Raw genomic sequence first — 144,179 nt, 5'->3', positions numbered from 1 at the left:
TTATTTAATTGTATTAAATATTAGTAAAGATACTTAGTTCGCGAATAGTCTTCACTCAATATTCATTACAGTCTTACTTGTATACATTATTTGAATTGTCAAAATTTTCTTTTCAAGATTTTTTATTACGAAACAATCTCTAGAACTCTCAGTCTACGAGGACAGTGTCTAGATGGCAGCAGACCGAGCCAATGAGAGAAACACACGGGACGGTCTCGTCCGCGCCGCGAGGGGACCGCGTCCGCACCGGGCACCGTCACTACTACTACTTCGCGGCGACGGCCGCGGTCGAAGTAGTGGGGTATACCGGTGTCCCGGCAGACAGCTTGGCGTCCTACGGTTCGCATTACGAGAAACCGTGCCTTTCTCCGTCTTTCGCCTCCTCTCGCTTCGTACTCGCCGCTCGCGGTACTGGACCTCTCGCGCTCAACTCGCTCCGCTCTCGCGACGCCTTGTCGGCTCGGTTTTTCCCCAAAGGGACCATCTCTAACCCTCTCGCTCCGATTGCCTCGATGGTGGTGTTCTCTTCAATTAGAAAAATCTATTTTTATTTGAAAATGGAGAGGGATATATGTATAGAAAATAGATAAAGTAACGTGAACATCTGAAAAATATACCGCTCACATATTTTATTAATAAGAAGTTGGTCTATCATTTGTCTTTTTACGGATTCTGTCCTTGATGGAACACGGTCGTACATTCTTGAATAGTCTATCAACTTTTATAACGAAATGTTTATATCATTCTTCTGGTAGAATATCAAGTTCAAAGATATTGCAGGAGACAAATTTTCTTCTTACTCCGCTCTTCAAAATAATACTTAAATCAGATGATTGTATTGGTCAGAAGAAATATTGAAGTTTTGGAGAATAAAAGGCAATTCTTTGGAAATCTGAGTGTGAAGAAAAATTTCCTGCAATATCCTCTAATATTTATATGAATAACTGAAAGATGTTACAATATTCTATTGGTAATTATTCAAAGATATTATTGAGTGACTTACAACAAGGATAGAATATTAAAAACAAATCATTTTGATAAAAAACAAATAGTAAAATAAATAGAATATTTCCCAAGTGTTCGTGTTATTTTGTCGTGATACCTCTATACGCACGTATTTCGAGTAATCGAAAGTCGATGTTTAATTTTATTGTATAAAATTACATTGAGATGTGCAAAAGCATATAAATGTATAAATAGCAAAGCACCAGCAATGCTGCTGCTATTAAAAAGCCTATTAGAAAAATATATTGATTGATTGTGAAACTAATAAAAAATAATAAACTAATAAAAAATTATTTATGTTGAAAATATTTACCCACTAACGCACAGACGTCAACAAATTATCGCATTCACACAAAAACGCATGAAAAATACATTAAATTTACATAACATGAAATAAAGAGAGAAAACAATACGGAAACCAGAATGGCGTTGTGCTGTCCGATGTAAATTATTTCTCATATTATTATCATTTTCTGTATGATAGTTTTGAATATAATTAAAATGTTGTAACAATAGTAAGATTAAAGTAAAATTATTAATATATGTAAACGAGATGCAAGAGTTACGGTTGAATAAATTTTTCAGCGATTAACCTTTGAAAACAGCTGCAGCTTTTCTATGATTAATTATCCATACGTTATTGATACGCATGTTTATGCCGAGAATGTTTAATTGAATACGAAATGATTACGCGAGAGACTAAAAAGATGTCAAGTGAACCATTCATTGGACGTTCAGTGTCATTTGACATATTTAAGAATAAAGGCCGATTTCTCTTTTTTTTTTTGCCTGCTTCTTTTGCGCTTTTTGCATCGATCGAAGGCCAGCTGGTCAATTTCGAGAATCGATTAGTTATCGACAGCACACGAACCAGTCGATGTCTTCGAAGAATATCGATCGGACGCTTAAATGATAAAAGAATTTTTAAGAAATCCTCGATGTTCATTTCACGACAAGAATGATATTTTAACTGAAATTATTAATGAATCAAAGAAAATAATTATCTATGCTATTGTTAAATTTGTAATATCAAATTATTCCCAATTTAGTTTAATCATTTCTATAGGTTGCCATCCACTGCTCACTTAATATATCGTTAATGTAACTAAAACGATAAAGTTAAACAATTTGAATCAAGAAGTGTATTATTATAAATTTGACTCAAACTTAATACATTAATTGAGTTTGTTATTTACGAAGTGCACACGTTAATGTGAACGTTATTTACGTTGGAACTAACCACAGAAATAGATCGATTTACATTTGAATGTACTCGTGGAAGTTAAAAGATTAAAAAAAGAAAAAGAGAGAGAGAGAGAGAGAGAGAGAGAGAGAGAGAGAGAGAGAGAGAGAGAGTATTATTTAACTCAAGAGATAGGGTTATTATTGTTCCTTTGATATTTAACAGTGCAGCAAAATCGTTCTTTCTGTGTTCGAAGATAGGTATTTGTTTGGAGAGTGAGATGCAACTCGTTGGAAGCTCAACGATAGATGTTGGTAATCTAAACGGTGGTAAAGGCGATCCAAGCGATCGAGCTTGCTTCGTACGTAGAGGACGAACGTAAGATCCTGTATATGTATCAACCGATGTAATTTACACCCGATCGAATGGCGGCGCGATACCGAGACTCCCCGAGAAAGCTTAAAACGGATAAATCACTCCGCGAGATAGGATAAATAATTGATCGTAACGGAACGCGAGATATATATCCTGCAGGCAAAGGATACGGCAGCAGCCGCCGTAATAGGTCTCGTTTCCTGTCTTCGAAATGTAGGTTTGCATGAGACGCTGATCGATAGCCATTGATGATCGTAGTAGAATCTAAAAATAGTTCCACCGACTAGTGTCGAATGATTCTAATCCGAGACGTTCGAGCGGTGTGAAACTTAATGACTTTAACGAGACTGATCGGCAATTAATCGATGAACAATGCAGATAAATTATTTTTTATATCTATTAATCTGTTAATTTGTTCTATTAACATCGATAGTCAACATGAATTCGTTGGATATTATTTTGCATTAATTTGTAAATTATGATTCCACGATTATTTGTATTATTATAGTTATATTAATTTATGTTAATTTGCTGTATCAACAGTCTTACAAATATTACAGATTATTTCGTATTAATTCATAAATTATGCTTCTACGATCTCCTAATTATTACTTTTACGATTACCAGTTAATTTATTTTCAATTCAATGGCAAAATTACGCACATATTTTGTAAATTTAATTAGATTTAATAATAAAATGTTGCCGCATTAGTTATCATTACGAATAGAATATCTCGTCATATGCGTATCTCCTAATGCGTCCTATATGATATGCGACTCCAATGATTACGCTTCACCTAAACTATCGATAGCGATAACCCGCGCGCACATCTCGATTACGTTTCGCGGCGATTTTCACACGGGGGTCAATAACACCGGGAAGCGTTCGTTCGCTCGATGCCTAAACATTTCGACGAGTGCTCTTTACCGAGAATATCCGATTGAGTGGCGGAATCTCGCGCGGTGTAATGCAATTCCCGCGGCTCAACTCGTAAAGCAAACTGTAAAACGTCGCGCTGCGGTAAATGCATTCCCGTTCTCTTTAAATAGCAGCCGGTGTCGCATTCGCGATGCCGATACGCGGTTAAGTAAAGGACGTCGCGATATTTGCGGATCTCCCTGAAGAAACATCAGCGTTCAGAAATGAAGCGGCCTCCACCCGAGGAAATTACGAAATCTCTCTCTCTCTCTCTCTATCCTTCGCTCCCATCTTTCTCTTTCTTCTCGTCTCTCCTCTATGACCGCGTTTGCTGTCCGCGGATTTAATCGATCATAAGCCTCTCCGCTGCGCTTCGCACACGCTCGCGGATATTTACAGTATCGCCCATGAGCTCTCGTTCGCGTCTCACTCGAAGATGTGTTCTTGGACGTTGAGTCACGAGAGGCTGGATATATTCGTAAGACTGCGATATATTTTGTAATTTAGTGTAACAACTCATTAAACATACGATAAAAACCATCAACGTACACAGAAAGAACGATTCTGCTGAAGTAGGTAGCAAAAAATAAGAAATCCACCCAATATTTTTCAGATTTGTATCTATTCAAATTCTTAGATACTTCAGCAAATTTAAAACCATTCTTTCCGTATAAATCGCATGAATTTGTGGTATTTTGAATGAATAAAGTCAGCGACAAATTCCTTTTTTTTGCATTTACTAAAAATAAGACAAAGAAATTTTGCGTCTTCCTTTCCGCGATTCTTTGACGAACCGATCGAAGATTACGCGATCGTAAAAGCGAGTCGCACGCTCGACTTCTCGTGAGTCGGCAAATGTTTAGGAAAAGGCCCGTTACGTTTAAGGCCTATGATCGAACATCCGGGAAGATTTATCGAACGCGTAAATCATTGATTTCCGTCATCTTTTTTTATTCGATCCTTCTACAAAATAGTTGTTACTCTCCAATTTCCATTTGTCATTTACGCAGAATCATCCTGAAACACGTGATTCTCGAATCAAAAAATTTCAAAAGCGCATATCAGACGCAGGTATCTTATGTTTGCTTTTTCTCTTTTTCTCCGTCTCTTTCTTTTTCAATGAGATTTATCATCTACATCTCAGAAAATGAATCATGAGATCCGGAGTCAGTAATCAATCTCTCCGAGTTTTCTTTTCGCTGACCAGTTATATGAATTCATTATACATATAAATTCAAGCTAGCTAGCTATCTACAAGATCTTACTATTTATAGAGATTTCGCTCTGAAATTAAACCTCGTGTCTCGTGTTATCTGTATATCTTATAAATCAATTACAAATCATTCTCAATTAATTAGCTATGTTATTTTTAATTGAACTTTACGCACAGTTCATCTCTTTTCTCCGAAGTGAAAAGAAAAAAAGAAAAAACGATTACCTATCTATTGTCCTCCGCGAATAGTATTTCGTTAGACATGAATACGTTTATAAATGGAGAAGAAACGGAAATTAATCAAGTTTGTCAGGATGAAAAATAGGGATTCTCAGTTCTTTAAACGACTGCATCTCAGATCCGCCTTGGAATGCGAATTCTCCACACCTGTTAAGGCGTTGCACCGCCGCTGCATTTAGGCCATGTTTAACGGGCGCTAGCTACATACCGGAGAAGAACACGTGAGTGTGCGCACGTATGTGCGCGTATGCCTGTGTACGTGTGCGTGTGGAACATGAGGCGTGAATCGGCTGACGTTTGGCCCTCGCCCGGCTGTACGAGAGCAAAAGATTCTCTGAATGAACTCTAAAGATAGACTCCGTAACGCACACCCTTCCCTTTCACCACCTCGCCTCGCCTTCTTCCTCAACCTCTTCTCGAATGATCTCTGCTTCCTTCTCTCTCTATCACAAGCTGCCGAAGCTGCATCATCTACCTTGCGCATGCATTTTTGCATTTTCAGTTCGCGATTATGTTCGCACAATATGGAAAGAACGATTTTACTGAAATTAAAACATTATCTAAACATTTCGTTAAACTCTGTCGAAATAATTATGTCGAATGTTCAAGCATAATAGACAATGCCGCAAAAAGTTTGACATTCTAGCAACCAGTTTGTGTGCGTCCTACATAATTATTTTAATTAACAATGTTATTTATAGATCTGTATCTAGTAAATTTTATACTAGATATAGATATTTTAGCAATTCTGTTCTTTCTGCAAAATAACGGAAGACGATAATTAAATCCATTTCGATAATTAAATCAATTATTTCCATAAACTAAAATTTACAGAAACTCTTTATACTACTGTTATTGTAATTTTTCGTTTATAACACAAAGATATATTTACACAGTTAAAGGTAAAAGTACTAATTTATGTAAAAACGCAATTATATATTTCTATTACAAATTGCGTAATTTTTGTAACACATTATTTAAGTAACTTTATGTATTTTTTTTACAATATATCCAACGCAAGAATTATGACGTAACGGAGCTTGAGACGACTTAAAAAATTTTCTCACGGTGTTTGCACACCCCAAGTCTTATCGTTTTCTTTTCTTCTTCGTAGCGATACAGCGAGAAAGATATTCTCTCTCGGGTCGCGTGTGTGGGTGGGCGACTCGGCGGTCGGTCTCGATTTTGATCGCGGGGCCTCCGCGAAACTCCGCAACGATCGATCCACCGCGGATGCAGAAAAAAAGGCGCGTCTCGTCCCAGTGGTAAGAAACACCGCGTGGGCCGCGATAGAAGGACAAGGAGAACGGGTGTGACTGAAAACGAGCGAGGAGGCCGCTGTGCGTGCGTGCGTGCATGCGTGCGTGTTTAGTCGCGGTCCATGGCCGGTCACCTAGCATACTGCGCGTTGCTTTCGCCTTTTTCTTCCTTTCCTTTTTACTGCGCCGGAGGAAAGAAACTTTGTTTGCGTCCCAATATAAATATTGACCATTCAGAGGTAATACCGACGGAATTGATTATGTCTGGTCTTCGTGTGTAGAAACTTATTATCAGAAACCGCACGTTATTTATTCTTCAATTGCACACGCCGCTTATCGGGTTTTGAGTTTAAGGAAGAATGTGTAAACGCCTGAGCGTGAAAGGGAAGTTTCAATACGACGTCCTGATCGATGTAAAGTATAGATTTGATTGCGCATCGTGCCTTAGGTTTGAGATTATACCAAACGAGAATAAACATCGAGATGCTGTCCACTACCCTTGAATTACTCTCCAGCACCGCACAAGTGCGCAAAGGTCAAGTGCACGAGGGGTTAACCGCGCTCTTTAACACTCTTCAAATTACGCGCTCGCTATTTTAAGTGAAAGCAATGCGCGTATCATGGACGGGGTAATTTTTCCTTCCTCTATCAGAGGAAACGCTACAAGACACAATTGCGGGATACGAAAGATTTAATACTTCGCTACACGGAAAAAAAAAAAAACGGTATTGCTGAAGCATCTAAAAATTTAGCTGTAAATATATGTAGATCTGACAATAATTTTATTAAACCAATAAAATGATTATATAGAACGCTTGAACATGATGAGAAATATTGCAAAAAATTGACACTCTGATAATCAACGTGAGCGTCCTACATAATTATTTTAATGGTCCAACAAAATTACTTTTAGATCTATATTTAGGCTAAATTTTTAAATGCTTCAGCAAAATCGTTCTTTCTCTGCGTATAAATTATTTTTAGATCTATATTTGGCTAAATTTTTAAATGCTTCAGCAAAATCGTTCTTTCTCTGCGTATTTCATTTTTGGTTAAGTAACTTAACCGCAATACAAGAGTACTTATCAAAACAAATTTAATCGTAAGATTTAAAAAAGATCAACCTTCAATTATACACATTTGAGTAATAACTAGTTTCTTAATTTTAATATATTCGTCTCAAAGATGTAAAAAGGAACAAAGAGATTAAGTTGCGAAAAACAGCGTGCCGACACGAACTGCCGGTCGTCGTCTAATTCGACCACCTGTTTGCTTCTACTTGTCGGGTCGAGCAAGCGGGAAAACGCAAACGCGTGAAATCTCTCGTTACCTTGCTCTTTCCCTTTCTATCAGAAGTCCACGTTTTGATATCCAGGATTATTTTTTTATCAGGAATATGTCAAAGATCAATATACATAGATCCTCAACTTGACAACCATTAGAATTTTCTAACGCAACTTTGACTCGTAGACTTCAAAAACTTCGGAAGCGGCGAGATTTTCACGTAATTTATCGGAATGAAATGTTACTATCAATGAAATGTTAATATCAGAATGAAATGTTAATTCACGAACGCAATCCAATGGAACAGCGAACAAGTGAAATTTAATGTATCCGTCCTCGTGTCGCAAGTTATTTATATACAGTAGCTGCGTTCGGCAGAAAAAGCAGCTTTGCGACTATTGTAAAAATTCTTTAATACAATTGGGTTTGCCTTTTTAGATCTAAATGTATAAACCAATGATTGCGTTCAACAGAGAAAGCAGTTTTGCAAAATCCTTTAATACAATTGCTTCTTGCCTAAAAGATCGATCCTCTCATGGATCTTCATGTATAAACCAATGAAATTGACAAATTTTTTAATTGCAAAGCTGCTTTCTTCTGCTAAACATAGCCAATTGGGAGTTTCCTTTTCGCCGAGGCAGGACTATTCCTCCGCATCTAAAAGTATAAGCCCGAAGAAAACTTACAATAGCTGCAAAATAAACATTCTATTGAACGTTGCTGCGCCACGCATCGTCAAAAAATAACTTACGAAACTGTACGTAACATCGTCAGTATCATAACATTGGTGTAGTTAATATGATCGAGATATGTTCGAGATATTTCTCGAATTTCGTCCGCGGGAAGGTTTCAACGAGTGACGCAACGGGACTTACTTCGTTATTCGCTCTTTCGCACTCTTGGTCCTGGTTTATCTCGTGCTTCTGGATCTCCTCTCGTCGGCGGGTTCCAAAGGAAACTGGGTCCCTTTCTCTGTCTTCTTATCTCTTACTCTCTTCCCTCTCTCTCTCTCTCTCTCTCTTCGCCTCCTCACTGGACCTAGCGAATGAGGATTCCCTTTTCGTTCACTTTTGACACTCGCCCGCTACGATTGACACGCGGTTCCTCGAACAATAGCTGAACGACGCGAACACTAAACCGACGAACGCGGGAGAGGGGGCTCCTCGGGTTTCGCGTGGACGAAATCAAAAGTTACGTATTGTACGTTTGCGGAAGAATCGCGATCTTCCTGATGCTGTCTTATCAACGTGCGTGTTATCTTTCAGCCGATTGTGCGATACAGTCTCCTTCCCCTTTGTGACGCACAGTGTGTCTGCGTTACGTGAGCGTGTGGTGAACGGCTCTCACGCGGTACGCGATACTCCGGCTCAGCTCTGCTGAGGCGTGCGTGAGTATATAGTAGTAGTCGTAGTAGTAGCAGTAGTAACGGCGGCGGGCGGCGACGGCGGACAAGAAAGATGCGTCGTCTCGCGTGGAGGCTCGAGCTAACATTAACTAGCACGGACTGCAGCCGCTTATAATATGGCCCAGCCGCGAACCAATAGGATCCCGCGCTCCTTGCCAGACCCCCACCGACCCCCCGGACCCCTCTCTATCGTCACTCTACCGTCGTTCTCGGACCCCTCTCGCACTGCTTCCCGCGCTTTGCTCCAGAGAGCTCTCCTCCTCCTCCACCGCCGCCACCGCCACCGCAGCTATTCCTTCGCCCCCTGCGCGCACCCTTCCTTGCTACGGTCCGAGCTCTCTCCCTCCGTCGTCGGTCCGTCGTCCTCTCGTGAGAGAGCCCGAGAGACCCCCCGCGTGTTATTCCCGATTGTCGTTCCTCCTTCGTCCTCTCGTCTCTTTGTGCACGTACGCGCTTCGCGTATCTCCGTCTCCCTCTGTCTTCTCGAGTTACACTAATGCACACTCGTGCGTACACCTACACGCACGTATATTTATATTCGCTGTAAACTTTATTTTATATTAGAACAAACTCTAGTTATCCATGTACTTTTTGCCTAGCACTTGAGGGGGCTTGTCCCAGAGCGCATAATAAATGACGCATTCTCTTTCTTTCTCTCTCTCTCTCTCTCATCGTTTGGAGTCTCGGTACTACACGCGCCTTTTTCTTTCTCCTCTTCCCTCTCGCCGTTCCTTCTTACGTGCATATCCTGCCTTCCTCTCCCTGTCACCGCATCCTTGTTGATTCCGTTGACTCTCCTTATTCTGCTTTCCCTATGGGGCGCCGCTAACACGGGGAGAGATAGAGAGAAACGATGGCGCGGAGATGGACAACGACGGGGAAAAGAGAGAGGGAACAAGGGGGATCGTGGCGATTCTCAAGCTCTCAACATGGATCGGGGACCGGGGAACTCCCGGAACGAGCGCGGAGGCCTCCGACACGCTGTAACGCGATTTACGCGATGGAGAACGCGGTTACGCGAGCGCGAGTAGTGAATTGTAGCGCTACGGTAACGAGAGAGTAGTACACAGGTAGATGAGAGCGCCTCGAGAGCGTTACTTCCTTCCGCGTCAATAAATCCGATGTTCTGGAGACAGTAAGCCTCACGTGTAACTGGAATGGTCAAATCTTGGAATCCTATGGTTTCTGGCATTCTCGACTTTGGAATGTCTTGGTCATTTTCATTTTTGTACAGAATCAGGCAGAAAATGCATAGGATCCCAAGATTTGACTATCTAGAATATTTATTTCAAACATGATCTTTCACTTCTGGTTAGTTCTTTATATATATATTAACATTTGCATTTAGCGAATTAAATTGAAGTCAAATTAAATTTTTTTCTGAAGTTAAATTGTGTAAATTTATTAATCGAATTAACATATTGAATAGGGATCGATAGAAATAATTAAAAATAATTCAAATTGAATACAATTTGATATGATTAACTCGTATAAGTATAGTAATCAGTTTAAGTGTTTTACATCATCATTTTGTTGGCCCAACAAAATTATTTTTAGATCTGTCTAGTTAAATTTTTAGTGAAACCGTTCTTTCCATGAAAAAATGGCGATATGTAATTTCATACATTCTCCATTTTCTTCCGCTGATACTTTTGCCAACTGACCGTTGAAAGTTTTCTTCTGAAGCGGAAGACTCAATTTATCTCAGGAACCGATCACAGTGGTTACAAATTGGTGATTAAGGAACGATAAAAAGCACGCATTAATGCGTACGTTTAAATAAGTCGACCGGCTGCAAATCGTAAAGATACGAGTATAGTCGTAACAAAAATCTCACTGCAATTAAGACATTGTTACGAAATGGTTCCATTATGCAACGGCATAATGTTCCGGCAATTACATCGCGTGTAAGATGGTTTGAACGGAAAAGTGACTCACAAATATCTCATGGGTATAAATTTGTCTAATCGAAAAAAAATAAAAATTTCGCAGATTTAGCGAGTTTCATAAAACTCGTTTCACAACCGCGTTTTACAAATTTTATATTTTCAAATTGTTTTGTTTTCTTTTTTGTCAAATTAGGATTTGAAAACTTTTAATAACAAATTAAACTAGATCACTATACGAGTATCATATCAATAAATCAAATTTCTGAGCACAACACATTACAAAAATTTCGGAATTTAATAAATATTGAAAATCATGTATAAATTGAAAAATAGATGTGGAATTGAATTTGTTTTTTAAGCTATTGAACTTGTTCGATGATTTAATAAATGTACATTTAACATTAATGATAAAAGAAATATCTATTTAACGTTTTTATATATCATAAAAAAGTTTCAACCAAATATTTTTTTAATTTAAATCTACTTGAATAAGTAAAAAAAACGTTTAAATACGATAATTTGGCCCTTCTTTACTTAATTCATTTATTCGTATAACAGTCTATAGCTCAACTTATATTATTGAAACTTACATATTGCTAAAATTAGAGTCGTCAGAGCCTAATTTGATATGTTTAAAACGAAAAAAGGAAACGATTTATAAAAATAAAATCCGTAACGCCGGGCTTTTGTGTCGTTAATCTGTGATTTTTTTTGTATTCCTTTTGTGGCCCTTTACTAATGATTCTTTTTTGTAAGTGACTACAATTCTTGAAGCCCCGATCCATAAATATACCTGATACGAGCCCGATACATGCTTTCACTCTACAAATTTCTGACGCAACTTTAACAGATGTCTGCTGAGAATTCGGCAGGTAAAGGCAACTCGAGAGGCGACTATTGTCTGCGATTGTGCTCCGACGTAAAGTATAAGATTGAAAGATTTCGGTAACCGGGATTTGGAACGGTCACGCTTCCCGTAAACTTACTCGAAAGTTGCATCAACCAACCGAGAGACCAGGGACGTGTTGTGGACGCGGCAAAAGTGTTGCACATAAATGATACGGCGACTTCTCCAACGTTTCCTTTTTTTTGCCCCCCTTGGCCCGAGGCAACGATAAGAATTCCAAAGGTGAGAGCAATTATTCCATTCGCTTGTCCGTCTATCTAATTGACGTATTGCATTTTCATCTATAGTAATCGGCTTTGTAATCGACTCGATTGTATCGTCTCTGCAAATGTCTCGCCAAGGAGCGTAAAGGGCATGAATTAATTATCGAGCGTCAATGAATGCGAGCCGATAATTGCGAGTGCGAAAGAGCAATACCTGCAGAAAAATTATCGCACGATTATACACGTGGCGTGACGCAGTTATGTAATAACAATGATTATTGTTTCGCATCTTATATTAGCAAAAAAGAAAAAAAAATTTTACGACGTAAACCGATAGAATGAATTTTCTTGTCGACACGTGGAGACTCAAATTCGTGAAAGTAATAAATTTTTGCAATAAGTTCTCTGCAATTATTTGATGCAGTGATAAGATGTTTATTATCTTTTATTCATCTTAATTGGTATTTGTGTTAATTTTGTAATTTTCTTAATTGATATTTGCTGGCCTAATTCTATATTAATTCAATCTCAGTTTACGATTGCGTTTCAAGTCTGACAGTAATAGACGTGCAGTTTATTTAACTAAAAGGTGTGTTTAAAAATTTACATAAAAATATTATTAAACATCAAAGTCTCGATCGTGTTTATTTGTGTTATTCACATTGCAGTCTAGTAAACATAGGTATTATCGATAATAAATTTTGTTAGACTTGAATGTCAATATTGACGATGTATTAATAGTTCTTGCTTCTCGTCGTTAGAAATTTAAATAACTCGTTAACAGGTGCATTATCGAGTGCACCTTGATTTACGTATTAGCGTACATAATCGCCGACTATTTCTGGCCCGCTTAGCGGCAGGCTAAAGATAAGACGGATAGTGATAAATCTTCATTACTGTTTTAAGGTCGATAACTTGCGACGACGAGTGCGCGTTGCGGAAAGAGCGTAATAAAAGCGCTCGCGAGCACAGAACTGAAAGGGAAAATGACGTGCGAGAACGAGTTTTCGGATCGAACCATCGAGCGACAGCCAATAACGAACGAGTTTTATGCCGCGAGCAGAACGGGAGATAAGATGATAAACTAGTTGGATATTTATTATGAAAGCCACTCAGGTTTAGCCAATCCGCCACTTGAAATACCAAAAACAAATACGCAATACTTTTCTTTCAGAAAATAGACGCGCTAAACTTTTCTATCTAACCGGATTTTTCGACAAACAGAAGAAGTTTACAAAATAATCTGTTATCGTGTTAGAGTTGAGTATACTTTTACTTAAATTTAATTTGCTGAAGTTTTATAATATTAAAAATAAAGGAAAAGATTAAATAAATAAAAGAAGATAGTTATTTTTTAATTTAATTCAATTTACTTTACCAAATTACGATTAAAATAAAAGAGAAGGTCAAACGAGTACAATAAAGAAAAAAATAATAACTTATTAGTGTGATATAAAAAAAAATATTAAGATTAATAAAAAAAATTAATTTGTTATAAACTGTTACAGTTTGTTAAAAGCAAAGATACATTAACTTAAACTTTTGTTGAGTACATCAAATCCGCGAATTCTAGTTATGGAAATTTCGAAGAGAACACCGATTAGGGTTAATTGAATGGTCCCAGAGAGGATATAATTCATTCGACAACGATATTTTATAAATAGGACTAACCAAATGAAGGAATTCTTCCCCGATGACGTTCCTCTCGATATCAATGCTTCCAGAATGTTTCTCATTGGAAAACACCAAAGATGATGCATCTTACGTAGCATCCAATCGCGTGATCTCTGTTATTATCCGTTGAAACGTGATGAATGACGTTTGCGCGAAATCAGATAAGCGACGTGAGCATTCAGCATTTCTGCAGAAAAACTGAAAATATCCATCCACGTGCACGAGATTTACCAGCATTGCTCGGCTGGGCAATCTTCCACAGATATAGAGATTTAACATCGTGCAACTAATTAACGATTCTTTGACGGGTTTTCTCGGTGCTACGTACTGACATTTCCCACGAACTTACTTTTTTATTTCCTCACGTTAAATACGAAAAGGCATTGCATAACGTTACAGCTTCGCGTCAAGAAAAATTCACGGGGATGATTCACGTAACTAAATTGCTGCGTAATGCCAGGGAGGTATTATAATTAAATATAATTATATTATACTTGGTAAATGTACCGACTGATGTCTTCGTCTTATGTGGAAAGTTACGAGCGATGATATAGCTGGAAATATGTACTACAAGTATAATTCCAAGAGTCGTGACTTACTTGAATATCTAAAATAAGATGAGTTACAGCGTCTCAAGAAGTTCATCCGGAATCGCTCACGCGCTTCTTACGCATAATTTTACAGAAATCTAATATTGGTTTGTACTGAAAGACAAGTAATTAACTACTTATAAGTAATAAAAGCTGTTTGTATTTTTATTATTTTAAATAAATTAATTAGTCATTGTTTTTTAGTAATAAATTAGTCAGTATTAGATTTCTGTAAGAGTTGATTAGGATATAGTATGTTCTAAAGAAAAAGAGAGGAAAGACAAATCTAATTTGAAAATAATTTGAAAATAATTATGAAAATAATTCTGTAGAACACTTAAACATCCATAGCAATGCTGTAAAAAGTTTTAATATTCTTGTAAACACAGTTTTTTAAATGTTCTACATAATTATTTTAATAATACAAACAAAATTATTTTTAGATCTGCATCTAATTCTTTAGATACTTCAGTAAACAATTTTTTCCCGTGTTGCTAGAAGTCATTTTTCACATTATTTGACTGAGTATCAGAAATCGGAGTTGAGACTTAAATCTATTTGTGTCATTCATTGTAAAAATATAAAATATTAATGTCATTGCGAAATTTATTAACGATTTGATTAATTTTTTATTAACGTTGATTGATTAACGTTGATTTACGTGCCACCGGTTTATAACCGATTTATACACAATACACGTACCTTCATCAACCTGTTGCCAAACGCAACAGATAAATAAAGAACATATGACGTGAATATTATTTCTTTTCCTTTTTTTGTGTAACCGCGGAAATGAAATGATATATATATATATATATATATATATATATATACATATATATATATACATATATATATATATATATATTGACGTATTTATGAATCAGGCCTGATTTACACCTGATGCTCTTTTTAACAACTAGCGCACTAATATTTTAGCGAACTAGAAAACTAGCAGCTAAAAAATAGAATTCTATAAATCATACTCTTTTATCTTAATAGATTTTAGCTGCTTCTATAATTTTTTTTAGAAGACTAGTAGTTAAAAAATATAATTTATAGAATTATATATTTTTTAGCTGTTAGTTTTCTTTTAAAAATAGACTCATATTTTTAAGCTGCTAGTTTTCTAGCTTAATAGAAGATCAACATGCTAACTGCTAATAAAAAAAGCATCATATAAATCAGGCCTTATTGAGGAGTGATCTGTGAAGTCACGGAGAAGAAAAAAAAAGCAGCAACGCGTGTCCGCACACATTTACACGTCGCGTAAGACATTCGTGTGAATGGTAAATTATATTGATGTATCTCCGAGCGTTCGTCGAGTTTCTGCCAGCGGTCATTTTTCCGATTATGAAGGCACGTAATGACCGAAGACATTTCCCACAGGTACGATACGCATCGATTATACCGGTCGTCCACATCAGTTGTGAAACAAACGATAATTAACGGGCACGTATAGCTGTGAATTCGTTTAGATTTGAAAAACAATGGTCTTTCCATTCGGATTTTATTATAACGAAAGGAGTAAACAAAAGTCATCCTATATTAATGAGACACCCTGTATTAATCCGCGAACGCGGAACCTGACCGATTGATGTATCAACACGTTGATTGCCTCATCCTCGCTCGGCCTTGTGATGAAAAAACGCAGCGGATAACTGTATTTCAAGTTTCCTGCGATTTCTCGTTGCTTGAAGGTACCGCTAGAGCACATCGCGTAAATCCTGATTAGTTAAACTATATAAAATGTGTCGAATATTTTATAATGACGTGGCTTGATGGTAACGCGTTTAACGTCGCATTTAGCAACTGTCATCAATTTGAGGTGTCACTTTAATAACCGAATAATTAACAATTAAGGCTGTCATTTGCACAACACCTCGAGTACTGAAATCATAGATGAATGCATTTATACACATAAATTACTTTAACAAAAACGTGAAACAATTCCTTTTGTTACCTTTATAAATTTAGATTATTCTTATTAAAATATTGTATATAGTAAAAATCATTTTGCGACAAAAATGGTCCACTTACGTCTTTGTTAAAATTTTGTGTTTAATTTTTAGCATATCCGAGTAAAAACATAATGTGATTATGCTTTTGAGACTTCTATGAATACTTTTTATACGAAAATTATACATTTCGCGGGTTATGTCATTTCTGTTTCTTAAAATTAATTTGTATTTTTTAATTAACATACAATAAATTGGATCTCACAGACCCAACATTTAGTAACGACTCTAAAAGCTAAATTATTGTATTATAGATTTTGGCATCACACAGATTTGGAGGGTTAAAGATAATACTTTTTATTAAAATCTTAGAACACAAAAATAAATGAAGAACTAGAGATAAAACTGGAGATAATAATCTTTTGTAGAAATTCAATACTAGCCTGAAAAATGGTGATTAATAACTTATTTGAAAGACTACAATAAAAGCACACATTAAACAATAGTACTTTTAATATTTAAAATATCAGTGTAATTAATTTAAATTACCTTTTAATATGAAATTTCTATAAAGGTCGTTAATCATGTAATTAACGAATGCGTATCGTTATGGAAATACTGTCGTTATCTCCGAATGATCAGATCATTAATTAATCGCCGCCAAATTAAAGATCGTCCCCCTTAAAACGACATGTGCATACGAATTACTCGCTGAACTATAAATAATTTTGCCATTGCAATCAGTACAACCGGATCTCCACTGATTTATCGTTGTTGCACGACAAGTCGATCGTGGGTGCAAGATATCCGATCTTATCCTGGCTTCCTTCTCTGTCAGATACACACCGTCAATAACGGCAATAAGGAAGAAATACTGCGGCCACGTGGCTACTTTCGTTTTGCAAGACCTTCTACGGCGCATTAACCCGAACTCCATAAGATTTATTCCGGCGACAAGGTTAAGAATCAATAAAATATAAAAATGATCTGCTGCAAATGCAAAAAATACAAATCTTTATCTATGTCAATGTAAATGTTTTAGTAAATAATTTAATTATTCCAAAAACGTGCAAAAAATGATAACTTAAGCCTATAGGATCTATAATGGCTTTAAGAGTGAGAATCGATTCATAAATATATGAAGATATAGAGAGAGAAAAAATAGGACTCGACATCTCATATTAAAGTCTAATAATTTAAAGTCCGAAACAGTAAATGGTATAATAAAATAAAAATCTTGAATCTCTTTCTTCCTCTCTATTTTTTAAGAAATGTTTGCTTATCTTAGGTCTGTATTTATAATCGTAAATCAATCCGCGATTGATCCTCATTTTAGGCGAGCTAAGTTTGAACCACATCTCCTGTCCTTCAAACAAACAGAAGCACCGAAAAGTTTTTTGTCAACTTTTGTCGGACTAACTTCGCTTTTTACGATTGTGACTATCGATCGAATCGAAATCGCAGCGTGCTTACCTTGTTTGAGATCATAGCGTACATATGTCGACGAACGAGAGCAGTGAGAGGCTCGACGGCGGCCGAAAAAATAATGTCGCCAGTCCACCAGAGTGTCGTAGGCGTATATTTGCGGGCCAAGTCCCAATTCAGGTTCCCACGTGTCTCCTCGCACGCCTTTTTTTCCCTTTTTCTCAAGATATTAATTACCCCCCGTATCCACCACTGTTCTTACTCGCGGAATATCCACATATAACAACGATCGTGAAGGGTGGGGAGGGTTTGTCCGCGTAATCGGCAGTAACGCACTTTTTCACCAGGCACCCTTCGTACTTTCGAGTCTCACGAACGATCTCATCGTTCCCGAAAGAGAGTCACGTAACGCGTAGGTTCCTCGAGAGATTCTCGCTCTTCAGTTCACCACTCGCGAGAATATTTCTCGAATTATTTTCCAACATCGGGGAAAATCGCGCGACCGGTCTTCTATTCATTACTGCAACGCGTCGATACTTGTCGCTCTCCATGCTTTCCGGTGCTATGTTCATCTGCCTCGTCGGTCAAGTCCTGACCAGTCACGATTAACGTCAACTTAATGCACACTGAGAGAAAAGTGTTTGTGACTATAATTACATGATAAAATGATTATAATTAGTATTTTTGTTTTTATAGTTACTGCCATATAATTTAGTAATAATAATTGTATTTATATAGTTTTGTAAAGAAAATATATAATTGGTACCGAAAATGACTATAAATTACAGTTGGATTTTGTATTTTAGTAAAAAGTTATTTTATTTTTTCTCTCAGCGCAAGAAAAAGGAGGTTACAATTTAATTATCTTACTTCGTTAAAAAAATTATGAAATTAAAATTATTCTATTTTATTTTTTTCTTAGTGCATAAAAAAGCAAGAACGATTTCCACAAACATGACAAAATTATGGCACTGTCTTCATAAATGAGAAAGCGATTTATCGTAATTAGAACTGTGTCATTTCGTGCAGAGATAATCGAGTCGCTCGCATAGGAAGAACCTTCGTATCAGGGACCGCGCACGAGTACTCTCTCTCTCTCTCTCTCTCTCTCTCCTCTCTCTCTCTCTCTCTCTCTCTCTCTCTCTCTCTCTCTGTCTTTCTCTCTTTCTCTCTCTCTCTCTCTGATGGGTTATAATGTCCGTATCCGTGCCAGTCGGCGGTCGGTCCGGCCGATTTTCTCACGCCCACGAAGCGCGCCCGCAATCGCGCGCAACCGGATCACGTAGCGCGGAAAGAATTTAATTCATCGAAAGTCGAAAGAGCTCAGATACGACCGTTCATTCGAAAACTCCTCCAACTTGGTTTACTCATGATCAACAAGAGCGACACTGTTAAAAAATAATTATAAGTTTCCCAGAGAACTCTCCACGGCGCGCAGTGTCACCTTCGATTTGCGTTCCGTTCACTTTCTTTTACGAATTTTTATCAGATCACTTTTGTATTTCTTTTTAGAGCACAATTCCGACGAAAAGTCGAAATCTCGTCGATCGTTTTAGAACATTTCATGTGTTCATCAACGAGAACTTTCTTAGATTGCAAAACAGGGATAATTGATTTTCAAAAGAACCGTTTCAACCGAAAGGTTACAAAGTAACAAACGAGAAAATCAGGGACAATCTGAGAGGTCCGATTCTCGGAATGGCGTCAGGAAGTTACTAAACAGGATTTTGTAGAACAGGCAAATAAATGGTGGATGCACTTAAAATAAATCCTTCGTCGTAGAGTAGATATCCGGCTATCTCGAGAATCTGAGGATTCTTCGTATTACGAGCGATGAAAATTGCCGAAGACGTAAGTCCCTGTAGTTCCACGAAACAATTTGGTCTTTACAGCACAAAGTGTATCGCGCGCACACTTAGTTTCCGAGAGGATTCCTCGGTATATCTAGGAAGATCTCGTCTCCCTCGGCACCGCAATTCTGAGAGACACGTGACGCGGACAGTACATGGAGGACACATAGGTTCGATTTGGGCGATCTTGGGCAATGATGTACGGCCGTCGAAGCCGAACAGGAGACTCGGCGACCGCGACGAGTGTTACTGACAGCTTTATTCGCCGTGTCATGTGTTAGGGTCCTGCGTCAGAGCGTGTATGGGCTTAAGCTTGCGAATTCTCCTTCCCTCGCATGAGAGTGCCCCTCGTAGGTACAGGGCACTTAACACAGTTGAACGAGGCGGACCCTCCCGCCGAGCGACGCGACGGGGACGTTAACGCTCTCGCTTCGCGGGCCCAGCTTCCGCGAATAGTCTCTACGATCCAACAGAGACGACCCGGTCGGCCTGTTTGCGATGACATAAAATTGCAGAACCATGCCGCATCAAGAGGGAATTTCAGGGGCGGTTTGTTTGGAAAGAAGAGCAGAGAAAAAGATTTATTGAAACAATTGAAAATTTTACTGATCCAGCAAATCTATACAGCCGTAATATATAGACATCTATGTTTTTTTTTTTTTTTACGTTAAAAAGTAGCAAGGCTGTACAGTTGAACAAAATTAGTGATTATAAGTAATATCACATTTGTTGCAATATACAGCAAACATATCAATAACAGCACAAAGATAACTTTCTACGAAAATCAATCGAATAATAGATTAAAATTTTTAACAAAAATTTAAATAGATAAATCAAATATAAATGAGACTCGGTCAAACTTATGGAAGTAAGGAATTTGACGTTGCACGCATCTTGATGTCAATCATCCACGTGACAATCTAATGACTAAATTTCCGGTGAAGAACTATTGCTACATTCATAAAAAAAATTTGACCGCGCCGTTTAATTCCGCGACGCGGACATTTTTTTTCTCTTTTTTTTTTTCATAAAAGATATCGCAACTCGGAAGCAGATTGTCGCGCTCGATGATTGAGGAATTCGAAGTCCTGAGAAGTTACGATACGAGGGAGCGAATGCCTTGCCCGCTGGTGAGCGGCCGCTGAACGCAAGCAACACCGGCAGGAAACTATTATACGGGAGTGACTCATGTGTACATTACAGACGATGATCTCGCAAGTCGGAAGACGCGCTCGCGCGCGAAAAGGAGAGAGAGACGGACAGGCGGCGAGAATCAAGCACGGGATACAAGCAATTCATTCATCAATGGTTTATCCCAAAGGGAATGTTTGCGCGCTCGATTCAGCGCGCTTCTAGGAAACAGGAAGATACATCAGCCAGATGCCTCCTCCCTCCCCCGAACTCTTGTGGGTTCCTGTTCTGCGAGAGAATAAGGGAGACTAGGGGATGAAAGTAACATAGGACGACTGTAACATTACAAATTTAAAGCTAAACAAGTGAACGAGTTTAAAAATATTCTTGCCAGTGAGCTTTTTGCACTGTGTAAAAAAATACGGTGTTTAAAATACAGCTTCCATTTAAAACATATTTTCCGAAACGAACATTTTAGTGTTTTGAACAAATTCATTTGTAGAGAGTTAGCCATCGCGATTTCTCGCGCTCACATATAGATTATTCCGTCATACACATAATCCGCGAATTTCTCGTGGATTAATGAAATGGTTTTGACGCAAATAGCTTGAACGAAATTAAAATGATTAATAAGATCAAGTGATGCAAAGTGGCAATGAAAGATAGAGAGGAGCAAGAAGGAAAAGAGGCTCCGTCTCGAAGTAATCTTGTTATTTTTTTTTTTTTTCGTCAGTGATTGCTTCTTATTGCGAAACGTGAATATATTTTCAGCGTCGTACGCGGCCACCATCGTCGACCGTCTCTTCCTCTGGGCTTTAGCCGAGTCGAGAAGAAGGCAGACGGACACACGCGCACTTGCGATCGTAGTGGACACGTATGCACACACGAGGATGGAGGTGCCGAAGGTGGTGGCGGCGCGGCAGCGGTGAAGAAGGAGAGCGAGAGAGAATTTCCTTTTGCAGCCTATGCGGCGGCGGGTATAGGACGCTATAAATAACTCGACAGCCTCCCTGAGAACGGAAAGTAGCTCGCCTTCGAGTTCCGTAACGAATTCCCGGGATTGCTTTCTGGATCAGTGGCCGTTCCGCGCGAGCCGCGCGGCTCTCGACCGGCCCGGCGATTCATTAATCGCCGGCGACAAGAGCCTAAATCGCGGGGCATGCGAAGCACGTCAAGTTGCCGATGGATCAACGATCGTGGAGCAATAAACGGAAGGTCAAGCGGAAGTTGCGATCTAAAAAAATCTGCCGGAAGAGATTGTCGGAAAGGTCCGCGATGTGATATATTAACACTACCACTGCCATACTGTATCTACATCTGTACTTTTTTTTAGGACATTTGATAATTACGGTGATATCTTTTTCTCTTATTTATAATTCGTACTCGGCATTGAGACGAAGATAGGATGGCCTATCTGAATCACAAACAAAAGTACACACATGTACTTAAAAAAAAAAGATATGAGGACGGATAGAGTACGACTTTTTTATATATTAAATTTATTTTATAGAAAGAGTATACTCTTAAAAAAATACGAGTGGTAATCCTAAACGATAATTGAATATAAGATTTTCAATTATATTTTAACTATATTGCTAATTGGCTACAATATCCGACATAATTCAAAAATTATTTTTTAGTTACTTATAAAAAAAAAAGGTCTGAGGAAAAAGGAAAACATACTTTAAAAGAATATACTTTCATTCCTTCATAATCAATTATTATATTAAAATTGCCATGTATAAAATTAATATTACAAAATTTTACTGATTTAAAACTTTGTGACTTAAATTCTGGAAAATTGTATTCTTTTATTTGTGTCGTTATTGTAACAAATGAGTGATATATTAAAAAGATAGTTTATATATAAGACTAGTGGTAGTCAAAGTTAATGACAGGTATAAAATTATTTAATTAATATAAAAAAATGCTAGAATTTATTTTTCAATATTTGAGGCAACTGTTTATAATGTTTCTAGTAAATACATATATTGATATCTGTATTTCCATCTCATATCTTATTTTTATCAACGATATTGTCGCAAGTTAATAAAGGCACGAGCGACAAGGCGCAAACGAACACCTGCGCGTGAGATTGCGCCTCGGTTTCTTTCCATCGAGATCAGCAGTACTCGGAAGGAAATTATCTGCTCGGTGTAATTCGAAGACAGTGAGAGAGTTTGAGCGAAAGCGCGCAAGCGGAACGCGGCGGCGACAGGCAATCGTTCATCGATGACCGAAAGTGCGTCACGACGATGTAATGTTGCGTCCGATTTGATAACGTTTCGTTTCGAAGTCATATTTACGTATAGGAAATGTTTTATTTACTTCCGCGACGATCTCGTAACTATTTTACGTCATTCGTACGAAAATTATTCGGAACTATATCAGCGGGGTCTTTCCACTCTTCTCGAAAGAATTTGTCGTATAAATTACACAGTTCAACAAATTTTCAACTTTTTTTTTTCAAAAATACACTCTAAAGATTTTTTGTGCTGAATATATGATGCCATTGACAGAATTTTTTTAACTATTTTTTAACTCTTTGTATCAGAATAAATCATACACTTTAGGTTTTGTGTAAATTACTTTTATCAAAAGGTAATACATTTACAAGTATAACTATATTTGTACATATTTTTTATTCTTTGCGAGTTCATTTTGAACAGATTGTACTAATTCATAAAAAATTTGAAAAAGTGAATATTTTTCAAGTTCAAATGAATCAGCTACCTGAGGAAGCAACAACAGCGGATCGCGCACAGTGCAATTTTCGGACAGTGAGGTGAGAATCGAGAATCTTGCGTTTTCTTTTCACTCAAATTACGGACGAAACTCGATCCTTTTATTTACTGAAGCTACTGTCAGCGGGTCAAGATCACGCCGGGATGACGTCGTAATGACGAGGGTAAAGACGGATGTTTCATGACTGCACAGAGTAAAATCAAGACCAGAGTCCCGACATCGCGTGCGGTGCAGCATGCATGTGTAATTGCAATTAATAGTCGTCGGCTCGACAGCAATTAATTGAAATGAGAAAAGATCCTAAATCGCGACTACGAAATACATACTCGGATTATAAACGCGTGTATTTATTGCGATATGCGAAATGATTTTTTTTTATTTCTGACGTCACCATCTAATACAATAGTAGTGAGTAAACAGAGCTTTAAAAAAAAGGAAGAAATAAAAAATTCTAAATATACATATCCATATATATATTCCTAAAAATCTTAAGTATCTATAATTAATGTGAAAATATTTAAAAAATATTTGTATTAGCACAGAGAACTGAAAGTGTGTGAAAATAAACGATACAATATTTTCCTTGCGGTGAAAAAATCTTTATATCATTCAAGCATTACTTGTTAATCTATGCTATGTGATACCATATTACGTATCTTTAAATAATTATCTCTCGTTATGATTGAGTTTTATTATCGAAGCAAACATTTTGCACGATAATTTGCATGAAATTTATCCATATGCAGCGATTGACAGTGGCACAATACCGTTCGTTCCGCTCGAAAAGATATGATAAGGTTTAATTTGAACGTTACTACATTGAACTTCGCCGCCGCCGGCCGCGACGTATCGAAATGCGTATGTAATACATGGTTTCGCAAGCGAAGTAAAATGCCATATGGAGCGTAAATAACGTAATAAACGTGGTCAACGGCCCGCCCAAGTACGACGGAAACTGCGACGGAAACGGTTGATCGGCCGCGTGCGCGTCTTGCGAAACAGAATTAAATCGCTGGAACATTTTTCGCGTGTCGACGAAACGCCTGTCGTTCTCGCACCAAGCAACAACCCTGAGTTTGCCTTCGAAACGCATTTCTTATAACATCGTCCTAAGTGTGCATTGCGCTGTGATTAGAGATTCTATAACACAGATCATAAAATTAAAAAACTTTTTTAGTCCGTCATTTTTTGTGTTAATTTCTACTCCAATTCAAATTGCAATAACCTTATTAAATTTAGAGAGAGAAAAAATTAATACACGATTAGCATTTTTGCTATAAACAAATTTAACTAGGTTTTTATCCATAACATACAGAAACACATTTTTTTTGTGATACTAAACGAACATAGGTACTCTCTAAAACTTTTAGAGCGAATCTTACTCTAAAGAATAAAATCTCACTCTTAAAAATCGAAAATTGAGTCAGTTTTTCAAAACTAGTTCAAATTTCATCCTTTGTAACAAGATTTCTAAAGGATTTAAAGAGCATTAGTCCTTAAAACCTACTGAAGTTCTTTGTTATGAATTACATATATTTTTAAAAACTGCAGCACTTGAACTTATCGTTAGCATAAATATAATACTTCGTATCATTCTTCAGCTGCGACGTGCAGTCGAGTCCCTTCCGTCATCGACGCAGCGTCGATGTAACGTCGATACAACGCCGTCAGAACGACACGGTGACGTCGCGTGACAAAGTCGAATCGCGATCCCGTCGTATCGGCGGTACCGCACTCGCGAAGTCAAAGTCTCGTGGCCTTGTGGCTTATCATGCTACACACATATTGCCGTCCATTCAGAACTTCGCTTACTGTTGTGCAGCGTGTGCATCACAGGAAATACGACACTCCGAGAAAACGACACGTGTGTTGTAGTTATGCAACATAATAAGTATGTATCATAATTTGACATTCTATCCTGCTTGCTGCGTTTGAGTAACTTCCAAAGGTATCTTTAAATTTGACACGTTCAGCTTCATCTACGTGCACTTGTATCATATCATACCACCACATCATGGTAAAAGCTGCAATATGCACAAATATCATTGCGTCTAACCGAATTACAAATTGCACTAAAAAATATCTTACCAGCATTAATTGGAATTCTGCTTATAGATTCAATCAGAAAGTTACAAATTGAACACTTGTAGTTAAATCTATCAAACAGTTCTAGTTGAGGTAACAAAAAATTCAACACTCGACTCGATAACCAAAATTTTGATTCATATGATCAAAATTTATTTTGTTTGTTGGCACAACCAAAATATTTTGTATCATCAGTGTATATTTCGTTTCTTCAGTATGTAAATTCTTTCGTGAACAAAATACTCAACTCTGCGACAGTTCAAGAAAAATTATTTTACGTATAAAAGCTGACGGCAGCTTTCTTTATGATTAGTAAAAGGATGCGAGAAAATCAAGACCACGGTCCCGCGCAATTCAAACGAACGGCGTGCCCATAGCCTCTTGTCGGATTTCTCGCGGTATCGCTCTCGCGCGACCGTGCCAAGAAACAATTGAGGCGAATTAAAGGGACAATTAGGCGAGTCAGAGCTTCAGGCAGACAGCTGGACGCATCGAGAGAGACTTCTCAGTCGACATCGGCGCCTACATCAATTTTCACGCGCGAAACGAACTTCACAATGGCGGCTTTCGTTCTCATTCTGATTAAAATCTAAACGAAAAATTAAGAGCGTATATAGACATTTGCATACGTAACGCATAATGTAGAAAATCAGAGTCTTTTATTTTATGAAAAAAGAAGGAAATGAAGGGCTCTGTGATTGGTTCATATTTTTGTGCATTGTATGTTATACGTTAAGACTTTGTACTCTCACCCTTAGACTTGATTTTTTTATCGAAGAACTCTCTGAACTGGTGCAAGCGGTGCAGTAAGTTTTGAAGTGTAAAACGAACTATTCTAGGTCTGTTCTTTACTCCTACACTGTCTGAACCAGTACACCCGATACAATAAACTTGTTCTTTTTAACTGAACTTCTTGCACGGTTTGTCTTTTTTCCTCTTCAACGCGAAGAGAAACTTTAGCTAAAAAGAAAAACCTAATAAGTTGAAGCGAAAGAAATATACGTTTGTTTCACTTCAACTTGACGCACTGTGTGCACCAGTTCAGACAGTTCATCGATAAAAAATAGACTTATTATTAATTATCAGAAGCATCAAGTTATACCAAATCATGATTTATTTCAATCTAGTCGACAAATATGTCCCTTGATTGTAATATGCGATTTCTTTCTTATTTTGTCTGAATTTTTTCTTTATTAACATTGAACAAAATTTTCAGCTTGATTTTTCTGATTGAATCACTGACGTTTTAATATCTTCAGTCCGAGAATTGCAAAACAAGAGGATATTTATTGGTCCCTCCTTGCGTACGCTCATGTCGTGAGACATGCTCACGCCGAGTTTAAAGACGATCGCGCGATCCTCTGGGCCGTCGTCGACGCGATCTCATTCCGTTGGCTACGTCATCTCGACGAGCGAGTATAAGCGAGCGACAATGGAATCGCGCAATTTCATTTTCTCCTTACTGCTAGTTTGCGACGCGTTACTTTGCGGTTCGCTTAAATCGCGGCCGACCAATTCAGCCGCGTGCTCGCGCTTAAACGATTCTCTGAAAGCTGCCGTAAATATGCGACAGCATCTTTCGGAGAGGGTTGAGATATGATGAAACGCAAGAATAAGATATGAGAGGGGAACGCGAAAGTCTAATCAGCAAGGGAAACCGAATTTTTATGTTAATTTTAATATGATTTCATTTATTGATTTTGTTAAATCGCTCATTAATTAATTCACTAATGTTAATAAGTTCTTTCTATAAAACGTGCTGTTTTAACTTTTGAAATAACGAATTATCGTTTGAGATATTATTGACTTGAATATTATAACTACTTGAATAAAAAATAAAACATTTTTACAAGAAAACAAAATGGGGAGCCCACGTCACCGTCTTTTTCTCTATTATTTATCTTTTTCTCTTATTTCTTATTTTATATTCATACGCATTCGCGCGATGTGTTTTATTTTTCGCGCTCGTAAAGTCTCTTACGTAGCGATACTCGTTATCGAACATCGGCGCGCGGTGAACATTATTTAAGAGATTTTATCTCTGATAAGAATGTCGAAAGTTCTGATGCAAAGTGCAGTGCACGTGTATTAGACACTTCGTGCGCATTGTGCAAAGTGTGACGTGAGTGAATGGTAATGTTTCTAGGGTACGTCCCCAACTTCCATATTCATTACGCGTCATTATATCATTTACATATCATTAAAAAAAAGTGTTAATTGTAACGTAAAGCTCTGGAATGAGATATATTCGTTCGGTAAACTTGTAAAAATATGCGGCACGTTAATTATGACATTTGATTTTTCGCCTCGGGTCTTCTCGTTTTATCCTACCAGAAACCACTCTTCAAGCAAGTAGGTCGCAATTATATCTGCTTTTTTTTTTTTAAACATATCAGTGTCCTGCACGTATACGTACACAGGCGCGACGTAATATCATAATGACGTAACTGCGCGTCGCGCGGGAAAAGCATAAAAGTCACGCGAGTCGACGATTGCGTCGGATTATTATCGGCTGCTCGTGATTCAATTCTCATCGGCACGCGCGCGACCGGTTTCGTAACGTTTCGTCGCAACGAAACGCCCGACGATCGTCACCGCGGTTAGAGACCCCACAATTAATGAGAGTTTAGTTTAGTGGATCCAAAGCCTTTTGATTAGTTGTCACTTTCCGTATAACACCGAAATTTTTCATAAATATTTCGACTGAAAAGTGAAAGATTTTTCATAAAAGTTACAAAATATGTTTATGCAATACATGTGAGATAGCTCTGAATAGCAAACTGTACCCATACAGCACAAATCATTCCAGCAATATTGCAGTAACATTGCAAACGTTGCTGCAAGCTTCTTTACTGTATAGGATACGTGATTCATGCACCTGAAATCTTATATAAAAGTTGTTGAAAGAATTATTGAAAATTATTTAAAAAATATTGAAAAATTCTGTAACCTTTCTGAAATATATGTTGCCAAAAGGTTGAAACGACTAAAATCTTTCTGAAGTATTGTACATCAGAAGTGTGTTGTTCAAAATTTATTAAAATAATTTTTGAAATCGCGGAGAATAGCGGGTTTTTGAATTAATTTTCACACAAAGTTAAATAAGACTGTATTTTCAAAGACATTTACTTTCATCTTGAATTGTCTTGCAGCCCGATTTCGGATTTTTGCTTTCAAGGAATTATTTTATTAGAACATAGATAAAACATCTCATCATACTACGTCATTTGTACGTATTTTTACGAGAAACCAGATCCTATTCATCTCGCAGCAATGCCGTGTACTGCTCTTCAAATTCATTACGTGTGAAAGATTTCAGAAATATTTCAACATGACATATTGTAGAGTTCTTTCAGAATTGTTTAATGAAATATAAAAGGTTAAAATGATTTTGTAACGATTGATTCTGAAAACTTTTTACAACAATCATTGTAAGTACTCTGATGATCCATAACTTCATACGTTTTCGGAAAGTGTAAGAAAGAAAGAAAGAAAGAGATGGATAGCAATATGTATATCTACTATCTTTTATTCGCTTTTGCCGAATTTTTATTACAGAACTTCTTGTATACCAATTATCGGAAAGTAGTGAGTTCTGACAAGCACAATCTGTTAATAAAACATTGACATACGCGCCCTCCATAATAGCATTTTTATTTATAATGAACACGCGACAAGCAGTTCGCGTTGTTAAGTAATGCGAGGCATCGCGCGTAATATGCACGTTGCACCGCGTGTGACCTGAATTGTTTATGCAGACGATCGTCTTGCATTGAATCTGCGAGAGTAATTTATCCAGGCACAGAGAAGGCTGCCTCTTTTCCTCCTTTCTCTCCGTTTCTTAAATAAGAGTCTTTATTCGAAGAAAATCAGAGGTAATTTTCTCGATTGACTTAATTGACCGTTTCTTATTTTAAGTGTTTGTCAAATAGCGAGATCGTCTATGTGAGTTTAGCAATTCATGAGCCGCGTGTAGAAAGATCTATTTAACCCATACAGCCTGTACGACCAAGAGAAGTACCGTAGACATGTAGACATAATTTTCAAGTCTACAGCACAATGCTGCTATAAATATTGGTCTCTTATACCCGGCAGAGAAACTGTTTATGCAAGTATTGAAGCGTAATGGATTTCTAATGTTAAAAGAGAAATTGAGCAAGCGGTACCGCGTCAATTAAAGTCAAGGTATTTAAATCACTCATGACATCGCTGGTACAATTTTTTCTATGACTTTGTAAATTTTTAGTTGTATCGTGACTTGAAATGCGCATTAAAGTGTATATTTATTGTATAAAAAATAACTGTTGAAAATTCTCTTTAATTAGGAACGGGATAAATTGTTACAATAGACTTTCATATTATCTTTCAGTATCCTTTAATAAAGAAATAGGATTTACGTGTTTAAAAAATTATTCGACTTTTAAACATTCTACACAATAATAGCATTCACTTATTACGAAAACTTATTTATTCTATAATATGAGAGACAAAATCGAATTTTATAAGAATATAGAAAAATTATCTTAGACATGGGGAGGGGGAGGGCTCAACACAAAATGATAAAATTAACCTTTACTTTCTTTTGTTAAAATGTATCCTAAAATTATATTTTCCAGATACTAAAACTATTTTCATTACGATTTTCGGATTCAGCAAGTGAGAACCTGAATTAAAAAAAGAAAAGGATAAATCCAATTTCTGCGTCTCCCCAAATCGCCTGAAATGTTTCTTTTCCACACAACTGTGTATCTAACATTCCTCGATAGGCTGTTCACAGACATAACTACTTCGTCAAACGCACAGAACATTTGTAGCACATACCAGGTTTAGATCTTTCCGGCGAACGCTTGGTTTTCCGATGGTCGCGCAAGAATTATTCCTCAACCAGGTATCTCGATTCGTGTCCGGGGTCCTTCTGATCCATGCGTCGCGACGCACCGCGTCTAATATACACCTCTCTACGGGGTGTCTCCACGGCGTTTGTACCCCCGTCTTCGCCCCCGCGTTCTCGATCCTCGTCAACGATCGCGTTATCGCCACCCTCTTACCACGCTCGTATATCCATGGCCGTGCCGCTATTACTACCACCGCGTCATGAAGATGCCCCAATTGTGCGATCCGGACAGAAATAGAGTCTGCAATCTTCTGAGTAATGAGTAACCGCCGTCTAACTTTTTCTTACGAGTCGTCGTGGGCAAACCTTCTTGATCTCGTTTCAACTCCCCTCGCAGCATCCATCCTAGAGATATTCCGTCACGGAACGCGTGCGCTCGTCCCGTCCTTCTTCTGTTTACTTAATCTACTCGCGATGATCCTTTAATGCCCGATGATGTGGGTGGATATCAGCTTCACGTACACAGAAGCAGATGATTAGTGGCAATTTTAGGGCACGTGGAGACATCGACCGCAGCGCAATATTGTCTCGTCCACGTGTTGGCGTGATGCAGGACATGCTCGACGCGTCATCCGACCACAATCGTCCGAATTTTCGTGAAAGGAGGTCCGAAAAGTATGTCAATAACGAAGGGCTTGTTAACGCGCTTTGTAATATCTCTGATTGTGTTGTTTTCGCTACGCTAAACAAAACTATAATAATACAATAATATGTGATCGAGTATAGTAAACGCAAGAGAGATTCACACAAGATTAAGAAAAGAAAAAGAATGGATAAAACGACGCTCAAAAACTATCTCTGATAATAATGAATGTCATCTAGGGATATTATAGTTGATATAGCTAATTAAATTCTTATTCTCATAATATATATATATTTAGTATAATATATATAATAATATAATATCTATTATATTTTATCTATCTTCTGTATATAAATGGACAGTATATAAGTAGATCTAAATATATTTTAGCCAATCATACGTCTAGTAGGTGTACAGACTTTTTCTCTTTTTTTTTCAGTTTCATACGAGGTCTCGTCTGTAATCGAGGTTCGTCTTTATTAGTTGCTCACGATGTGAGCAATATATTCACGTATTCAACGTAAATTGAATGGCGTGCGTTCCTTTAAATCTGGCAAATCAATTTTATTCAGTCTCTGAATAGCGCTGTTATTATGCTACTTTTATAAAAATGTATGTACATGTATATTGGATTAGAGAGAATATAGATTTAAGGATTGTATTGCAACGAAATTCAATTACTATCAGTATTATGGTTACTTAAATTATCCGACAAAACACGTGGAATAATCAGAGGCAGCGGTATCAAAGGAATTTGCGGAAAGTGGACTGTAATTTCAAAAGTATTAACAGAAAGTGAGGTCCTAGAAAAATAATATTATACAATCTCAGAAAAAATCAAACTTGTACAACTTATAGCACTCGTTCGATAAATGCAGAAACAACCATGGACTTTGCACGACACGACACGTAATACCGTCCGGTTATTTTTTTTTTTTCTAGAGCAGCGGAGATTCCAGGTCCGTTCCTCTCGGGAATCGAAGTCTAGAACGTTCTGAGTGACAGTAAGTGCGAAAAACGGCAATTCTGCGAAATTTACTTGCATTGCGGTTGCAATCAGCTTGAAAGAGAAATTATCTACGGAAGAACTTCGATCGAACATTCCATGGGAACTTGAAAAAATGTAAGAAGTATTTTTTTCTTCTATTTTGAGTATGTATCAAATATACTTATAGATATCTATATTTTAACATCTACAGTCGACAAAAAATTTAAGACTATACATTATAAAGTTTAAGAATATAAAATGAATATTGCTTAAAAGTCCCATTCATGTCTTACTCAATGGTTTTTTTTAATCTGAAAGTAAATAGTCATTATATTTAACACAATTGTGATTAGTATAGTATGTTTTATTTCACGAAAATGGATTACAGTCATAAAGCTTTTTTTTTCAAAAATTTAGTTGTAAATGTCTCATTTTACGAGTAAAATAATAATATTATAATACATAAGTTTTTTTTTTTATTTCGTATAATAGACATTTTCAGTTAATGATTTCAAAATTTTAGCTGACAACGCTAATATATTTCCATTGTTATCTACAATAAAAGCTCAACTACTGTGAGCTTTCGTGCATTCAGGGTCGAATTCAATCAGCATCTGTCTTCGTATCCGCGCGCAGTCCTCACTGCTTCTGCGACGCGCGACAGGGAAGATTCCGTCTGGAAATCGCGCGCGTATTTCTCGCAAATGTGCCCGCGGAGAAATCGCGCACATTCGCGCGAGGCCAAGACGACGCTCTGTGAAGTAGCCGCGATTCAGTCCGCGTGTTGCATGAATTCATCGCACGGATAGCCTTTCCAATTCCTGGCATGTTCCTGTACCAGCTGCAGCAACTTCTGCGCTGCTTCTCGGCCGCGGGCTCCCTGGTACACACTCTGCAAGCAGTTAGCCTCAACCCGGTACTAAAAAGTTTCTGCGTCGTTACGACGTATGCTCGATCTTCATATTCTCGAAGTCGCGCACGTGCAACCGGAAGAGATCTCTCCAACTGCTGGTTGTTTAAACATTTGTCACACGAAAGTAGAAATTAAGGCGAACTCTCCAATATTCTGTAAACGTTGATTCTAGGACGCTATTGATGTAAAATTTTAACGTAAAGTATTCCGTTTTACAAGCTAATCTTCTTATAAAAATTCTTTGAATGATATTGGCTAATGTTAGCTTTCTTGGCCGATTGGTTTGTGACTGATAGGCTGCTATTGTATAGTTAAAACGTCCTTTAAAAAGGACGTTATCATACCAAGAATTCATCGTAAAATCATTGTTGCAAATGTGTCGTAAATTATCGTAAATGACATTATGGTTTTCCCTAAAATGACTTCATCTTGATCTTCTTATGACGTTGTGTTTTACCTGGATGATTCGAGAGTTAAGAATTGCGTTACTTTTCTTATCGTGTCGTATATTATCCTTGTTTCAGATATATTATTTACGTTTTCCTCGCCACCTGCCGCGGAGAATCTTTTTCCGTTTTTCTCCGGGAACAGGACTCGATCGCTCGATCGGCGGCCCCCAGAACGGCGCGTTAATTTTACGAGGGTAAAAGAAACGCGCTCGCGCGCAGCGCATTCCTCGCGATGAAATTACTTGGCGGCTATATATAGATCGGCCCCGCGGCCATTCCTCTATATATCTTATTATGGTAAATGAAAGTCCCCCAGTCGTGTGTGGTTACACCGGAACGATTGCTGCCATATGGGAAGCTTTTAGAAACGCGCACGAGCGTGTTATGCGCGAGTTATGCGCGGCGATACGGGTCTCTCGTGCGTTACGTCGGGAAAGAGCACAGTTTAATTCCCATTCACTCGCTAAGGCGCGCGCACACACGCATCCACGCGTGTGCACGCACGACAATAAATTCGATGAACGCGCGGCCGAAGTTGAAATTCCGCTCGCGCGTTGTTCTTGCGTGATGAACGCTAAGGACGTGACAAGCCACACGTATTCGTCGGCGGGTGTAGAAATCGCCGGGATCACTGCCAATCCAAATCGGTTAAGAGGTGTGACTTTTTCGTGTGCTAATGATGCTCATTTCAATGTCAAAAATTCAAAATAAGTTACATGAAAATTGCCGTGTTGAACAATGCATGAGAATGATGTCACGTACAAGCGTTTTCAGTTTTGAACCAAGTGCTCTCTAACGTTAAAAGTAAAGCCCAAAACATCATGAAATGTATAATAATAACAGCATAAACATAACATAAGACCGCTGGACCAATGAGCATCTTATGTTAATTAATATGGCAACTTTATGCTGGATGCTTATTGGTCCAACAGTTTTATGTTATGCTCATGCTCTATTATGCATTTCATGTGCAATAAGCCTAAGAATAAATACAGCTTTCAACGACAGACGTCAAAGTAACTGAGCGTCAAATTGAGACCACGTAATCACGCGACGCTAGTTTTCGGCGTCTTATGAAATAGCACTTTTAAGGCTACGGTCACGAAATATTATAATTATGATTATAGTCATTTTCATTTGTCAACTGTGCTATTTTATAGAATTATTACTGACATTATAGTATAGTAATAATCATAATTATGGTAAGACATAATTTTAGTTAACATATTATAAATACGACGAATTTTTTTCTCACAGTCAGTATACTCGAGCTTTTATACTCGAGCAAGAGAAACGCTTCTCTTTTTTTTAGCGACAGACACTCGTGCTCATACCTTGCAGCTAATATTGCAGGAACATGCGTTATTTATCGCATAGAGCGGAGAATTAAGTTTTACGAGAAACGAGGAGTTACGCGCTGCGCTAATCTTACCGCAAACGGACTAACCGATCGCTAAGTGGCACAGCGGTGTTGCTGCAGCCACGGTACCTGCACGACGACTAGTTTCAAGCGCGAACGACCTCTGCAAACATCAGTACTTAGATCTTACCGGGAGTAGCTCTACCTCTAAATTAGCTAAATTAACCCTGACTAAGTTCTGGCTGCGGTTTAGGTTTCACCGACCTCGATATTAAGTCCAATCTGGACATCACAGATTGGAGCCGTAGAAAAATGGAAGAGAAGACTGGCTTTCATCGACACTAAGCAAAAAATAGTTAAAACTATGTACCATAATTTAACTATAATTTATAGTCATTTTTACGCGATGTGTCAATTATATATTTTTTTGGTATATCAAATATAATTATTATTTAAAAATTTATCTAGATACAGTTCTAAAAATAATTTTGTTTTATTGGACCATCAAAATAATTATGCAGAACATATAGAACTGATGAATGTTAGAATGTTAAGACTTTTTGCAGTATTGCCATCAACGTTTAAGTGTGATCTACACAATTATTTTGATGGTGTAATAAAATTATTTTCAGATCTGGATGAATTCTTAGATACTTCAGGAAAATCATTTCTTCCGTGGATTACTTATTACAAGTAGATTATGATAGCAGTCAATGTAACTTCCGTCCCAATTTTTCTATCAATTATTATCCTATTCCCATTCCTTATAGTTCCGAGGCCAGTATCAGTTCAAAGTCGATTCTTATATTTGAGACTTAAATACAATCAGAAGGCTGTATCAACATTTTAAAGACATTACTTAAGACGGTCTTAAAATAAGAACGGACTACGAATACTGACCTGAGACAAAGTGTCGTAGGCAATTACACACAAGGGGACGTATACTCGAAAATCTGGCCGAAAGTTGCATCAACCCGATGCCGCGACCATTGACTTTATGAGAGAAACTTCGCGGACCAGACAAGACGCCGCCAACGGTCGCTGTAAACGACATGGCGTATTCGCCAGACCTACCGAGACCGGGAGAAAGAGAGAGAGAGAGAGAGAGAGAGCGAGAGAGACCATTGCTGCCAGGCACTGTAAGACACTGTACAGCGCGATTACGTGCATGCGCGTACACGAGCGAGCTCTCGTTTTATTTGATTTCTGCCGCCGCTGCCACGCTGTCTAGGCGACTAGCTTGAGCTACGTTCTACTCTCTCCTTCCCCCTCGCCCCGATTGCGCACCTCTACCTCCCTTTCCCTGCATCACCATCGTGTGTACACGCATACTTCGACTCTTTCACTTCATTGGCTTTACTTCGTCTTCCAATTCCCTGCTCTCTTCTTTCCCTCTGTCCTTTTTCTTCATGCTGCCTATATTTCTCTCCTCATCCTCTATCTCCCTTTCTTTTCTATTTCTCCCTTTTCGCCATGTTCTTCTTTTTCTCGAGTGCATTTCTTTTCTTTTTAAACATCGGAAACAAGTGCGTTGAAATTCTAATAGATTCAATCGCAGAAGATTTTCCTAAAGTATCTAAAGATTTAGGTAGATACAGATCTAAAAATAATTTTGTTGAAAATAATTGTGTAGGAAATTCAAGCATAATGAACAGTACTAAAAATCAACTTGGGCATTCTGTATAATTATTTTAAATGTTTAACACAATTATTGCCAAATCTGTATCTATAAGATCTTTTAATATTTCAGCAAGACCGTTCTTTCCGCAAAAATTAGATTACGGTTAAGTTAAAACATTTTAGTCGCGAGAATCAGAAATTCAATTACCATAACCAGAACGTTTTTCTCAGTGAAGTTTCTTGCCTTCTGTTTCTTTTTTTTTTACAAAAGTTTCCGTCAGATTCTTGGTCTTCCTACGACGCGCTCTTTTTACAAAATCTCCACAGACATAAATTTCGTCAAACTCTAAAGATAATTTTAAATAATTCTATAGAGAGCACTATCTTTTTTTGGCGATACGCATTAATTTGTATTGTAAATATTGGAAGATAATGCTACAGAGAAAGAAGTCCCCCAATTGGGAGACAACTCAGAGAGTAAAAACAACCGGCCACACCCCGAAGCGACTTCGAAATGGCTCTCTTCGACTTCTCTACTCTCATGCTCTCTTTCTCTCCCTTTCTTCGACGCTGCCTCGCCATCGCTCGTTTTCCGTTCGTTAAGATGCCGCGGCAAGAGCGAGGACGATTTCTCGGTAAGATAAGCGAGAGTTCTCCTGCTTGCATCCTCACCTCTCGCACCTGCGAATCTCGTTGTGCGGCCCCCGTTCTCCGACCGGAGTGCGCACGCTGCAGATACGCTTCAACACCCGGAGAGAGACCAGCTGGCAGCTGGTTCGGGTGACGAAGGCCTCCTCGCACCCGTTCCCGGCCATTCTCTAGTTCCATCGCCTGCTGACGTAATCAAGGCCACCTGATATCACGCGAGAGTGTCGAGCATTGTTAACCCTTTACTAGTTTATGCCGGATGGTAAATTTTGCAAATTCCGATATCGCTCCCTTACTTAAAAAATGATGCGACTGAAAAAAATTAAATTTTCAGAAAAAGGAAAAAATATTATTTAACGTTACGAAAAAATCATTGTTTTCAAATCAAATGATGTCGGTGAAAAGTATATTTTTTAATATGGTCAAATGTCATTTTCGTTTCATGAAAAGGAAAGAAATGGATACGCACTTCTCTACTTAAATGTTTTCGTTATAAAATAATTCTGACCGATTTCCGATAGATTTTTCAATTTTTTCAACCTCGACGTAACACAAAACATCCTCTGTTTTAAAATAGAGCTTTCTGCGGCATGGATGTTTTTCGCGAGATGCTCTTTGCGATAAAACGATGGAATTACCACTATTAATTACCATAGAGATATCGAACCTGCCGATCGTCGATCGAGCGGCGGCGGGACGACGAATAGTCTTTGATCTCGGTACTGTATCGATGATTGTGAACTCTCGGGAGAACGGTCCGACAAAAAGGATAAAAAGCACAAGAACACTTTATCGAACATGTCGCCAGTCGGCACGGCGTTGCCCTCTTCTCGATTCTTCGCCGAGCCATATTCGCGCGATACTTACTTCGGAACAATAGCCCATTATCATGGTCCACAATGCGATCTGTACGCGCGTGTAAAACAACGGGTGATATCGAAGGTTCTATGCCAAAGAGGCGAAGCGACGAATCGTCTTTTTTCCTCTTTCTCTTGATATTTGTTTCTACCAATACATTAATTTGAATCTCGATTATAATTTACGTTTAAAAGCCCGATTCAATGTAAATTAACCTTGATTTCACTTACTTTTTATCTATTTTTAGTTCTAAGAATTAAAAAGAGAGTAATCTTCGCGTAGGTTGTTAAACTGGAAATTGTAAAAGTTCACACGTTCAGGCATCGCTTTGACCGAACATGACTCTCTTCTGCACTCGTTTGGTTTCATTATTTAAGGAAAAAAAAGCATTATACGTATATCGCACGAAATCGACACGACGGCAACGTGTAACTTCAGCTGGCACTTTTCTGCCAACTGAATTTTTAGAGTGCAACTGGACAGAGAGATTTGCGCAGCGACATAATTGAGATCTCTGAAATTGGCATCGTAATTTATTTCCTCTTACCGAGGTATCAGCGCGGACCCCTTTTACACAAGGAATTACCTTGCGTACGCTTTCACGTCGGATCAGATATTCATTAAATGTCGCTTAAACTTTCCAAACGAATGTATGCTGGCAATTTCTCAGATCGAGATGTTCCACGAACGTACATAATATTTATTCGCGAACGTTCGCCCGCCGGTCGGAACGTGCTGGTTGGTCATAAACGCGTCCCAAGCGATCGGCAATGCTAAGTGAGATCGTTAATTGAATTATGAAACTGTCATCGCGATTATACGAAAGTATGCTTTGCGCTCGAGCGATTAAAAACTCTGAAGAAAAATGAAGAGGGACTGAAAGTGAGCTTCGCCCCGTAAGGAAACGTTTAAGATGTCGTATCATGGCGACGAGATACAGGGCTATTTATAGACTTTGTCGAAGGTAAGTATAATACTCGTCCTTGTGCATCAAGGCTCCGAATTAATTTTTTTAGATTACTGTACGCTTTGCGATCGTTCCGCTGCATTCTTCGGATGTCTTCCTCGAGTCAAGCCAACTGTTATAACTGACTATCCTCTTGCGTGGTCTAAAACAATCCTTCTAAATTACAATGAACTCTACAATTAGGGTGTATCCCAATTCATAGCTCGTTTCTGAATTTTCTCGATCGGCAGTAGCTTTTTATTTTAATTTATTTTAATTTACAAGCAATAACATTTTTCTTAGGAATGGAATTTATGTACACGATTAAAATATTATATGTGGAAAGAATTGATTTTGCTGAAGTACCTAGCTAGATACAGATATGAACATAATTTTATTGAAATATCAAAGTAATTACTATTATTATGTATGATGTTCAAGTGAACAATAATACAAAAAGTTTTACCATTGAAACAATCAACTTGCTCTAATTCTTTTGATGATTCAAATAAATTATTTTCTGATCTACTTCTAATTAAATTTGTTTGATATTTTAGCAAAACCATTCTTTCCGTATAGACATAAAAATCAGTTGCTTGATACTCAACAATTGAAAAAAATTAAAAAATTACTGACATATCACATATAACTTCTTAATTTTTTATCTTTGAAGGGTTTTCTGTAAAGGTTATTTAAAGAAATTTCAAAATTGTACTGTCCGCGTAATTCGGTTAATCCATGATCATCTTACAATCTATTAATCAAAATCAAATAAACTAAAAAAATTAAAAGACATTAAAATATTAAAATATAAAATATTAAAATTTTTTTTTTTTTAATAAAATATTCGATCGAGTGATTAAAATATTCTAATTTGCGATTAGAGATGTTTAATGTTGTTGATTTTTGTCAATCTTTCCGAACTTTTCTATTTTGAAAATGCAGTCGGTGCTGGGAAATGAGTTGCGTTAAGACCACGTTAAGACCTCGGCGGCGTGGATCGTGTTCCAGCCAGCACGATAACGAGCTGCACGATGCACCGTACGTTCCGAGGTGCCAAGCGGTCTACCGGTGCAAGACTCGAGCAAAAACTAGTCCAGCTTACCAGTCCGGGACACGCCCCAACGGCTTCTCTTGGCTGCAATTTCTTCCTTTTGCCAACTCCGGCGATTTCCCATCCCGAACGAGAGTCCGATTTTTCCTTTACCGCGAAAGGAAGCCGATCCTCCCGGCGATGAGAAGAAAACCAGTGGCTTGATGCCGATGATCGTCGAGTTAGCGCGACCTACGTGCTTTCTGGACACGATCGTACCAGGGATGGCCTTGGGCCGAACCAGCGACGACCTTGGCACGTCGTATGCTTATATAGACATGTTCCTTTATGGCAGAGATGAAATACATCTTTTTTTAGCGTTCTTGGTGCCATGTTTATGGTGCCATATTAATTATCGATTTACGTTTGGAAACGAAATTATCTTTAGATTTATATCCAGCTTAAACTCGTTCTTATGTAGAATACCAAACTTTTTTGCAGCATTTTATTGTTTGTATAATTATTTGGATAGTCTAAGAAATTATTCTTAAATCTGCAATGTTATCCAGCAAAATCATATAGATATTGTATTGTCCAATCAAGCAATTTGTTTGGTTAAATATAACCGATAAGATTTCTCGCGTGGTATCTGTAATTTTTACACGATGCGCAAAAGCAGAAATACAAGAGCGCTTTAAAAGCGCACGTGGATTTCTAAGACTCCCGCGGAAGAAAAATCGAACTCGAATGACCACCGCCGGCGGCCATCCGGCGGTCGATCTACGCGGTCGAGTACTTATTAATTATCACATAAATTGCGTGTAGTACGCTGGAGGAGTTAGCTCGCTCGCACGATGCAAGGCGAGGCCTGTGTGGGCTTGTAGAATTTCCACGGCGGCGTTTGCGAAATCCGATTATCCCTGCGATGTTTCAGTAATTGAACGTGCGCCGCGAGCGGCCAGGCCAGCGCGTGACTTAAATAGTACGGAAGACCATCGTTATTCGATCTAAGTCACGAGCAGAAAATTATGGATAGCGGCGGCGCGCCGCGCCGCATCTCCACCGCTCGCAGTAGAACCGGTCAGTTATCGGACAGGCGCGGCGGATACGTACCTCCTCCCCATAGCATGGATCATTTAAGCAATATTGCAACATTTCAGTAACATTGCGGCAACATTGCAAAGCTTCTGTGCTACATGGACTTCTCGTTTAAATGTATCTACAAAAAGGATCACTCGCGTTGTTAAATGTCAAATTATACCTGCTTTGAGTTACGTTTAATCATTTCTATCAGTCGTCACTGTTCCTATATATCGTTAATTTGACTAATGCAGTGGAACAACTTCACAAGAAAATGTATTGATTTAAATTTATTTACTAAATGCATAAGATGGATGTTTACTTTAAAACAAACCGCACATTGCAGAAATGGATTGATTTATATTTCGACACACGTGGAAATTAAAAATAATTGAATGTTATTTTAACTCAAGAAATTGTTCTTTTGATATCTCTAACAGTAATATAATGGTATAATCATAATGTAGAATGAGTGGCAAGTAGAAAAAATCGCGATGAAAATAGTGATGCGCGTGCATCTTCGCGGATATATTTCGAGTAAATTTTATTATTTTTAACCTCCGTATATTTCAAAATTGTTTATTTTAGCGTAAAATATGTAATATGGTTTATAAAATATTTAAGTAAATATTAAATATGCATTTGGTTAATAATTACTGAATTTGAGATAAATACATTTCCTGAGTTAAAATGTGTAACTTCATTATTTTAGCTAAATTAAAACGATATATTGAATACCAGCAGTGGCCACTTTCGAAAATGACTTCAATTTGATATAATTTGTCATCACGAATTTAACAGCGTGTACGCGCTGAATCTTTCGCAAGAAAGTTGCAGATAGCATTCTGTGGATACGAACATTTTATTTAAATAACTCTTCGTGTTTTTATAAGGGAGCGTACTTCTTTGAAAAATTTCAAAAAACTACATATCTCTTCCCGTCTCTCCGAATCTCGAGTCCATTTATTCTCTCTCTCTCTCTTGTAGATTTCGCTAATGCTGACTTGAACTTAATTACGGCGATATTTTATGCGGACAGAGAATCGTAGCGAAATTAGTTCGCGAACGTTAATTAGGCGTTTATCTAACGTCTCCCCGCATTATAAATGAATCGCGTATCCGTAAATGGTGGGACTGGCGTGTGGTCTTTTTCGAGAAACTTCGTGGAGAAGCAGAGACAAAACGAAGCGATCGATGGATGCATCCATTAGGCTATCCAGTCCGTTATCGTCATTTTGTTCAACTCGTTTAAGTTGCGAATAACACTTAACAGCTAAGTTGATGAGAATTTTATCGTAAGCGAGAAACGTCGTCACATCTATTTTATAAATCAAACCTTGTTTTTGCTTCCCTAATTGGAATTACCAAACTGGTGGAATATGTATTATAAATATATATATAAGCGTGTCATAATAAAATAAATTAAGAAGAATAGATTTATTTTATAATTATAAAATATATTTTTCTAATTATTATCAACTCCAAAGATTATAAAAATAATCACGACTGTAAAAATATATTATACCGCGTCGATGCTTTTGGCAAACTCCGATCTGGTGAACTTCACGGACCTTACTTCGCCTACACGTTGGCCGACGACGATGCAAATTTATGTTAGCGTGTACGTATCTCGTATGCAAAAGCGGTTAATACACGAGCAGCGAAAGAAGAGGAAGAAACACGGGGAAGGATAGTCGGCAATCTTCATTGAAGATCGGTTGGCAAGCTGGCAAGCGGTCGCACGGCCATCATTGTCGGGAGAGGGAGGAAGCAAGAAGAAGAGAACACAAAAGTCGATCGGGAAGAAGCACCGGCTGTTTCGAAAGGGGGACCGTGAATTCCAAAGTGGACGGGGATTCAGTTAACGTTTAAATACCTTTGCGCGGTGCCAGTTTTAATTCGTTCCGCCGAACGGACGATCAGAATACTGTTCTCGGTGACTAAAGAAACAATACGAAAGAACTGAATAATTATATTTACGATGCGATTAGAATTTTATAGGTGCGATAAAGATCATTTCGAGCTTACTTCACGTCGACTTTACGATTTCGACCACGTTTTACCACGAAATCTTCACCTATAACACACTCGTGTGTTACCTGGATGGCCTCCTAGAATCGTTAATAATAGAGAAAAAAGAAGAGGAGGCACATCAACTTGAGAATGGCGCGTTGACGCCATTCTCGGGTACACGAGCGAGCTTTTTCACAGAACCCTTTCATCTCTATTTATAAAATGATTCCTTTTAAATATACCGCAGAAAGACAACACACTAGTTTTGTTCCGCGCGCGCGCGATATTAAAAAAACAGTCATTTTTTGTTTAACTGTGTTGGTATGTCGTGTTTCTCTTTAGCGCCGATTGTATCTCTCGCATTCATTATATGTCATCATCTTGTCGTAGACTCTTCAGACATCTGTGATTCAGTTTTGCGTTTATTTTTGGGTGTCCTTCTCCCCTTCCCCCTCTCGTTCTTAGATCTTTTTTTCGTGACACGTGCCGTCAAACCAGTTCCTTGACGTACGGTTCACGTTCCGAGAAAACCGGACCTTCTAATACGTCACGCGCTTACTACAAAAGTATGACGTATTCTACGCGCTCTCGCGCGTTCGCCTCGTGGCGAACGTTTTTTGCGTTTGTCTCATTTTTTTTTATCGTGCACACATGTCTCGACCGATGAGTCACTTAATTATTTTCAACACTTTTTTATTATCCTGGAAGATTTTCCTGCAACGTGCTCCACTTTGCAGACAGCCGTGCAAAAATGCGACGAATCGCACCGCCGCCGTTTAACACGCCGTGCGATTCCCGAGACAGATGAGATATTTCTCTTTAAACTCTTTAAAGCCACATATCTACAGTCTTGGCCAAAAATATTAGGCACCTTATTAATTATTCTTAAAAGAACAAAATATTACATTTTAAAATTTATATCGTAGAACTGTAATTTTTCAAACGTATTTTCAGGAAAATTTCAGTTACTTTCAGTTACGTCGTTGTATAGCAAAGAAGCAATGTATTTTTAAAATTCCACCTCGGGGCTAACAATAAGAGTCTCAAGACTATATAAGAACCCAGCGAGTCAGTTTTTTCTCGCAGCGCGCTTGCGTTATCGTTTAAGTATGCGGCCGTAATCATACGGTATTTGCAAAGGGATTTCCTAGCTCGTGAACGATGCAGATGTACAAGTCATTCCTGACTTCATCGCTCCTCCACTTCTGGTCTCATTCTTTTTGGTTCACCGCGCACGATGGTGACTCACGATTACGCGGCGATATAAACGTCTCTTTTTTTATTTTACTTTCCCTTCCCTCTATCCTTTTTCCTCTCTTCATCAGCCCTTTTTATCGAGCTAGCACCGCGATTTCACGGTGCCGCGCTCGCGACAATTAACCCTTTCACCGTTGAATTGCGCGACGAATGTGGCAGCTGTGCTCCCTGCGAGAGTATCCCCGTGTTTGATCGCTTAATATTTCTGTCGTGTTACAAAACACGCTGTTACTTAGGCTGTAACAGGTGCGACAGCCGTGTCTTGATTGGATATACAGAAAAAGATTGAAGTTTATTTATTTGATGAGATAACGAGTTATATATACATAGGTATACATATAAATCGAAATGAGATCTCTACTAAAATTGTATTTGCTGCAGTTTGTAGTATAAAGATAATATATCAAATTGAATAAAAACAATAAAGTATTTTAAAATAATGCACCACTACGATTATTAAACTTAACAGCGAAATTAGGCAATTAAAGCATTAAAAATGTTGTATTAATTTCATGTACTGTTAAAAGAAAGATAAGAAAATATTGCTTTATATATTCTTAGTATTATCTTTAATTCTTTAAATACAATCATTTTTTGCAATCATACAAAAATTATAAAATTCCACTTTTTTATGTACAGCATCGAGAAAGATGGACACTCCAAGCAGCGCTCTATTACTCCACTCATCGATTGACAAAGATCCATTGATGTTGCCGCAAGGATACTCCGGTATTTCGATCTCAATGGATTGGATATTGACACATGGCATTATATTGAGCCCGATTATCGACAAGTCCTACGCAGTACTGAATTTCGTTACGAACATGGTACCGGGAGAACTCATAACAGTGCCGAGAGAACTCCAGAATGAGTTGAAGTTTCGAGTCTATCACCATCTAGGGAGCGATGACGATTCCCGATCAAGCTCATTAAAAGAACATCACGGTATGATTGTGGCTGCTTGGCAGTGTCCGCTCTTAAAGAAGACCTTCGACGAGTTCTTCAAAACGTGGAGCTTCCCCAAGTCATCCGAGGTCACTCGATCACTACGATCAATATTTCTGTTCATCCGTATCTACAATTCCGGCGAATCGATCGTAGAAACGTCGCTTGAACAAGCCCTGTCTTGTCTACTGGATCAGGTTCCACCGAATCTTATCCGTGGATCATCCGTGATAATCGAGTCGACGCCCTTCGGCAATCCTGTGTTCGCCGGCTCGATTGCGCACGGTGTTATCAGTAACATCGTTGGTGACGAAGACTGCGTTATCATGACGGACGCGTATGCGTTTCCCGGTGGCGAGGGCGGTCCCGTTTACATCATCCCGCCGAACTGGTAATTATAATAATTCTTATAGAGTTCTATGTATTTACGTATGCATACACACACATTCATTATATTTATAGAAAATATACTGATTATGAGGAATCTGTTTGGATTATACTAATCAGAATTCTGGTTGTCGTAATAAAATTTCTGATTATTTTGACTAGAATGTTTGATAGATATATCGTAATGTATACTAAAGTGGCAAATATATAGAATTTGTCAACAATTTTAAAATCTAATTGTAAGTACTAGTTTCTCAGAAAGATTTCAATATAAATAACTGGTCGATAATGAAATCAATGGTTTATCTTATCGTAAAAATTGTTTAAAACTGTCTCATTATAAGCTCTTTTTTTTTTTTAGCAAACGCAGAATTATCAGCGGCATGGTGATAGCACCATTGAGCTGGTGTCGCGGAGAATGGGTGGATTACACTTTCGCCGCTAATCTTGCGCCTTGTGTGTTTAATATTTTACGGAAGAAGAATCTTTCGTGTCGTCCGATTACATCTCAAGAAAATGCAGATGGTTTGTTAATGAACGTTATTTTCTGCTATTATCTATTACGCAAAGATTTCTTATTATTCTTTTTCATATAGTGGCATTAGATAGAGGCGTCGTGCTCGTTAGATGTGGAATTAATTGGGGTACAGGCGTCCTCGTACATAAGAATACTGGTACATTCCTAACATGCTCGCACGTTATTGCGGAGGTAAAAATTAAACTCTTATAAAGAAATATTATTGAAGAAATATGTAGTATGAAGATACATGGATAAATTTATTATCCGCATAAAGGTAAAAAAAATAGAAAATATGCAACATATTATATCACGTAATATAAAAATTATTAAATTTATTCTGCGCAATAAATTCAGTATATATATAGCAATATATTATCCGATTATTAATATTAAAATCTGCAACATTAAACATTTCATGTTCAATATAATAATAACTAAGTCAAAATGAACTCTGACAGGCGCCAGAAAGAGAGATATCGGTCGTAATGAGGCCGGACAAAGCCAATTCATGTATCCGGGCGAAACTATTATACAGAACGCCAGAGAATCAACCCTATGACGTTGCTGTATTGAGGGTGGATCCGCAGGACGTGGATCCCTCGCTGAGATCAGTACGGTTGTCTCGTACTGCAATTTTAAAGGGCAAGTATATTTAGCATTGTCAAATCCTCTTTGTTTCATCGAAAGCGATGCATTGACTGTTAATAATTCAATCGCTTCAAATAGTTCAAATTGTTATCATTTGAAATGACGGATAGTATATCGAAGTTTACTCTTGTAGCTTTCTTCGTAATAGGAGGAAATTAGCGATATATCCAGCAGCGTGTTAAACAGTTTCCTGGCGCCTCAACGCCAGGGACATTGACCTTCTTCCATCGGTACAGAAATAACATATAATTGTGAAAAATTGGGTCAATTGATCGTCGTTGAGGGTGAAATTGATATTTGGCCTCATTCTTCTAACTTAGAAACCGACACATAAGTCATCCTATTTACCCGATCGCAATAAAAGTCTATTGCCACGTTCTATAAGAGCTTTATTGAACATGTTATATGAACAGTGACGCAGAATTTTCAAAAGCACTCGCTTTTACGAGCAAACATGTACAGAGTTACATTGATATTAAAATTATTAATTAACTTTTTAAAAAATTTCTTAAATTATTTATACGAATTGAATCACTTTTTAGAAGAATACACTCTCTAAGAAAGTTTATATAATTTCTATAGAAAAATTCTTTTTTATATATTCATAAATTTTATATTCACTTTTTCTTTATATTTATAAATTCTGAAATATTCTAAGATTTTTTAACCCATAAATTTTGAAGTTTAACGTTTTTTTTAGGAAATTTTCATTTTAAAATATAACTAGTTCTTAAAAATATAATGAAACTCTTTTTTCACTAGGAAATTATATTTATAATACCTAGAGTTTGTTACTCCCGTTTCAGTAACATCGGATAAAATTACTGCAACATTTCAGACACTCAATCGACTAAATTCAAGCTTACAAGTTGCGTTTCGTGTGCTTTTAGGCGAGCCAATAGTCTCCGTAGGATTTCCGTTCTCCTCGTGCATTCGGCCGACTATCAGCGGTGGCGTAGTCTCCAAGTCGATGGAGTGTGCACTCCTGACGACCTGTTGCGTGCAGAGCGGTACCAGCGGCGGGCCGATCGTCAGCCGTGCGACCGGGGACATGCTGGGAATGGTCGTGTGCAACGTCCTCTCCTCGGACGGCAGTATGCTCTACCCGCGGATGAGTTTGGCGGTGCCGGCTGCCACGCTGAGCGGGCCCCTACGGGAATACTTGCGCACTGATAGTCAGTAAACAAATTTAAATTGACCCTGACGATCTAACGACTATACAATTTGGACGGAATGAACTGTAAGCCTTCCACGTCGCAAAGAGAGGCAAACATATGCGCGTTCAAGCGGATTTTTTAATCTTTTCTGCAAACACAGAGTTATGTTATGTCGCAAATAATATTGGATGGAAAGAACAGTTTTGCTGAAGTATTTAAAAATTTAGTACAGGTCTAAAACAATCTTGTTTGAACATCAAAATAATTGTTATTATTAATAGAATGTAATAGACATTCCAAAAATTCAAGCCGCTGTGATCAATCAGTCATGAAGTTCGTGAAAATGATTAGAAGAATATTCAAACGAAAGCAAAGCTACTCTTAAAAAGTACTACTTGAAAAGGATACCATTTTGAATAAAAAATATTCAAGATATTTTTCTGACGTGTTCTTTATTTTATTTGTATATTGTCTCATTTCTAGACTGCACCATATATTATACTGTTCACATTCCGAATTACAAAATAAAGAATAATACAATTTAGGCACTTCGTTCTTTTTAATTATAAATATCTTTATAATATTTTTTCACGTAGTTTAGGGATTTTTTACGTATTTATTATAACATTTATAATTAAGAAACGAAGCCTTAATTGCAATTTTTATTATTCTTAATTCCTGTTTTATTTTTTCATCTAGAATTAGACTAAAATTATTTTTAAATGTGCTCTCATCTGCTATCGAATATCACGTGAACAATGATTATAGTCATCAATTAATATAAGACTTTCAAAACATCTCCTTTGACTTTTGCGAACCTTTTTACCGCAAATAATAGAAAACAGCTGATGGAAAGCTAATTTATCTTGCTCCTTTGTCTTTTCTTTGCAGATCCCGATGTGCTTCGAGCTTTCACGTGTGACGATACGATAGTACGCAAGATTTGGGACTTCTATCCTTTTCTACCAGCCAAACTGTGAAAAGAGGGCACGAGATAAGAGCATAATTTAAGTTTCAGATCCGCTCAATTAATTGCATAAGGAACTCTTTGCTATTCGATCCGCGCTTTTTTATATCGCGTCTCTATTGTGTCATGGACAAACGTATAGAACTATTTGTATTGCTGAACATTTGTCTCTGAACCACGTTGGACTTGCCGATTTCAGGCACGACACATCGCGAGCTCAATCTCGAGTCGAATCTCGTTGAATAACGTACGCCATTGACCGAGTTTAATGCAAAGAGAAAGTTTTTCGTGACGTCAAATGTGGCGATCAGTGTGCAAAGCGATGCGAGTCAACGATCCCTCAGTACACACGATATATAAAGACACACCTAATATAATAGTCATCTTCATAAAAATCGAGAGGCAGGATAAGATTTTCGAAAGATTAAATCAAATACGTGTTGAATTGTTATTCGTGTTTATTTTACTTTTTTTAAAATTAGGTATAGCTATATGACGCGGTCATAATATATTGCCTTATACACTGCACTCGATGCTTACAAAAAAATCACACGGTCAGACGATCGCAGGTAACGTTCGTGAGGAGTGCAGGGTGACGAATAATCGAAGATGGTTAAAAGCAATTGCAATTGACAGAGACTCATCGTGTACAACATCGTTCCACGCACACCGTTTCGTATATACAAGTTCGAACGAATTTATAGATATTGCTAGAAAATAAATTACGTTGTATCACTATTAATTTTGCTCGCTCCTGGATTCTCTCCTTTCTCTAATGCACTAGGAAAAACGGAGGAATCTACAACCTTATGAACGCGTCTTTGAGAATGACGATAGTGGACGCTTCTATGATATTATGATTTTATATTCTGTTTTTATCTCTTATCTTCCTTCTTTCTCTGCGCGAGATAAACGTCCAGACGAAAAACGCGGGCAGCGCAGGAGCAATTAGTATCTTAAGATCTGTCACAGTTGTACGAATTTAATTACGATACGAAGATACGTAATATATTGATAAATATATATATTATATATATATGTATATATTAAGATATATAAATAGTACGATCCTTTACACTAGAATTATACAGATCATGTATATACATCATGGATGGAGTCTTCGTAATTATTGGAGCATTTGAAGAGTTCTTTTCCTTAAATCTAAAAATTTTTTTCGCGCGACGTTTAACTTTAATGACTCCTATTGTCCCTTAATCGATCTAATGATTTTCAATGCAAAAGTAAGAAAATAGCGAGTGTCCGGCTTGTCGCTTGCGCATCACTTCGCGCACACATGAGGACTTTCGGGCAATACGACGACGTCCACTTTGATGAAAAGGACGGAGAAACGATAAGCAAGTTTCAGAAGTTAAATCTAAGTATTTTGTTTGTCTTACTAGGATCCACGGCCGGCACACCAACCTTGCAATTCTCAATACAAAACAACAGCATTATCGACGAGGATGATGCTTGGCGATGATGATCAACCGTGCATATAGGACATTCTAAAAGTCGCATATATATTAGCTACGCTAATTAAAGGCATTTAGAAGTGAACTTTTTTTTAATTACTATTCTATACTGATTTTACACCTAAGTAAAAAATATATTTAATCCATATAACAGGAACATATTTTTTTCGATGCTTATATAAAACATAAGGGCCTTTGGGACTAAGGTTTTTGATCTTGTTCTTTTAAAAAATTTTTTATATTTAAAACTGTGAAATAAAAAATTGTAAAACAAAATTCGAAATCGTAATTATTCAAAAATTACGACAAATTCTGATGTCACCAATACATACGTTCCAGTTACAGGTTAAAATAGATGAAGAAAGCGCGATAAATTAATTTCTGCGGTCGGGAGGAAGTAGAAGTATGCGAATCCTAGAATGACCTACGTCTTTGAGATAAATGTATAACGCCACCAAAAAAAAATTCTATTTTCACGTGCAGTAAAAATTCATTTGACGTTTTAAGATCTATTTAAGTACAAAACTAATGTGAATTAATACGCTATTACTAATCATCTTTCAAGAATTTGCCCTAAGTAAAGCAAACTAAAGCTAAACTGGAGATTCCGGATTTTGCGAGATTTCTTCCAGCGTTTCCAATCACAATTTGGGCATCGATGCCAACTATCACATGGAGACCGAAAGCATTCGTATTTTTCTCCGTAATAATTTATTACGCGGCCCTAAAAATACCCAAGGGCGACTAGAATCCTTTCGTGTTCGATTCACAATCGCACGCTATTTCACTACGAGCCCGAACTTTTTCTCGCATGAGATGCTTCTTTTTCCTACGAAAAAAAAGTAACAAATTCTCGTGTAGAGAAGATCACACAAAGCTCTTAGCGAAACTGCAATTTGATCATAAAGTAACTCATACGCAGGCTCGTTCTAGTTTTTATAGCACACTCCGAATCGATTATGAGCGACGGTTCATTGTTGGTAACCATTCGGCGGATTCGGCGTTTCTTGACTGTCTATACTATAACCGGTAATACTATCTGGGCTTTGAAGAGATGCCGCGTAGAGCGGGTTGATTGGCGTAGTGTTCGTGTCGAACTGGGTCGAGTCATAAACACTGTGATTCTGGAAAGAAAAAAAAAGAACATTCCGCTTTGCATTTATCAAGGCAGGCCCCTAATCATAATTAGTCAGTTAATTTATTAAGATTCCTAATTTTCTCACTATACTGGTAAACATTTTCTTAGAATTTTTATGCACATTGAAATATTTCCAGAAATATTGTGAAAGTCTACATCTTTTCTTAAAATTTTTCATATATGTGAAAATATTCTAATAGATTTTTCATTCTATAATTTTTGAAAAAAATATTTTATACTTTTTTAGATATTGTAAGAAATTTTATTAGAAATTATATATATAGTAAAAAATACTTTCTACTTGTGTTAGAAACTGTCTACTGAAGTCTTAGATAAAAAGTTTGTGTTAAATTTTTAATATTTTTATTATTTAACACACACACATTAACATTTTATTATTAACATAATGTGACCGTGTTATTTGAATATTTTGTGTTAAAATAATATTCAACATTTCTTAGTTTGGAAATGAAAAGTCATATGATTTATTTTCTAAACAAAATAAAATTCACATAATTTTTCACTTCCGACATTATTTCACACGAGTGCAATAAGAAGACAGAAGCTTAAGGAGGGAAATTACTGTGTGAGGCTATAATGAGATTATATTTCTGCGCAATATACGGAAGCTCGCAAAGTCAGCCAAAAGCATTTTGAAATAATAAAATATCAAGTTACGCGTGTATTACCATCACAATATGGTATATTGAAGCGTTGGTGCTAACAGTGTACAATGTACACGAAATATCATTTAAAAACGTTTACGAGATTCCATCTGTAAAAAGACAGCAGAGTGATATCGTTGCCAAGGGAGTGATTGCCTAAAGTTAGTGTAAATAAATGAACCAAGTGCATTGTGACTACATCAATACGTTTAATTGCACGATATTTCTAAACATGCTCAAATATATACAATTAGATAAAGCTCTCGAATGGTACCTCGCCATACTCGTTGTAATATAAGGATTAATAATTAATAAAATTAATGTAAAACTTAGGAAGATCATCTACGATATATACAGTCGACTGTAGCCGTATATATAAATAAGATATTTACAAAGATTCAGTTTGTGTGTAAAAATCTGAATCCGTGGAGGGATTAGGACGTGTCTCGCTCCTTTTGTGTTTTACAAATTTCGGTGATGTTATGGATAATAAATAATCACTTAAGCCACCTGGCTCTCTTTCCTTCGAATCATTCTTACTCTTTTTGTGCGCGCTAGCTGTAAGAGAAGTCGCTCTAGAAAGTAATTGTTGCGTGACGTTTGAATCGGATAAATCAGGAGACATATCGTTCGAGTAAGTTTTAAAAATCTCGGTATTGATACGCGTCGTTGAACGTCTTGGATCTGCACTAGCAGTACCATCTTCGATTAAATGATCAGTATCAGTTGTCTTTAGTCGAGATTTTTGAGGAACCACCGTTTCGATTTCGTCCGTTCCACTCTCCAAGATGGACTGTAAAGTGTTTTCTAACGCTGGACCCTGAGATATTTCTGAGGAGCTATCATATCCGCATGAAAGGTTCTCAGCTGCAGTCACGTGATCTATGATCGTTTTAGGCGATATACTCTCTAAGCTACTTTTCCTCGTTTGAGAAAATAAATTAATATTGCTGTCAATTGCGTTTGGTTTGTAAAAGAAATTACTAGCGGTGTCAGTCGGGAGAAGTAAATGTGAGACACTACTGGGATCATCGTACGTAACAGGAGTGGCTTTTCGGATCGGGCTGGAGAATCTTAGATCTGGCACGCTTTTTTGGATAGCGGTAGATTTGGTTAAAGGATACTCGTCCACTTCCGAAACGCCTTTTTCTATGCTGGAATCTCTACCAAAGCTTCTAATACCGGATGTCGAGCGATACGATTTAACTGGTGAACCGAAAGTACTTGAGTCATTATTTTTTAGGTCTTTAGCGGATCTTAAGGAATAAAGAGAAGCTGTTGGTCTAGAGGATTTTGATGCACGGGAATCATATAGCGGTATGTGAATAGAAGGAGTATGGACCTGATAGATGTAATCGCTGTCAGTTTTCAAGGATGAAAAACTCTGTTGATGCGGTAATGACACAGTGTCTTCGTCCATCGCATCGTCCACTTGTGCTTTATAAGAGAACATTATCGAAGGTTGCGAGACTCTAAAACAGAAGGATTTCTAAAATGTATCAACCGAACATGACAGTGCAATTGTTTAAAATTCATGTTCACTCGCCACTGTTATCTCATACTGTGACGTCAGAAGCGGAAAGATAATACAAATGTTTGCAACACGTATTAATATAAAAATATATATTCTAATATAACAACACTTATAATTTATAGAACTTATAAAATATTAAAAATTCTTTTTTTTTCATCAATTAATTTAAATATATATATATATATATATATATATATATAATTTATATATATAATTATCTGAATTATTTATTATAAAAGATGATAAAATATCAGCTGGAATTAAACATAACCAAATGAAATAAGCTATGTTTAGACCTGTAACAAACTGTCACATTAATAATGTATAGAAATAAATAAGATTTAATTTCTTTCTTAAACAAGAAATTTGCGGTATATTTTAAACCTAGTCTACCGATATTTTATACTATATTTATATTTTATATTAATATTAAACCAATTCTGTTGATTACAAATGTTTTTATTGAAAAATATTTTAATTTTCAAATGTAATTTGCAAGAATTTTTAGTGTTTTCTTGTTTCTGATATCATACTCTGAGATAGCAGTACTAAGTTAACAAAAGCCTTAAGTTATATATTGCTAAGTAACAACAATCAAGTAACTTACCCGAAAAATTCCGACAAGAATGTATGATAAACCAAAGGAGTAAAAAGAGTTAAATATACTGCTGCAGTGAAGTCTACGATACATAATCCCACTGGATTTTGTGTGTAGTTTAGAAAGCCTGCGCCAATCGATTGCACTAGGTCTAACGTTGCTAGTATTCCAGCGTAAACGTAAAAACTTTTCCGTGCTACAATAGAAAGTGTATCATAAACTCGTAATCAGCGATGAAATTACATATATAATCTTTATGACACAGCTACTTACTAGGAAGTGCTAGGCGGTCCCGCAACCGTGTCCATGGCAGTATTAATATGAAGAGATATATCTAAAAGCGACACATCGACATACTCAGTGATACGTATCAATTTTTACTAGCAAGAGAACAACGGTAGGCAAGCATACCGTTGTGAAAACGAGGCTGCTACAAAACCAAAACATCATGCCGCCATGACCGAATACGTAAAAGTCGCGGCTGGGAATATGAAACGTATCATCTGGTAGAACTAGCTCCAGTGTTCCTTGAGTGATCGTGAATGCCAGCGCTATGAAGGATGTAGCAAGTAATACTCTACGAATACTAGAGCGACTATCCAAATGACCTAAGAGAACATAATTCGTACATTAGCAAATAATTATACTACCGTTCAAAAGTTTGAAGTTAAAAATATAAAAGTATTTCAAATATCCATAAAATGTATAATAATAAAATAATAGATTTCAGATATTTAGTAATAAAATTTAGTAATAAAAATCTTGAATAATTCTTTTCCATTTAATAGATTTCAATCCTAGTTCGTTCAAACATTCGTACATTTACGATGTTAGTAAATAAAATTGATTAACTTAAACTTTTCAAAATTTAGAGGTATTCCAAACTTTTGAGCGGTCTCTTTTTTTTGCGAAAAGACTTTCTATACTCCACTCACCAAACGCTAGACCAAATATAACTACACTCATCTCAGTAGACAGTAGAAAAAATCTCACTGTGACCCATAGGACCTTGTCAGCCTTGCCGCCGACCGTCGTCGCCGCCGCGTTCACTGTCATCGATACGACGCATCGCACCACTGATATAATTACATTACAAATGACCAGACCGTAAAACGCTAAAAATATTGGGCTACTCGTTGCACGTAACTTAAGCCTCGCCCTGTTAAATCGCATTGCGATGAACAGAAGAAACAAGAGGTTCGGCACCAAGATGATGATGTCCCATATTCGTACTCTGTAGAACAAAATACGATGAATGGATTATTCAGTCAGATCAGATATTTCTGGGTAAAATCATAATAAGATCAAGATCGTATCAAGTAGAAATCATTTTGGGAAAAATTATAATAATATAATATCAATATATTTTTGATAATGATTTTGTAATGAATTCTTGAGAGGATAAATGATTTTTAAATCAAAATTGACTTTAAAAACATTACTTAAAGATTGCTGTCATATATCAAGAATTCATTACAAAATCATTATCAAAGGTATATCGAATGATTCTTTATAATTAAATTCTGAAAAATTATTTCTATTCTATATCATCTTATTATTATGATTTTGTATTCTATCTGGGTTGTGTTACTGCGATTACAACAATTGCCTACCTGGAGTCCTTAATCTCCTTGTACAGAATAAGTTTGCAGAAATGTTCTTCATCATCCATCGCTGTGCTCGCATTGGGAATCATAGTACTGCTCAGGTCATATGTATGCAGCCAACTTTCAGACACCTCCTCCCTCTCAGCGCCGTACATTTCCTGCTCTCTCAAGCGTTGCGCCAGATCCTCCTCCTATGGTTTCACTGACAGGAGAAACAAGGAAACATCAAAACGATGACAAACATAGTCTATTAAGCTGATATTCATGTTAACCAATGTTTAATCTTCGTTTGATTTACTATTTCATTTTTTCCTACTTTTTAGAATTAAAAAAAGATAAAAAATAAAAAGTTCCGAATAGAAGACAAAATCATAATTAAGTCACAACGATATCACAGAACGCTATCGTGACATTATTTATTTCTTAAAAATTAACTTACATAAATGACAAATGAGATCACGATGATTTTTTATGATAATGTTATGACTTTTGTGTTCTACTTGGGATTCAATTGAGATAAAGTTGGTCTACATTTAATGTAACAGAAGTTCAGATAGAAGACTTGTGCAACTGACGTCGCGGGGTTGTCATGTCAGACAAACCCGCGGTGTTTAAATCTTGCATTATCTCAAATAATCCACAGCTGACACAAAAGAAATGAAAATACCGTGAGACACAAGATTAATCTATGATATGATCTTTGCTTCCTGGTTCATGTGTTTTCCACTTTCTACCTTTTGTCTTTTTAACTTATACTTTAGAAGGAAATTAGAGACATCTTTTGGTATAGCCTTCTAAGGTCATAATGTTAGCAATCATTTTATGAATTGATTGGATATATATAGTATTAGAGTAACCAAGTCAACCTCGACTGAGACTGAAATCAATAAAAAAGAAGAGAGAAAAAGGCTCTTATACTTTTAGCAAGATTTTTAGCAAGAGACTGATACTTATACTTGGTGTTTTCTAATAAAATATAATGTAACACAGTAATCATTTCACCTTTGTTTAACATTGACAAATAACAAGAGCGTAATAATTTATTTTGTTAACTATATCTCTTGCTGGGAAGCAACCAATACTGTAATATCTAATATATAATACTTTTCAGCAAGAAACACAATGGACGTTTCCATTTAGTAACACAAGTCGACATAAATGTCATTCTATCTTTGTTACTCTCAGAATGACAAAAAAGTTACAATGATGTTTGTATTGACTTGTGTTACTAAATCGAAAGTACCCAGTATAACACATTCATTCAATGGCAAACAACAAAGATATAGATTTACTGTGTTACATTATATTATCGATGTCGTCTGTGTCTCATGCTGAAAAACAGCTGAAGTGCAACACAGTGATCATTTCATCTTTGTTTAACATTAGCGAACAACAAGGCTGTAATGATTCACTGTATATCCATATTATTCACTATGTCATATGTCTATTACTACATCCACTGTTTCTTTGTTTTCTGTCAACTGAAATCAAAGTTGAGCTTCGGAAAAGACAAAAAACACTTGACAAGAAACACGATTGTCGTTAAAACATCCACGAGAAAAAAAAGAATAAGAGGTAAAACAGTGAAAAACAGAAAGAAAAAGAACGCTTTGTAGATTAAGTCTAAAATATCTAAAACAAAGCCAGAGTGTCGCGGAATAAACATAACCTAAAGGAGACGTTTCCAAAGCCGTCAATTTCCCAAGGCGTTTCGAATACACGACGGACGCCCGGTTGACGACGGCCGACGAGATCGCGATCGAGGATCGCCTAAGTTTTCCCCAGAGGCGAGGACACGAGTCTTGCGGTCGATACTACGGCGAAAGAAATCGATAAATAGCTTGGCTTTTGTATAGCTGTCAAACGATCGTTCGAAGGGGGTCGGCCCCGCGGGGGCTCTTTCTAACCCGGCTGTAACGGACTTGAGCTATTAATTGAATACAACGATCGTTGTTAATCGGCTTACCGAACACGAGGACGTCGTTCTCATTTTCTCCCTGGGAAATGGCGCACTTCGTTCCAACCAGCCGAGGCAAACACTCGGTGCGTGACGGACGCGTCTCGCAAGTCTCCTTTCCGCCTTTCCAGTCTACTCCGCTCTAGCTCTCCCTCTCTCTTTCTTTCTGTTCTCTCCTTCTCTCTCTCTCTCGTCTCGCTTGCTATAGCTTTATCTCTCTCACGCTTGTTGTCTCCCTTCCTCTATCATTCCACGCTCTCGCGCACTTCAATCGACGTTTCGCTACGCGAGATCCTAGTATCCATTCTACTGATCGGTGCTTGTTCTCGCCATCGTTAATTAACCTTGAATAAGGAATAAAATCGATAAGTGTAGCTCGACGTAAGATCTCTGTCATCGTATTTCCGATTAAATCCCACCTTGTAAAGTCACGCGACGCCAAAACGGAGAGTGTGGAGCCAGTGGAGCATCGCTGCAAGACGCTGCATGGTTCATACGTGTTGACAGGTGACGCCACGATTCACTCTTTGCTGTCTGCTGTCGGCCACGTTGTTGATTAATAATGACTGCGCTCGACTATTTTCAGCGTTTTCGTTAGATATTTTATTTAAACAAGAAAACAGTCGCTTCGATTTGTTTAGAATGTCGCCTGCCGAGTCGTCAGTTCAATGTTTGTGCTGCTGTGATAACTAAGTCTGATGAGAACTAATTGTAAGTTGTAAGTCTAAGTCTAAAATGAAAAGCGATAATAATTAACAATAACAATGAAACCAAAATCCAGTGTTATTTGGAACTTTTATGATGAAGTGGAGATGAGTGACAGAGCCAAGTGTAAAATATGTGGTAACATTTATTCTCGCAAAGGACGGTGTACTTCAGGTTTAATAACACATTTAAAGTTAAAACACAATGATGAGTATTTGAAATTCATAAAGTTACGAGATAAATTAAAACAACCTGTCGTCGCATCAACTTATAAAGCGAGTTTGACACCATTTCAAGCTATAAAAAAACAAATAACTTTGCAAGAATCTTTACAGAAAAAAGATTATTGGGATTCATCTTATACAAAGGCAATTGAATTCGATAAATTAATCGCAGAAATGATTGTTCTACAAGATTTGCCTTTTAAATTTGTCGAAGGCATTGGGTTTCGTCGATTCTTGCAAGCTGCATTACCCTGTTATAAATTGAGAGGACGTGAATATTTCACTTCATTCTTATGTGAAAATCTGTATGACCGGATGATTAATAAAGTAAAACAGATACTAGAAAATTTCAATAAACTCTCTTTCACAAGTGACATCTGGTCAGATCCTAGTGCTGGCGTTTCTCTTTTGAGTTTGACTGCCCACGGAATTACAGAAGATTTTTGTAAAGTAAACATTATATTAAAATGTGAACCAATGGAAGGCAGCCGTACGGATATTATAATATCAGAAAAATTTAGAATAATGTTAAATGAATGGAACCTAATCGAGAAAGTTCATTGTATAGTACATGATCAAGGCTCAAACATGATTCGAACTACGAATGTTTTAAATGTTACTCACATTGATTGCACCGTACATGAAATTCAGCTCTGTGTCCGAGCAGGTATAGAATCTGAAGATTATCTTTTGAAAATTATTGAAAAAAATAAAATAATTGCAACACACTTCAACCATTCCATATTAGCTCAAGATGAATTACGTAAAATACAAACACAGCAACTTAATCAACCATCTCTTGATGTTATACAAGACTGCCCAACTAGGTAATTTTTAATTATATAATTAATATAGATAGAAATTAGAAATAAAATAATTAAGTTTTTATTTTTAATTAATTAATTATATCTTAATTTGCTTTGTCTTGTTTCTAGATGGAACAGCATATATTATATGATGGAACGATTGTTAAAAATTAAAGATTCTGTTATATTATATTTGAGCACGTATAATAAAATAACAATATCTACTAATGAATGGCGAGATATGGAAAAATGCGTAGCTATACTGAAACCATTTGAAGAGATCACTCGAGAATTGAGCAGTACTAATATTTTAATATCGTCAGTTATACCTCTCCTTCATGTTCTTAAATCAACATTACAAGAAGAAGAATGTAAGACAGACACTTCAGCAATATTCAAAAGATTTATACACAAATTAATCAAAGAACTAAATTCAAGATTTGGGGAACTACATAATAATAATGCATTTGCAATCGCCACCTATTTAGATCCTCGGTACAAATTAAAATTTTTCAGTGAAATTAAAAGAGAGCAAGTACAATCTGATCTTCTTAGCCTCATAAATTCTGAATCCATATTCGATAGCTTATCTCAGGCTAAAAAATCAAGAATGGAATCTAATGATGAGCATACAATAACTTCACACGCAATGCAAAATTCGTCGCACTTACAATCTTTATTAGCAAATATTCTAAATTCAAATTCAAGCAGTGATGATGATATTGATAATGTTCGATTGAATCGAGACTCAACTTCTAACACCTATAATCAACTTTTTAGACTAAAGTCATTGTTAACAGAGTACAATGAAGATAAAAAACTTCAGCTTACAGAAGATCCTCTATTGTGGTGGAAATTAAATACTAATAGATATAAAGATTTAATCCCAATTGTTCGCCAATTCCTAGCAACTCCTCCTGGGAGTGTACCAAGCGAGCAGCTACTCAGTGGTGCTAGTTTGATTTATGATCCACTGAGAAATAAATTAAAAAGTGAGAAAGCGGCAAAACTGCACTTTATAAAATATAATTTGCCACTATTAAATTTTGAATATTAATTTAATATAATTAAAAAATCTATTTAAAAAAGAAGTATTTTATTTTATTAACTAAGAATTTTATTTTATGTTGACTTAATAAAAAGGGTGAATGTCTCGATCGGGGGACCCCTCCCAGTGACTTTGACCTTGACATATGTTGTCGGGGTTGGGGTCATGGGGGGGGGAGGTCCCCTGATCGAGACATTTACCGATTCAAGAATAAGAATTAAGAATATATTTTATTGCATTTTTATTTTATATAATTATAAATTATAATTAATATATTTTGTATGTTATTTCTATTTGATTTAATTTAAAATAAATAAGTCGTTCATATGCAAATAAATACGAATTTACACATTTGCATTCATCTCTTTCAGTCCATTATTCAATAATTTGAATAAGAATTAGCAATTTTTTTTTTTAATATTATATATTATTTTTCATAACTGTCTGTAATTGTAGCTGATGTAATCAACTAATCATTCAGCAGAAAAAAAAGATCTTTCGCATTCGCTTTCGCAAAAAAATTTTTTTCCTTTCGTTTTCGCTATAACCATCTTTCGTTACATCCCTATTTGATAGTACAGTAACATATGTGACGTGAAGTTGTTAGACGATACTTGCCGAAATGCGGGAAATGCAAATCTGTTCGGAGCGTACCCAAGATTTCATTCAAGTACGGGAGGCACTTTTTCATACAAAGCTTATTAAGTATTTATACTAAGGCTGCGGTCGAGTTGCCACTACGAATGCTTTGAAGCGTTTCTTGATTGGTCAATTTATAAAACTCTTTCGATTGGTCAATCAAACGCTTCAAAGCATTCGTAGTGGCAACTCGACCGCGGCCTAAGAGATATAAATATTTTAAAATTTTGAAAAACTCGACTTTTTCCCTGCATTTTCTTAAAGTTTGAACATTTCTTAATAACTCTGAGAGTACTAGATAATACTTGTATAAAAATTTAAAGAAAAATTTTCGTAAGAAATATTTATAAATATATTTAATATTTAAATAAATAATAATAATAGAATATATTAATTATATTATATATAATATTAATTAATATATTAATAATAATAATATATTTATATATAATGTATAAATAAATGTTATGCTTGTTTAGGTTTTTTTAACAACACGTGGAAAAGATGACTGTCAATTATTCCAGCAATTTACTGAAAAACGTTCACGAAAATTTAACCTTGCCAGATAGTGGTGAAACATTCTTAGTTCAAGGAGATTACGAGTACTGGCACTATGGTTGCGATGGTTTTAATGACAGGGTGATTGATTAATGGGGATATATAATTACAATTAACATTCTCTTATGTATTAAAATTAAATCACCAAAATAAATACATTTACATTTATTCAGGGTTGGGGGTGTGGATACAGGACACTGCAAACCATCTGTTCATGGATCATAAATAATGAGAACTTGGAAAAAATCGTTCCAAGCATTAATAAAATACAAGAGATCCTTGTCGAAGTGGAGGATAAAAACAGAACGTTTATTGGATCGAAAGAATGGATAGGAAGTTTTGAAGTAAGCTTAATTCTCTTAGCAGGTCTGGGGGTTTTAAATGTAAGAGGATTTAACATTTCAAATACTTTATAGGTATCTATTGTTTTAAATCAAATTTATGAAGCTCTTAGTAAAATAATTTACGTGTCGAGCGGAAAGGGATTGATTGAACAAGTGGATAAGATTAAAAGACATTTCGAGCAATTTGGCAGTCCAATTATGATGGGCGGAGACAAAGATTGTTCTAGCAAATGTATTGTAGGATTACACGTTGGAAATGGAGACGTGTATTTGTTAATTGTAGATCCGCACTTCGTCGGAAAAGCAAAAAGTGCAGAACATTTAAAGAACGATCAGTGGGTAAAGTGGCAAAACTTAAATGATTTTATCGATAGCTCGTTTTACAATCTATGTCTACCACAGCTTAAGTATCGCAGGTTGGACGATAATAAATGATGTTAATTATATTATTTATATGAAATAATTATGTATTTCTGCTAAATCTTCGATATTCGATCGATAAATATTAAAAGTTGAACACGGTATTTTGTCTTTTCTTTTCTCATTTATTGTTATGTGATAAAAATTCATGAAATTATGCATAATCCATAAAATTACGATATTTAAGAATAGCTTAATGACCATTCCATCTTTATGCTACAATAAATACTATTAATTAATAGTAAACGTATTAATTACACGTGAAATATACTGAAGAATTAGCGGTTCTTGACTTTTCTTCTGTTGATCTCGAAGATCGTTTTAATCTGTATTTAACACTAAACAAACACCCTGAAGTATCCAATGCGAAATGTGTTCTGCAGTCACCAAATTTGCCTCGAAAACTAAACCAACACCGAGAGCATTTCGTCGATTCGATGTAGTATATACGGGAGTTTTAAAAGTATTCTGTAACAAGCGTAAAAATAAGAATTGTCCATTGTACGACCTAGAAGTTCTTCTTAAGAATTGCAGTTATTTGAAGATATTAATTATAAATTAAAATTTTTGTTGATTTCTTATATTTGAATTGTAAGTATATATATTGTATGCAAAAGAAAAGAAACAAAGTGCAAAATAAAAATATTGCTTGGTGTGAATTGGAAAAATTAATTATTCTATTAATTAGTCCATTAATTAATATCAATAGTATAGTAAAAATGTCAAACAACTGACACTGTCTTTCCTTACTACGTTACTATACGTAGACTGACAAATTTAATACCTGTAACTTCAATCTATGAACTTCAGTAGGTATTATGGTTAATATTGGTAGCGTTTCAAACAGAACTTTTGGATGCGATCTTTTTAAACAATGTTCCTCGCTGTCCCACCTAGCGCCTTCCAAATACAATCCGTACACGTAACAGCCCTGTTTAAAACACGGATGGAAAAGTATAATTTTGAGTATTGAATGTAGAGATTGCGATATTGTTGTGATTTTAATAAAATATTGCGAAAAGTAAAGCAAGTTGGAATTTACCTGATCGGGTCTTTCTTCTACATCGTCAGGCTTAAAGAACTTGGACACAGTCGTGTAAATAACGGAACACTCGAGGGGCCAATTGTTCTTACGACAAGCCATTTGCACCAGAGCCGCCAGATAAGTTTCCGGAACGTGCAATCCGGACAACCACAGCACCACAGGTTCATTCGCGCCGGACTAACAAAGAGAAAAAATAAATATTATTAAGTAGCGCGCACCTCTTACAGAAATTTTATACTTGGAAGATGTGTAAAGTGATTAATAACTTATTAGTACTGCATTAATAATGAGAACAATTTCTGAATAAAAATGAAAGAACCAGAAGATTGTAATCACCTCATTGTTAGAAATCTAGTTATATCTCAATTGGAATTATAATAGATTCAAGCAGAAAATTCTAATTTATTCATTTTCAATCAGAATTTCTATTAATGCAATCAAACTTTTTTTCAGTATGTGATTCAGCTTTTAATATTTAAAATGAGTATTTAATCACTACTTTTCAGTAATAATAAATTGCCAGTATAAAATTCCGTAAGGGATATTTCGCTTAATCATACCCAGTTTGTGTATTGGTTTATCCTCTTCTGAAAATGATCCATCCAACCAGCGAGATTCTTTCGTGTGTCTGGCGCCAATTTGGCCCATTCTTTAGGTAACATACCATTATAGAGTGCCATGGAAATGTTCTCTAGCACAACGTCCATTCTAATCTCACCAGCGATAGACTATAATTTTATTTTAGACATCAAACTCGTTCTTAATTAACAATATTCTAATGAAAAAAAACTCATTGCTCATATATTTACGAATTTTTTATACTCTTATTCTAAATTTATATTATTATATTACGAAAAGTTTGAAACTTATCTCTTCTTGTAATATAAATCTGGGACAAAATATTGTAATTGCGTTATTACAACAAAGTAGGATAATAAAGATGCTATAAGGATTAATAAAGATGATAAAAATGCATCTTGTGCAGAATTTATACGTAATTGATTAGTTATTGAATAATTAAGTATAAAGGAATTAAATTAAATCTATGCATTTAACAGGTCAAAAGTTTGAAATCTCGAAGTCTTTATTAACTTCAAGATATACCTTTCTCAATTGATTCAACGTTCTCGTAATCGTTTCTATTAACTTGTTGAATCTTTCCAATTCCTGAAATAGAACAATCGCTGTCGGTGTCACGCCAACGCCGAAATTTCTTTTGACTTTACTAATATCATATGGCGCCGGTATCTTGGTCAAGATTTCCTTCGCTATGTTATCGATGATCTCATCTCTGCTGACTCCAGTGACGCTCACGGCTAAAGAATTGAACAAATAATTTTAGAATATATTATTATAATTGATTGAAAAATGCAATAAACTCGAAAGTGCAATTTACTTTTTTTATCTAAGTAAGCTACAAACAATTTTTAAATAAAATATAAAATTGAAAATAATGTTTTTGAAAATAATTACGATACTGCTTTCTCGAGAACAAAAACATAGTAATAAAAATTTATTTTACTTGAAAAAGCAGTATCGTAATTATTTTCAAAAACATCATTTTTAATGTTATATTTTATTTAAAAACTGTTTGTAGCTTTTGTTTGAATAAAAAGAGTAACTTTCGAGTTTATTGCATTTTCCAATCAATTATAATGATATATTCTGTATTATTAATTTAAGTTATTTAACATTTAATTAAATTTATTTTTAATATATTTGAGAACTCGAGTTTAAAAAATTATATTTTAAAGTATTTAATAATTGCGCTCCAAGCAGACTAACTTACGTTTAAAAAACGTTTAGACTAACCTTTTTTATGCTGTATTAAAATATTAACATACATTTATTCAATCGTCGAAATGTCTCATATAAAAACGATATTTTAACTAATAGTAAGAAATAGACGTTATGTGTTTTATAAAACGTTTTTATAACGTTTATTAAATAGTTCAAAAATTGTTTAAATGTTTAATTTTTATGTTTATTATACAATTTTTAACGTAACTGTGTTACGCTTGTCATAATTTTATCATATGATTGTTATAGTGATTATTATAAAAATAGTATTCGATAAGGCAAAAAAAAATATGTAATGTACTCGCACCGGTTTGCGGTTGAAGTTCTATAAGATGTTTCCACATTCCTTTAACTGCCTGCGTAAAGTATCCAATCTCAGCGTTTGAATGCAACCCAAATACCTCGGGACCGTTCACCAGGGGAAGTTCTTCAATGAATTGTAAGTAATCGTCGCGATTTCCTTCTGGCGGTATCACATAGTCGACGATATCATCTTTATAAAAGTGAAACGGTTGGTACTCATTAAAGAGAAAATCGCCGAAATACTCGTCCATGTAAGTGTAAGAAATGCGACGATCGTAGCTGTCTATCACTCTTCCGCCGTACATTACCTGGTTATTTTCAAGTATAAAACACAATAATTTCCATTCAAAATTTATACGAAAAAGAAACTCGGGACAACAATAAAAAATGGATATATATTCCAGATCAAAAGTTTGAAAACACTTTTTGATTAAATTAAACCAGGAATGTATATACCATCATTCTGTATAAATTGTAGAAAGAGTGTTTCCAAACTTTCGGTCTAGAGTGAACATATAAATTAATTGAGATCTTATATACTCATAAACAGAGAAATGTAGAGATCGCAAAATTTAAACTTACTTCGCCAATTAAATATTTCAAACTATTCCATGGTACTTCAGATTCCTTCGTCGTCATTGCCTTCGTCAAATAAGTGTCCAAGATGGAAATGCACACATTAAAATCTGACTCGTTGAAGTCGTATTTTAAGTTCCATCCAATTTTATTGTATTTCCTTCTCTCCTGCAATGTTAAGAGCACTTTATTAAAAACATTAATCTAAGGATTAAACGTGCAATCACATTAAATATTCGCTTGCCTGGATAACTGCGTGATAAAACGCTAGAACGTAAATTAAGTGCTTGTAAAGAGGATGAGGGCAACTTTCCAAGACCTGTGGTCGCATATTGAAGTATGTGTTTTGCAAGTTCAGCTTCAATCCACTCGGTGGTTCCGTCACCACTGCAATAAACATTCAAAAATACGATATATATAATAATTATTGAAATATCATAAGTTTCTACCTTTCAGAGATTGTTGAAGTATTCCAATTGGAAAATCAGGAGTGGGTTCCGTAGTGAGCCACAAGCGAAAGTCGGGATGAGGCTTTTCTATGTTCTCCACGATTTTTTCTAAATTCTTCGTGAAGGACATCAATAAATGGCAATTCTGGAACATCAGCCATTGACCTCTCGTTATCGCCGTTCCCAGTAATTCTATTGCGATCTATTAAATAAATAATTTTTAAAAGGTAATGGAATGCACAATTTTATAAAATATAGAAAATTAATGTTAATCATTCGCTTAATCTTAAATATTACTTTAACACTAAGAAATATTGAATATCAAATTAGTACGAAAGGTTCAAATAATACAATCACATTACGTTAATAAATTCGGATATGTTTAAAATCTCAACGCAACAATTTTAACAAGAACAAATTTTAACATAAATACAAAATGTTTATTATTGTATATCTTACCTTTTCTTGACTCTGACCGAGCGAGAGATACCTGAATTTTCCTCCACTGCAACCGTACCGATCAGCTAACTTCATCAACTCCGAAGTGGGATCCGAACCCGGACTTAAGATGAAGACTACAGGTATGGTCGGCGTACTTTCCTCGAAAATCATGTCAAAACTCAAGTGACGCGGCGAAATGTATTGCTTGCCCATGATTTCGATAATATAATTGATAATACCACGATATATGCGATCGATTCGAAAACAGCGTATCAACATTAGCTTCTCGAATAATGTCACTCGCGTACTATAATCACATGGAAGTTCTTCAGATTCTGGTGTATCCGAGTCGTACCACTGAAATAGATAATTAATTATCTATTAATTATCCGATTAATTATCCTATACTTTAAAATGATCTCTGTTCTTTACAAAAAGAGTAGTAATTGTTTAATAATTGTAATATTTTTAGAATTTTAAATCTGCATGAAAATACATATATTTAATACATGATATTTAAATATTGATTACTTATTTCAAGTATTTCAAAAATGCATGTATCTACAAATCTATTATAGCATCGTAAGCAAATTTATTCAAAATATATTTTATGAATGACTTTAAGTTATTTGTATAATCACTGTTTTGCATTTTTAGTTTACTTTCTTCCATTCATCTTCAAAGTCTTGTATCTCTTCAGGAAGCTGTCCGAATTTCTCTGAGAAATCGCTCGCCAGCTTGATAACATCTTCCCAACCCGATAACGGCAGCCATTTGATAGGATTTGATTCGGGTACTTTCTCTAGGACTACATTGCCCTTGATAAAGAATTCTAATTGCTTCTGATTCACGTTGCCTATGTTCTGTTCTATCTTCACGCAAGTTTGCAAGGAAAAGAGCAACTTGTGCCGCGCGAAAATACCAGTGCAGCCGTAATCGTAGACGTTCTTTGTCAACATTGGAATAATGTTTTTCAGTCGTTTAGTGACCACTGGATCAGGTAACGATCTCTTCAGCGAGTGGACAAACACCTCGACGTAACTGATCAGAGAGTACTGATACATGGCATTTACAGTGGCCATGTCGGTTAATACAGAGAATAGAATTGCACCCCGTTCCGCTACTGGACGATAGTTTTCACGAAGTTTATTAATGTCAGCAGAAGTGATTTCCGCGAGTAACAGTTTCTTCATTACTTCATTGGCACTGGATTTGATGTTCTCCAAAGTCTCGATCAGCTCGATGTTATCTACCATGCTACCTTGATCCGCGGCAATCTCGCGAAGAAGACTGTCTTCTAGTTGTTGCAGCAAATTCTTATTCTCACTAGTCTCTAAGATCAGCGTTTCACGTCGCTCCTCAATGTCCGGTCTTTCAGTTTTCACCACTACTGACAGAAGTTGATTCTCCAAACCCTGAAGGGAAGTGAGAATTTATTGTGCAAAACTTAAATTTGAAATATTCTTAGTTTTTTAAATTAAAGAAAAATTACTGTTTTTTTTTTAATAACGTATAACTATAATATAATTAAATATAATATAATATAACATGATATAATTATACTGAATAAATGTTGAGAAACAGAAAACTTGTAAATCAACGTTCTTATAACATATATTAACTATGAATTAGCTGATTAATTATAGCTGTCATGAAGTTAACTTACTGCTGTAGTGACCATGTAATTGATGACAACCGCCTTGGCATATAAGGCAGGATCCAACATTGGATTGGTCATTTTCGTTGTCAAATATATTCTGAATCGCGAATCATAATCTACCTCTTTATCACCGAGAATGACGAAAGTTCGTCCTGCAACAGCTATAGAAAACAAGTTTTAAGTTTTTGCGGACTGCAATTATATACGATTCATGAATTCATTTAAATTATATAACATACTCTGAATATTTTTCGATAAAACGTTGGCCAAAATAGGATCAACCTCGTCGGCATCTTGAACGAGCACAGGCAGACCATATTTGACAGCTAATTCGACTTGCTTCAAGAAATCTGTGTCCGTAAAGGAGAGGATCTTTAGATTCTTCTTCTGCTCTCTTTTCTTGATCCAATTTAAAGCTTGTTGTTGGGGATCAATACAAAGCGAAAATCTAGATGCTTTCAGAGTTAGTATGCCGTTTTGTACAGATAGCTCGTCTGATGGGAGACCTTCAGAGTTCCAACTGCAAGTTAGATTAAATATTAAACACAGTTATTTATATCGTTAAGCTATACACGAATATATTTGTTAGAAAAAATAAAATAATTATTCATACAGCACAAAAACTAGTTTACAGCAATATCAAAATGTTACTGTAATCATGCTAAAATATTGCAATGTGTTGCTGCAATATTATTGTTGAAATGATCTGTACCCCATGAGTAATAAGAATTGTTAATCCTAATTAGTATTCACGAGTTTGGCCTTTTTTTCAATTAGACCAATTTTATGAAAAACTGTTCATACCAAATATTTTTCAAAATAATTTTTCACATAATTTTAATTAGATAATTATGTGACGATATTAATGTGCTTTGTGAATACGCAGCAGCCTCGTTTACTTGGTAATTTCGATGTCGTTGCTCAGTTGTGTTTCAAGTTTGAAGGGCGTTGATAAAGGTAATTCTTTCTCTAGGATACTCCTCTTCCAGTCGCTGTACATTTCATTCCTGAATTCGTAGGAAAAAGGACCGCTATAAGCCAGAAAGGATGCTCCAAGCAAGCAATTTCCTGTGATCTTCTCCATGTCGTCTTGAAGAATCTCCAGATCCTTCCGCCATCGCTCATTCTCGGAGGACAATCCGGAGATGAGTTTGTCAGCAGCCGAAAGACGTCGTTGCAACAAATCTGTTTCATCCTGAAGACTCTGTCGTTCGGTTATCGCCACTTCATATTTCTCGTTTAATTCTTTGATCGTTTCCTCCAATCGCTTTAATTCCCGTTCTTCCTTTTCTAACGCGCGTCTTGCTTTTTCGGACTCCGCTTCGAGTGCCTGAACTTTGTCCATCTTTGGCTTCACCTGAAACGGTAGATCAAAAGTAAAATGTTAACGTAGAAAATTATATAATTAACATTCAACTGTACAGTTTTTTATAATTGATCTCCTAGTGCCATACTATTATTTTTTGTATAATGTAATTTTAAGTAAATTTTTCACATAAAGTGCAAATAAAATTTTTTAAAGGTATTTTTCCCTTTTTATTATATTGGAATATAAGGAATCTTATTTATTTAAATTGGCAATATTAATTTAGTATAGTATTTCTTATACATGAAAACTTAGACCGTGATGAGGGATGAATCTTTAATAATGAAAAATAGAAAAGATAAAAAAATAATAATAAAACGATCAAGATAAAACGATAATAAAAAAGATCAAGAGAAAAAGTAAACAGATAAAGAAATAAATAAAACTAAATTTTAGGCAAAAAATTTACCAAATAAATTGTTGATTAAAGCTTACATATAAGTACCTCTCTATAAACAGCGCAATAATCCAGAACAGCAAGCACAAATTTGTATAAACCGTATCCTGCTTTGCTGATGATTTGCATCTGATCCAGCTTATCCGTCTTCTTCAAATGCGCCTTTACCGCTTGCTGTTGCCGCAGAGTGATCAAGTCGCAGTTCATCTCCTGCAAGTGCTTCAAGAAATAAGGATCACTCATCATGCCTTTTGCCCCTTTCCACGACACGTCTTTGACGCCACGAAGAATCGCAACGCATTCCGAAACAATTTGCACCGGTTCGGGTGGAGTGGCGAAGGATCTGAATATAGTCATTATTGATTTTTTAGTAAATTTAAAGATTAACATCTTTTGATTAATATTCTACTAAGAGTTTTTCTTCACTTTTTAAAAATTCAATATTGAATAGATAATGAATATCAAAAATATTAAAAAATCTTAGAAAAGATCCAGCTCACAGAGTATCTTTGATAAATCATACTTCAAAAAACCCATTGAGCCTTATAAATATCTTGTTTTCCACATTACAAGCTATTGATGAGAATTTTATATAATAATAAAATTTATATAAATATATTAAAGAAAAGTAGTAACTAATCCAGAATGAACCTTATCTCGGTTATATCCGCTTTATCGAGGTCACTCAATGCAAGTTTGGCCGCGTCAAGGGCCGGTTGGGCCTCCGCTAAGGCTTGCCTAGCTCCTGTTTCCTCTTTGGTAATCATTTTCTTCTTATCCTCAATTTCCTTCCTTTTATCTTCTCTCAGAGTCTTCTTTTCTAACGCGATGTCTGTGCTCTTGCCGATAGTTTCGAGCAACTGCTCGCAATTTCTCGTTTGATCAGCTACTTTAATTCTTTGCTCTGCCAAGATTTTATTTAATTCCGTTAAAGTCATCGAAGCTTCCATGATTTTCTGTAATCCTGTAAAAAAAATTATTATACAAAAAAACTCTGTCGAAAGATAATTTCTCCTAAATAATATGAAAACATAAGACTTCTATTAAAAGATAATTTCTCTTAAAAATGAAATAAAAGATGTAAAAAATGCCATTAAAAAATATTGTTAAAATCGATTTTATATTCTATTAATAAAGAAATATAATAAAAAATAAAACTTCGTAAAAATAACTTCGTAAAAAGATTTTGCAACTACCTCCGGAAAGACGCGTGCAGCGCGAATTTATAAAGTTCTTTTTCTCCATCAACAGATTTAAATAAGTGTTGATAAAATCCATAAAATGCCTTGGCGTGACATAATTTCGTCGCCTCAGTTTCGTCGCAAAGTCCATTGTATATTGCAATACGGATGTATGTACGTATACAATGTGACTCACGATCACTTCTTTGTACTCTTGCGGCACGATTGAATTCTAAAAAAAGGATCTCTCATTTTATGTTGGAAATTTCAAATGGAGCAAAATGTCATTATGATATCGAAATAGTGTCAGAGTGGCTCCAAAATGCTTATTAAAAGTCACTTTTTGATCAGTTACAATTCATATTTCACTTTATTGTGATTGTTATTCTGCTAAGTTTTTTCTATCTTTCTATCTTTGCTTACGTTTCTGAGAAGAACATTCGCTACTGCTACCAAGGCTTGCTGCGGCCATGGGAACATCCAGTCTACGGTGGTGTTGTTAATCAAACCAGGATAGTTGCGACAGCGTGTCCGTAAAACATCGCCCGATGGACTCATCGCCAATGCTATTCGTAAATTCGCAGTGCATGTCTTAGCGAAATACGACCAAACGCTCTTTCTAAAATAAAAAATTTTACTTTAACACTAAAACGCTAGCTTTGCCGAAGACGTTTCTTTACTTAATTCAATTTATTCTCTCACAAGCGGTCCAATTAAACTATTACAGATTGTGTTTAAGGTATAAATAATATAAATATTTTATCATCAAAAGTGTGAAATGTACGAAAAACTTATGTTACAATTAATTAAGAGTGATTTATTTCCTTATACATAGAATTTACTATCAATAAAATTATGCAAAATAAACAAACATTAGTTTACTTTGAGATATCAAAGCCTGCTTTAACCGCTGCATCTCTGCAGAAAGTGACAATCGTGTCTTTCTCTTCATCGTTGAAGAGAGTCGGGACGAAACCTGATGTCAACATGCTGTTCACCAACTCGAGGAAGCTTTCATCCTTGATGTGAGCAGACGTGAACATAAACACGATCTTTTTATTTTCCAGGCCGACCATGTTGTACAAATTCTTTATGTCTTCGCGAAAGAACGCTTGGTTGTATCCGCGACGTACAACGATTTGAAAGAGTTGATAACCAGCAGCAAAGGATGCTAACTTGATCACGGATTTCTTGCCGCTGCCACCTGTACCGATGATCAGTACATGGCCACAGTGCATCCGAAGTGCACGATGCACTCTGGTTAGATGTTCAAGCGCGTCATTGAAAAGAACCATATGCAGTTTAGTTCTGTTTCTTTCGTTGTATTCTTCGAAAATCTGTAGATAGCATAAAGAATATTTTTAAACGTTTTTCCTAATGAAAATTTGTTTCAAAATTTTTGTATGTATACGAATTGAAACACTTTTCTAAAATATTGAGAATCTACATCTTAAAATTTTTCATATATTATATACAGAAATTAAAAGGAATACATATTTAAAGAAAAAGCTTAACCTCTAGAAACAAGCTATAAACTGCTTCATAATCCAACAGATCCTCATAAAATCTAGGCTCATCCTCGTTACAGGCATTCCTGAAGTCGCCATACAATATCGGATCTCTTAAACTATATTGAATTACTTCAGGTTCTAGTTCCCAATAATTCCGTATTTTTTCATTCAATTGCTCGATAACTAAATTTTCGTCCTGGGGAAATAGCAAAATTATTTTAAAAATAAATTTTTATTTCTTCATTATTAGTCTGTATCTTAGATAGTCTTATAAAATCGTGCTAAATGTATAAATGTTATTTATAGTATATACATTTATATTTAGTGCAAATTGTCAGACAATTAAAAACTTTTTTATTTATATTTATTTTTAAGAGACGTATAAAATATTAATTTAAATTTATTCAATTGTAGATCATAAAAAAACAACGATAATTGAAATATAATGTTGAAATGTTAGAAACACTCCACGCGAACAAAAGTCACGCGATTAATGTAGGATTAATGGACAAGAAAATAAGAAGGCTTATTACTTGCACGCTAATAAGACGATCGCATATAACTCTAGTGACCTCGTTTCTCCAAAGCCTAACAAATTGTTTTACGCTTGAAAAGAAATCAGGATGGCTCTGAAGCAATCCAGCCATGATTCTCGAGAGATCCCGCATGTTGAAAATATAATGGAACTTGGACGGAGTTGGCAGTAGTTCCTTTCTAACTATCTGAATAGCATTATATTATTAATATAAGTACTTCATTTGGAAAAATAATGCTGTAACATATAACGTGACACAAAATTACCCCGTAAAGTTCCAACGTTAATTGCACAAGTTTATCCGCGATAGATAGAATTACTTCCGAAAATGTTTGCAAATGTCCGGACAAGATACTCGTGTAAATATAATTGAGAGTCTTGTTTGTTGGAAAAGTCACGTTGTAAACTGAGAACATCGAGATAAATCTTGGATCAATTTCGTTCCTACCGCCACCGGGTTCTCCCATAGCTGCTAAATAATCTACAAGTAAAAAAATGTTAAGTATTGTGACCAATTAATATAAAAGTAATATAATTAAAAATGTAATTTCTAAGATAAATGAATAAAATGTGAAAAATTAAACATATTATAAATTTAATTTTAGTAAAAAAATATGCTTCTATATATATATATATACAATTTGTGTACAAACTGAGTCAGTGATATAAATTTTATACTAATTTTTTACATATAATGTTTGTGTTACTTCCTAATATTCATCTCGTATTAAATATAACACAAATTTCCTAAATATATACAGAGAACACATTTGAAACATAAAATTCTTCAATTAATTAAACATATTGTAAACATGTATTAAATCCTCAATATCAATAATCAATAAATATAATAAAAAATTGATAAAATTGTTGCTAAAAAATTGACTTCGTGTTTTTAAAACAGTATTTTTAGTACTTTCTGAACATTTTGTGTACAATACTTACAAATATCTTTCATGTATTTCCAATTCAAATCGCGTCCACGATCATAAAAGCCACCTCTTTCAAACAACAGCTTAAGAAACGCGATGGGCTGTTGGGTTCCATAAATATCAACGATCGGCATATTCATGTCGTCGATGAAGACTATTAATTTCTTTCCGGGCGGTGCTCCGAATACCTCTCTCGATCTTTTTTCCACTACCGATTCGATATTCCTCTGCACGTCCATTGAAGTGGTTCGTGAGGAAAAATTTATTAAGAGCTGTTCCTGTTCGTCATAAATTGTTAATAAATATAAAATTTTCGTATCTTTTTTTTATTACATTGTTTTCTTTTATACATATTACATTATATATTTTTTATTGAAAAATTATGTGAATAAAATACATCCTACAGAGTGTCCCAGAAGGATAGTTTAATATTCTGAAAGAATGGTATTGGTTATTTTAAGCAAAAATGTTCATGAACGTGTGTTTTATTCTGAACGGTTTTCAAGATTTCCAAGTAAAAATTCATATAAATATTATACTTTTACTTAAAATGATAGAAACCATGATCTTCCATAATATTGGTATTTGGCACACTCTGTGCAGAAAACAATTACTATAATTAAATTGATTTTTTGAGATATTATTTTTTTACTTACGTATTTTTCTGGATTCAAGTTCCTTAGAAACTCATGAATTATCGCAGTTTTTGACGTGCCAGTTTCTCCAACCAACAGTACCGGTCTCTGCAGATTGTTCATGAGATTTACGAACCATGTAGTACGCAGAGTATCAATTGTCTGCACTAAAATATCCGAAAAGTTCTTCTCTTTATCATGAACATATACCGGTACCAACCACTTCCACGCGTTCCAAACCTTTTCTTTGATATCCAATACATAATCGTAGATGGTTGGAAAAGATATGGGTATAAATTCTAAGCAAACATATACATTCACTTTTTAGTTAACAAAAAAGGTACATTGATCAGATCGCGTTGTTTAATTTACTTAATTTCCGTATTGATTAATTTACTTATTTCTAATGAGCTTACTAGCGATCGCTTGTTTAGCGGGTGTGTCTTGCACTAACGTAAATCCACATATCTTCTTTATGTACTCATCGAATTTGGAGCGCGCCTCATCTACAATAGATGCGCCGAACGACCAATAGCACGCTTGAATGTACATCGCCTCCCAGAGCTCTTCTTTCGTCACCAAACTGCCTTCTTCGTCAATTTCCGATTTTTGTCTTGCCAATTCATGTTTTAATATTGACAATAAACCATCAAATACGAAGCAAAATTGAGTTACCTTAATTCGAAAACCAAACAAAAAATGTTATTAATAAAATACAATATTCAGTAAAAAAAACATTTTGTATTGTGTTAAAAACTGTATGAAATATAATTCTATATGAATTTATAACATATACATATTCTATAAATCGGTCCAAAATCTTTGTTTAGTCTTGAAACGCAATTATAAACAAAGCTAAAGTAGTAATATCACATATTAATACTTAAATTGACAAATAATTTAATAATATTGATGCTAATAAGTATTTTTTAAATCACTGAGATCCGTTTTTACCAAATATAAATTTCCTCTTACTTTATTATATTTATTCTCATCAACCTAATTTCGTATTATAATTTTGTATAATAATTCGTGTTAGAAATTAATTTTTTTACATCAGTGATGCGTAATCTTTTTTAATTGAGAAAGAATTTAATTACCACTACAATCATAAGTGTCCGCAAATCAATAGTTATCTAGTAGTTACCATATTGAGTTCAGTTTGCGGTATAATTGTCCGAAGAGGTTCGACTGTTTGAAAACCTAACATTCCTTCGGTAATAAGCTTAAGTGAGCCGTGCACGTATTTCTCGCACATTCTTCGAAGAAAATCTTGATCGGTTTTACTTTTGATTTGTATCCATTTGTCCATGTATGGCTGGTAGCCTAAACTTTTTGGGTCTACATAGACCATACCCGCTCTTGAAACCGTTGCAGGTGAGGCGTACTGTAAGTCGCCTACCTACACAGTACAAGAATCAATTTATTTTTTAATAAAAGTGTCAATATCTTTAAAGTTATTTAAAATGTCTACATTTTTCTATAATTTAGTATTTAGTTCATTAACGTTATTATCCTTAATTCTTTTTTCATTGTGATTTGAAGAACAGTAAAATTAGTTACAAAACAATCAAATATCTTAATCAAATATCAGATTAATTTTTCTAAATTGTGCCTTACAATCCAATGGTCTATTATATCCACATTAAATTACCTCAAAGAGCAAACTGCAATAATTCTGCAATTTGATTCTCTCTTGATTGGCCAGAGTCAACAGCTTGTTATCATCCATTACCGAGTTCATGTTTTCGATCCACAACGGATCAACATCCCCATCGAGAAGTATGTATCTTTGTTCATCTTTGCTTGGATCCAGCGGTCGATTAATTTCTCGAAAGATACTGCTCAGGAGACCATCCGTCCAATCTCGTGTTGTAGGTTCTAGCTTTCCATACAATTCGATAACGGTGCAAGCCTTTAAAAAATATGATATAAAAAACTTTAAAATTTAACAATATTATTGCTATAGTTAATTATTATTCACCTTAGGATTCAAAATGTGCAATTTTGTGGGTTTACCGATGTGCGTTTGTGCTCTGCAGAGCGTTTCAATGACCACTGTCTTACCACCGCCCGTGGGACCGATAATCATCGTCGAATGCCTAGTCATCATCATTTCGTATAACTGAATGATTTTATCAACCTAAGCCGCGTTAATATGTTTTTATTAATATTGTTAATTTGTGTAGTCTACGGCATATAATAATTATAATAAATACATGTACAAAAGAAACGATTTTGCTGAAGTATCAAAAAATTTAACTAGACATAAACCTAAAAAATAATGTTATTAACTATTCAAATTATTAGGTACATAAGACGCTAGCATAATAATACTGCAAAAAGTGTTAATATTTTAGCTTGATCGTTCTACGTAATTCTTTTTTGACCTAACAAAATTATTTTCTATATAATGTATAGCTAAAAATTTATATATCTTACAAGTATATATGTTTCTAATTAAATTTTTATCTTAGTAAATTAAGTTTAATATTAAATACTTTAGCAAAACTTTCTTTCTATACAATGCGTTAGAAATCCGAAGAATATTATTTACTTGCTCAGGTAAAACAATATAACCATATTCTTTTAATACCGCTTCAACCGCTTCATTAAAATTTGAATAGTGCATTCTGGGACAATCCAAGTCGGGAAAGAGATCCCTGATCAAACCTAGGAAGAGCGGTACGTCGTCATGTATAAACTTAGATAAGTTCATATCTCTGAGAGCTCTCATCAACACGACGTTCTCGGGCAAATCATTGGAAGTTCTCTTCAACTGGTCGGCCATATTAAGCACAGATTTAAGGGCTCTCAAGCCAAAATCATAGTGAGTTTGTTTGCTCAGTTGTTCGTTCGCCAGCTTATAGAGAGTAGTCATCTTCTTTGCTAGCAACTTTGCCGTCAAAAAACCGGCGCTAAAAAGCTTAATCTGACAGATTAGCTCATTATCCGGTACTATACAAACCACTGGTCTAAAGAGGGCTTTAACGGACTCTGGTAACTCCGTGCGACCGGCATATCCTGGATTCATGGTGATGAAGATCCCCACCTTCGAGTCCAGTACGATATCTTGGTTCTCAAACTTTTGGAGAATATTTTTGTTATTATAAAATATAATGTATATGAAAAATAAATAGAAACATAATATATAGTAATTTATATTTCATAAAAATTTATTTATATTTATCATAAATAAAATAATGGAAAAATTAATATAATCGTATTTAGCAAATATATATCTATTTGAAAAATTGAGAATAGTATAGATTTAAATTAAAAGAATAGAATTTTACTACAGGAAAGTAAAAATAGAATATCAGACACGAACATATATATTAATAGATATTAAAAAACGCTCTTTGTTAAAGTTATTCTATTAATTTATAAAAAAATTTTTAATATAATTGTGGTTACAAATAACTTGTATTATTCTCGACACTTCGTACTTTTTAGTTTTAATGAAATATATACCGTGAATCTTTGAGCTTTAATTTGCAATGCCGAGCGTATAGTTTGAAGCTGGGTCGAAATAACAGAGAGAACAGAACTATCGATACGATTAAATTCGTCGAAACAACCCCATGCTCCACACTGTGCGAGACCACTCAGAGTCTTTCCAATCGTGATGTAATCCATTCCTTCGCCACAATTAGTTACGATGCATAAGAGCCCTAAAGCTTTCGCTAAATCTTTGACTGTCTCAGTCTTTCCGGTTCCAGCAGGACCTTAGTGTTAAAAATTAAGAAAACGCAGTTTTATAAGCTGTTACAACATTAAAAAATTAAAACGGGTAAATTGAAAGTATTATGCAATGTTGCGCTGATATTTTCAAATCCCACATAATAACTTCACTTTTTTTCAATACATCTTTATATTTATAATTATAGTATAATTTCTGTTTTATCGTGGCTGAACTACATTTAATATCAATGAGAAGTTATTATCTTGAGAACTCTGTCATGTGTGCATATGCATCACATACCCGCTGGCGCACCGCCTAAGTGCATCGAGAGAGCTTGTGTAATAGTGAGATATATCCTGTCCGTCAGTGGCGTAATGACCAATCTACCATTAAGACCCATATATTCGTAACCGTATTCGAAAGTGCCTGTGCATTGGTTCATCCATACATTGTCCAGATCATGAACCCAGTAAAATCTATATACAAAAATACTTCACCGTAGAGTACAATAATTACAAAAGTAATAGTACTTTTATATAAAAAAATATTTATTAATTTTTAATATTGTGTGTTTAACTATTAAAACTGTATGTTTAATATAAAAAAATAAAATTGCATTATTAAAAGACTTGTATTATTAAATTGTATTACTAAAAGTTTGTATTGTTTAAATTGTATTGTTAAAAGACTGTTGAAATTCATTAAAGTTTATATTTTTATATAATAAAAAATTACCTTAATTGACTCTCCCATTCGAATTCTGTAGGATCCGCAATACTGTCTCTAACAAAACCCTCGACAACGTCGCGAATGTGTACATCTATGGTCAAAACCATGTCAATCTTTTTTCTGTCATTATTTGTAAGCGTGCTGGTACCCATCAGTGTCACTACTTCATCTAGTTGAGTATTGAGTTGTTGTAAATACTACATACATAAAAAAGAAAAATATATTATAATATTAAAAAAAATATATTTTTTTATATTCACACAATGACAAATAATACAACATGTCTTCATGATACACAAATTATATTCATAATTTGCAAGCATTACTTCTTTCATAGCGCGTTTATTCCCTTGGGATATCTTGTCGAAAACATTCTCGACTTCTGCTGTCCACCATATCTGATTGGCTACGAGAACCATCATTCCTTGAAATTCGAGTATCCACTGAGTTCTTGGTCTTTGCACCTATATTTACGAAACAGTGAAAATTATTATACACAATTTTTAAATAACAGAATATCCTAATGTGTCAATTAGTTATTACTTTAAAGTGATACATTAAAGGTTAACAGAGAAAGAATGAAATATATTTTAGAAAAATGTTTTGTCGAAGAGCAAAAATGAACAGAAGTAAGCTATAATTCAATATAAACCTTGCCGTAATTGTAAACCGCTTTCTTTGTTAAATATCGATTCGATCTTTTCATTTCTTCAAGAGCCAGTCCCATCCAGATTTCGATTGGATCTTCCGTAGATACTGGATTTCTGAAATCCATAACTTCTCTTTCGCAGGATATGAGAGCCGTAGCCACCTGTCTATCAGTGCTGTTTGACACTATTGTAAATTTATCGAGATTATCGAACATTTTTCCCACGTGTTCCTGAATTGCCGTAGGAGTACCACTGCCGAGAATGCTCAGCAGCTCATCGTCGCTGATGAAATTAAATCTCGGGAATATAAGGCGTTTGTTGCATAAGTATTCTGTCAAAGATTTTTGGCATTTCTCGAGAGCTGCTATCATAGCTTCAAATTCACTTTTTCGACCTGACATTTAACAAACCGTTTAAAATACATAATTAATTTAATCTTTTAATTTTTTAGTTTATTATATATATTTATAAGTTTATATATTTTTGAAATTTTTATGGCAAAATGTTTTCTTAAAATTTTTTATGTAACTTTTTAAAACTTTTATACAACTTTATAATTAAAAAAAAAATTTGAACTTTTTGTATAAATTGATACTTTCTAAAAATTTTGAGAAAGTCTACATCTTTTCTAGAATTTTCTAAACATATTTGTGAATTTTGAAATATTAAAAAATTTCTCATTTTCTAATATTTAAAATAAAATCTGAAAAAATATATAGTATTTTTCAAAAAATTTTATAAGTTCATTTAAAAAAAAATGAAAAATTCTAAAAAATATTAATTAATTTTTTCAACTAGGTTAACTTTAATAATTAAGAGACAAACTGATTCTTCTCACAAATACCATAAATCAAGCAACATTCCAAGACATTGAGCCTTTTCGATGTGTCAGTCATGATTTTTCGGTAAGCTTGATCAATATCATCGAATCTTTTTGTTTCGTCCGGCAACTGAAAGCGAATGTCGCCACCCACGAAAATACCCTCGAGATACAGCCACTTTCGCTGAAGATCCACCCACACTTCCAGAACTTCGGAGATCGTATGCATCGTGCGTTCCCATCTTTGTACGGCATTGAGAAACGGCCCGATAAATTGTGAAGCTGCCATGCTGTGTACGGTCAACATATTATCTTCGAGTACCAGATTCAATTCATCAAGTGGTCCAAGAATAAAACCGCGCTCTTCTATACCTGCAAGGTGCAATCAATAATCGCAGAATTGTATATCTTTATTATAATTAGTTTAATGATCCAACAAAATTAGTTTTAGATCCGTATTTATATAATTCAATTTTTAAATACTTCAGCAAAATCGTTCTTTTTCATGTACTAAAACTTAATTAAATACAAATCTTATATACTCGTATACTTATTTGTCCAATAATAATAATTAAATGCATATTTTTGTAAATAAAGTACCTTTATAATGTTTCACCACATTAAATTCCATGGATTTCCATACTTCTGCTAATTCCTTCAAGCCTCTTTCTATCGCAAGTTCTTTCACGGCATACATTACAATATCTTGTGCAATATCTTGATACTTTCCTAGTTCCATAGCGAACATATTCTCTAAAGTAAATCTGAAACGATCCAATATTCAAACTATCATATTTATGTACTTCAAGTAAACGTATTGTATGGCTTGAAGCTTACCCCTCTATGGTAAAAGATTTTTCTTGTGCCATGTTTATATCACTTAAAAAATACCTATGTAATTAATTATATTTTTACGGTACAAGATGTGCACTTGAGTGAGTTTGTATTAGTTAGATATTAACAATAAATTATGTCTCTTGTGATGATCTGTAAACAGATTCGTGTAATTTTTAAAAATATTAGAAAATAATATGCATGATATTTGTTAATTTAACTGAAAACTTATACACAGATTCGATATAATTATTATTCTAACATATAAATTTACATCTTATAACGTCAACGTTTTCTACATACGCAAGTATTAAAAAATACAAATATGTTCGCATGTATATGTTCTATATTTGTACATGGAAAGGATGATTTTGCTGAACTTTTATTTAAAAATTTAGCTACATTTATATCTGAAAATAATTTTGTTGAACTATTAAATTATGTAAGACGCTCAAAAATACTGGTTGCTAGAATATCAAAACTTTTCATTCCATAATACTGCTCATCATGCTTGAGATTTCTTTATTTTAGTATTTATTTTAATGTTCAATAATATTACTTTCAGATCTGTATTTAGTTAAATTTTTAGATATTTTAGCAAAATCATTTTTTCTGTGAAAATCTTGTACGTTAATACAATTGCACTATGCAAATAAAAATAATACAAATAAATATTGATATTCAGATATAATAATAAAAGGATATAAGAAGAGATATGTAATAAGAGATAGATACAAAAATGTTTGTAGTTATCACAAATCGCATGTGTCTAATAATAAATCATCCTTTTCGTAACTAAAATCGCAGTCGATCAAGTTATCTGTTTATTCTAATTAACATTTGCTAATTATTCGTCATCCGCACACCTGTTCGGGTCCATATCGAAATATTGCCCAGTCCTTCTCATTAACTCTTGCCAGTGTCTTTCGCGCATAGCTTCGTTTTTCAATTCGATGAAGAGCGGCACTGAGTTCTTGAAGTTCTTCATGTTGGCCTCCAATGCATGGCCGACATTCATACTTCTTATAGATTTCGGTAGCCGTCGAAACTCTCGTATGAAATGTTCCATACCCTCGATGAGTTGCTGCGGATTTAAGTTCACCCACAAAGTCTTCGCCCAGACTTCTCGCGCACTTCTTTGTTCCTTGTAGAGATTATACAGCATTTCCATGCCCTCGTAATCCGTTTTAATCTTAAGGAGAGTTGAATAATCGGTAGACGGTAAGTTGAATAAGTCTTCTAACTGTATCAGACTCAACCGCTTTTCATCGTATTTATTAATCAGCTTCCCATATTCCTATAGAATAGAACAAGAAATCTTTTAACTTCTGACTTTGTTTTTAAAGATAAGATATTATTCAAAACATTTAGAAAAGTTAATCAAAAAAACTCAAAACATATTTTAGAAAAATTTTTTTAGAGATATAATTGTATTTGTTTATAAATATTTTCTTCAAATTTTTAGAAGAATATTTTTTAAAAATATAATCGTACTTATATAATTTTTTTTAATTTTACGTACATCCATTTTTTTAAGTCCTAATTCCAGATCGTCCCCGATGCTTCCGGGACCAAATGCTTCAAAATTTTCAGCGAATATTGCGGTGTCAACCAAGAATTGTTGAATTTGTTCTTGAGTAAGCTCGGAAAATTTTTCGCTAGTGCTCTCCAAAGTTGAAGCTCTATAGAGTGCTTCGAGATACAACGATTCCCAGTCTCGTTGCAATTGATACGCCATCGCTTCGTCCGACGAGGAAAAAACGATCCCATGAGTGCGCATAGTTTGAAAGCATTCTTGATAACAGAGATATTGCACTTCGGCTTGTATCGCCGTATTTTTCACATCGGTAATAACATGCATAATTGACACAAAACGATCCAGTCCCGTGACCACCAGCTCGATCTCGCCGCGAAAGGTGTTAATTTGAGTTTTAAGTTTACCCATAGCCAGCACGGTATCAGACAGAAGATAATTCCCTAAAACCTGCTTCCATTCCTTCGCTTGACGTTCGATGCCTGATAAAAGTGGTTTCAGGTTGAGCCTTTAGAGAAAAAGAAGCATAAATTGGAATACAATAGAATTAAAACATAAACAGGTAATCTTTCGAATAAAACTTGTTATTCTTCTTATTAAAATTGTTACATTTCATATTTACCGTATACTGTTTATGTCAAAATATGACGACATGTCTTCGAGTTCCTCCAAAATACCTTCATAAAACGTGAACCTTTCGTCATATTGTAAAAGCGTAGGTTTCGTCGATACAAATTTTTCACAAGCTAGTTTTTTGTCAAATGACCACAAGTTGCTATATTTCTTCCATCTATATAGATATCGCCAGCATTCAGCCGAGATTCTATACGCTGTGTCATGAATCACTTTTACAAGCTCGTTAACTATCTGCAGTAATTTTAAATCTTTAATCACATTGTATAATAATAAATTTTCTAAACACATGTTATTAAATTATCTTAACATCTCTATCTTAATAATCGATGAATTCTCTAATGAAAAGAATTCTCATAAAATCTTATAATATTCTTAAGAATTTGTCATACACTACTCAACAGAAAATAGGAAACACTCAAAGCTCTCACAATTGCACAATTTTCAGATCGCTGAAACTCTCGGTAAAAGATTATTATCGTAGACAAAAGAGAATAAAAAAATTTGTTTAAATATAAAACTTGAAGCTAAATCTGCATTTTTAATAATCAATAAAAATTTTGAAAAATGATGTAAACAATTCTAAGAAAAATGTTCACTAGCTTTACTCAACTCGGACGCTCATCACGTCTTCAAAAAAACTGAAAGCGACTAAATCCTGAGAGAACTCCCTTCTTTGCGGTTTGCACTGTAAACAAGTTCCATTCATCCATCTGGAGAATCCTTTTAGTCTCTCGAGCAAATCTCGCACATCATGGCAAATGGTATTAAAGATTTCATTGGGCGACGGACGTAATATTACTTCGGATGTTATTAATAATGCGTCTACTTGAAAGATTGGCTTAGTGTTGTTCAACATTTTGTTCAGAACCTCCATATTCCTTACCATACATCTAGAAAGTCGACCAAATTATATATTTAAATAGAAAACTTATTTCAATGTAACTATCACTTTTATTATTAAAAAAAGATATACATACATTATAAAGGCAGAAAAGATTTTCTTTTCGTATTTTTCGTACAAGAGTTGCATGGCTGGACTTGTCCCAGCAGAAGTTCCTAATACTAAGCTTTCCAGTTTTACAAGCATCGGACTAATCGACTGATAAGTCTTTAACATCGATGATACCAGTTCAGATCGTCGATTTTTTATTTCCATAAAATAACTCTATAAAAAAGGAATTAGATATATCGTATCCAACAAGGCAATTCCATTTTGTCAAATAATGTTTACACAATAAACAAGTATTTATTATTTATTATTTAAAAAAAATTAACATTTTTCTAAATATCTTATATATATAAATTAAATTTACATTTAAAAATACACATATTTTAATGTTAATTGTTTACTTATAAATTGTGTTATTCAATACTAAATTGTATGAAATGTTAAATATCACCTATACAGCACAAAAGCTAGTAGCAACAATGCTGCAACATTGCAATGTTACTGCAATAATACTGAAATAAACTGTGCGTATAGGTAATTTAGCAAAACCGTAGAAATCTCAAAAAAGTATTGTCACAAAATGTTCAAATAACAACATCACATTATATTAACACTAAGGTATGTTAAAAATTCAACAAAAATTTTAAGAAAAATCAAGATATCTTTTACTTTGTAAATTCTCAAATATATTGTAAAAAGAAAATTTATAATAAAATTAATATAAATTAATATAAAGTACCTTGCACGACAAAAGAACCTCTGATTCAGCTACTTCCTTCTTCGTGGAAAATAAATGATACGATTGCAATTCAGATTCTATTCGATTATCAAGCTCTTTCTTTATCTGATTGATTTGCTCAACAATAGAGTTTAAGTTCTTCAATATTCTGTGACAAGCGGCCGCATAATCCGAGATGCTCAAGGAATTCCAATTGAACCGCGTCACTCCAGGCTGAATGTTCTTCTCAACATCATGTAAAATCTGCTTTAGCAGTTGTATATCTGCTCTGTCCAACGTATCTAGAATGTTATTGTACTGATCGATCATTTTTGTGGTAACATCGATATCCGCTCTCAGTCGATTCTTCTGAATACCAACGTCTCTGATAGTCGCAGGCAGTTCGAAACCCAGCTGCTCCATTAATTCTGCCTCTCTGATGACCTCGAATACCTCCCAATCGAAGTTGATCTGAAAGCGTAGCTGACACTCTATCAAAATAGCGCCACTCATAAATTCTGGCCAAGTGATCTTCGCGCGAACGAAATCGTGTTTATCGAAGGACATGGATGAAGTTTTACCGTCCTTCGAAGATCCTCTGGTATCAACCTTTACTTCTAAGGGAAGTGCTTGCGCCATTCTAGAGCCCGCGACACTTACGATCTCTGCACTGGGCTTTGATATCACACCATCTACCTTCAGCAGGGATTCATATGGAGATAGGATAGAACTCACGTCCTTGATCTTCATTTTCGACGCCAGATGAATCAGATTTTTAGTGGCTCGCTCTTCATCTGGAAAAGTTAAAGTGGCTGGATGATCTCGTTCTACCCGTACTATCCTCAGCACACTCTTTTTCAAGGTGGTAGTCACTATCAGCAGTGCCTTATCTAGCCACGCATTAAATGTTGCTTCTTCAAAATTTTTTAACTGCTTTGCAAGCTCGAAATACTGGCTGAACGCAAGCAGTTTCAGCTCACTGTGCTTCAGTTCGCGCACTTCCTGGAAAATCAAAACCGGTCTGCGTAGTCTGTGGAATAGTTGCTTTACCCAAAAAATCGCTCCTGCCATTGGTGGATGATACGTCAGTAATGGAGGATGCCATTTGCCACGATAATATATGTTTTCTACAGTGTTAATCTCCTTACTAAACTGCTGCATAATGACGTCAAATTTCCGGAGCAACTGGTACTGAATAGCTGTACGCGTCTTCATGTTTTTGAACTTAAGCAACATCTCCAATGAATTCTCAGCACTGATTAATACCATAAAGCATTCGTCGATATAGAACTTGGCCTGATCTTCCAGAAATGTCACTTGCTCGTAAAACCACGCGGTCAACGCTTCCCAATTCTCCTTGTTGAATACATTAAAAATGTCAAAATCTGCTTCTTCGATCGGCACTATTAGCGCGTCCACTCGTTTCACCACAGCGTCAATCTGTGCCGGATCATTTATAATGGACTTCAAATCGGGCCCGAAGATATTATAGAAGTCTTGTAGAACACCGGCGATTTTGTGGAGGTCGCTGCACACCTCGGCGATATACTCAGTGTCCTGGAAGAGACGTTTCTGATCAAATTCCCAGCGAGCTCCTTTCCCCGACAGTTCGATATCCAATCTGGTCTTCAGATACGATCGCTTCCATTGTTTCAGCATCGCGCTGGCCATGCTCGTCTTTTCCAGAATCTCTTCCAGAGGCTTTTTAAACAGCCGAACGATCGCTAAATTTTGTTTAACATTTTCGCAGAGCTGCCACGATATCCGGTCCATTAATAGTACCATTCTTTCTTCACCACAATAATAACTTGATAATACCCATAACATTCGTAATCCTTCTATCAACGAAGGGATGCACTCCGATATAGATTCAAACGAATCCGATTCAGTAATCAACTGCGATGTTAATAAATAATAAAAGAGTATTATTAAAATATTTACATGAATTCTGTATTTCTTAATCAGTTTAGAATTGGCCTTGCTTTAGCAAAAATATATTTAGCGCGTTTTACAATTATTTTATTTTTAATATTTAAAAAATAAAATTTTATTGGTAATTTCGTCTTTAAATTCCCAAATAGCATATAACATTCTATGAATAAATAGAATGTTCTATGCTCTTATAAAATACAAATATTCTTAATTTTGAAATAGTTTAATTAAATAGTTTATAAACGTATTATTTTTTTAGAATATTCTATTTAAAAATGTATACTCATAATAAAAAATCCATAGAATGTTTCTCAAAATTTGTAAAGAAATTTTAGATGATAAATTGCGGATATGCAGTATAATATCCTTCTAACAAGACATACTCAGGATGATCCTGAATACATATTTCCTAAATATCCTAAGATATGTTTTAAATTAAACTAAATAATTCTTAAAATTTTTACCTTAAAATATCTTAACAGCGTTTGAATAAATTTATTGTTATCCCTAGCTTTAACATAGTGCTTCCAGAGTTCGGTCTGGAAGACGTGAAAGCTAGAAGCGATCGGTGAGATCGCTTGTTCCAAAAGAGCAAGAATCCTCTTAACAATGGACATTTTTAATTGTTCAACTAACATCGTTAATCCAGTTTCGCAATCCTGCCAATATTGATGCACCGCTATTGGTCCTTTTCCTATTAGTACCTTGTTCTCGTATGATTCCATTATCTAAACAATAATAAAATAAAATGTTTTAATACATACTATTAGTAAAATTTACTAATGTGATCCAAAACGGTAGATAAATTAGACAAAAAAGAATAATACAAAAGAAATATTAAATTACATGCCTTCTGAATATGTTTCTCCCATGACATAACTACTTCTTCCATTTGTTCAACAACATCTTTATTTTTCACTAACATATCATTTGTTATCGCAGGATCGTTCAGTTCCGAAATATTCGGCATCGTCAGTAAGATATCGCCTTCAATATGTTCCAATGTCCTATATTACCAAAATTAAATTCACAAAGATATCAATATAAAAAGAAAAAATCTTGTAATAAAAAACATTTATCAGTCTTTGAGTAAAATAAGGCTAACCATTCTGTCTTCTCAATTAAATTATCAAGATAATCTAAGATGTCTCTTTTGAGCTGTTCGGTTATTGGCTGTTTTTTTATTTCCTTCGAATGAATCGATTTACTGGACTTAGATTCCGAAATGGACGGTTCGGATTTTCCATCGAGTTCTTTCAAACTTGACTTTTGTTTTCTACTCTTTAAACCCTCGTCCTGTAAGGTGGCAACGGAGATTGTGATGTTTCCTTCGTCGTCTTCTTTTCTGTTGGCGTCTAAGTCCTGGCGAGATACTATATTTGATGCTGTCACGAAATGGGATGGTCTTCTCAACATTGATTTCTTTAATTAAAGACAAAAATATTGAAATTATTTAATATTAATGGTATTTTAATTTTTATTATTGATCTGGAATAATATATGTGATATACAATCACGAAAAAAACGACTCTATGTAAAAAATTTAAAATATTATAGAAGATATTATGTTAAATTACAATTATGGTTTATCATTTTAAAATAAATAATATTTCATGTAAGGTAACCGAATCCTATTATATGGCCTACCTAAGTTTTATAATTTTCTTCTAATTTTTTTGATAACCAAAATTGATGGTCAGATTTAAAAGAGACAAAACATTTCTGAATAAGAAATTCTGAAAAATATAAAACGTTCCTAATATTTATATGTAGGTATATCTATATATTTACATATAGGAGCAGTGAAAATTTTATCAAAAAATAATCAAGTTTCCAGTTTCTCTTTATTTAAAGCTCATCTATGTAATTAGTACTAATTTTCAAGCTAACCCTGAAATGATTATGAACACTGTGGCACGTTTAGATCCTCCTTCATGGAGATTCTCCATAAAGAGCTCTATCAGGATGCTATCCTGATATCGATATTTTCGAATAACACACCTTTAAACTTAGAAATACCTCCTAAAACTGAGTATCACGATAATCAAATTAGTTTTTAAAATTTTAATTTTAGTATTCTAAGACTAGAATTTAATTCAGCATCGCCAAAAATTTTTAGAAAGTAAGATCTTCTATTATGAAAGTCAGATCCTCAAAGGATTAAAACTTTCGTTAGCATAAATATTATAATACTTTCATGATACTTACCGCTTCTACATCTAAGTTTTTTCGTTTTCCATCGTCCATATTTTTCCTTTGCTCGCGAATATCAGGGGCTCTGAATTGATTTTCCACCAATGGTTTAAATACCTAGCATTTTCAAATAATTATTTAATTATGTTGATCTTAAATATTTTAATATTTAATATGCAATATAATTTGCAATATATTTTTCCTAAATGTTTCCTAAAATAATTACATTAAAATATCAACAAATTTTTGTAATATGTAAGTACTAAACTAAAACACTTTCTTCTCTCTATATAATGCAATATTAAGATAGAATAAAATGCCTTTTTTCCATGTACATGGGAACTATGTTCAAATAGCTATATTTTGAAAATAAAAAACCATACCAAAACAAAATAGAAGTGCTTACGTTGACTAGTATTCTATTCAAAGAGGACAAGAATTTCCTGTCAAGCGAGCCGACCACCACATAATTCGTGATCTCATTAAGGCATTCTTCATAAGTATCGAAGGAAGGTATACCCTCGTCGCTAGTGCGCATAAAATAGAAGAACGTGATATCCTGCAGGTCGGTTCTACTGTCATCTACAGGGCCGCATATCATGTGAAGCACTGGTACCTGACGGACTTTCTCCACCATTTTCTGTAATTGTCATAAATTACGAAATTTGATCGGTTACTCAATACCGGTACCAATACGCTTTAACTGCGGTTTAAATCAATTACTACAATGTCTCCTGGACATGAAACTAGATACATGAAGAAAGAAACAACGAATCGATCAAGTTGAAAAATTAACTGCAAGTGAAATCAAAAATTAATTGTAGTGAAATCAAAGTTAAAGTTAATCACTTATCACTAGATCTTTCTTTTCTTAGCAAAAATTTGATTTTAAGATAATATTTTACGATGTTAACATTAGCATCATCATTATTATGGTAAACAATTTAATTTGTGATATTATTTCAATTTTAATTTGCAATTGCGTTTTTTAAATCTGACAGTAATCGGAGTACAGTTTATATAACTAAAAGATGTATTCACAATTTATTATAAATATTAATAGACACCAAGATTTAGCTTTGACGCACTGTCGATCCTATCTTTAATTAATTTGATTTTTTGTTGAGTACAGAATTAATTTAAAACAATATAATAAATGACATTGACGTAATTATTATAATCTGTTAATTAGAGAATTACTTTAGTCAAAACGTATTTGTCCTCTTCTCCAGGCGGTGGTGCAATAACAGAACTGTCTAAAGAAATTAATTAATTATTTTGTGTTATTATAATACAGAATGGAGCATTTAAAGCAATATATAAACTATTATTTCTAAGTATAAGTCAAATAAAAAATATGTTCACAAAAGATGTACGGTCTTATAAACACAAATAATAAATAGTAAAATCAATTTTTTTTTTTAAATCGATTTTCTATTTAATTACTAATTTATAAAGATTATTTTTTAAATGTAATCTTATGATTTCTTCTATATAATATGATTCTTCTAACTGCATATTTTGCGTATAAAAATAAAGATATTGAACAATGTATTAAGGTACGTTTTTATAAAAAAAATTATTAGAATTGAAAATAAAGATAAGATGAGAAATAAACATTTATTTTATAATATAGAGAGAGAAAACAAAGTAAACAATATATTATTGCTTATTGTATGACTAAATAAAGAAATAACATTATGGAAACGGTGGACTACTAAAGCCAAAGAAAACCATCGGAAATAACCAAGATAATCGGACAACGTTCAAATCACGTTCAAACCACCAGTTCTCGTCCGATCACTGAAGTTAAGCAGCGTTGAGCACGGTTAGTACTTGGATGGGTGACCGCTTGGGAACACCGTGTAATGTTGTCTCTTAATTTTTTATTTTTTACCAAGCTAAAAAGATATACGGCAAAATCTATTAAGGAGATTGTATGTAACGATTAATTTTTTTTTTAATAACTCTAATACTTTATATGGAAAATAATTAGAGAAATCATATTATATGTAAAAGAAATCATACAATTTTATTTAAAAAAAATGGCTATTACTTTCATATGAAAGTAAACAATATATTATTGCTTATTGTATTACTATATAAAGAAATAACATTATGGAAACGTTGGACTACTAAAGCCAAAGAAAACTATCCCAAATAATCAAGCTAATCGGACAACGTTCAAATCACGTTCAAACCACCAGTTCTCGTCCGATCACTGAAGTTAAGCAGCGTTGAGCACGGTTAGTACTTGGATGGGTGACCGCTTGGGAACACCGTGTAATGTTGTCTCTTAATTTTTTTTATTTTTTACCAAGCTAAAAAGATATACGGCAAAATCTATTAAGGATTGTATGTAACGATTAATTTTTTTTTTTTTAATAACTCTAATACTTTATATGGAAAATAATTAGAGAAATCATATTATATGTGTAAAAGAAATCATACAATTTTATTTTAAAAAATAGCTATTACTTTCATATGATCATAAAACTCTATTTTTTTAGAAATTGATTTTATCATTGTTTATGTGACCGCATCAGGCTTTACAATTTTTATCTGAATATATTTTTTATTTAACTCATACTTTCAACAATAATAGCTTGTAACTCTTTAGATGCCTAACGCTGTACATGTATATTCAAACCAATAAAATCTAATAAAACTATAGAAACTGACCAATGGAAGGGCTTTTTAAATCTCCCTTTTTTCTAGAGTAAATGGGAAAATCACCACTGCCATTCTGCTCTCCATCATCTTCCTCCTCTTCTTCCTCTTCGCTGGATTCTGGCATACTTGTATGCAATGTGCTGGTGCTCATTGTCGTACGACTAGCAACTGAACTGACGTCTGTTTTGTTGACTTTAGTTTTACCTCTCTTGCCCTTCTTTTTCTTATCTTTTTTCTCTTCATCACGTTTCTCCACTTTTCCTAACATTATTTAAAATATATTATGCAAAAAATTATTACTTTTATTTAATTAATTATAAGAAATTAATAAAACATCACAAAAAGTAAGCTCATTAATTTTAAGATTACCTAAATTAAAAATTTTATATTTTTATACAAAATTATTTTTTATCTTAAAATTTTCAAAAGTAAAGAAAGTGAAATAAAAGTTACAAGTTTTCTAAATAAGAAAAAGAAATACAATAAGATACTTTACACTTTAATTTTGAAAGTTGGACAAGATGCATTTATGCATAAAACAATTTACAATTTTTACATAAAATTCACTTACTTATTATTAAGCTTAATAGCACAAACTATTTTACTGATTATTAACCTATTTTTAAATGTTTATAATTTGTTATTTACGTTAATATAATATTTAAATTTGTTTAGCTTGGACTATAGTATGCAAAGTACAATTGTTTATACATGTGCAATTATAGAATTATGAAATCTGTTACTAAAAAAGCATTTAACAATTTTAAAATTTTTTTCATTTAAAAAATACATTTTTTATCTTACTTTCCTCCCATACTGGAACCTCCTCTTGAAACATTTCACTTATGTAAGTTTTATAAAAGAAAATCAACTTCTTTTCTAGATCTGTCACTCCGTACAAGTCTAATATGAGAAAGTTGAGCAGCTTGTCCTCAAAATATCGATTATTTGCCTAATATTAAACATAAATATTAATTTTAATTAACCTTTAAATTGTCATGTATGAAGAAAAATTATACAGTGATTCAAGTATAATTACATTAATAAGTTTGTCGAAAAGATGTTCTTGATCTGTCAGCCCAAGAAATTTCAAAATTCGATCTCGAATCCATTTTATTCTGTTTTAATAAAATAATACTATTTAATAAATTTAAGAAATAATGCAAGTTTCACACAAATAATATAATACAGGCAATATTATATTATTTATAGATAATACAAAAATTATATTAACTATATATACCGATAATCCATAGACAAAATAGACGATTTATCATGATCATCTTTGTCACTTAAACTTTTTTGTTCATCTTCTTCCTTTCTTTCATCTTCCTCATGAACGTTCTTCTCCATATTTATATGTATATACTATTGGAAAATGCTATTTTTCAAATCTTTCGCATTACTTAATATCAATTTTCATTTAATTTTTTGTAATCGATTAATTTTTTAAAAATAAATTATATCAGAATGCTTAATAACCTTTTATCCCTTATTTCAAAATAATAGTATACTTCACACAATTTATTTCTTCCATGTTTTATTCATACAAAAACAATATTTTATTTAATTTCTCTAACACTTGTCTTGAAAAGATTGACACTGTTTTATTTGCAATCTGATTGAAAAAATCGTTACTGTAAGTAATTGTTCTTCAGTGCTCCACTAAATTACTAAATTAAATTGCCTCTGAAAAATACTGTATAGTGAGAAGTGAGAAGCTTTGACGCTGTCGCCGTTGCTATGGTGAATAAACAGTCTTTCAATATAGAAGTATAGGGTGCAGAGTAAAGGAGTATTTATATTGATTACACAGTAAAATTCGTATCAAAGAAATGGCAAGAGATGCTTTCTAGTAAAAATACCTTATAATACAGTGAATCTTGTCATCCTAGTTTAATGCTGACAAATAATAAAGATGTGATATCCTCGGCTAATAGCCATGTTCCGATATACAGTACTGAAAATCTACAATTCTGGAGTATATGTAACGTGAACCATAGATTTTCAGTACCGATAACGTATATAGGAACACGGCTGGGTAAATTATTTAAAATACCTCCCGCACCTAAAATCTTAATAAAAATACTTTTATTTAACGCGTTTTCACTGAAAATGAAAGAATCTGGCAAAAAATGCGGCGGTCGGTCTCGTAAACCGAGAAATTATTGCGTTATTGTTTGAGATATTAGAAGTTAAGATATCTGTCATCCCGACTCGCTATGTATACTTACGTAAGATCTGTTTTTTTTTTCGAAAAATTCTGAACTAGTTCTGAAATAGTGCAATAAATTAGAATGAAACAATCTACAGCTGTCTCGAATTTAACTTATTGCACCACTCCTAAAGAGAAATAATATTCTCTACTTTAATTACACAAAAATTCTTGGTTTTACAAACATAAATTCACTACTTTAAAAATTAATACAAATTCAATGCTTTAAAAACACAAAAATGCACTGCTTTAAAATACAAATTCACTGTTTTATACATATCTACAAATTCTTTGTATTAGCAATGTTTTGTATTTGTAGTGCTTTAGAGAGAGAGAGAGAGAGTTTTTAAAGCAGTAATCCTTCTAGATAACTATAATCAATAGTAACAACCGCTCACGGATCCACTTTGCACAGTTGAGTCGAGTTTGCTGGATGTGACCATTTATGATAAACGGGTTGACAGATATCTTAACCTCTAAAATCTCAAACTTTAACGGTTAATATCTCAGTTCACGAAGCCGACGGCCGCATTTTCTTACCAGATTCTTTCATTCTGAGCGAAGATGCGTCGAATGAATGTATTTTTATTAAGATTTTAGGGATGCGGGGAATATTCTAAATAATTACCCACGGACGAACACGGTCACTGTTTCATCTATTTATTCTAATTGATATTTAATTTTCATAAAGAATATAATTTCTGATCTATATTCAGAACGCACTTTTATGTTTGAAATTTTACAGTATACGGTAACTGTACGTGCATCGTAAAAGTGTATTCTAAGTTCATGCACGATTCTCTATCTTCAAAAACACTACACAAAACGAGATCAAATTCCAAGAAAGACTAAAGTTTTTCGCGCGCGTCGCGTTTATATAACTCTAACCGCGAAAGTCCTAGCGCGATCCAATGAACGCTCGGATACCGCGCCGAACGCGGAAACGCTTGCCGCGCGGCGGAAGTTGGCACGATAACCAATATTCAATATCTTGCCGGCGAGACGCTGATTGGCTATCGCGGCAACTTCCGCCGCGCGGCAAGCGTTGCCGCGTTCTGTCTACGGGAGCCATTATTGTTTTGTTATGTTACGTTCGTGTAGTTTACATGGTGTTTACATGGTGTTTTTTACTTCGACCATGGTAGTTTACAGCCCTGGCTTTGAATCAATTATTAGTTGTCTTTCCTCTTCCTCCTAGAAGCATCCTAATCTTTGTAAAGAATCTCTGTCGGAAAATGAAACGACGAGAAACGACTCGAAAGGACCACTGCATGGACTTATTTACCAACAAAGGTAATTGATATAAGTATTATTAAATTATCATTTTTTCTGCATGCGAGAAAAATTGTAAAAACTTATCGTTTTTAAGTACTATCGAAGAGCATTCTTATGCATTATATTAAAATATTTAATGTTATTTTATTATTATTAATGTGTACATTATTGTTATCTTTCTATATATATATATATTACTCTTGCAAAACTTGTAGGCTACAGTTTTACGCGATACGAAATATAATTAACTTTGCATTTATTTCCGATAACATTTTAAACATTGCGTAATGTAGATTTTAGTAGTACTCTCTAGTATACATTAATTATTCCGCCGAAAGTATTTTTCGCAATATACGTTTGGTCGAAAATCGAGACACACAAGTGCGATCGTGCCGTCGCGTTCCCGCGTCACTTTCTATATTACACGTGAAGTTGATCGCATACGAAAAACGCCGCTTCCCTATTTTGATCACATTCACGCTTTATTCGCGGAAGGAAACGGACCGCAGCTTTCATAGAGGCGTGTGGCAGCGCAATCAAGTAATTAAAACTTACATAAACCTTATATTTAACTATTATTCGATATTTAATTATCACGTAACTATATAGATTCAGTATTTGTATACTACTTTGTCCACGGGCGATTTTGATGGATCCACGAAAAACACCAGAATGGTTCTCCCTTAGGTTTTTCTCTGCCTTAAGATTAGAGAAACAAAATATTCACAGTATTACGTATGTTCTCTCGCACTTGTTGGATACGCATATTGTTACACGCTATTCTCTTATAGCAAGATATTGTTCTAACGAAATGTTACGAGCGTTCGATCGAAACTCATTTTTCGTAAACAGTAAAATTTATTTTATAACGTATAACGTCTTATTTTAACACAGAATACTTTATTCGAAAGACTTTTGGGATATTCTTAGGACGTAAAACGTTTTCTGTATATATCCTTAAGATGTGCTTTGAAAGTCTATTCTGTACCATATATTATATGATTACATTAGTAAATCCCATGTTACATTTTGGCGTGGGAGAAGTAATCACATAGGCCAAACTTACATAAGTATATCATTTTTTATCGTATTAATTAACTTTAATCTTGATTAATACAACAACTGTAAATGTATATCTCACTATTTATTTAAAGAGCAACGTAATATTTATATTTACTCAGTGTTTAAATATATAAAAGTAATTTTCTCTATAAATTTTTAAAATTTTTTATAATAAAATTATATATAAGTTTCATATATCACACAATTAATGTTAAAAAACAATTGTTATTTATTTTTAAATAATATAAACATCAATAACTAACATACTGTTTATTTTTTTCTAATTCTAATTAAAAGAATTGGAAGAAAATAAAGGTGTTCGCAGTCGATTCTTATATTTAAAATCGTCTTTTAAGATGTCATGAGTCAATCACAGGATTAAGTTTTAGCATCTTAAAACATTACTTGATGATCTTGAAATAAGAACGGACTGTGAATACCGACCAAAGAGTAAATTAAAGTAAAATTAAAGTTTATGTATCTATAAGGTAGAAATGAACATTAATCGTAATTCTCGAAGAAAATCAAGAACCAATAATAATATATATTGACGTTAATGAAATTAATTATCAAAGACATCCCAGAGATCTCTAAAAGTTCCAAACATTTTTTTATATTCTTCAGAGATCTCTTAAGCATCTTTTTAATTCTCATATTACTCGGATTCTAAAGTTTCATTTTTTGAAGCTTTATTTTGCACAATGCCGGATTCGTTTCTGTCACTTTCACCGGTATGCTCATCAATCAATCCTCCGAGTACTGCTTGAACGTACTCCTCGCGACCTTCGTTGGTATCTAAAGAGAATCCCAGAGAAGGAACGAACTCAGTCTCGATGGTGGTTTTTACAGATTCCGTCGTTGTAGTTGGCGTCGTCGTTGTCGTCGTTATTGTCGTTGTTCTCGTAGTAGATATTGGACTTTCGCCTTCCGTTTCGTTAGTTGCATGCTCGCTCTCTTCTATCGTCAAGCCGGTCTCGAAATTCAAACTTCTCTGCACTTGTGGTAAATCGAAGACGAGTGGTCTGTGGATCAAATCACCGCGGTAAAGAGGTTTTCCGAAGTTTTCCGTTAATTGTTCTAAGATTTCCTCCTTCTGAAGTGGTCGAACGATCCTGCTTTCTGGTTTCAACTGACCTGTCTTCTGTTCCGTGACATTGTTAAAATTGACTTTCGAAGAAACATTCGGAGGCTTTAAATCAAAGTTAATAGGCGTCTCCGAAGTTCCATCCAAGGAAGATAGCTTGAAATTTGCATTTTCGAACGGCATTCTGGCTCGTGAATAATCTGACGGTGGATTCTCCGTGGCTAACGACAGTTTATTGAAACGTAAATTCATTGAAGATTTCGATTCAGCAAATTTAACGGGTGTCTTTAACGTTGATGCTTTAGGACTTGCATTCTTGTACGTCGTTCTGGTTTGCGGATGATCCAATGGTGGATTCGTCGTATCATATAACGATTCATCAAAGTCCAGGTTAAACGAATCCTTCAACTTTATACTGCTTAAATCTTTCGTCGAAAATGGTCGCGGTAGTCGATCTAATTTCAACAACTCCGCCATTAGTTGAAGAAGACTCACCATACTCATATTCGAATCCGATTGTTCAAATTCACTGGCTGTATCGTTTTTAACAACGTAAAAACTATTATTGCTCACGTTATTTGGAGAGGGGTGACTAGTATCAGGAAATTTCGACGTCTGCAAAATGCTAGTAATTTCTGTTTCTGGCTCGACAGATTTAACAATTTCGAAATCATCCAATTCATCCTTCAAAAGGGATCGTTGATGCTGACCAATGAGTCGACTAATAAAATCGTCAGCAGTTGTCTCTAGATCTTCGTCTTTTTTTACTGTGAATGATACTTCATATGGAGAATCGTGTTTATTAATCGTCTCCTCGATCTGCTTTAGGGATCCTGGACGGACCGAGGATGGCAGATTATTCACTGTCGTTTCTACTGTCTTTTCTGTCTCCTTTTCAGAATTTATAATTTCTAGTGCAGCGCGCGTTTTTGGCGTAACCGTCTTGAAAGTTGTACTATCTGTATTAATATCCCTATTAATCAAAGATTTTGTAGTAAATATCGAAAATTCGTTAGGAACAAATGTCACTGATTCTTCAGGCAGTTTTAAACTCTTCGTACTATCCGAAAAAGTTAACTGATCCGAAATCTTCGTAGTCGCTTTCGTACCAATCGAAATTATCCTTCCGTTTACACTCGGCGTAGAAACTGCAATTTTAGAAGTGACGGAATCCGTTTCGCAACGGCCTCCTTGTTTGTCAGAGGTTGAAGAGCATCTGAAATTTTCATTCGATTCTTTCTGAGCCTTGATAGCGTTCCTAATAGTGAACTGGAATCCCGTGTTATTCTGGGCCGGGATATCCGCTTCACTATCATTCTTCTTTAAGATTGTCTGAGAACTTTGTGTTCTTGGCAAGTCCACGGGTTCTGTATGATCCAATTGCTCTGTATAGTTTTCATTTGGCGGATCAAAGCCACCGAACTCATCGCTATAGTCGATAATTGGTGGAATTATATCAATCGCAGGAACCTCGATAATCGACCGATCATGCCATGTAGAAATGAGCCATGGAATAGCCGTGGATATTTCAGTGATCACTGGAACAGTTGAATGAATCCCTGAACTAGGCGTCTCTAAAAAGCTTTCGTCTGTATAATCAATTAACTCCTCGTCGTATATCGATGGTTGATCCTCGTTATTTCCAGTAAATGTGCTGGAAAATTGTGAAGTTTCCGTGGTCGTCGTCTCAGGACTCCAGGAAGTCTTAAAATTCTCATCAATCGTCGTGTAGTGTGTTTCTTCAGGGACATTGATAAGAAAACTCCTTTGTTCCAGCGGAGGCTTCAAAAATTGTTCTGGTTCAGGAACCTTGAGGCTAAGATTTATCCTGGGCACGGACTCGTGATTGAAACTGGAACTTGATCTAGTCGACGATAAGTTCTGGTCATCAGCTGTGCGATTATGATTAGATGAAAAGTGAATAGTTCCACCATGAATTTCATCGATGCTTCTTTGAGTCGTATTCATTACAGATGTCATTGATATGGTCGACACTTGCACAGAGTCAACGTCTTTTTGTTTCCAATTTTTCAGCAGCGGAGTCGTCTCGTGATTAAAACTCTTCGTTGTCAAGCTTGAGATATCCTTGTAATCTTCTGTCGATCTATCATCGCTCGTTTCATTGAAGACATCCAATTTTTTCAAGGTATCTGATAAGTTCACATCATCTTTCTCATAAGATTCCGAGGAATATTTTAAAACTGTTTGCAATGGAATAGGAGTCGAACCTCTCTGTTCATCTTTTAATATCTGGTATATAGGATTTTGATTTTGTATAATTCTGCGAAGTGGATTATTCAGCGCTTGAGCAATTCCAATGCTGTCTTTTGTCTCCAAACTATCTTCCAAGCTCTCCTCATTATCATTCTGAATTATTGGCCTGTCATTCTGCTGTCTGAAAACTTCATCCTCGTCACTGGCGTCAGTTACGTTAATCCTGAAACTCGTTTCCGACGTTTTCTCGAGACGGACTTCATCATTCTTGGAACGAACATTGTCGCCTTTTCGATCGTTTATTATCGATGATGAGGCATTCTTCGATTTCTTCAGATCATGTCTCGTTTCACTCTCTCTCAAATCAATCTTTCTCATGTCGTCATTTCGATGAGTAATCGTAGGAGGGGTCACCAGGCTTTTGCTATGCGAATAAAGGTGATCGGAGCTATCTACCATCAGATCCAGCTTGCTGTAGGCCAATGTGGAAGGTCGATAGGTCGTTGGGACCGTAGGCGAATAGAATCTTCTGGTGGTAGTGGTAACAGTGGGAACAGTAGGCGCGTACGACGTCTGTAACTGATTGGTAAATCCGTCGGGTCCATGATAGTCATCCTGAAATTTGTTACCACCAGATCTGTCGTGATAATCGTGCCGAATGATCGCGGATGCATGATAAGGCGATTGCCCCTTGTTTTCGAGGTGGAGCTTGCCTTGATACGGAACATTCACTTTCTTCTGCTGGTAATGAAGGTCATAGTTCAAAAACTGCCGCGCGTCTGGTTGAAGATAATCCTCAAAACCACTCGGCAGATCGTTTCCGGTCGCCTCAACGGGCGCGTAATCTGTGATCCTACGGAACCCGGGCGTGTAGCTCATCACGGTCCTACCACCGAGCGTGGAATAGTCGATGATCCTGGCGCCGCTGTCAGGATCCACCAGGCCGTCTTTGGTAACATCCTCCGCAGAGGCCTGCAGACTGATCATCGCGTAAGCGTTGCGAATCATTTCGTCGTCGTCAATCTGATAGCTATTGCGATTCACTTCGAGGTATCGCTTAGTGGAAGAGCAGTCGACCTTAGTCCACCAATCGCAGGTCAACAGCTTCTGGCTAAATGTTGAGCCGATCGGACAAAGGAAAGAGGACACTAATACATCGTGGCACACATGGAAGACCTGACAGCCAGCCAATTCGTCGGCGTAGTAACCTGTTGAGCAATCGTACGAACGAATCTTCGAATTATGATTCTTATTTACGACTCTTCTAATTTATCGGAGAATAATATAACATACTTTTTATGTGAATAATCATAATATTGATTTCTTAAAAATGCAAAATCGAAGATTATAAGTTTTATGGTGAAATTTATATCACTATTATTCCTAACATTTTATGTAAAACTAGTATTTTTAATAGAAAACATGTATCATATATACTAGAGAAAATTATTTTTGCAGAATGTATTATAATTATAAAGTGTATTATAATTATAAAATTTACTTAAAACAATTTAGAAGCAAAATTAAAAGCAATTTCTTTGTATACGTAAATAGAATAAATACTTAATATCTCTTTTTTTAATATTAAAATAATTTGGAAATGAATGTGTTATAATTTCGCACTCAACGTTGTAACTGTTATGCAACATTATGTATATTATGTATATTACATTTATATTGTTGAGTGCGAAATTATAACATTAACGTCATGTTACTTTTAATTTGTGTTAGCTGGGTGGTAATTGGATTATGACCGAGCGACTTTATAAATTAATGTTCACGAGGATTAGAAATTCGTTATGTATGATAATAAATATGTATATTTCGTTTATGTAACAAGTAGGCATAGTTTCGTCAACGTGCGGCGTTCTTTTTATGCACTTCATCTTTCTCTCAGCAGGTTATCTAATATCTGTGGTCAAAGAACGTAGCTGAGACAACGTAATATCAGAAAATTAAATGAAAATGTACATCACATGCTCTTACTAATAATAGATGATGGTTCCTCGGTGCATCTATTTAATATAATAAGAAATCGGTAATATAGAGGAAATAGAGAGTAATTTTTTGTCTTATTTGAAGCTAAACGGTTGTCAGACTAAATAGAAATACATTAGTGATTTTATAGAATTTCTATTTATAATAAGTTTATATAAGTTTCAATGAAATTTACAAATTACGATAAAGATGATTACAAAGGTTGTGCTTATAGCTCACGTAACTATAGATTTTCTGTATTGGCAATAAATTTTAAAACAGTCAAAAATAGCGATAATGAAATAGAGTGTTTTACTCTCATACATGAAACAATTTCATTTTCTTAATTAAAATCATAATTCTTGATTCAGTGATACGATTTTATCAAAATAAAGAATAGAATATTGTATAGAACACAATACAATTGAAAATTTTCAGTACATCAATGCGACAAAATTATTGCGTAATACGAGTTTAAAATTTTGCATAAAATGAAGGAAGGGATGATGATTTCATGCACGCAGAATAGAAACGTTGCACTTAACAAAACTATCAATATGTCATAACGCATATAATAAGCGAAATGGCATATGACCAATCAGCTATATAATTTATTCATATTTACCACGTGAACGTCCTTCACACGTGAATCCTGTCTGAGGTAATGTCGTGTAGGCGGGATAATCGATCCCTGGCTCACCCGGCACATTTTTTCTGATGTCGGATAGGTCTGAAAGAGAAAGAAAGAGTGAGAGGTAGCAGATTCATTACCCTACGGCAAATAAAGCATGCCATTTAGGAATTATTTTCAAATTGAAGAATTATCAGAAAGATAATGATTTTTCCGATATATAATCATTAAAGAAGCTTCATAATTTATACAATTTTAACGAAACATTTTTTTTCAATTTTAAATTTTTTGTAAATTAATACACTCAACAAATATGGGTGGGAATATTAACACTAATGTTAAATCATGTATTTATATACTAACTGATAAGAATTATATTTATCATTCAATTGAATTTTTTTTACTACATTTCTTAGAATGTATGAATTTATAAAGAAAAAAAAATTGTACATAAAATCCACAAAGAAATTATCCGCTAGAAAATAGGAGTTTTAATTATTATCTTTAAAATTAAAATGGTACAATAAGATAGTTAATTGTAAGAGGAAGGAATAAAGTAAAAAGTGTCGTTAAGCATGTGTATCTCTCCAGTCTCATCGTCGATCGCTGATCAAGGTTGCGGAAAATAGGCCACAATGATCGCGCTGTGTCTGTGATATTTAAGTTTTGCAGTTATCGTTAGTGCTTAGACAGATCTCGTAATTTGCTGGTATCCATATAATCAATGAGATTTTTCATGACCTATCCACGACGTAAGTTTTTTCCATAACATTGCCGGTACCTTTCACATGAGTGATGTTCCATTCGCTTCACCAGAAACAACATAAATTAATAGTTATTCACGCTCATTTATCTATATTTACGGCGACAGCATTTATCTATATTTACGAGATATTTCCAGTATCCTGAATAACATGAATAATTTTACAATAGCACAAAAATTAACTAAAAACTTTGAGTTATGATTTCCATAAAATTGTCAATTGCGACGTGTACAAACTTCTTGTATTATAATTAACGTCGCATCGCGGCATTGGTTGTTCTATTCGTCATTATGCGTAGGTTTAATTGAAAGATATTAACTGCCCCGCGCCACAAGGATTTGCATGTCGTGAGTGGAATTTAATTTTCTCTCTTTCTCTCTTAAGAGATATTTTTAACAATTATGTAAGGAAAATAATAATTACATAATGCAAAAATGAGTAAGGCGGTATCCACCTTAGTCGAAACCTTAGTAGTGAAATCGTATGAAATCGTATGAACCTAGTATGAAATCGTCTATTAAAAGGCATACACAAAAGAAAGGCATTTAATGATGAAAATGCAAGTAGAAATTGCGCTTTTGGAAGTTACAAAATTACAAGAAATACAAAAGAACAGGAAAGAAATATATCTAAGGCTTCAAAAATTGGGGTTTCTGCAGAGATTAAAGATTAAAGATTTATAAAATTACTGAAGTTTGAAGCATTAATTATTTAACGCACCCGTTATATGATCGTATGGCTCATACTGACCGCCCGCGGATCCATAGCTATCGAATGCACCGTCCTCGTTTGGATCGAAATACTTTCTGCAAAAGCGAACGATTAAATTAAGTCGCATAATCGGATTCACGCGGAAGAAGCCGCTTAGCAAGAACGCACCTTCCTCTAGTTCCGTCGATCGCTCTGCGTGATAGGAAGCTCCTCCTAGGAATTCCATTTTCAAGACTCCGTTGAATTATGCATAAAACTGTTGTCATGAGACCTGAACATGAAGAAAAAAATCTGTATAAATTGCTTGCAAAAATTACACTGGAATATTATAGAATTATAGATTGCGCAGCAGCCATTGAAAGAATTTCGTGAATCGATTAAAATATATATATTACAAAAAAAATATAAAATTTAAAATTCTTTAACACCAGACTGGTTTTCATTTATTGTAATTTACCAGCTGTCTAAAATTTGCAATTCAAAGTATTCCTTGTCTTATATTAGTATTCACATTTATTGTGTTTTCGTCTTTCTTAATGGAGATAGAAATCTTGAATAGAGAGTACAGATTAAAACAATACTATCAATCCAGCAAATATATTTATTGCCTCACAAATGTACGTGTACACGTTTGAAAATTTTTGTTAAATTTAACATAAATTTTCTAACGGTGCAGTATACTTACACATGGAAAGAACATTTTTGCTGAAGAGAGAAAGTATCTAAAATGTAGAAATAATTTTATTTGAACCATCAGAATAATTATATAAGATACTTATCTGAGGTAGGGATAAGATACTTAAACTGGTTATTAGAATGTTAAAAAACTTTTCACAGCATTCTCATCAACGTTTAAGAATTTTACATAATTATTTGATACAACAAAATAATTTTGTTGAATCAAAGATTTAAATCTATTAGATCTAGCTAAATTTTTGGATACTACTGCATACGAGTATAATATTATAATTCTGCAGAAAGGAAGTTTCAATGGAAATCCAGTCAAGTTTCTCATTACCAAGGGAAAATCTTGACGTTTAAACATTTTTTATTGAGATAATAAGCCTGTGAATTATAAATCAACTTCTCGATTCATTCTCGCGAAGCGCTCTGTAGCTGCTCACAGAATATCGCTCGATTTCGATTTCGTAATCGGCGTGAAAGGTCGCTTGGAATGGAACATCTCCACGATCTTGTACTTTTGAGGCCACGCTAAAATCGAAGCGCTCTATGATCGCATTAAGCAAGGTATCTCTTAATTCACGATTGACCGTGAACGATCACCGACGTCACGACTCGGCAGTTGATCCCGAGAAACTCGGATCTTCTATGAGAATAACGCGAGTCTTACGTGGTCTCTCCGCTTGATTTATTGCGGCGAAAGAGTTCGATCCTGTCTCATAATTCATATTTGCGCTTAGCTGATTGATGCCCATATCCTTGTAGTATTGTCACGACGTTTTCTTGCGAATAAGCAAGATCGTTCCCTTGAATCATTGACTTAGTCAGATGCTTTCTGTGGCATTTCGAAAAGCGAGAGATAATTGTCATCGCATTATATAACACCGTTATATAATTATACAACATAATTTAATATTACGCAATATAGCACGATAATATGATTCGAGGGCTCTTGGTGACCATTTAGATGACACCAATGAAGTAACGTTTCTATGGTTACAATATGCAACTTTGTCTTCTCGATAATTCTTTTTACATATATATAAAAACTGAATGGATTAAATGCTATCTACATTAATTGCTATCTACTTGCATAGGATTGGATTTTCTTTACTAACAACATGCGATTTAGAAGACTCGAAGTCAAAACATTAGTTGTAATGCTTAGTTTGATAATGTACTATTATATGTCTGCCATATAAAGCTGTCGAAACTTGATGTCCTCTGTAATTTCGTTGTCATTATCCGTAGTCAGCAACATATGAAATCTTTCGAAAGATCGACAGGCCGACAATATCCACTTTATAAGATGATGTTCTTAAACGCACATGCTCGCTCATTGTGCCTGCCATTTTCAATGGCATTAAAAGGACGCAAAGGCCACGAGGAATTGGCACGACAAAGACCGATGGTCGTGATAGAGCGAGCTTATTCGGTGTTACAAATCGCTCGATCTGCGGGAAATCGCCCGTGAATTTATTTTCTGCCTGACTTGTCGCGAAATTAATGATCAGATAATTCAAAAGGATATGCATGCAGAACGACGCGACCTCCGAGAGAAAATGTCGAGTAACTTGCAATAACGGCAGAACAAGACGAGTAATTAGCGGTGTCAATTTCCGGTAGCAAAAGTGTCCCCTCAAACAACACTCTTTTAATATTCGCATCGCTGAGAAACTCAAGATAAATCGGATTTCACGGTTCGAAGGTGCCCGAGTCAATTTAACTACAGCTGACGACTTCTTACGTCAATCACTCGTAAATAAGATACCTTAGATTTATAGCGGATTCACTTGCATTACACTAGATTAGCGCATACTAAAAGTTGTTATAATATACAGTACAGACATATGTAAAAACGATATAAACGATTAGATATACTGTAAAAGAATTACGTGTAGAATTACAACAATTATACAGTGGATAATTTTCGGACTCACCATTAAAGATGTATATGCACGCGTAAAGTTACGACATACAAATGAAATTATTATTCTTGAATTTATTGAAATATTAACAAAAGCAAAAGTATAATTACATTAAGAGAGATAAGTCAAATTTAATTATATCACTGTCTTAGGAATTGCAATCTATAATTCGATATTTTTTAACAAGAATATTCAGGAAATTTTCGTAAATTGGAGATAGATACGCTTCATTAACCAAATTCGTATAATTCAGCGCATCCATCTAATATTATTAGCATCCGTCACGAGCTACATACACGTCCAACATTTTAATCAAAGCGCCGACGTGATTCGCACGTGAGCAATAAAATTCTTCACGGCAATTTCTGCAATTTACACGGTGCATTTATAAACGCACACGTGAATGCGTCAAATTGTTGAAATCGTGACAAAAAAGTAATAATTCCGATGTGCGTAATACTTCGGTGTCACAGAGAGATTAAATTTATGAGCGTATTACTTCGCGTTCTTCTAGCATATTGCGTGAACGTCGGTTCTCGAGTTTGCATGAATGGATCGTCACGGCGAAACGTGGATAAATGGTATTTTCTTAATTATAACTAGATCGTGGTCGACCAGTTCTCGTCAATGATTGATTAAGCTTGCTACCGATGCAAAGATGGCTGAGAAGAGGCTATCTTTCGTTGCGTAATATCCGCGAGTGTAACAGATAGAGGAAGAGGAGAGTAAAGATCTTCATCATAAATTAGATTCTTTATGAATAGTACTATGAGAATACTTTATGGCTTTAGTTTTCTCTCACGATTAGCCTCTGGTAATTTACCAGATGAAATCTATTTGCAGCTAACAATATTTTCTTACTGTGTGTAATACTTTGTATATAAATATTTCAATTTTAAATTAATAGCTACGGACTGAAATAATACAAACGCTAAAATCGTTTATCTCTTCATGACTCATTTGAACAATAAGAAGGTTTGGCCTTAAAAAAACTTAAAACAATTTTTTATTTAAACGATTTTTCTTCTTCAATTTTTTAATCTTTTTTCTTAATGCAAAAATGTCTAGATACTTGTTAATTTTTAGTTAATGTTCACAATTCTAATTAACACAATTATTTGGTAACAGAGAGAAAATTGCTAAGTGATGAAGAATTACATATAGAAAGAACAAAATTATTGAAATATCTTGAAGAATTTAGATAAGTACAAATTTAAAAATAATTTTGCTGAACCTTTAAAGTATAATAAAGAAAACTCACGCATGATGAGAAATGTTGCAAAAACATTTAACATTCTAGCAACCAGTTTGAGCGACCTTTATAATTATTTTTTAACGATACAACAAATTTATTTTTAGATCTATATTTAGCTAAATTTTTACACAAAAAATAATGTTGTATTAACAACATTAACAGTAGTTTAATTAAAAATAATCTTGTTAATTTAATAACAGTATTAATAAAACAAATAACATTTTATTAAATCAAAAGCATTGTTTATTGTTTCATTAATACTATTATTGAATTAATAAGATTTTTTTTATTTGATGTTAGCTAATATCGTTAATACATCATTATTTTTTGTGTAAACATTTCAGTAAATAATCATTTCAGTAGTCTTTTCTATGTAATTAATGAATTACATCAGTACTAACTAAGTATTAGACTTCTTTTATTACTAAATGATTATTTTTCTATAAAAATTAACTTTTATTTTCTAAATGTGTATATAAAAATATCATGTTACAAAGTATAAAAATTATGTCAGTTTCACACAATACGATTATAGTAGTCATAAGTTTTTACGAGTTCGACCTATCATCGATGTCGAGTCATCGAGTTCCCACCGAGATAATTGACTCACGATCTCCGGCTCTCGCTTTCATTATTTCACCGTTGCTGTCTGTTGTGATCGGTATGTCGTTAAAAAATTCAATTCTGATCGATGAATTATACGCCAATTAACTTGCGTAGCTCGGTTGTCTTACCTGCCTGCGGCGATAAACTAACACGTGGACAAAATAAATGAGAGGCGAGAGATCAAACACTGTCACTCATATATGATCGACACATGATAACCGATCGTTGAGGGATGATTTACATCCAGGTTCCCACATGCGGTGGGACACACGTGCGAACATTGGCACTTACACAGAATACGCAGGCTAATTTTCGGCATTTTGTTCGGTGTCGCATGGGCGGTTTATGGCGGACGGGGGCTCCGATTACTCTCGTCCACCGTGAAAAACGACGGCTGATGCACTGCGTACCTCGACGCGATCACCTCGACTCGACTCAGCTCTCGACGGGCTCTTCCTCTCAATCGGGGCCCGTCTGTCGCCGCGTCTCCTCGCCGGCCGGCGCGGTAGGGATCTCTGATCGTGGGACCTCTTACCTTTCTTCTCGTGAGACCCTCTCACCTGCGCGTATCTACGAGCAGCCGGGCCATCCCCCGCATGAGGTGGAATTCCGCGCGGGTCGCGCCTCTCGCCGGAATCTCTCCGTATGCGTGGAGAACCCAACATCCTCGTTTCTCCGTTTAGAAAATGAATTGATGATCTCAGTCGATACGGATTAGATTTTCCCTGTTGCCAGATAATCGAGCATCTGTAATTAGTTAAACTAAATAATTAATAAAAACGATAAACATTGAATGGAAATTATTTATGTTTTAAAGGCAATTATTGACATCATTATTATTAAATTGCTTGTCAGTTTAATTTACGATATTACATCCAGTTTTTATCTAAAGTGTTTCAAAATCGATGCGCAGTTTGCTTCAACTGAAAATTATACAAATTTACACAAAAATATTGTTATATGCACTAAGACCCGCCTTGAATATGACTCTCTTCACTCTCATTTGTATTAAACCAATTAATCTTAATTAGTACTTGCTTCGAAATTCTGTATCCAACGGAATTAATGCATCTTTGTTTAAAATTAATGTAATTGAATAATTTCTTTTATTTTGAAGATTAAAATCCCTTCAAGAATAAGATCGTATAGTTAAAATTATATAAGAGTATAAAAAACATTCATTATGAACAATTTTTTACAAGCTATTGGCACATAATTAACAAAGAGAATGTTATTGGATCTGCGAATATCAATTAGGATTAAAAATGTAAGTACTCAATAAATAACTAACAGTAACATAACATCAATATATTAAATTTCACACTTATAACAATACAAATGTATACAAGTGATGTAACACATGTACGTAACAATTATATTGTTGAGCATGGAATTATAATATTAATGTCATGTTACTGTTACTTTGGGTTTACTGGATATCTAGAAACTTCAGTTACGACCATCTGTTGCTACTAACCGAGAGTCTATTAGTCGAGCATTTACACGTATAAGACGACTGTTACGGCACTTAGGAAATAATTGCTCGTACATTACTCAAAATTGCAGGTAATATGCAAATACAGATAATCCCCTCATCATTTCGAAGAATATTGAAATCACTCGGTCCTTGAGACGTAGAAAGAAAGCGACGTTATACCACGTTCCATCCGTGAGGAATTAATCCGGGTACATGTTGAGGGCTATACGTATAATCGAAATAAGGCGACACATTATATAAGTTCGATGACATTGCCTCGGTTCGTGGTGTACACACGTGACCGTTTTCGCCTTTTGCATAACCGGCGTCTCTCCCACCTTCGGCTTTTCTCTCAGGAGAGTGACCACAGCTGCAGTAAGTTATACGCCATTTTCACCTGGTGTGTGCGATTTTTCGAGGCCGCGGATCACCTCTCGCTTGCATGAGTGTTATAACGGGTCGGTGATCGGTATCTTAATTAAGAGCAAACACTCATGTGGCCCCCCCTGGAGCGTGGTTTTTTGTTTAATTAAATTTTTTATGGCAAGAGGGAGGGACGTTTGCGTGGCATACTGTAAGCCATTACGTTAAAATTAGAGCTTTACTTTCGTTGACATGCGCGGAACATTACGCGTGTCAGATATTGCAAAGAATTGAATAATATACGAAGTGCACAAAACTTTATCATGTATAATAGGTTTGATGCTTGACCTTGTAGCTCTAACTATAACCGCGTTTGAGAAAATTATTTAACTTAATTTTAACTTAAAAATTAATTTAATTAATTAAATTTAACTTAAAAATAATGCTACATACACATATTACAATATATATATATATATATGTATAAATTATGATTATTTTTATTATTTATTATACTTTTAAATTATAAATATTATTGACTTAATTTAATTTAATTTGACTTAATTTAATTCTCTGTTATCCCGTTCTAATAATTTTTACGGACGATGCTCATTTTGTTTTGCGGCCTCAAATGCATGAGTCGTAATAGAGCGTGAATCCGTGCCTACCGCTTACGTGAAGCCGGTCAGTAGGTACGCATTGCATTCTCACGTAACAGCGGCGGGATGCTGCTGGAACGAGCGGACTGCGATGCCCGCGCTCTCGCTTTCGTCCCTTTCGCTGCTTCTCATCTTCATCGAATCGCTTACAACAACGGCGAACGCAACCATTTACGACGTCGGTCGGCGCTGTTACCGCGCTTTCATGCAGAACGGTACCGTTTGCGCGAGTTGTATTCGCTCTAATGGCGAACGACGATTGGCAAAAAGGTTCATCTTGCGTCATGTCGCTCTCGCGGTAGCATTCCAAACGCAGTCGTCCACAAAATGCTAAATTGCCGCTCCCTGAAGAGTTTCACGATTTTTTAGGGAAACTTTAGCCACAAAGGAAAATTTGATGATCTTACGTTTGTAATAGGTTTGCTCGTTTACAGTATAATTATTCTATATAAATATTATTTATTAACAGAGAATCGATACATATAAAATGATAAAATGCACTTTGCAATTAAAATTAATCTTATTAGTCAAATTCGATATTTAAATTAATTTTTAAAGGCCACACAGAGGTCTATTTGTAAAATCTTACAGTTTTTTTTTTTTCAATAAAATTTGTAATTCATTATATTTCTTGTTTCGATCAAAATACGACACTATTTTTAGCGTCTCTATAGTGACTCTTTCTCATCTTGTAAAGGTTAAATAAATTGTTAAATATTATTAAAAGAGGATCAAGGATTACTATCAATTTTAATGTATTTTAAAATTTTAATACAAAACATATATAATTTAAAAAATCACATCTAACCAACCTATTTCTGTGGTTGAATTCGAAAGTAAATAAAATACGTTTATATTAAGCTAGTAAATAATGACTAGCTTCGAGTCAAATTTTTACGATAAACTTTTTTTGAAATAAATTGTTTAACTTTATTGTTTTATTTAAATTAATAACATATAATGAGTACAAACTGTAGCTTATAGGAATGATTAAAAAAAAATTAAAAATGGAGTATATAATTTAACATTACAAATTTAACATTATATGTCAGTATGTCGAAGCTTATTGTTTAAACGACTCATTGTTATCATCATGCGTTGCAAATTGAACAAGCTTGTTGCGAGAAGGAAGAAGGGTATCAGAATTATTAGAAAGGCCCGATGTATTCAAGTATTCTCGAGTCCTTTGTTCAACCGAGAAAAGTCCATACAAGGATATAGATCACGCCAGGACATTGTGTCGTGACATTAACGGAATTGCAATCGATGTAGTTAGACGAGGTAGCCGTGTATAATAGCCGACGATATATTAAAGCCGCGGGAAACAGAAGACATTAAAATATCTTTATGAAAAAGACAATTTTCTTATTCTATGTATAAAATAATCGCAAGCGGTGGTATTCAACGATATAGCAGCGAAAGGCAAGGGGAGAAATGCTGTTGTCAAGGATGACGATAGATTGCCTGAGATTGTCAAAGATGAAACTTAATAACGTTTGGTAGCATCCGCGGAATAGCGGTTTGCTTATGCAAATCGGAAAGACACCGGTATTTGCTCGCGCAAGTATTATTATTGACTTTCATCGGCGTGACCCTGTTTGTAACTCGCGTATATATGGATGCAGCTTGAAAGAGAAGTTGCATGCTGGGGACTTTCTTCGTTGAGAAATCGTAAGTAAACCGAAAGCAAAATATCATCGCGAACGAGCAACTTTTCTTTTGCATTTCAATCCTGAAATGGTCCTAAGAATATAATCGTGCATTACCTACTATTATTATTACTACGAGATGGCACTTAAATTTATAGATGTCGATGGAGAACGTCACGTTTAAGATTAACAATAAAACGAAGATGTCACATAATGATGGCTCTAACTATGTTGCTCAGCTAATCATTTAAAATGATGAATTATTCCGCATTATAATTTATATCCGTATACTTAGAGAAAAAGACAGTCGTAGCAACTAAAAATGACAACTATACAAAATTCATATGTAAAATTAATGTACGTAATTGAATAAACTATATAATTCAATAACTATATATAAACTATATAGTTTATTCAATTACGTTCATATACCACTATGTTTTTGTCTAATTGTAAGTATAGAATAATCATAACAATTACTTTTTAAATTTATTTTTTAAAGAAATATGTATAATTGAACTTTCTGTGTCCCCACAAGTATAAGCATTCAGTGGTCATTTGTTTATGCAGTCACCCTGAAAAGATTATCATGGACATTGCGAAAAAAGTAAGATTCAGCGAAATTTGAGCGATCTTGCGAGAGTAGAATATTTGCACAGATTACAATCGAGTAGATGCGTTCACGGTACGTAGGTATAATCTTAACAAGTTGGGATAAATTGAGAAGCACGTGTAATGATCCATCGGCTAATTTCACGTGATCCGATAATTATCGATAGCATTACGAGACTTTTCTCCGGCGAGAACTAGCTGCATTTGCCATAAGTTAACGCAAATTTCGTAATTTCCGCTCTCTTGTGAAAGCGCTCATCGCGAAACCAATGGACTAATAGCAATCTGGTTCAAAATCGTTTACTTCTATCTTCTATCTCTTCTAATTACACTGGTATTGAACAGAGTATAACTGATGGTACGCGCGGACTTTAATAATGAAATAAAATTTGATGCACATTTATTATACGTATTAAGTGCAGATCATCATTAAATTCTGAGAAATCATTTTATGAGGCAATATATCATATACCTATATTTTGTAATAAACTCAAGCGTTGTTTTGAACATAAAATAATTTAATAATTTTTCTAGAAATGTGCATGTACGAAATTAATATGAATATTTTTCATACAAATAAAGAAGAGATAATATAAAAATAATTTTATGTCTTGCAGAAAAAACAAAATATTATTTTTGACACAAAAGAACTCATTATCGTATGTTTCATTTTTACATAAAATTTTCAACTCTCTTTGTTATCATTTTACGAGCTATGATCTATACTTTCTACTCTGCTCGTTGATTAGACGCTCTTAGAGAGACGCAATTAGCGCAGGTGTAATAGGTTTCTGTCGACGTCCGTGAATGTGTCGTGAAAAAATCGGCCGCCAGTCTAAGCTCTTCCGCATAGAACGCGTTACGGATCGTATCTAAATAGCCTACACGAATACACGTCGTGGGAACAAATTGGGTAAAGATTACAGCGTTTAGAGAATGAGGGAAAGAACTCCTCGGTTCTGCCTTGGAAATCTGTTATTACGTCGTCACGATCCTATCAGCGATATGCTCGTTGTTAGGCGATAACATCGCACGTACGTGGATCAAAGTAATTGACGCGGTCCCGCGTTTCTTGTGATTCGTTGTAATCGAAGGGCTTGGTTAATATTTAACAGCAAAAAAGGAGACGCTTCTCTGCCTTTAAAAATTATATTTATAAAAAAATTCTGTAGAGAATTTATAATAATGAAACGGTTTTTCCAATTTTTTTTTACAAATTTTTTTTCTGCCATTTCAAAGAACTCATCAATAAAGAACTCATTAATTTATTTTAATAAATTTTTTTCATTAAACTAAATAAATTATATACAATGTAGATTAAGCAAAATATATCATTAAAAAAATTATAATATTTTATATATAAATTATTGGTCCTATAGACTCTTACACAGTAAATTCTCTGTTAAGAATATATTCTTCTTGATTTATTCTGCATATTATTTATAGTAGCATTAAATCATGTTCGCAATACTGTTTATGTTCCCCCATTTTTGCGACCATCTCGGGAGCAGTTTCGCAAGCCGTTCTATTTTCGAACTTTATGTGGACGACTTTCTATCGGACCCACCTTCTTGACCCGTGCTGGTTCTCGAGGTTCGTAAAAAATGCCCTTTCAAGATGAGATTCGTGGACACTTATTATGGCGTAGAAAAAGAAATCCTAAACCGCACTAACTTTCGAAACAATAAAAGGTTACATACATTATATAATTTTTTAAATTTTTGCTGCATTTACAATGTGGAATATACATATATAGCTAAAAATCCTAACATGTATTAAGAAATTTAATTATCTCTCTCTCTCTCCCCCCCCCCCCCCCCCCTTCTTCTTTTGTCTTTTCTCTCTTTCTGTTTCGTCATTCCTTTCTCGAGGATTATATCTACTCATTATACTTAAGTTAGCGCAACACTTTACAAAAAACGTAGACCCTTTCTATTAATAAATTATTTAAAAAAAGTTATAAGAAAAAATCAATACATAAACAACCATAGTTTAAACTTCCGACATTTTATACGGATGCTCTTTAATTCTTTAATAAAATAAAATATTTTTCAATAAATATAATTATTAATTATAATTTAAGACTTTTTTTTTTAAATCAAATTTTTTTTAGTTTATTTGAAATTTTTAATTGAGTATATAATTACTGAACTAATTTAAGGAACATTTTATAAAAGTTAAAGAAATATTTTAACATTATAAAAAAAAAATATACAATATAAAAATTTCAAATAAACTAAAAAAAATTTGATTTAAAAAAAAAGTCTTAAATTATAATTAATAATTACATTTATTGAAAAATATTTTATTTTATTAAATCTAAATGTTGCAAAAATGATGATTATAAACATTTTCTCGTTTTTCTACCGATATTAAGGTATTGCAGGAAACTGTAGCTGCATCGCGAAGTTGACTCTCGTAACGTTAGATGGTGCAATGAGTCTCACGCAGTTAACAATATCTTTTTATTTTCTTTTTTATACTGCTAATTGAGAAAAAAAACTGTTATACTTGTTTTTTCAGAGATCAATCATATTTATTAATGATAATTTATGAACACGAGCTTTATATATTAAGCGTGCAGTATTAATACATGTAGGTACGCATCATATTCACACGTTTTTATGATTAATAATGCGATAACATTTGTAGAAATGCAAGATACGACCTAATCTAATTTCAGAGTAACAAAAAGAATAAGAATTAGACACACATATACATGTTTGATGTAAATAGAATAAGATAACGAAAATTAAAGCTAATTATTTATTTCTTATAACAATGTTATTCTTTATCTGAAAAATTACTCGTCTATCATGCTGTCTCTTTTTCTCTTTCTCGCGCGCGCGCTCAAATAATATAAGATATAAAAATTTTCTATTTTTGCAAAAATATAGTATTGCGTTAAGTAATTTGTATTCGTTGATTCCTATTCGAAATTCGAGAATTGTAAACAATTCTGGAATATCTTACACATCATTTTCTATGCGATTCTGTCACTCTTGTAAAACGTTTTGCATATTTTATGATGCGGATAATTTACTACACTATTAAATATAAAAAAAAAAACAATGGCATCCCAATCTCTTCACTTAAATAATATTTTATTACTTTTAACTTCCGTGAGTGTAAATCAATATTTCTGTGATTAGCTCCAAAGTAAATAATGTTTATACACAAAAAGATCGTTTTTGCTGAAAGATCTAAAATTTTGCTGAATACAGAACTCAGAATTATTTTATTATACCATCAACATAATTATGTTGGAAACAAAGAAGATAATGAGCAATGATATGCAAAAATTTTTATCCTATAGTAATCACTTTCGATAAAATTATTTTGATGGGTCCAAATTATTTTCAGATTTGCGTATTCTATAAAATTTTAGATTTTTCAGCAAAATTGTTCTCTCTCTCTCTTTCCGTATATTAACGTATACATTCATTAAATAATAAAGTAAGAGTCAAAAATAATGTAACACATTATTATTTTTAAGTTAAATTGTTATTTAACTCCATTGTTTCAGTCGAATTAATGACTTATTAAGTAGGACCAGTGGTGACCTATAGAAATGACCTATAAAAATAATTCGCATTTGGTATAATTTGAACACATGAATTGAACAGTGTAATGAATGCGATTGATAGAGCTATAAAAAGATGCAGCAACAAGTGATTAGCGCAAAGTTCACGGTTGACAGACAAGTGAATGGGTCACCGCGTCCTGCCACAATGTCGCAATTACACTTTGTACATTCGACACAAAAGCATTCTACAGGATCGAACGCAACAGAAATGATCTTGGTCTGCCTCTACCTATTCATCTTGTCTTATCTTGAAAGCAAACAATCGGCTTTAAACCAACGATAGGGAAACGAGCGCCTAAAGCAAACGCGACATTTATGCCCCATTCGATGGAAAGACTTCGATCGGCTCTAACGTCGACTTAACGACTATTTTCTTCGAGTGAACTAATAATCTACTATGTGTGCAAGTCGAGCGATAATACTTGAACAGCCACGTGCGTTATCTACTATTCACACTGGATCGCGCGTTTCCTTCTACTTCGCTAATACGCAATCGAATGTAATTAGTCTACTTAATACTATCTATGAATACATATAGTTGATATGATACATTTTTAATTTTTATCTTTTAAGAGAGGAAATGAAAGTATGTATGGCATATTAAGGATCATTAATTTCAAAAGTTAATTAAATTACAATCAATGTTTAATACTTATATTTGAGATAAATAGATAGAGGTATGTTCCGATTTTATATTATTTTTTTTTTAATATTTTCGTGAAACGTAATCTTAAGCAAACGATTAGTTTATAGAAGTAATAAAGAAAAATAACCGATACTAACATAGGAGGTCTCCTAAGGAGATACCTTATTTCTTGAAAACTAATTATTGCACTTTATTGATACTGATAAAAAAAACGTTGATCCATTTGGATAATTAAAAAAGTAAAAACTCATAGTTTACATATTCGTAACTGGTTTTTGTACAAAATTCTATAAATCGGAAAATTCTTATGATTTTTGTTTTGTAAATTGTATAGTTTAAATAATAGTGATTAAATAATAGTGATAATAGAATATATAATGACAATATTACAATAATTTACATGTTTGTTTCCTAAATTAGTTTTATTTATATACTTTTTTCTTATTTTTTTTACAGTATGATTTTCATAAACCAGCACATTTGTTTGTATTAAGTATAAGACACCGTAAGATAACGTATTACTTTAAAAACAGGCCTCTGATTATGTTGAATAAAAATAACTAAATTAGCAACGTAACGCAATATAGTGAGAATTATCAAATCATATATTAATATTGCACATAAATATACGGACATATATAGCCGTTTGATAACGTCGTGCTGCACACATACGCGAGTTAGATAAAATTTCTAAGTCGGATTGAACTTATCTTGGAGACAAATAAACGATTCATAGAATCACGCAAAAACTTTGTGCAATCTCACTTGATCGACGAGAAGCGATTTGCTGGAAGCGGTCCCCTCCGTTGCTGAACTTTGCCGCTGTATTGCGTAATTGGCAAACTAACTCGCTGAACTTCTCGCGGATTTCCGATGCATGTGGACCGGGAGGATGACTCACAATAATTTACGAGTGGGGAAAGCTCCTCTTCCGGAAACTGCTCGGTCCTCCTCCGGCATCGATTGCCGTCTCGCCGCTCGGAAAGCCGCGATTCATATAACGTGACTCATAGCGACACTGTTACGAGATTCAAGGTCATCGATCCGCCCACCAAACACGTTGTCGCGTGGACGAGACGGCACTTTCGTAGAAAAAGCAAATGGTAGGAAAATTTAGAATTTCTATGAACTGTCACGGAAATTATTTCATCCAATTACATGTTGGCTCTTCACATGAGAAAAATACCCGTGTTATATAATACAACATCTCGTTCAAAATTAAAGTTACAATTTTTATGGAGGTTTTTAATCGAATTTTTAATTAAAATATTTCTTACGATATTATTCCAATTCTTTAATTTAAAATTATTTTTTTATTATTTTATAATAGCTTTTTTCGTTTCGCTACTTAAATTACATTTTTAAAAAACGTCTGATAGTAATATACATATATATAGCCTTAAGTCTAAATAATATAATTACTAGACTAAAACTTTGATGAATTAAGTCAAATCAAGTTAATATATGTAACTAAAACTATAACTAAACGCTATCATTTTACTTTTATAAATATTATCTTTTCTAATTATATTACCAAACGATTGGTTATTATTATACTTGATAATATTTGTTAAGTATTGTATCAGTACGCTAAACAAAATACAACTGGTAACTATTATCAGACTCTTTTCAGTGCAATCGTGATTATTTTCTCATTGATTATGCAGTAAAGAATTATCTTTATTGCGCGTCATTCGTTAAGTAACATCCTAGCGGCTTATGTCATCAAGAATGGCAAATTTATTTTACTATTCTTCTCTGATGAATATGTAAGTAACATGCAGGTTGATTCGAATGGAGTGCAACACAGGTTAAAACTTAAAGGCGACCCAGAAACCGAATGCAGCAACAGGTGGTGGCAGGTAGGCAATAACGGGGGGATGGCGGCAACTCGGTGACTCATGGGGTTGCTCCAAGAATGTTGATCGCTCCTCACGATTCCCGCCGTCTTTACCTGGGTGACTCACATACCAGTCGACATGTACGCACACATGAACGTATATATCGCGCATTCTTGCCGCCTGAGAAAACACGCGGACCTACTTCTTTTTTCTTCGAGCGTCCGTTCATTCAGGACCCGACAGTTCTCTCCCTCGCGTCACTCATTTTCAATGGAAAACCCCCAATCGATCTTCCATTTGAAACATCTTACACTTGCTTAAGCTTGGACACTCTTTTGTATTCTGGAATGCGGTGTCTGTAGCTTTTTCTTGAATCGTGAACACTTGTGTATAAATAATGAAGACTTGACTGAGGAGAAATGTTACCTGCCAGTTGTTCGCCAAAGTATCAGATAAATTTAATAATAGATATCTATTACAATAATAAACCTATTATTATATTACATAAATTTAATACTCTATTATTAAATTTACCTGATACTTTGGTAAATAACTATCTATCTTGTTACATTATAATATATATATAGATACCTGTTATATCTATTTTAATAATAAATATTTTTTATTAAATTTATTTGACAATTAAAATAATATTTATGTAGTTTACAAATACTATACTGTAGATTCTTTCCTCTTTTACCGAAATTTGTACATTTTTCATATAAATCTTTCAATTTATTGTTTATTCTTCTAAGTGATTTACACGCAAATCTTTATATCGTTTATATGCATTATATAAAACTCAGCAAATATTTCATAACAGAAATGATCAAACACTCTTACGATAGTTATATGAAAGGCTTTATTTATATTGATTGATACTCGACGATACACGATACAGTCAGCGTTAACAGAAAATGACCAATCGATGAAATCGTGTAACTGCGACGTATCGGCAATAAAGTGTGCATATATGTATAAAAGCACACGTGTGTACATACATGCACGCGAATGAAGTTGTATCTCGTCGTGGATCAGTTTAAGTATTATTTCAAGAATTACATGATATAAAGTTTCCACTCGAGTTATTGAATAAAAAGATTTAGATTATCCATGTACATAATATTTCTTTCTACTAATATAAATTAACTTTAAGCTCAGCTTAACCTACCTTTTATCTTTTAGTTCTAAGGAAAAAGATTTACGATGCAATTCGTAAATTACATAAATATATTCTTTATCTATTATTGCCAAAGTATCAGATAAATTTAATAATATAATGACACCTATTATTATAATAGATATGTATCTATTATAATAATAAGCATAAATTTTAGCTATGATACTTTCTTCAACGTTAATCATGCTGAAGATAAAAATAGTGAGTTTCATTGATGTTTTCTTGTTACAAACATAAGTTGTGATTAGAAATCACACGGTCCATTAACAGTCAGCACGTTCGATTTTCATGGAAAAATCGAGAAGAATAAACCACGATTGTAGTATACTATACGAATATCATTACTTGTCGTTGCTTCTGAGAAAATTTCATTCAGAATCTGTTCACGATCTACGATAGACTGGTGTTGTAACACCGCTAGTTCCGGCTTCCAGTGATGATTCACGACGTGACATGCTCGAGAAATCGATCTTCCAGGAAATATTCATACGACACCTTATCGATCGAAGGCGATCTTTCGCAAGTCGAGCGTTTGATTTACTTAGTCCAAAACTCCGTATTGAGGTGATCTGACTTTCACCGGATATGGACAAGAGCCTTCAAACGAAAAGAATAATCAATGTCATTTCGTTTCAGAAATAAAAGGAAATCGACTACACCGTTTATTAATTTATTGACGAACTGATATAGCTTATCCTGGATTTAAGTACTTAATTAAATTAAAGTTTAACTAATACTTGACATATGAAATTGACGTACGACGATAATCAACGGTGATTTAACGATTGTCTGAAAATTAGCATAATTTTATTGGCAACATCGCAGAGTTTTGCTATTCACTGCCGGTTTTAAATTGCATTACATGTCATACAAACAATAAGCTGCAAAAACGGCAGTAATACACTATTAAATTCATATAATGTCAACACTCTAAAAAATGCCGATAAAAATTTGACACCGCATGAGGTATGATTCTTACTATATTGATGTTAATGTTAACATCAATATGATGTGAATTTAACAGCGTCGATTTTATTACGCCATGTGTTGGTGTTAATATTAACACATACAGTGAAAATTATATAGATTCCACGTGGTGTTAAATCTATGCCGATATTTTTTTACAGTGAAATTATACCTAATTTATTTTTAATCATTTCTATTGGTCGCCATTGCACCTACTCAAAATGTCATCAACTTAACAAAAATAATGTACTTAAATGTAACTCAAGAAATGTATTAAATATAAGTCAAAAGTTTATCATTATTACTAAGTACATTTATTAATACGAACGTTGTTTACTTTGAATCTAAGCAATTCAAGCATAGAAATAGATGCATTTACACTTTGACACTCATGGAAGTTAAAAATAATGAAATGTGATTTAACTCAACTGAACTCCTACTGGCTTCTTTGACATCTTCAACGGGATACAGTTGAAAACATTTTTTCTTCAATAATTCTTAAATTAACAAAGGTGACACTCCTTGTCCGCTACTGTCCTGTCAGCTTCGTGATAATTTCGCGAAATGTGCGATTTTTTTCAAGCGACGCCTGTGTATAGCGATCGCGAACGCAGACGCGCAGATAAATGAGTCACATGTACGACGATAGTGCAAACAAACGCCTACGAATGTTTTAGACAATGTTTAAACGATATCAAATGGCAAGTATCGCGTGTACATACCATTGACGCGCACCTGCTCCAGCTTTTTTAACACATTAACAGTGATTAAGCGACACTCTACAGCTGCATACATTCCGATAAGAAACGAACTGCCAGTCATCTGTCTATGTTTATCATTCTTCGTATATGATTAATTATTCCTGTTCAATACGAAATCTACAAATTTTCTTCACGTTTTATCAATAAGAAAAATTTACTTCATTTGCGACGTATTCAATTTGTACCGAATCAAAATAAGCGATATTAAGTTCTTTTACGTGCACGATATTGAAATTTCACTCTTATTCGTTATCAAAGATACCGTATTTTTAGCATATAAAATAATGGATTTCGTCAATATCAAATATTTTTCCTATTCATCATCAAAGCGCACTCTTGAACCTTGCACGTTCGAAAATTGCACGGAAGTTCTTAGTCTCTTACATTAACAACATTGTAAAGAAATGTTAAGAGTTATCAATCAATTTTATAATGTTTTATTCATTAAATTGCATTAAGAAATTAAAAATCCAGCAGTGGGATTGTTCATGTTCACAGTAATTCGTTATAGCACATTAATCACATCTTATTTTGAATATCTTCCAAGATGCATTTGTCACGCTTGCATTACGTAGTAGATAAATAACGGTAACATGTTATTGCGGTGAACTTAATTTACGTCATAATCATTTGAATTTTGAGCCAGTACTCCCTTTCTGTTATCATAATTCTGCGTATAATAAATATTATCATTCCTACCAAAAAATGTCAAAGACTGAAAGTTCTTCACAAAATTGAAGGATTTGATAATTGTGATTTCTAGAATATGCTGCATGCTTATCGCAAGAAAAACAGAGCGTTTCTCGTTAGCGGTACGACAAAATGCTCGATCAGCCGGTCGTGAAATTCTGTCACGGTAGGTAGGTTCTCGCATTGCGTAATGACGCACAGTGTTTCGCGCATACGTGGCGTATAACTGATCTACGTCACTGCCGTAAACAGAGTGCGGCGTCATCGCCCTGCAACGCCCAGCAGGTTTCGCATCGCGTCTTGTTCTTTTTTACGCTCTCTCCCCTTGCCCTGGGACTCCACTAGCCTCTCGCCAGCTTGCATTTTCTTCTCTTTCTCTCGATATTACGTGCATCTACGAGTGGTGCAACGTATCACCGAATACGTCATCGCGTCTCCTCTTGCTGAGTCGAATGACTCACCCGCGAGAACGTACTACCAACGTAATGTGCATTTATATATATGTACATGGCGCGATTGTAAGAGACATGCGAAAAAAATATACAAGATGAAAAAATCACCTTAATACTCTAGTAATTTGAGAAGCTATTAAAAATAGAAAATAATAAGGAATAGCAAAAAAAAAACATGTTTATTACTATAGGTTCTTATTTATAATGACAATCATATTTTATGAAAGAATGAAATGAAAGGAAAATTCTTCATAGAACATTAAAACATTTTATGATTTTGTACAAAAAAAATTATATAAGAAAAAAAATATATATATACATATATAAAATATATATAAAAAAATTAATATATTTTCTATTATATGGTGTATATCTAAGGTTATTTAAATATCGATAATGAACGTGCAAATAAATTGTACAATAACATCTGTTTCTATTTATTTACTTTGTTAACAATTATTAATAAATGTACTATATATTTATAAATCGGTTTTTAAGTAATTTAGTATCACGATGAAGATATTATTTTAAAAGTTTACAAGTTTAGGAAGATTGAGAATCGCTGTTCTACTTTCAGAGAATGGTTTAATCACATATCTCGTATAAAATTTATAGCTTCCCGAGATAAGTATTTATTTTGTTTTTTTTACGAGTAGCCTTGGAGATGAATATGCTGTATGTCATTAAATTTGTTTTTATTGCTTAAAAAAGTAATGCTATTAAATGAAAAAGAAAAGATGAATGTTCAGCCAATAAGAGAACTTTGAAGTGTTTTTACAAAAAACTTGTTTAAGTACATTGTTAAGATAAGTAAACTGAAAATGTACATCTGGAAAAAGCAAGTATTTAAAAATTTAGCTACATACGGAAATAAAATTAACTTTGTTTGACCCGTCAAAATAGTAATGTAAAGAGTTTAAACTGATTGTTAGAATGTTAAGACTTTTTGTTGTATTGTCATCAACGTTTTACATAATTATTTTTATAACAAAATTACATGGATAAATCAATAAGTAACTTTAATGTATATACATCTTGATTTTTGAGAGCAAAATTAAAATTACTTATCTATCATATTTGTAGATCTATATCTAAAGTTTTAAATACTTCAATAAATCTTTCTTTTTCTGTGTATATTTAAAAGATCACATACAGACATTCTCAAGAACTTGCCGCTGAAGTTTGTGGATTTTCGGACACCTTGTAGACGGAAACATGTTACACGTGAATTATATGGCGTCACGGTTGTGACGTCACGTTAAAGCACATGTTGTTCGTGACGTCTTCTTTCTTTAGAGGGAAAGAGAAAGATAAAGATAATAAGGCGAAACGAGAGGCAGCGATTGCGGCGGAGTAGGCGGGTATGCACGCTTCTAATTGCGTAGGTGGGGCTAATGAGCTAGTAATTAATAGGAGCGTGATGCACGCAGCGTCGCAGAGGTTGTGTACGATATCGATCGGATGATTCAGTTCTGGTGGCAGCTCATCATCAGCTTCCGCGGTCGCAACGCGTAATGCAACCGCAACGCCTCAGATTACGTAATGCGTTTAACGATCACATGAAGCACGTCTGTCCCGACGGAGAACGGCGTGATACGCGATCAAATCGCAATGATATAAGACAGCCCATTAAAATCGCATTGCTTCGCCATTGAAACGGTAGCTTCAAAAATATTCGCATCGTAGAGTAATAAATGCAATTGATAAAATGCCATTACTTTACATTATGAGCATCGAAGTTGTATGCGCAGTTCAGCTTGAAAGCTTTATCTCTAAAGGTTCACGTTTGTGCACTGTAACAAAAAGTTTGTAAAATACGTAGATATATGTCTATTATCACATATTATATTTGCATTTTCATGTTTATACGTATTGGTATAGGGCAAACAAATTACATTTAAAAAGCATTTAGCCGAAACGCTTTTTATGTTGTGTAAGAACGTTACGTAGAAATTATTAATGTCAAATGTACTACGGTCATTAAACCATCGATATGATTAACATCTAAAAACGGTGTATTTGAAACCAGTAAAAAATTTTAATAGACGTCACGAACATCTTGTGCGTTTTTATAACATTTATTAAATAGTTTAAAAAACATAAGGTTTGTGACATTTATTTTCCAATTCCGTTTATCACACAATTTCTAACGTTTATTAAATATATATAATATAATATATATAAGTATTGTTTGGGAACACAGTTTTAAAAAATTATGTACAATGTGTTAGCAATTAATTAATGTAAATATTTTTATAAACTTAATTTCAATTGCAATTTTACTTTTGTAAATTATTTAATTACCATTTAAGGATAATAATTTGAATAATGGGTCCCGAATGAGCCATTATAATTGCCGTCATTTTACAAGAAATCTTTTCACATTACGGAGATTAACTGTAACTGATTAACTACATATCGGGATTTACCAGTCTCCGTCTGAATTTTGGCAACGTTAAATGATTTCTATACGAATGGAATTAAATGCTAATATTATACTGTTAAATTTGTAGTATCAAATTTAACCTAACGTCAGTCGTTACTGCTTCTACTCATTTATATCGTTATTTGATAATTTGAAACTACACAATGTCAAATATTGACACGATATAATGTCAAATTTAATTATTATTTTAGTATAACGATTTATTTAATAGAAGCAGTGGCGACTCACGTTAGGTTAAATTTGACACTATAGGTTTAACAATTTATATGTATAAATGTTTAATAAGTAAAGTTTCTGCGCATATACAGTTCCTCGAATCGTTCGTTTCCCGGGAGGCAGGTGGGCGTGTAATACGGTGAGAAAATACAAATACGTAGGATTGCGCGGTCGCGAAGTGTAGGAGGCTCGAGATATGTGTGCGACACGGTGGCAGTACCAGGAAATCTCGTGATAATGCGATCGTCGTCGGGAGAGCGTAACGTAAAATAACGATAAATTTCGCGAAAGAACATGGTTCGTGGGTTCTTGGCTCGGAGCACACGGAAATTGTTTTGCGACGAACAAACATGAGTCGAATTTTTGGTCGGCGAGGTCCGCGATTCGCCACGTAGGCGAACTGGTATCGACCAAGTTCAGCATTTCCATGTACTCACGTTTATTAAGCTGGCACAATCAAGATAGCAGCATCATTGAATGAAACATAGATATAAGTTTAGTACTTTTTTCGTTGCTAATTTGTTACAGCAAAATGGTTATTGCGTTATATAAGTCACTATATAAGCCAGATTGTTTGATTTTGTGCAATTTCATGGGGTATATTTATGATAAAAACTTTTACTGATATTGACTTTTTAAGCTAATTTTATAGCCGATACTTTTAACTAATTTTTTTACTGATACGCAGCTGATATGCAGCCAAAACATCCTTAAGTATTAAATAAGCATTTCTACAAAAAACAATTAAAAAATTAAAAGGCAAGACAGATATCTTTGTAATGCTATTTTGTTGATATAATTATTTGTATTGCTAATAATTTTGTTGTTTTATTGCTAAATTAGTTGTGACTCTTGATTCAGAAAAATCCTCCTCCAACTCTAATATGCACTAGCCCAACATCGTAAAATATTAAACTCGGCATTAAGTAAATTGAACGAAATAAGATAAATTAATGGAAACTGAGAGAAGAGCGGTTGAATATCTCGAACGTATTAATATGTAAGAATATACGACGAAACGTAATAACGCTTAAAAGCACTCCGAGTTTGATCGTTACAATGATACTCGATCAATGCAACGTCCAATTGTGCAATGGACCGAGACGTTGAGCTCGATTTGGAGCTGATCTAGAAGCATGATCTAGACAGCACATTTCGCGGAACAAAGATGGCGAGCGGGTACTTCGGTCTGGGATAATATCTGTGTCGGTGGAATGGGTATGAGCCGATTTATAGCGTTCGTAGAATGCGATCCCTTTGGCAGGCGGGACGAGAAAATTCTTAGAGGTGCTGGCGCTAAATCCCGGCCTACATAATAGTCGTGCCAACGGGATCTCCTTCTGCTGCGTTTGGTAGGTCCGCCATAGGACGTATAGAATCCTCGTTTATTATTAATGCAAAACACATCCGGAAAATAATTAATCCAAGTGATTTTATTCATTTATTTATAACATACATTTATAATAATGATTATTTATTTAAAAATTATAAAAATCTCTTTAGCCTATATTTACTATATTTTTAACTATTTCTTTTCTCACAAATTCTTTTAAGTTTAATGTCATAATTAGAAAAATACAATAAATTTCACATACAAAAAGGATGATTTAAAATTGCATTATGCTTTTGAAACTATTTAATAAACATTGTAAAAACGTTTACAATTGTTCATAACGTAGACGCCTACTAAATGTTTTTTTAGGAGTCTAAAAAACTTTTTTCTAAAGCATTTTGATGGTCTAATAAATGTTTAACGTTAATAACACCTATTTAATGTTTTTAAACATCATAAGAACATTGGTTAAATGTTTTTAAAGGCAAACTGTCTGCTTGAACATATTAAAACTTTTGACATTGAATGTTTATCATATTTGAACGTTCTATACATAATTATTTTAATACAACAAAATAATAGCGAAAAAACAAAATTAATATTTTTAGATCTGTACATGGAAAAAATGTTGTAGTGAAGAATTTTAAAAATTGAGTTAGATATATATCTGAAAATAATTCTTTTTAGATCGTCAAAATAATTATATACGGCATTCATGTTATTAGAATGTTTAAACTTATTGCAGCATTGTCATCAACGCTTAAGCGTTCTAAAATAATTATTCAACAAAAGTATTTTCAGATCTATATCTAGTTAAATTTTTAGCTACTTATTATCAAGGCCACTCTCTCTCTTTAGTACTTAAACTTCACAGTTTAACTCGAATATGCATTACTTTATTCTAAGTTAAACTTCATGGTTTACTTTAGAATAAAGAAGTGCATATTCGACGTTATGTACAGTTTTAAATGGAAGTTTCTTTCGAAATCACTTCTTGCCAATTTGAAATTTATTCCATTTTTGCGTAACGAAATTGATCGCGAATTAGGTACATGGCTATTAAAACCACACTACTTTATTCTATTGAGAGAACTCGAAGGTCTAGTTGCACAATGAAATCATTTCCTCAACAATCGAGATTTTGCTCTTAGATGTAATCACCATCGTGCGATGTAATCACCACCGTGCCAGCGGCATTTGTAAATCTATTAAACCGGATGTCTTACGTAAAACACGTAGCGCACGATTCACACAATTTTGTTTTGTTTACATCGAGAAAAGACAATATATACTTATGAATTCGCGTGTCGTGTCCCACGTTTGACTCTAAACCTGAACCTGAACCAGGAAGCAATTACGACGACACGTGCAGGTTTTATCGTGGTCGATTCGCGAGCTATACGCAGATAATGAACAAATTCTCAACATTTTTATTACGACAGTTGATTTAAATACGATAAATATCCGTCATTTTTGAAGCTGTAGTTGTAAAAATTAATCAATCGTAGTCGAATATGAGAAGAATATTCTATTCTACTGTCAATTTTTACTCTACAACCACTTACAACTACGCTTGTAGGCTTCATAGAAGACGTACATCGATCATCGTACACAAAATTGGCATTTACATCCAAAGTGATGTACCAGAAAAATTTTATTGCTCATGACACCAGAGGGCGGAGCTACTTAACATAATTTTGATGGCTGTTGCATTTGGAAATTTTCCAAAGCCGCCCCTAAGACACTCGATATGTTTACGCACACAAAGCGACTGAAATAATCTAGAATTATCTTTCAAGAGATGTCTAATCCCTATTCGACTTCTCTTGAAAAATAAATCCTAGATTATTCGATAAGGTACGTCAGTTTTGAACATAATACATTTCCGAACGAAATAAGATTTAACACTGATTTTCATTGTGTATGGACGATATCAAAAGAGACCAAACAGATAAAAACTATTATTAAAGCGTTTGACTGTGTGTTCCTTTTTATATATTGACTATTATTAAAATTATACAAAAATTACGGTACCTACATTTTTTAAAAGATCTTTACAGAAATTTAATACTGCGTGGACGCGGTAATGATTAACTATTTATTTTGAATAATATATAAGAACACTGTTATTCACTATTTTTAATATTTAAAATAAGTATATAATCATTGTCTTTCAGTATTAAATTCCTAAAGTATATGGGGGTTTGTTGTAATACAAACCTTCCTTGTAGAGAGCTTCGCGTCCGTTCGCGTCTATACGCATTGCATTTACATATGTAGGTATATGCGACAGAACGCTCGGGCAATCAAATCGCGTAATCTCGTAATGCAATTCTTTCGGACGACTAATTCGCTGAAGTCAGCAAATGGCCCCCACATCGAGGGGTGGATGACGAAAATCAATACGTGCCACGAGAGACTCCCCGTTTTGGTCGCTCCTGTAAAGCACGGGGCGAGGGTTCCTCGGCTGTAAATGCATCTATGTCAGGAACGTGTCGACGAATAATCGGGACGCTCTCGATGCATTAAGAAAAGCTTTATGTAATTAACACTTATAAATTATTGAATAACTTCGACTGTTCTAAATCAATAATAATCTAATAGTTTTTGACATTCATGTATAAAAATATCATTAAACATCAGTGAGTTAATATTAGATTGAGATATATAATTAAATACAAAATAATATGAAATTATTAGGAATTAATGAAGCAGTTTCGATGGAACGTTTTTTCTCGAAAATGTTCTAGTAGACGAAAGTAATTTTCGAACTTGCGAGAGCACGCGATACAACTACATGTATTATAGAACTCACGGTAAATAAAATCACCGGACCGAATCGAGGAAAACAGGGGATAGAGGGAGTAAAGAATTATTAGCGCGAGTCGCAGTAAACCGACGTTACGACTCTACCAAAATATCACACGGACGGCACGAACTCTCCGAAAAACGATGCCGAATTATTAATGCCGTTCTAGGGCGAGACATCAAGGGTGGCTGTTAGGCAGTTACGGACCTGGAAAGTACCTTTGGGGGGCGAGTCGACGAAGCGTGGCCCCCCGCTAGATAACTCGTGCGGCGCCCCTTCTCTGACATTTCGGCTCGCACGAAAAAAAATTGTGGTGAAGAAACGGTTCGCTTATTTCAAAGAGAGACGATATCACGTAAAAATATATTTTCCACGCTGTGTATTATATAGACGGAAAGAACGATTTTGCCAAAGTATGTAAAAATTTAGCTAGGCACAGATAATAAAAATAATTACGTAGAAATCTCAAGCGTGATAAGCAATCCTGCAAAAAGTCTTGACATTCTAGCAATTAGTTTGAGTACATAATTATTTTGATGGTCCAACAAAATTATTTTCAGATTTGTATTTAGCTATAAATTTTTACACTTGAACAGTGTAACCGTTTTCCTGTACAATTAAAAAATTTGTGTCAAATTTGACACATTTGAAACGGTCAACTCAAATTTTTGTGTTACATTGAAACATTTTAGACAAATTGAAAACATTGTTCACAAATTGTGAAAAAAAAAATCATATTCTTTAAATAAAATTAATATTTGCAAAACACGTACATTTAACTTTTATCTACTTATCTTAGAATTTATTAAAAAAAAACTCACAGTATTGAATAAACGTATGAATAAATATTTTTTAAATGTCACAACTTCGAATGACTAAAATTTGTAATTCAATTAATTAGATTTTGTATGCATTGGATACATAAGTCAAGATGCAATATTTTCTGAAAATAAGTAATGTGTAAAAATATAGATTTCATAGCAATTTAATGAATGCAACGCACGTGTATCTCGTAAGGATGCCCGCGGCGCCGATCTAGCGATTCGCGATTAATATTTTGCGCACACGCGCTCGCCACATGTCGACGGGATAAAATGTTTGAGGTGCGCACGTATATGTGTATAATTTGTGAGAGAACTTGTTAGTGGCTATACGTGATGCTGCACTAAGTCTCATTTTGTCAGCAACAAATTACAATCAAGCTATAATAGAATGTCAAAATTTTTGTAATGTTGCTTATCAGGCTACCTGCATAATTATAGCCTACGGAATTATTTTCGGATCTGTAATTAAATTTATAATAATAATAATAACTCTTTTGCATGCGCTTACAATAGTTTTGAAATGTTTATCCTCAAAATAAATTAGCATTCATATACAAATGTGAAAATATATACATTTATACCTGAAACGAAAGAAAGAAGAAACAGAAAAACACGCATTAATATTGTATACAATATAAGCGCGCACCTGAATTAAATGTAATAAATACGACATTAATATTGATGATGTCAAAAAATACATTTACACGAAATATGTATATAAAGATAAAAAATGCGAACAAATAAATTGGATGTCGAGGTCTATGCAGAAACGACTGACATGCTCGTTAATATTCCGCGCGATGCCGCGTTATTCCCGTTCACAAATGCCTGCTGAATAAAAAAAAGGACAGAACGGTTCGTGTATCGTTTTGCACTCTATCGTCGTTCTGCACCGCACATGCAACATGGCTCATCATACGCAAAGTTCAATCCCGTGTAAAAAGTAAAAAGTTCAATTGTACTTTGTTTTAATTCATGAGTTATTTTAATAATAATTTATAATAATTTTACTAATGCAATCTTACTTTTAAACTCTTAAATTTATAACTTAAATTTGAATTCTTGAAGTTTGTAAATTGTGGAAACATATATTTCTTTAGTAAAATTGATATTTATAATATGTTAAATTAATATATTTTATTTTCGAATTTACATTTTAAAATATATTATTTTTATATTATTTGTTCAATTATTCATAAATTGTGTTATTTTAAGAAATGTCGAATATATCAATTTAACACAAAAATTCTAATAAGAATTGATTTTAACACAAATACATAATATTTTTTTACTGTACGAGATACAATTAAATATCCAACTCGCTGGTTCTATGAGTTTATGAAATACACTGTCATGTAAAAAATCACAAGTATTCGAATGTTCGAAGGTAACTTTATTTGAAAAAGGGGAGAGACACGAAATTCATCGCAGATCGCGAATAGTCGAGTGTTTGATATTCCGTACGTGCGCTCGATCTCGCGGCACCGACTGTTATTTCAAAGTCGTGGCAGTGCTTTTTATTTATTGCACGAAACGTGCTCCGCGACTCGTTATCCGATAATGCGCGTGCTGGGCCTCTGCATTTTGTATCTGTAAAATAGGAGAGTCGCCCGGCGTGACGTTTCTTTACGCGTTCCTCTGGTCTCTCACGATTGACCTTCGTTCCATCTTCTGTTCTGTTATTAATTCCGTCGCGAGAGAAGCGTGTCGAATAACCGGTTTCAAATTTGCGTATGTACGATCTCTTAATTCTGTATTCACGATTGTCCCATAAAAAAAAATGAATGAGAACCCCGGAGAAACGTCAAGTATCTCTATTTTATTCTACGCAAGAAATAGAAACTGGAAAATAGTTCTAAAACCTCGGATTTAATTTTATTCATTTCGATCTCTAACTTACAATTAGACATACGATTAAATATCGAATAAATAGAGGCGACCAACATTTTTCTTTAATCAGTAATTTTGTTGCATTGTTCAGATAAGAAATCTTTGAAAATAAAGATCTGGTATATACAAGTAAGAGTAACCGAACCCTATCTGCTTAAGCTTCAAGATTTCCTTTAACTTTTTGCTGAGTCCAAAATTGAAAACTGATGATCAAATTCAGTATTAAAGAGAAAATATATTGAAATTAACGAGATATATTTGAAGAAATACCTTTAACTGCTTTTTCTAATTTACCGAGCAAGTAAGATTGATCGCCGACATAGCATTTATGCAGTGATCGCAGGGAAGGAAGGATATCGAGGATATACAGCGCGCATTGAAATTCTTAACCACGCTTCTCACACGTGGGCGTCGGGTCCGAAATTGATGTACATATATTAATGATGCTGATAGCATATAGGGATCCCTGTCTCGACCCGAATCCTTTGTTGCAGGTTTCGATGCGGGAGGTGGAGAGAAGGAGAAAATATACCGGGTCTTTAGCTTTTTGCAGCTCTCTCTCTCTCTCTTTCTCAGTATGTCAAACGATAGCCTTCGCTTTACGACGAGTAAACCGACCGATCGCGTAGGAAGATCTATAATTGTCGTGATTATTTTTCTCTCGCGCACTAACGTTTATTGGCTCGTGCCGTTCTATTTTCGTAGATTTGCAGCAAAAATCACACGAATACCAGGCGCATTCGAGAAGCTCCAGCTGAGCTCTCGTCTAAAATAAAAAATAAAAAGAAGTATGATTAAAAAAAAAAAGATAAATATGTATGTACACAGAGAGGACCGTCGAGGTAAATCCGGAAATTTTATTTATTTATTTAAAGCGACGATATAAGCGTCAATGTTGTGCGCGATAAGATTATTCAATAGAGAATTTATCGCAACCATCGAATATCAACAATTAACTATGAGCTGAGAACACGAACGGAGAGCGGCGATACTAGAATCGTTTCGTGCCGGTAAATCGCCCGCAGAGATAATCAGTAGTTTGGTTATAAGAAAACGCAAGTTTACGCTATAACCAAAAAGTTGAGGGAGTCCGATGACAAGAAAGAAGTTACTGCTGATCGAGTAATGCACAAAAAGCGATGTGATCGCAAGAGAAGTGATGAATTTGGCCGCAAATTGAAAGAAAAGATCGACCAAGATCCTGGGCGGAGCATGAATGATCTCGCAAAAGAAATAGGCTTGGCGAAGTCTACAATTGGCAGCGCACAAAGACCTCTGTATTTTAATTGTATTTTATTTAAATGGTATTTTTCCGGATTTATACCGTAACGGCCCTGTATATGCAGAAAGTAAAGAAAGATATACGCTTTTAAAGCCATGGGGAATCTTTGTGAAACAACAAAGGGTATATCGATTATAAGCTTGTCGGTTTACAGTTAGTATTGATTTTCTCGACACCCTATAGATACCGAAGCCCAAGCATGGACAGATCTTAGTATGCACCACCATGGGGGTCAGCACGCGACCAGCTGTCTCTTTAATAGGGGTTACATCGGGCATCGTGAAAAAAGACTGACGGTAGGGGTGAAACTGTTTAATGAGGGCACCATGGTGGCGTGAGTTCAATGTACTTTAAAGCTCTCCATTTTTTTTATGCTTGACTTAAATTTTTTACCTCTTCTAAATCATTGACGAGATTAAAAGCTTTATCATCATTAAAATGCGAAAATTACACTGTTAGATATTAAAAGAGCAATTCAATCCCTTAAGTTAAAGTAACATTTTGTTATTTTTAACTTCTATGTTTCTTAAAATATAAATTAATCTATTTATGAGTTGAATTGCTTAATAAACTTTTGCTTTAAAAATTGCTTACTAATGAAACTTTAAAATAAACGGAACCTTATTATGGGCGTTATAACGTATGCATTTAATAAATAATGAACTAACTTTGAATCATATTTAATACATTTCTTGAATTAAATTGTTTAATTCCATTAATTAATACTTTTACTGCGATGAGTTTAAAACTTTTTACCAATAAAGATATTGTACAATTGCAATTGCATTTATCATATGTTAACGTCATATATTTAATATAAATAGATTATTAATATTTAAACATCGTACAATATTTATTCGTTATATTGATAGTGTTTAGAATTAACTGTAATTACTTATAAAATATGTAACGAAACGTTGTTTACGTACGCAGAGTTGATATCGAATAGCGATGCGAGTCTCGTGCCTTACACGGCATTATTAATAGTCACACGTGATCCTGTATCGGCGCTATTTCCAGAGGATGTAATTGGTTATCCGACGATGACAAGGATGACCCTTCTCGATCGGCCTTGTGCTTATATTATCGCTAAACGCGAAATCCGGTCACCACGGTAATAGCCAAATAGCTAAATGAAAGACCTTCTAAGAATGTATGCAGATTTTTACATATCAGTAATTGCAACGACGACCTGGCAACTCAGCCTCATTATTAGCTTGAACCAAGTATCATAAATTGGTAGCACAAGACCAAGAAAGTGACATCCGTGCTCTGTGATATTTGCTAGTATAGATAATGAAAATAAAATTATACTCTGAATTCTTTGGAATGAAATTTTATAAACCTGAAAAAAAGTAGCTGAATTTTCAATTTAAGAAAGACATTTCACTCTTTAGTCATAAGATTTACTCTAAAAATTTTATAAAAAGTATTAAAATTAAAATTATATTTACATTTAAACAAAATATGAAATTTAAATTAAGGAGTATTGCATCTTTTAAAATAAAAATAAAAAAAAACACAAAATAGCATAAAGGTTTGATTTGTTATTATTTTGAGATATTTACATACTAGAAATATTCTACCATAGGGCAATTTCACCCTTTAAACTTACTTCTTACGTAATTCGCGGGGGTATACAGAGGGAATCGCTTAAAAATAAACCGATGAATAAGTCTTGCTACACGGTTCCAGTGTCAACAGCTAGGGATTTATTATAGACGCGTTGCTTTTCGAGGAAAGTCTAATGACACAATATTATGCAATTCGCAATCTTACACGGGCCAGACATTAACGCCATCGAATATTATACGATTCTTCGAAAAACTAACGCCAAGAAACGATTGGGAGATTTTCATGCATTAGAAAATCTATTTATTATAAAAGTTATAATAAAAATAACAAGTGAAAGATAAAACATCTGACAATAAAAGATATTATTTTATTTATTTAGTTTTTGCATTCGGCTTTGAGATAAACTTATATTTTCTATACATTTTATATGTTTCCTAAAAGTAAAACTATATTAAATAAATTGAAAAAAATATATAATTTATTATAGAGTATTATAAAATAAATATACATTAATAAACTCGTGCCTTATTTTATGTCTGTAATTTGAAAATACTTATTGAGTCTGAAGGTCGAGGAAAGAGGTTGACCCACAGTGAAATCGAAAGCCGACACTAAAGATACGATTCTGCGAGAATCAGAAAGAAGGCGAGAAAAAATGGGATCGTTGGCGAACGACCAGAAGCGAAAGAAGAAGACTGAGGATTGCATGAGAACCACCCACACGAGCGGTTCTCAGCTTCTTTGGACGTTTCTGCTTGCCTATATCTGTGAACCATAAAATCGGTAACGCCTCGCGAACTTTCGTCCAGATGCTTCTCAAGAGCTATTCGTAAAAAAAACATCTTGCAAAGTCATCCGTCTTCAATGCGGGTATCTGTCAAAAATTAATTATTAATTAGGCTAAAAAGATATGTACAAACGATACATTTATTACATTAATTATATTTATTGGAAAATTATTAAATTAATTTTTCTTATACATATATAACAAATATGAGAAATTTCTTTGGACATACAAAAGCAGCGCAGAAAACAAGATTTATGATGACAATTGGAAATTGCGCCTCATTTTATTATTGCAACGTAATATTAATTCGCTTCTCAAAGTATAATGCGCAATTACGTATCCGCGTATACTCAGCAGTCGCAATTCAGATGACTAAAATGATCGATTGGAAACTGCGATTAGAAACTAATGATGTACGCTGCAAATTTTAGTGAAGATGAAATGTTTATCCTATGTCGTAATTTTTAGACCCGTATTTATATAGTCATGTTTATGAAGAATTGAACGAAAACTACAGACTTGTTACAATTTGATAAAGAGATCTATTTGATATTTGTTATATATTTGTAAGTTAATTTGATAACGTTATATTCGTTATCGCGATTCAACTGAGGCACAATTGTATTAATAGTTTTTAAATCTCGATTGAAGTATCAAATTAAGAAAAATTACTACCGTTAAAATATGTGTGTGTGTGTGTGTGTTCATTCTTTCTTAAGAAAGAGATCACTTAAAAAATAATTAACATTCCCCTCTCCATAGATATCGATGATCTACATGGTGTGGTGATCAAATCATTTAAAATTGACCAGACATGAAATGTATTAATAATATATTAACATAATAATACCAATATTAATGACATACATAAATAATAATATTAATATAATCATTAACATAATTAATTAACAATCAATTGATATAATTATTAATATAATAATTACTAATTAAGAAGTACAAAAATAAAAAGAAGGAAAATAAATAATTTTAATAATTTGGTACTTAATAATTTAAATGTTCAACTATAAGAAGAGTAAGAAAATTATTTATATAAAAAAACTTCTTCCGTCATTATAACGGATTTATCAAAATATTTGGTCGTAATATTTTATTTGGTTCTTTTAGATAAAAATCAAATAATAACGAACTATACATACAGGCTTTAGTTTCGTATATAGCGCTTATGCAACGCTTAGACAAATGCAAAACCTTTAAATAAGTTAGTCTCTCCACGAATATAACTTCGTGAATATAATATCCTTTCCGAATAAGTTGAAAGCAATTTTGTGAATAATGGTGTGTCCTCCTACGCGCCCCTTAACGATAGTATTAATAGCGGAACGAAAGATTCGAGAGGCAACAATGAACCACTTTCACCATTGTCCTGAGTCGACATTAACTTGTACACCGTTGCACAAATATACGCCTTTTCAAGCTCTTTCGACAGTACTTAACGTCTCGAAGTCAATGGCCCGGTTACGAAATCATTAATGGATGTGGCCGAAAATAGAAGTCTTACGATTCAATAAATATTTGTGTATAGTTACATTTAAAGGAAAAGAGTGTAATAATGGTAACAGTTATAAAAGTGACAACTATACAATTTATATTTTTATTTAATGTACATAATTGAATAAAACAATTTTATATTTATTGTAATTATAAAATAATTTATTCAATTAAATATATATGTACAATATATATATTAGTTTATTCAACTATTTTTAACATTAATTCCATATAAAACTTATACATGTAGATATCAGCTTTATAATTACTATGTTTTTCTCTTTGAGTGCAATTATTAATAAATATTTATAAATAATTAAATAAAGTTAGAACTCTCGAGAATGTCAAAATATAAATAAACAAAACGGGCTAATGAGAGTCATACAGCGGTTCTTTGTGCGAGTCAATAATTAATGTTTTATTAAAAAATACTTATAATAATATTTCAGACGTTTCGGCTTCACTCTGAGCCATCATCAGTGATCTGAACAATAAATTACAGGAAATAGATTTCTTCTATGACTGGACCCGAGAGTGGCAGCTACTTCATCCTCAAATCTTGACAAAAAGTTTAATTTTTAATTTTTAACATGTCGACGTGATTTTCATTGTTTTATACATATTTTGACTTCATGACTGTACTGATTTCCTATTCATTGCCAAAAAACAATCTAACTTTTTGTCAAGATTTGAGGATGAAGTAGCTGCCACTCTCGGGTCCAGTCATAGAAGTAATCTATTTCCTGTAATTTATTGTTCAGATCACTGATGATGGCTCAGAGTGAAGCCGAAACGTCTGAAATATTATTATAAGTATTTTTTAATAAAACATTAATTATTGACTCGCACAAAGAACCGCTGTATGACTCTCATTAGCCCGTTTTGTTTATTTATATTTAAATATTTATAACATGCGATGTGAATTGTACGAAATACATATATGATATAATATATATATTATATAACTTATATATAAATTTTTTTTAATTCTAAAATCTAATTTTTCGAAAATTTAATTTTCTTAACTTCGAGATTGTTTCCAAGTTTTTAAAGAAGAAACTCAGGGATCACTAAAATCCTAAAAACTTTAACTTCTAAATGAAGATAGGGAGCAAATCCAATTATCCTTGTCGCTAACTTATATTATTTTTTTCATTATCACCCAATTCTATACATCACGTAATAATTCTTGAAGTATCTGATGGCACCAAGTTTGTGCTTCTAACTTATAGAGTCTCAGGCTAAATCGTTCCCTTTGTGAGTCGAGAATACCTTCGCACGATGTGTAAAGAATGGCCTTCGTACAATGCGTACCCGCAATAGGAATAACGTTCACACGAACGGCGCACAGTGAGGATACGAAACGGTGACCCTGGCTCACTGACCCTTTTAACCGGAGAGCCTTCGTATCGTGGCTCTCGTAAACACTGGACTTGATGTTGCAATCGCGATGGCAGCCTCGTGGCATGGCAACTCGTCCCTTTCTTTCTTTATCCACCGCATTAGATGAGACGTGACGGCTAGCTCGCTAAAACTATTTAAAAATAGACGATTAAGTCGATGGAATAACTGTTGTCGCGACAGATTTGTTATCATCAGCTTCGTTTGCATACTCATTATCAAGATTGTCGTTATACGAATTATTGATTATTTTATTCACCGATATTTTGCAATTTGAAATCAATTAACATTCCTCCTTTAAAAAATATCGAGACGTCGATTACCTTTGAATTATAAGTGTGCAAAGATGTATCGCTTCTCTCTTTAGAGTCTTTAATTATAGAACAAAAGCTCTTGATTAGTCAAAGATTTAGCTCTATTCATGCGCTGTCAATTAGTCAAAAGTCATGTAAAGCAAACCTGTTCGCGATGGATCAATGATTCTTTCAACAAAAGGGGAGGGAAAGAGGTGACAGCAGAAAGAGAAGAGGGAAGCCAACGGACGAAACCCTTCGGGTGAGGGTTTCAGAAATTCGGCACCGCGCCAATTTTCCAAAAGCAGAACGGTGACTAAGCTTCACCGCATACACGGCCAATCGGAGCCGGGGCTCAAATTTAGCACCGCCAATCGCGTACCACCTGCCTCGTGGGAATTGCCACCCCGAGCGTCAACAACAACGTTGCTGTCCGTCGCGAGATTCACCATCTGCTTTCCTCTCTTCTTCTTCTTCTTCTTCTTCCCGTTGAAAAAGCGCCAAAACACCGTGTCCCATCGCTGTTTTATACTCGCAGTGTAAAAACGAATATTAAATCGCTTTCAGTATTTCAAAACGCGGAAAACTGCAGCACCCCGCGACTTTCAAAATAATCAGTTATATATGAAGGAAAATAATTTTATTTGTAAGTGAAACTTTACTTATAAGTTAGTATAAATGTGTACACCTTCAATAATGCATCCTAAAATTATCCACTGTAATTGTTGTAATTTTACGTGTAATTTTTTACAGTTTAGATGAAATTTTCTAATTACATAGGACTCGAGTAAAAAAAAAGTGCGTATGTTGAGGAAGGATAATATCGAAAGGTAACTGGTAATAATATCGATCGCAACGATTATGTACTCCTTTCCCTCGGCAGCCGATCGATCTGTCTCTATTAATCTTAAACACCTGGTGTGGGTGCTAGCCATGACCCTCCCGGTTGTTCACATCAGTGATCCCGCTTTCAAAGCCAGAACAACTCTAACATTCGTTCACGAAGCATTAAAAAAAAAAACTCGTCGACCTGTTATACAAGACCGTTCGTTGAAACTTAGCTTTAATTTACATTCTTTAATACATAAAAAGATATTGATATTTTTAACTCAAACATTCGAAAGCAACAGTAATTCACTTTTAACTGATATTTTTATTTTAGACAAATTTTTAGATTCAGGATTTATGCTACGTTAATTATTATCTTTAGAATTGTACGAAAATCTTTTATAAGTCAGAAGATTATTTTGAAATGAATGCAAAAACAGTTTACATTTGAAGTGAACATCGTTCGCGCAATACAGCTATTCTTTAATATTATATACTGGTTTAATATTTTACTGGTTATTGATCTCCACATACATATGCATAGCATAAATATTTAGGCTGCCCAGATGGCAACGACTGTTTTATCATGACGATTCTCTCACTAAATAAACGACATTGTTGATGGGATTCGTCTATCAGTGAAACACAAAGTCGCTAATACAGACGTCTGGATCGCGTTTAGAAAAATATTCACCAATCTCTACGCAATTTTTTCACCAACAGCAAACATCCATTATCATCAAGCAAACGTAGACATTCAATATTTTCGCAGACGTTAAACGATATAGCGAATGTAGTCTCTACATTTCTTTAACTACCGAGAAATCGTAATATTTTTTAAAATATTCTAATAAACGATAATAAAATATATATTATAGTAATATGAATGAAATAATAATAAAACAAATACAAAATACACAATATATATCAGTCAGTTCAATAAATATTTAGAAAACTTGCTAATTAAAAAGATTAAATTTTTAGATTAATTTTTCCTTAATATATGTGAAACTTTTATTGAGAAAAAATATTGGTATATTGTGACTTATAATTACATGTAAAATAATTATACCTAAGAGCTTTATTTTTATAGTATTACTGCTATAGTTAGTAATAATATATATAATAATATTTATGTTGTAATCTTACCAAAAAATATATTGTTGATACTGAAAATGATAAATTATAATTAAATTATGGTAATTGCAATAATTTTTTTCTCAGTGTTTAAGGAATGTTTTATTGTTCATAAATTTTCTATAAAAGTAAAAATAATTCACAAACTTTACATTGACTTCAATAAATCGTTTCAATACATATATTCGCTTAAAAAATAATCCATACTTCGGAAAGATCAACGATCCTTATCAAGGACTTTTTTAAACGTCAATTCAAATTCACGTATAATTACGACAAGAGAGACAAAGAGCCTTCATAACGAAATAGAATGCTTTAAACAATGCTTTGTTTTATTGCCACGGAAACAGTTCATTGTCGTCACGATTCGGCGAGTAAGTCTCTATCTCTTTTCTCCTTCCCTCCCTATATGTCTCTCTCTCTCTCTCTCTCGCTCTCGCTCTCGCTCTCGCTCTCGCTCTTTCTTTTCTCTCTTCATTCTTCTTTAACTCCATTCTGAGGATAACGAATTTACTGTAAAATTGCTACCGGCAAGACAAATGGATCCTGCGTTTGTTGAAATTACAATATGAATCGTGCGCCTACCTTTTCGAGGAAATACTCGATCGCTTGGGAAGAGGAAAGGTATCGTATCTGGCTTCTTAAGCATCGACCTTTGCCTGTTCACGAGTCGTGCGTACAACGAGCTATTCGACGGATGTCTGACTAAATTTATGGAGAAAAAACGAGAAGACGTGTTGTGTAGCGTTATATACGTGGCAGAAACAAATGTGCGGACCTTGCTCGAAGACTCCATTGCGGCTGAAAGTGTGAAATCGCGGCATCCGTTCATAACGTAACAAGATTTAGGGACGTCTTAGACTTATTTAGGTCACATTCATTAAAATGCGCTCCATTAGAATTTCGATTATACATATACAGTCAGTAGCATAAGTTAGTAGTTCTTTAAAAGAAGCCGGGTATATTAAAAATTAAAATTATATTATAAAAATATTACATTACACATTTACTAAAATTATTTACTTTGATATGTTCTAAATTGCAAAAGACTAACGTTACTAGTCAAAAGATTACTTTCGAAAGAGATGTAGGTATTCTAGATAAATCAAATCTCGAGTCGTTATAAATTCTGTACCCGATTTGGATCGAAACAGCCGAAATATATTTCAACACAAAATATCTCGAGAATAATGAAATTTTTGAGAAAAAAAATTTTCAAATAAAAGTTTCTGTATTCTCGCAAAAATGGAAATAGACAAGTAACGCGTTCAAGCGAGATGTAAATTGATGCAAAATTACAGCAACGGTGCGAAACTTATCCGGAGGCTAAACGAACGGGGCCCGCCTTTCAAAAGAGAAACCGTTGAAGATGGCTTGTTCCCTGGTGGCGAAATTTACGGTACGTCGCACAGAGTCCGTGTCCGCCTACTCCTCGTTGCCTTTTACGCGTGTACGCAAACAAGCCCACATAATGCGATTAATTCGGCACGCGGACGACGTGAGTCGAAGGTCGCGTACCGTTTTGGACGCTAAGTGCCAAGGAAGCCGGACTCAAAGGCGCCTTGCATTTTTATCTAACGGGTTCGACGGACCCGGTGGCGTTCCACGCGAGCGCGTGTATTAATCAAGCGAATGACATAAGACGATTATACGTAACGACGATCTTGCATGAAGGGGGAGGGCAAGCGAGTCTTTAATTACGTCGGAAATTATCTGTCTCGTAATCGTATCTTACATCTCAAGAGCGTGTACGCGTGGATCCCTTGCACGCGATTTGTAAGGATCTGACTTCGAATTTCCCAAAGTACACAATAAAAACATTTTGTGTTTATGTTTAAAAACTACTCACTTTGTTAGAATTTTGTGCCCCATTGATAACATATGTATGTAACAAGTGTTAATTTAATATAATGTAATTATGTATGTATGTTATTCGGTTATTTGTATAAAAATCGAGTGGATCGTAATAAATTTTGAAATGTAATAAATTTTATACAAACTTTTCAACTATTATCAATAAGTGAAACTTTGAGGATATAATTTGAGCGCTCTTTAATAT

The 144,179-nt window shown here is 34.4% G+C and overlaps 4 protein-coding genes across 4 annotated transcripts; 2 read left to right on the top strand and 2 right to left on the bottom strand.

Moving 5' to 3' along the window:
• Window positions 1–44,632: 44,632 nt before the first annotated feature.
• Window positions 44,633–50,198, top strand: LOC108773257 (peroxisomal leader peptide-processing protease). Its single transcript, XM_018539010.1, has 6 exons — window positions 44,633–45,318; window positions 45,676–45,839; window positions 45,911–46,023; window positions 46,293–46,476; window positions 47,373–47,657; window positions 48,531–50,198. The coding sequence occupies exons 1-6, from the start codon at window positions 44,633–44,635 to the stop codon at window positions 48,617–48,619; spliced, it is 1,521 nt and encodes a 506-aa protein (XP_018394512.1). The 3' UTR covers window positions 48,620–50,198.
• A 205-nt stretch (window positions 50,199–50,403) lies between these two features.
• LOC108773248 (transmembrane protein adipocyte-associated 1 homolog) lies at window positions 50,404–58,076 on the bottom strand. The gene is made up of 9 exons (XM_018538999.1): window positions 57,997–58,076; window positions 57,587–57,921; window positions 55,627–55,822; window positions 54,949–55,247; window positions 54,425–54,621; window positions 54,287–54,347; window positions 54,023–54,209; window positions 52,348–53,353; window positions 50,404–51,202 (listed from the first exon to the last, which is right to left on the bottom strand). Exons 3-9 carry the CDS (start codon window positions 55,773–55,775, stop codon window positions 51,050–51,052), a joined length of 2,052 nt encoding a protein of 683 aa, XP_018394501.1. The 5' UTR covers window positions 55,776–55,822; window positions 57,587–57,921; window positions 57,997–58,076; the 3' UTR covers window positions 50,404–51,049.
• Window positions 58,077–60,848: 2,772 nt separating this feature from the next.
• Ufsp1 (UFM1 specific peptidase 1) lies at window positions 60,849–62,336 on the top strand. Its single transcript, XM_018538975.1, has 4 exons — window positions 60,849–61,030; window positions 61,479–61,638; window positions 61,731–61,901; window positions 61,974–62,336. Exons 2-4 carry the CDS (start codon window positions 61,504–61,506, stop codon window positions 62,334–62,336), a joined length of 669 nt encoding a protein of 222 aa, XP_018394477.1. The 5' UTR covers window positions 60,849–61,030; window positions 61,479–61,503.
• Window positions 62,337–62,524: 188 nt separating this feature from the next.
• Dhc98D (Dynein heavy chain at 89D) lies at window positions 62,525–93,858 on the bottom strand. The gene is made up of 52 exons (XM_018538974.1): window positions 93,749–93,858; window positions 93,545–93,623; window positions 93,310–93,457; window positions 92,515–92,766; window positions 91,033–91,088; window positions 90,239–90,472; window positions 89,848–89,949; window positions 88,745–89,061; window positions 88,490–88,646; window positions 88,104–88,367; window positions 85,729–87,603; window positions 85,018–85,205; window positions 84,651–84,930; window positions 84,027–84,271; window positions 83,393–83,912; window positions 82,737–83,167; window positions 81,637–81,800; window positions 81,061–81,408; window positions 80,219–80,610; window positions 79,893–80,030; window positions 79,573–79,763; window positions 79,138–79,313; window positions 78,627–78,880; window positions 77,710–78,237; window positions 77,137–77,295; window positions 76,807–77,067; window positions 76,300–76,554; window positions 75,569–75,827; window positions 75,174–75,451; window positions 74,531–74,795; window positions 73,844–74,066; window positions 73,584–73,764; window positions 73,055–73,246; window positions 72,422–72,876; window positions 71,963–72,158; window positions 71,555–71,771; window positions 71,010–71,322; window positions 70,407–70,701; window positions 69,495–69,952; window positions 68,835–69,115; window positions 68,602–68,756; window positions 67,598–68,350; window positions 66,954–67,292; window positions 66,495–66,696; window positions 66,290–66,432; window positions 66,052–66,213; window positions 65,474–65,777; window positions 64,471–64,682; window positions 63,927–64,094; window positions 63,364–63,543; window positions 63,106–63,252; window positions 62,525–62,789 (listed from the first exon to the last, which is right to left on the bottom strand). Exons 1-52 carry the CDS (start codon window positions 93,856–93,858, stop codon window positions 62,643–62,645), a joined length of 14,649 nt encoding a protein of 4,882 aa, XP_018394476.1. The 3' UTR covers window positions 62,525–62,642.
• Between the last annotated feature and the right edge of the window lie 50,321 nt (window positions 93,859–144,179).

This window comes from Cyphomyrmex costatus, unplaced genomic scaffold (genome assembly GCF_001594065.2).
Source record: "Cyphomyrmex costatus isolate MS0001 unplaced genomic scaffold, Ccosl1.0 scaffold20, whole genome shotgun sequence".
Taxonomy (NCBI): Eukaryota; Metazoa; Arthropoda; class Insecta; order Hymenoptera; family Formicidae; genus Cyphomyrmex; species Cyphomyrmex costatus.
This window is presented reverse-complemented; position numbering and strand designations above follow the sequence as displayed.

Excerpts from the sequence above, each read along its gene's own strand:
- LOC108773257 (XM_018539010.1), top strand. The coding sequence starts at position 44,633 with ATGGACACTCCAAGCAGCGCTCTATTACTCCACTCATCGATTGACAAA. Across the intron at positions 45,319-45,675 it reads TACATCATCCCGCCGAACTG|CAAACGCAGAATTATCAGCG; the intron begins GTAATTATAATA and ends TTTTTTTTTTAG. Across the intron at positions 46,477-47,372 it reads TCGTACTGCAATTTTAAAGG|GCGAGCCAATAGTCTCCGTA; the intron begins GCAAGTATATTT and ends GTGTGCTTTTAG.
- LOC108773248 (XM_018538999.1), bottom strand. The coding sequence starts at position 55,775 with ATGTACGGCGCTGAGAGGGAGGAGGTGTCTGAAAGTTGGCTGCATACA. Across the intron at positions 54,622-54,948 it reads TATATTTGGTCTAGCGTTTG|GTCATTTGGATAGTCGCTCT; the intron begins GTGAGTGGAGTA and ends ATGTTCTCTTAG. Across the intron at positions 54,210-54,286 it reads GGACCGCCTAGCACTTCCTA|CACGGAAAAGTTTTTACGTT; the intron begins GTAAGTAGCTGT and ends TTTCTATTGTAG.
- Ufsp1 (XM_018538975.1), top strand. The coding sequence starts at position 61,504 with ATGACTGTCAATTATTCCAGCAATTTACTGAAAAACGTTCACGAAAAT. Across the intron at positions 61,639-61,730 it reads GCGATGGTTTTAATGACAGG|GGTTGGGGGTGTGGATACAG; the intron begins GTGATTGATTAA and ends ACATTTATTCAG. Across the intron at positions 61,902-61,973 it reads AATGGATAGGAAGTTTTGAA|GTATCTATTGTTTTAAATCA; the intron begins GTAAGCTTAATT and ends AATACTTTATAG.
- Dhc98D (XM_018538974.1), bottom strand. The coding sequence starts at position 93,858 with ATGGAGAAGAACGTTCATGAGGAAGATGAAAGAAAGGAAGAAGATGAA. Across the intron at positions 81,801-82,736 it reads TTCGATATGGACCCGAACAG|ATTTACTTTAGAGAATATGT; the intron begins GTGTGCGGATGA and ends GGATCGTTTCAG. Across the intron at positions 72,877-73,054 it reads TTTATAGCTTGTTTCTAGAG|ATTTTCGAAGAATACAACGA; the intron begins GTTAAGCTTTTT and ends TGCTATCTACAG.